Here is a 119,106-nt window from a genome sequence, read left to right as displayed (position 1 = left end):
AATAAGCTTTAATTTGATATATGTTTAAAGGACGCAGTATTTCCGGAACATTTTCAAAAATTAAGTTGAAAAAGTTAGTTTTTGTAAAAAAGTTGCTATTTTAAATCTCCCCCAATGAGCAGGTTAAGTGTTAGATTTTCAAAAAAATGATATCAAATGAAAGGTAAATATTTAAGGTTTTAGTATAAAAAAAAATTATGTTGATTTGTTGATTTTTCAAAAAGTTATGGAAGTTTTAAGAAAAAAAAGTGAAAAAATTACGAAAATTAGCGATTTTTAAATTTGTAATTTTTTTGGATATTTCCCCCATTTGCGGGGAACGAGGGAATTTTTTTCAATTTTTAAGGGTAATGTCTTCAACTAGATACAATTTGTGATCTTTTGACGTATTTTTGAAAGAAATCGGTCCTATGAGAGCTGAGAAAAAGTGGCAACAGACAAAAAAAAAAAAAAAAACACATCATAGTAAAATTAATTCTCCGCTTCGCATCGAAGCTAAAATATTTAACATGTAAAACTTTTTTTTTTTAGTTTGACTTTTAAGTTTGGCGAGATCTAATTGATCAGTGTCGATCTGAAACCTTAATATCCTGGAGGCAATTTTCCTTAATGACCACCAAGACGATTTTCTTAGTAGTCTGCAAGAAAAAAGTCAAATTTAATGCGAGTCTCCTAAGCCCGCATTAAATCATCACTGCGAGATGTTATTTTTCCATTGTTTTCATGTCAGCTTAATGTGTATTGCAGATACAATGTATTATTCTATAAATTCAAATAAATAAATTCTATAAATTAAATTTTTTTATTAAAGTGAGTACTTTTGTTGCAAACATATCCTCAAAAAAAAAATTTATTTTCATAATAAAATCACGTACATTTTTTCATTTAATTTATCGTATTAACAGCTCCTATTACCTATGAATTAAACAGGAATCATACACACTTTCCATGTATCAACAATATTTTATAATTCATTACGTATAATTAATATAGTAATTTTTATTATGTTAGGTCACTAGTGCACCCTACTTAAATTCTTAAATAGTTTTTCAAATAAATACAAGTACATTAGTAATTTATAAAATAAAAATTGATATTATCACGAATTAGTTCGTTAAAAAGTAATAGTTATAAAATATATTTATACAAAAGGATAAATGTTTTAATTTATTATAAATATAATAATAAAATGTACTTTGTTTTGTGAAAATGTATTGCCAGATTTATTTATACATATATATATTTATATATATATGTGTATGTGTGAGTGTGTGTATATCATATAAAAATTTTGTTCTGTTTCAATATTACATTATTATATTTGATTTCTATTTAATGAAAAAAAGTGAATACTTGTTTGTTTACCATTAATGATTATTAATTAAAATATGTAACTGACAAAACTTCAGGTATTCCTTATACAAATGAAAAAACATCTCAACTATTTTTTATTAAATTAACAGTCTATTTTTAACTTGAATTAGTTAAGTTTAAATCTAATTACTTTAACAAAAGAGTTATGTATGTTTATGTATAATCATAAACATCTGTTTAATTACAAATCCTGCTTTCAGTGATACGTCTTCCTATATTTTTTTTACAAATTAATAAATGAGAACTAATAAAATATTAAAGGTTATAATAATAGGCGCTAATAAGGAGAAGCAAAGAATACTTAAAGACCGAAAATTAGAATCACTCTTCTCTCCCCTCCAAAAAAATAACTATTTAAGAGCTCACATCAATTATATAACTCTAGTTATACAACTATAGTTGTTTAAGTCTAAAGCCCTCTTACCCTAAAATATTTATTGTTTCAAAAGTCGGATACACTTCGAGGGCCTTTATTATAATAATCATTTGTCAATAGATAGTAAACAATTTTACAGTAAACAAAATGCTACTTTATGCTAATTAATTATATTGCTATACATAAATATGAAATTTTATTAATTTTTTATGCGGACTATCGATATTCGGAGAAAATTTTAATTGGAGCAATCAATTAATTGTCCTATTCGGAGTAATTATCGTAATAGTAAAATCCAAATGTTTCTAACCAGATATTCGCAGTAATTGTTGTCGGAGTAAATGTATTAGGAGAATTTTTTTTAAATGTTAAAGGAGTATATGAAATTTGAAACATATCCAGATCATACAATCCCCGTAACCCAAATATAGATTATTATACAAATGTCAGTGCGATAAAAATTGAATAATACGATTTATCATAATACAGTATCTACTATTGAAAAGAGAAATTAATAAACATTTAAAATTTTTCTCCTTTTAATAAATAATTTTTATATTGCAATATTGCTGAATTTCTGGGGAGATAAATACTGAACTGGAACCTAATCCCTCTAACGCGCCAATCCTATGCCTATATATACTAGTCCATTAATATTTTAGTAGACGTATCTTAGGGATATGAAAGGCATGGATTTTTAAGCAAATGCATATTCTTCTACAACTTAGCTAGAATTATTTTGAATAAAAATGTCTGCGTTTTATAATGTATAGACACTAAATATAATTTTTTTATTTGTATATTGCAGTAAAAATGACTAAAAATTGCATATTTAGTTAAATTAAAGATATATTTTTTAAAATTTTGAGTTGTTATAAAATTTAAAAAAATTTTCAACAGTTCTTTACCTATGGGTTGATTAAATAGTTAAAAATCTTACATTCAAAAGATTTTATTATTAAAAACTTTTAAACGCCAGCACTTTAATTTGATTGAACTTTGTTGTCGTTTTTTAATTAAATTATAGGTTATAATTTTATAAATATGTAAATAAAAATGATGACGAGAAAAAAGTGATTGGTGAGCAGGAAAAAAAATAGATACTTCAAAAAAATTTTAAATATTAAGATAATAATTATTATTAAACGCAAAATAATTTTTACTCTTTTCTCATAGATTGACCTTTAATGCGTCTTTTATTTAACGGGAAGTGTTGCTGTTTATACATAAATAAATGAATTTACGTAAAAATTTAACTTATTTTTTCTTTCTCGCTGCCTTAATCCCAACTGCTTCGGGTCGTTTACGTATAATATACATTATACGTTAAAATTTGACTAATTTATATATTATTTAAAAATTGTGTCAAAATAGTCAAGCCTCGAATGGTCGAATCATCATTTTTGCGAAACATTCCACCCCCCTTTTTTGATTATGAAATTGAAAATTCGATAAATTGAAATTGTCTCTATAATTACAATATTTCATATAACAATAGTATGGTATAGGGTTGGTCAACGATATATTTTTGGGTATCGATATCGTACAGAATTTCAGTGATATTATATCGCAATATTGAAAAAAAAATGTGTTCAGATATCGTTTGAAAATATTAAATCGACATCGAAAGAAACTTATATTCAAAAATTAAATTTTAGTTTTAAATAGTTTTTACCGTTTTTTTTTATTTTTAAGAATACCGTTAAGATACTATTGTTGTAAAAATCAGATTATAGTATACCCACCAAATCAGAAAATGATATTAATATAAATAATATGTAGATAATATCTATATCTCATAACGATAATCAAATATTTTTAAATTACTTTTTATTATAAAGAAATGAGTTTTTTTCTTTGTTACAAGACTTTATTATTAGGTGTTCAGTAAGTAAGGAAACAGGTAAATTGTTACAAACACTTAGAACAATAGAATCCGTTTCCTTACTTACTAAATAAACACCCTTCTAATATTGATAATATTAATTATAATTGTTCTATATTTGTTCTTAATTATTGTTATGATAATTGTTCTTTATTGAATAATAGTATTATAGTTTCAGTATTTTGGTTTTAAATAATAATAATAATAAGATAATATGTACTGTTTATATTTTTTTATTGCTTCGTCATAACTGAAAACAAATTTTCTTCTTTTCAAAAATAAAAGTTCAACTTTTACAGAACAAAACATCATTACTATCATCTAATAAGGAAATTTTTTTTTTGGGCTAAATTATTTTATTTTATTTTTCAGATTAAGTTTTAACCAGTTGTTGCTGTATATTTTCTAATTTTCAATTTTTTTTTTATAATTCTTCTCTTTATTAGTTTGTTCGAGTTTTGTTAAAAATAGGTATAACAATAATGTCATAATAAAAAACCTCTCAATTAATAATCTCAATTCTATATTTTATAAATATTTTAATAAAAAAAATATTAACAAGATTATTACAAATTGTTTTTGGTCTAATATCTAATAATATATATATTTTATAACAAAGGAATCAAAATTCAAACAGATTTTTCGATTATTGCGACATTTTAAAAATAATCAATATTGTGAGAAGATGAAAAGAGTTTTCGATATCGAATCGAAATATTGATATCGTTGACAAACTCTAGTATGCTAAATACACATAAATAATAATATACATAAATAGGATCATAGACTTTTCAACCAAAAAAAAAAAAAATTTATTTTGTTGAATTTTATTTTTAAACCATGTAACTTTAAAGGTACTTAAAATAGAAGTTATGACTTCTAACTCTAAGAGTTATATCATTGTAACAATAAAATTTATGGAAAAAAAAAATTTTGTTTAACATACGTTTGCCATAGAGGTAACTGAATTACAGCTACTTTATAGCTTTTATCATTTCTCCGTAAAAATTACAATAATAAATTATTGAATATGAATTTTATGTTCAATTTAATTTTCCAATAATTATTTATTCCTGTAAATAGGAATTGATTTTCTTTTGGAAATATTGGACAATCTTTCTAAAAATAAAACACTAACCAAACATTTGTATCGAAATGTTTTTTATGATTATAATTTTAATCACTGTCAGATACTGTGACTATGCCGCGATCCAATAGTGTTGTATTTCTTGTCATAAACGTACAAATATTCTTTACGGCAAAAACCTCCTAAAAGTACATTGGAATTGTAGAATTTTGGAGGTAATGTTGATGATAAGAAAAAAATTATTATCATTGTGATAGTTATTCCTGAGAATTTTATTCATCTGGCTTAAAGTTGTAACATAAATAATCGATAAACTCAAATTATACCATTGGAAAGTCCGATGATAAAAATCAAATAAAAAATTGAATATAGGTACCCGACATATGTGTGTAAATATATAACACCTATAGAAGCAATTGAAATTGTTACAAAACAAACAAAAATAAGCCACGAGGTATCCCATGTATAGGTTTACAGAAATAGCATTGATGCCCATTAAATACTTTATTATGTTATTTTAGTACAAATACAACGCACACATATTTGTATACACATAAACATTAATAAGGAGTACCTGCCATTAAATAATACACGATGTGTGTATGTTGTGTAGCGTGTTGTCGTATGATAAAATCTAGGCGTACTTAAGTAGTCGTTAAAACAAGTCATTACATACTTGAATACTTATAATTAAATTATCAGTATAACAATTAATAAGCGATATCAACAACTATTGTGATTATTATTATAAATACATCGAAAACTTTTTAAACACAAACACAACAAATTTGATCATATTAAATTGTTTACATAAACTAATTCATATGCTACACTTGATTCTATCGTAAATGGTTCACTATAAAATTATAATTTCTAATTTTTATCACTCAAAATTTGCTGCCTAGTATTAAATCGAAAATGTGAACGTGAAAATGCACAAAAAGTATAAAAAATAACTAGGTTCGAACAATAATTATGTTAATGTATACAATAATAAAGAATTACTTTACGTTGAACATAAATTTCTCTAATACAAAAAAAATATTGAATAAACTCCTTAAAATTCAATGATATAAATATCCACAACAAGATTGTTCTTCGATAAAATATAGACGTGACATTTACCGCTAACGAGATTCAATTCAGAAACACAAACATAACAAAAACATAGTATTAATTTTTACTACTATGACAACAGCCAGCGTTACATTCATGAAATGTGCATTACCTATCATGAAAATAATTTATAGATTGGCATCATATTGTTGTGCTATTATATGTGTTTCGGCGATATAAACTATCGAATATGAAATGTTAGCTAATTACTGCAAATATAGTGTCTAAATCACACAATTAACCATAATTAGTAGTTACCTTTTTCTATTGTTAGATCCAGAACGTCTATATATTAAGACTAGGATCGATGATTAATTATACATAAGATGTTTTATGTGGAGTATTAGAATATATTAATTTAAATTTATGAAAATCTCTTAAGTACTTGATTAAATAAAAAAACAAAACATTGCAATCTGTATCTATTAGCTATTTCCATTAAAGTTTCTATAATTAATTATTAAGATGGACTGATCCATAATAACTTCTGAATACATTTTAAAATATTAATATTTTAATCTAACGAGAGAAGATGTCTTCGAAATAACTAATGATAAAATTAATCTGAATTTACAATTTTCCTGTATTTTAAGGTTATAATATCCAAAATACTGGTACAAAAAATCTAAGCTTCGTATCATAGATAAAATAATACAATTAATATGATTGACATAAACAATTAACTAGATAATCCACTGTTGACAATTGTTTTTACGATAAGTTCAATAATTTCGGATTTATGAAAAACACTGCTTACATATAATATGTATTAAAATTTGTATAATCTATTGTAATTCAAAGAGCTGTAACTTAAAATAGAATCTTTGATCCACTCTCATTTATGCTTATGGCGTGCTTTACCGTTCTATAACTTTGGAATTAGTAAACCGAATTTATTTTCTGCAATTTTAAAACATAGTTTAAGCATAATAAACTTTACATAGATTTTTAACAAAAAAAATACTCAAGGTCAAAAATGAAAAACATTTTATATGCTCGTGTATTTAAATTACTGATTTTATAGGTATCAAAGTATTTATTTTTTAGCTACAATGCAAAGCTAGAATGTATTAATTTTACCATGATGTGTTTTTTTTGTGTCTGTTGCCACTTTTTCTCAACTCTCACTAGACCGATTTCTTTCAACAATATGTCAAAAGATCACAAATTTTATCTAGTTGAAGACATTACCCTTAAAAATTAAAAAAAAATTCTTCTTTCCCAAATTTGGAGATTACCCGTAAATGGGGGAACTCTCCAAAAAAATTACAATTTTCAAAATCGGTAAATTTCGTTATTTTTTTCACTTTTTTTTTTTTAAACTTCCATAACTTTTTCAGAAATTAACAAACAACATATTTTTTTTTATATTGAAACCTTAGATATTTCCCTTTTATTTGAAATCATTTTTATGAAAATCTAACTCCTAACCTGCTCACAGGAGGGGATTTATAAATTTAGAAAAATTTTTACGAATAATAACTTACTTTATCACCTTAAGTTTAGAAAATGTTTCAGAAATACTGTGTCTTTTAAATATATGTCAAATTAAAGCTTATGTTACGTACTATAAATTTAAAAAAAAAATTTGTCCCGACACCATATCTTCTACGTGTAATCGTCTGCCGTAGTTAAAAAAAATGCTATTTTCGTGTTAAAATTTTCGTTTTTCGATATTAAATTGAACTTTAAATAACTTTTCGAAAAATATACGTATCAACACAAATTTTTTTTTCTAAATACATTTTATATACCTTTTTCATTTAACATAACTTTTTGTTTAAATTGGACAATTTTGTTTTTTACAGAGGGTGTTCAAAACTTGAAACATATGTAAAAAAACTTTTTCAACTTAACTTTTGAAAATATTCCGGAAATACTGCATCCTTTAAACATATGTCAAATTGAAGCTTACTATAAAAACTATAAGTTAAAAAAAAAATTTGTCCTAATACTTTTTCTTTTATGATAACATGGTCGTCGAATTTAAAGAAAAATGTAATTTTTATGTAAAATTCACTGTTAAGCATGAAATATATTAATACTTAACTGCCATAACTTTCTAAAAAATGAACTAATTAAAATATTTTTTTTTATGTTGAAATTTTAGATATTTTTCTTTCATTTGTTATAATTTTTTTTAAAATCTGCCCACAGGGAAAATTAAAAAAAGCAATTTTTGCACACAAATTAAACTTTTTCAATTATTTTTTGAAAACATTCCGGAAATATTGACACTTTTATTTAATCTTAAATTAAAACTTATATTATATACATTACTATGAAAATATTCATATATAGATAAAAATATGCTATTTTTGTGTTAAAATTCTGGGTTTTGTATTTTAGAATAACTTACAAGGGGAAAACTTTTATGTATAATTTATATATAATTTAATTGACATAGAATAAAGTTCATAAGACATAAGAAGTTAAATTTGTTGTATTTTTTGAAGTCGAAAAAGTAACTTTAAAATTTGAATGAGCTTAAATTGCTAATTTTATTTATGAGTAGAAGTGACGAACAATTGCCGATTTTATAACAATTGTGTCTTTCACAATTAGGGTACCAGGTTCGAATCCGCCAATGGCAATTAATATTTTGATTTTTTTTAAGTTAGAAAAAATTTTCAAATCATTTGATTTTTATTTTAGTTAGACTCATTAAGTTCAATAAATATCAAGAATCCTATCACTGTAGTCTCCCCTCATAAGAAGAAATTTCTTATTCATGTTAATATTATTTTACTATGCGTGCTTTTTTTGTGACTGCGATTTTTTATTCCAACCTTCACTTAACCTACTATTTTCAACGATATATCAAATTATTACAATGCATATTTAGTTGTAGATATTACCCTAACAAATTGAAAAGAAATCTCTTAATTAAATAAAGAGTAGCTTAACCAGCTTTATTTATACAAACAATTAAAATCGTTCATTTCTAATATTTTTAAAATATTTATTGTCGAATTAGATTTGATAAGACAAAAGTATTCAACTACAAAAGTAAATAAATTTATCTTGTAATTTGTTAATTTTTAACTCTATTTGTGTGTGCTACTACCAGACTATAACATTCCAAATTTGTTTGAAACATGTTGTTATATCAATAATAAATCCAAAAACTAATTATTTTTAGTTTCGCCTCAATTTAACAATTGATTTTTACAATTATAATCAAATTTTATAATACACTCAATTGAGTAGATCTTTTTAACAATTTTTTTTTATTGGTTTTTTTTAGTTAAATTAAATCATTAAAATTAATTCAGTTCTATATATTTCAATTGTAGAATCTTTTTAAACACTAAAAGTTAATTAGAAATGATTTCTATTTAAGTGATCTATTACGATAAAAATGCAAAAATAAATCGAGCTTTTCTAATAAATTTATTATAAATAGTAATTATAAGACTTTTTGACTGCATATTATTTTTTACAATACCATTTTTTTTCTATTTAATGATATCAATTTCAAACTTGCAAGTTGAGCTAAAAGTTAAGGCAATAAATTAAATTTTTTTTTATAATAAACTTTGAAAAAAAAAAAGTAGGTGAAAAATGATTACTTTTAACATATTAAAAATCAAAATCAATAATAATTTGAAAACTATTAATTATATAATATATAATTAAAAAATTATATATTATGTATTATATTTTTGAATCTAAGAATTACTTATCTGTATATAATTAAGGAAATAAAAGTTGATGTTGCTTTTGGATTAATATACCAATTTCTTAAAATTAAACACTATCTACAGATGTGCATCGAAGCGTTTCTTATGATAGTGATTTTAATCACTGTCAGATTAAATATATACTAGACCCAACTATGCCACGTTCTTACTGTGCCGCGACACCACCTTGCTGGTTTTTCATTATATTTAATACCAAAAATTAAAAGTATGTTGCGAGTTTAGACTGGAGTATTGAAGTGTTAAAAAAGTAATATAGATAAATGAATACTATTGTATATGTTCTTTTATTATGTGATTTATAAAATTAAAAATTTACTTTATTTAAATAAATACGAAACAGTGTTTAATTTAGTTGAATACACATATTTTCAGTGTAGTAGTATTTTAAGCTAAAATAGCTGTCAGATGAGTCGTACGTGATAGAATATTAATCCTCCTGAATATTAAGTGTATTTCGAAGCAATTCAAAATTCTTAACAAAATGATTAAATCTGTGGCAAAACAATGGATTTTATTACGTTATTAACATTAAAGTGTTAACTATGTAATTATGAGAAGACATCACTAGTTTGCAATAGGTTGATGTTAGTATAAAAAAATACTATACGAGAATAATATTATACATTTTTTGGAATTTTAACTGTTAAATATTCATTATAATGAAGCGTGGAAGAACGTTTAGCCAAAATTTGTTGTTATAAGTGTCGGAGTAACTATAAAAGATCCGATTAAAATTCTCTACTATCTATGCGTTTGCAAAGATAAGAAACTGATGCTATAAATAACAATTAAGTGCAGACACCAAAGAAATATCCAAGAAAAATACAGCAATCAAATTATACACTATTTTATATGTATTGTATGGGTGCACTTGCATTTCTAAATAAAATTGAGAAAAACTATATTGTTTAATGAATTATACTCATAAGCGTAGGGCGATGAGAGTTTGAAAGTCTTAGTTCTCTCAGAAATTAAATAAAATAATATCTTTTGTTACAAAATAAATATTTATTGGCGGCGAAAAATTAAATTTAACTCCCCTAAAAGAAATTTGATCACACTATGACTATGATCATACCTCTCTTTTATTTCATGTGATTACACACTTAAAATTTTGTATACTTAGTACGTATAAGACTTAAAATAAAGTTAAAAACTTATTATAGTAAAAAAAAACTCATTAATTATTATTTCCTGTTAAATCAGTCTGATACACAATAATAAATTGAGCGTACATATATAGTTTTATAGATTAAATTATTGTTTAAATATAAAAAAATAAGAATGTTAATATGACAATTAATATGTACAAAATTACTTATAAATAATAATAGATACAATTATTAAACGTATAATGTATTAATATACGTTTGACCTTATACAAAATAAATAAGATTAGTTACACATTAATATAAAAACTGCAGTAAGATATATACACCTAAAAAAACTATTATAAATAAATAAAAGGACGCAAGTTGTATTTTTTTGTGCGCATGATCTAACAAAACTCGTTGAACACTTGTTGAGACTATGTGCGCTTTTTCCCCTGTAAAAATAAAAAAAAGAAATATTTATTATTCTATAAGATATAGTAGAAAATTTACTGTAAAATGTGAACAATTCATGTTGGTCATGAACTTAATAAAAAGAAAACTGCTTGTCTCACCGATAATTTCTTACATTTTAGTATCTACGGAAAATTTAAACAACGATTAGTGTCAACATTTTAAAATAAAAATATATCTTATTGAACAGCTATGTCGCAACAATTAGTAAATCTCAGTGTGACATTATGAGCACGATAAATTGTTAGTGTGATCACTACAAGAATATAACCTTAGTAGGAAGTGGATAAATAAAAGATTCTTTCTACTAAAAAAATATTAGTATTCATTACACAAATTCGAAACGCATTGAGCCGCTGAATGAAACACAATATACGACACACTCATAAAAGGCATTGAAGCTCCCTTGTTTGACGTGTTTTTTTATGTTTCTTTAAATTAAAATTTCTGAAACCGGTAAAAATTAATGTACCGTTAGGGCGCCACGCGTGAAATATAGTGTTATTAGAAACATTTATTATACCAGATGCATTAATGTTGTGTTAGTGGGGACAAAAATTTAGCTTATCAATGATTCTCCAAGAAAATAATAAATACTTTGGATGATATTTTATCTATAATTACATTTATTGAATTTTTAATTGGACAATGAATTTTACTTTATTTAAAAATAACTTAAAATATTATAAAGTTCTTAAAACATTGATGTTACTTCTAATAAAAAATCTCGTTAATAGTTTTATTTAAGCTGACCTTGCAGTTTAATAGGTTTGAAGGGCTAAGCTCCAGTGGCGGTCAAATGGTATAATCATTTAATGGGATTAAAAACATTTATGATAAAAATCATAATGGAAACTATGTTCATTATCCCAAAATTTTTTTATTTGCATTAATCATTAGTTATTTATATCAAGATGTTATTAAGCACTCAATTGTTCAACATAGATAAATTATGGATTTAGACTATAAATGGCTTTCTTCTTATTAAGGATATTTCAAATATTTAATTTATTTTAGAATAGTACTTTGTTGAATTTATCTACTTGTTAATTACAATTTAACTTAAAATTTATTCACCTACATTTGTAGGATTAATAATTTTTTCATATTCATTATGTTAAATAACTTAAATTGAATCATAATATATTAAGTTTTCAAAATATAAAATATATGTAATGAAAATTGTACAAAAATATAAAATATAGTATGTAAATGGAAAGGGATTTATTTTCGTACATTGAAAAAACACCTTTGTAATATACAAATTTTTAACAATATACATCCAATAATATTTTTGTTAAATAAATAGTATTTTTATATCAGCTGAACCATTTTTTTCAATTGTTTAACTGTTTGTTAATTTGATCAATTTTTATTTTTTTAACAAAAATAATCGTTAAATGTACAACAAGCTATAATTCGTTTAATACAAAGTTTATTGACACTATATTGATTTTACTGGAGGATTTTTTCCAGGGAAAGGAGATTAAAATCTCCGTCCATTCGATCGCTATTGCTTAGACCCTAAAATCATGAAAATTATTTGCTTTGTAAATTAAACATATTTTTAGAGAAAGAGGCTAAATTTATTATAGCCTAAATAACTCAAACTCTGTATATAAAACAACCAAGATTACTTTGAATAAATTTATAAAAATACCCTACAAAATATAATTAATGAACTGATAAGTATTTATTTAACTTTTTAGAGCTGTGTTCATTTTAAAAACGATTTTGTTGTTCCATTCACATAAAAATATTTTTAATCAACAATATCCCTAATTTTATGTAATTATTACATTTTTTTTTAAACAATTTTATCTATTTATACATTAATGACTTTCTAAATTTATTAAATAGTTTTTGTTGTATAATATAATATGAAACAATTTTATGTTTCATTTATAAATATTTTATAATTCGGCTGTTTTAAAGAAAATTTATCTAATTGCGTCTTGTTTATAGATCATTTAACGTCTCCTATCAAAATTGTCAGCTTATAGATTCGTTTATTTTTGTTATCGTCAAATAATTACAGTAATTTTTCTCCGTTTCTAACATTATATTATAATTTTTTTTTACATGATAGTCGTCTGCCATTTTATATTAATCGATACAAAAAGTATTCTAACCACAAAAAAAACTTATTATAAAACATAAGCGATTATTACATTTAATTTGCTTTTGCTATCAAACAAGTAGCAACTTAATGATGAACTTAAAATCAACCCTCGCGGTGAGGAAATTAAGTTAAATCAATAATTTTTCTAATTTAATTTATTTTAAGAACATCAATTGTTCATAAAATTAGGTATCGTCAAAAATCTTGTAAGCGAAAATAATTTCAAAGAAAAATATCATAAGAAAAACTATTTAATTATCGAGTACACTAAATGATTAAGATTAATATCAAATAAAAATGTAGGATTGTTCGCGCAGTGTTTGTTTTACATTTATTTTGGGCTTTAAAAGAGTTAAGAGCAATCTTGGATTTTCATACAACGAAGTAGGTTCAAGCATTTATAAAAAATAGAATAATTATCTCTGTCGGTTTAATTCATGAATACTCAACTTATAAATTGTATTTTTTTGTTCACTTTAAACAATATAATAATATTCTATGAAATAAATGATTAATAATAATAATTTAATAAATGTAAAGTATTAAAAATATTTCAAATAATTCTTTTTAATATTGTTTAAATTTAAAGTAAGCTAAACAATTTAAAAACCTAATTCTTTTAAATTTATAACCGAAGTATTTGTGTATAAACATTTATATTTTAATTGACATTTTTTCTTCATCATCAGTATACTGGTGAACAATATAATATTAATTTACAGTGAGAGTGTTAATGGCTTTGGAAACTGTTAATTTTGAATCGTAACTAATACGGTTATCACAAATAAAATTGCCAAACTTATTTCTCAAGGAATAAGTATAAAATCATTACCACATATTTTTTTAACAAATCGCAAAGTCAAACAGACACGTACGACGAAAATTTATCGTAATACAATAAAAATAGTCGTACCAAGGACTTAAGCGCATCATTTCAGAAATGAAATTTACGTTTACTTAATATTTATTGTAATGTGAAAAAGTTCATACTACTCATTAAAATAAAAACTTTAAAATTAAGTAATTAAGTAATAGTTGAATTATATCAATCAGATGTGATTATAATTTTCTATTTTTAAAAAGAGTGAAGAACTGAATATTTTATATGTATTTTTCATAGGACCGTGTATATTTTTTATTCAAAGTGGTTTTAATGTGATTTGTTCTACACTTATGGTAACATAATATTTAGATAAGACATAGTATGAATTATGGTAGCGCATAAATATTTTATACTTTTATAATATAACAGTCAAATGAAATACATTTTAAAACGTATAATATAAGGCCACAGACGTTGGAAATAGTGTCTTATAAAATATCATGATTATAATAAAATTGTCTTGTCATAGGAAATGTTTAGTGAACAGTAATACCCAATGGAATAATTCAATACCTACGTTATATAAACGAGCTAGTAATCTGTATATTTCCATAAATACTGTAGTGTCGCTTTTATTTTTATTAGAGTTACATGGAATAAAGTTTTTTTATTAGTAAACGTTTTCAAGCCATATTGGGAATTTAGTTTTTATACCGAGATACGTTCGAGTGGGACGGATTTTTTTTTTATTTTCATTACTATTTCATGTCAAATCTATAATACGAATACGACAGTAATAACAAACGTGTTTCTAGTAAAAAAAAAAAAAAAAAAAACAAACGTGTTTCTAGTAAAAAAAAAAAAAAAAAAGAGAGAGACTAGCAGATGAAATAAATTGACATGATGATCTCCTGTTGTGGTTGTTCAGATCACAAGACGTGTCAACTCGCCTTCAAGGGGAAGGAACTTGGACAGTAAAGTGATTAGGCGATGGTAGGGGTACGAGTGTGGGTTAAAAATAAATTATTGCATATCACTTACACGTGAATCCTTTTGGACGGGACAGTGACTTAAGATGCAGCTGTATTAGGTTAATTTACTATACTAATTATCGTCGCTGTAATAGGTTTTAACAATTTTGTGGAATTGCGGTTGCACCGCGTTATTTTTGCTGACCACGTAGAAACTGTTTGGTTTGCCATTGTTGATAAATGATTTTTTGACAGGCTTGCCGGCGGGTTTGGGTTTATAATAAAGCGTTCGGCGTGGCAAAATTTTTGATGGGGATGGCTCGTAATCGATGGGAAAAACGTCGTTGCTCTTATATCGACCTTGTAAAGCTTTTTTAACAGTCGGCAAGTTCCAGTGGTACACTTTGGCGGGTTTACCATTCGACAAGAAACCCACTGGAATATTGTTGACGCTATTGGATGCGTGCTGTTGTTTGTGTGGGTGTTGGGTTTCATCGTAGAAATATGAATGCGGTGGCAATTTGACCATAAACAATTGCGAGTCCATACCTCCTTTTTCGCTAGCTGCGTATTTGCTTCTCGACTGACTAGCTAATCTTTTTCTGTGGTGGTTTATATTGGTCCACACTCGTTTCATGCCCAATCGACTAAGCAATTTGGCATTGTGCTGCTTGAAATTCGTCGATTTTCTCGTCTCTAACTTTTCTTCTTCCTCGACGTCTTCCACGCGATACCGACTTGCTGCTCGTCCATCTACAGTCGTTTTTGTTTCATCGTTATCTCCTTCCGACGTCAATTCCGTAGTATCGTTATCTTCCGTTTGTTTTTTAGGAGATGCTGAAGCAAAGTTCAACGTCGCCACCAACGCTAACGCGAACAGTAGGACTGCTATACTATTCATGCTTCCCTAGAAACAATTTCAAAGTCAATTAACAAAAATCTCTTTAAATGCTTTGATATGTTAATAGCAAATTATAAACAATTTTTAAAAAGAATAATTTATTAATAATTCCAACTTGAGGTATTACTAGTAAAATACCGTTAATTACACGCTATATGTTGATGATTTTACATTAGCATAATGTGATGTGAAGTTTTAAACTATACGCCGGCAATACTTAGGTTAAACGGCTAGTGTATCGTATTGTTATTGCAATTATTTTATTGTATGTTAACCGTTTCGTGTTTTACCCACAAACGTATTCAGCAGACACATGCACTTCTAACGGTTCAGCCATTGTAATATATTGAGCTATACGGCTAATTCAGGTGCAATTGACGATTCAGTTCTACATTTTTCTTTACCAAAGAAATATTCGATATAATAATGTAAAATGTCATTGCTAAGAATTTCTAGAATTTTCTCAGCGTTTTCTAGTCAAGGGAAATACGGTTAACATAATGTGCATGGTTTTTGCAGAATATACTTACTAAAATGTCCTGTCCCAGACTGAGATGAAACCGGCGTTCCAACGTACAACAACGGATGAGACCAAGAATAATATTACCATGTTGAATAAGTGTCAATACAGACTACAATGGTTTGGCGATGGCCTACTTCTAATTTATTCGCATCCCATCAAAGTCAAATACAAATGCTCGCCTACACCGACAACAACAGCTGCATTTCAATGTTTTAATGCAAAAGATACAACGACCAGACAGACAAGCTTCTGTAGAATTAATATCACGATTTAAATTTAAAGAGAATACCAAAGGTATAAAAGAGAAACACCCATGCGATGTCTAAAGTAAAAAAAAAATTTTAGACGAATCCATTGCAAATAACGTATTGTTTAAGTGGATGGGTAAATTACACAGTGTTTTTTTGCTATTATTATCGGTGTAAAAAACTTTTTTCTCGTATATTTCAGATACGCATTATGTCCTTTAGCTTAATTTTGTTCGACGATATTATTAATAGTAGCTATTAAAATTCACGAGAGTAATGAACGATTTTAGTATACAAAACTGTTTATTATAAGCGTTTACCGTTATGACGATGCTTTAGTCCGATCTTAGTATAATGCCTGCGGTGAATTTATGTCGAGGTCGATTTTAAATTATTTTAGGACCATAAATCTTGGTTTTTAGTACGAAAATAGTGAAACAATATAATATCTCGGGCTAGATCAGTGTGTACACACATTTTATACTTTATATTTGATTTTTTTATTATGGTGTTCGACAACTACTGTTAACGGGACAGTATTATTATCTGATGATGTTTCAACTGCAGCCGCCGCTTGATCATCCTGAGGGGCGTTCAAGTTATTAACCGCTATTAAGTTAGAGATTGATTATTTATTAGCACGTAATGTACAGTATCAACACGGTCAATATACCTAATTATAACTGACAAAGATTATTTTTTATCGCGTTTTTTTTTTATTGTTGCTTGCATTATTATTACTTAGGCCTAATACATTAAACGACCAGTTCATTAACATAATATAATATGTACAGTTCATTCGGAGGTCCGGATTATTTAAATTGGACATAAGTGTCTGCACAAAATGCAAAGGTAATTGAGAAAAACAATTTAAAATGCATTGTAAGACTTTTCACTTCTTTAATTGTTAAGCATTTTAATTCTTTAGTAGATGTTAGAAATAAAGCAGTTTTGGTAATTTTTTAAAATTGTGTAGTGGTCAGGTTTTGTGTGAGTGACATCAAACTATTTGAGGTGAAAAACAATTGAGAAATTATTTTAAGTAAATCGAGAGTGAAAATAACATTCTCAAACGAGAGAGAACTATAGGGAAAAACTGAGAGTAATTTTTTTTCAAAGCGACCGCTAAGCGTTAACATGGTAAAAGGAAAATTATATGTTTGTTATAATTATTGTCATTACACGAAAAGAAAATGAAAGAGTACACGATGAACGTTAACCGCCGCATCCTTGCGATGCATCAGGTGAAAGATGATTAGGCGAAAAATACATTCGATTTGGCAAGGATGTCTGGGTAAATGTTTCGCTTTTGTTTACAAAGAAAGTCACGGTCATTAGCACTGATAGGGGAAAGATAATACCGATGACTACGTTATTTCGTCGGTAATCGGTACACAGTAGTAAACGACTGTATACTTTCTACAAATGTATCAGTTCAGTCGATTTCGGGTCCTTTGTTCTACACGTACAATTGCTTTAGTTCTCTTTAGCAGAGTCTCGATTAACAAGATTCCGTGATACACGAAGCTGAATCAATGACGAAAAGGGTTAAATACAACAAGGAGTTGTACGTACACCCACAACAGATTGAGTTTATTATCGTCGTAAGAAGGTTGCAGTCTAAACGCAATGCCCAGAGCCTTAACCGTAGAACGATTTTTCACCCAACGCAGTACACATTTATGTATTTCGTCATTATGTATGTAAAGTGACTGATGGTGCACGAATACCTCAAGGAGTACAACGTGTATTTACACTGACACTATTCGAGCAGTAAACCAACTCGGTCGCGGCACTTGTACACAACGGCAATATGAGTCCTCTCGATCAAACGACGCCCGGGAAAAAACAAGTGCGTTCATTTAAAACGCTGGACAAAATAGCATTATTATCGCGTAAATTCGGATTCATTTGAAACGCATAAAACACATAAACACAATTCAATAGAATTTAATTAGGTTATCAACATTTTAGCTCTAAGTGAATATAACGGATTTTTTGTACAATCCGTCAAATCTACGCAAGCCTTATATTAGTTTTCAGCTAAATACCCAAAAAACTGGCCCAGGGATTAACCGTCCGGGACCCGATACAATATGGGTCATAGTTCTGTATTGTACACGTTTAATTCGCACGATTTTAGTTAATCTTGTGTAATGCTTATATTGAATCGTTTGTTATGCACAACAATTAAGCCAAGACAAAAGGAAAGATTATGATGCCGTTAAAAAATCTCAACAATATTTCATTGACAACCTATAACCCTACAAAATACTTAATTAACAATTTGGAAATTACATTGCATTATGATAATAAATACACAAATTATTACTACTGGATGTTAAATCACAAAGATGTTTATTCAAAGTTCACTATATTTGATAAATCAATTTTTTTGAAGAAATTGATAAAATTATCTAAGAAAAACATACTATAGTAGGATGCCGTATAACAAAAACGGTTTAAGGTACTAATAAAATATATCATATAAATTTGTAGGCTTGATTTTTAAAAACTAAAGTTATACTATACATATTTATAACTTTATTGTAAAACAATAATTTTGTTTACCTTTACAAATTTCATGGAGGTTTATACAAAAAATAATATTTAATGAAAAATACCGAATTTGTTTTGTTTTACATGTTTGCATTCGTTGGTCTGAGAAGGTTTAGTTCATGTTAATTATAAAAAATTCCTTAGTCCATTATTTTAGTACAAGTGCAAACATCTAATTTCCTTAATAGTTAAGTTTATAATTACTCAAAAAATATAAAACATTTTTTAGAGAAGGTGAAAAGGCTACAGACAAATATATACTGGACTGACACTAACATAAATGAATGTCAAAGTCAAGTGCATCGCAGCCGTTCAGTGCTGTCCCCTTCTTCAAAACAGCAAATGAATTAATTATTGGCGACGACGACAGCAACGACNGTCATTACCGGGTGGTGTACAAACTCACATGGCCAGTGCATCGCAGCCGTTCAGTGCTGTCCCCTTCTTCAAAACAGCAAATGAATTAATTATTGGCGACGACGACAGCAACGACTTTCCTTATACTAATATAGTGGCCAAACCGTTATTTTATGTCCTCGCGTACGCGAAACGTACTGATCCCGCGATGTCCTTGTACGGGGAAAACAAGGCTACGTAGGAGGGGTAAGTGCACTAGCGGCGGGTCGCCCGTTAGCCCGTCGTCAAAATACACAATAATCTGCACGCACGACATTACGAGTTATATCCGTCAATGTCCTCAGGCATTCCGAATCAGTAATCGGACGAACCATTGTCACGCGCCTCTCGTTCACTAGCACGAACGGGACTTGACGGCCTCATCGCTAATAGTAATTATTATGATGGTCGTTTGCCACGTTATTGTTCTTGCTGAATACATATGTGGAATGAAACGTGTGAAATCATAGCGTTGGTATGTTCGCGCACAATCGGTAAGCCGAAAAGGGGTAGTGATAGAAGCCATGGAATGTGCGTTTCATTCAGCCACAAATAACTGCGTTTGTACAACCCAAGACCGCTATGGAAATTTCGAAAATCGAACGATTGTCTTCCCGACGTTTTACGATTGTACAATTAGATTTAACGCAAACGCGCCATGACCGTCTGTCTTGCTGTCGTCTCATCGAAACATCGTCAGCTATAACAATAAAAAAACTTACAGCTTGAGAGGGTCAACGCTTGTAGCGTGCAGAATATCACAGGCGTATTGTACCGACAGAACGTTTCACGTTATTAAAACGCGGAACCGTCGCGAAAAAGACCACCGCAATTTAGCGCCATACTCGTAATAACATTACAATAGGCGGTACGAGGGGCAAAAACACTTACTCATTGCACAGCCGTCATCGTGTGATATCCGCATAGTAAAATATCATTTTTTTGTTGACTCGTGTCCGACGTGACAACAAGACCTTGAACGTACGTCTTCTTCAATAATCGGTAACTGCCGTATTAAATCTATGGAGCATCCCGAAATAATTCGGTTTTTTTTTTAACAAATGAAAAACATCATTTTTAGTACTATTACGCGCCAACGAGTAAGATGTATGCGATGGCACGTGTACCATTGACAGACATCATTTGACGGTAGTCGGAGATGAAATTATGGAAATAATCACCGTAAATAATTGCCCAAGGTGTCACACTAATTTACGGTTATTACCTTTTCAACTTAACCAGTTGATTATCTTTCTAATTAACTTTTAACTTAACTAGTTTAATTAACCGTTAAAATAACTTAGTTTTTGTAGTTGATTAGATAATAACAATCAAGTTAAAAATAAAATCTGCTAAAAATGTTTTATCTTTATACGTTGCGTACGTCGTTTAAATTTAAAAAATTCAATATTAATACAATTACTTATCAACGGCATATAATGAAATGTAAAGTCGTAATGACTTTACATTCATACCTAAGACAAGAAATTATATGAGCAAATAATTTTAATTGGATCTAATTTTAAAACCATCTTCAAAATTAAAAAAAAAAACTATATGTATTATTATTTTTAGTGTAGGGGAATTAGATATCATAAGACCTCAATAATTTTGTGCTATCATACAAAATAATTATATAAAATACATTTAACTTTTATTCACAAATAATAAAAAATTTATGAGTGAATAAAGTAATAATATCGACGGTGTTTTGTAGAAAGGGCGTAACCCACAATTTCAAAATTGTTCACGGGAGACTAAAAACAGTGCTGAAAATACAGTTTTAATTATAATTTTAATAATATTATAATTAAAGTTATATTTTCTACAAAACTCCGTCGAATTATCTTTTTGTTAATCATATTAGGGTACAATATACCTCATTTAAAAGTATGTATTTGATAAAATTATGGAAAAATTATAAAGTTTTTTTTGTGATATCTAATTTTATAAATTATGAGAAAGAGTGAGAATTTTCATTTTGCTAGATTTATTTAACATTGACATGTTGAATTGTTAACGGTATACTAGAATATAATTATGTACTATGTTAACTCGTGAGACGTTTTGATTTTATATCAATCCTCTTTAATTTTGGAACAAATAATTACAAGAGCTAAAGATCACAGGTCAACATGTCAATTGTCAGAAGTCATTTATTCTTTTTACCGTTTCTTCGTTTGAACATGTCTAATGTTTACTTAATAAAAGTATTCTTGTCAAGATTGTCGGAATTTCTTTTACATCGGAAGGGGAATGTAAAAAATTAATGACTAAGAATAGCTTATTGACAAAACTAATATGGTGGATAAAGCTATTTTTTTTGGTGATTTTTTATTATTTATTTTTAATACGGTAGTTGTTAAACTTTACCAGTGTAAATGTATAATATTTTTTATTACATTATTAATAATTATTGATAATACACAACAATATAGTTTATAACTTTAATTATAATTTGTTTTTATTTATAATAAATAAAAAAAGTATCTCATCATAAACTTTGAAAACTGTTTAACTCAATTTATGAGTCATTCAAAAACAAACTTTTTAACTAGAACAACTTTTAAAATTAAATATTTATTTAAAATATTAATTATAACTGAAAAATATTAATAATGTTAAAATAAATAAGTGTCAAAAAATACCAAAAAACTGTGTATACGTATTTCAGAAATAATATTACCATCATAGGCTTTAAACTCATACATAATACACCGATTTTATTGTATTTTTTTGTAGCTTTTTGATTTTAATACTTTTTATGTTTTTATTGTAATGTAACAACTGGTAATTTTTACTTAAGAAGAACTTTTGCTAATTTAAAATTTTAGAAGTATATAAATAAGCTAATAAAAAAATTAATTTAATCCTTGGCAAAAACATGATTGAAATTTTACTTTGGTCTGAAGTAATCTGAAATTCTTATTAAACTATTTTTTTTGAATCATAAATACATTATCAAACAAATAATATTTATTGAAAAAAATAATTAATTATAGACACATAGGTATGAAAGACAGAAAAATTGGATAAAGAAGAGATAATTGTCTCTATAAAAAATCAATTGCATTAAAAACACTTTTTAACTTGGTAAAACGGTTAGCCAATTATTTGTTTATTATTTTTCACGGTCTACGGTCGGAGTTCGTAGGTAGGCGGCTGTCTTAACTTAACTTAGGTAGTAATCACTGAAACGACCAGTGATTACCAAACAAAAAGATAATTTGAGATATAGCGTCTGGAAATAATTTTACTAAATTAAAAATTGTAGCAAACTAGTTTAAAAATGTATAGCAGTGTACACTGCGCAACCGGTTAATTTTAAACCTATCAGTTAAAAATTAAAAATTGTTTTATACATATTTATTATTAGACTTGTTAATATATTCCGCTAAAAATAAAACCATTTGAAAAATATTGTTCAATCTCTTTCTCACAATTGTTTATGGCTGAACTAATTTTGAACGTGCTATTATGATTTGCTATTCATATAATATCAACGGTTCAATATTTAAAACTCGAAAAAAGCTGTAATTTCAGTGATTTCTCCAATATTTCCATGGTGGTATTTAATGATAATTAAAAATGTATCCGGGTTGCCTTATGCGCCAAAAAACTGTACCAAATTTTTTATTAGTTACTAATTTAAAAAATGTACCAACTATACATGTTTATTTTACACGAACAATAATTATTGGTTTTTCTTTTTTATCGCTCGGAGATGTGTTATTTTTCAATCTTTCACTCCATGATAGCTAATATATATATACATTACACTAATATATAAAAAATTTCAATCAGACGGACGGTAGCCGACACGCGTTCATAAGTATAATAATACTGAAACTATCCTCTTGCCCCTCTTCGCCAAAGTGTAGATCATTCATGACACACTACACTACGAAAGATAAGTGGAGCAATTATTATTGGTAAATGTAATACACATGCTAAATGAATGCATATACATTTGTAATATATGCATATAGAATAATATTTTTAACGGGGCCACAGAAGTGAGTGTCGAAGTTTGTAAGTAAAAATATGCTTTTGTCTCCTCGGGCACAAATATTACCTATTTATAAAACTATTAAATGTATTATATTAGTAATAATAATAAACTGCGAGGCGTTGTTCGTCACCAGTATTTCTATTGAAATTAACAACCGTTCTAGAAACGTTTTTTTAAACCAGTTTTCCGCAATTTTTATAGGAATATTCACCATAAAATATAAACACAAATATATCTATACTCTGGTGGTTAGTATTGTTCTTTGATAATATATGACACTCGTAAGAATACAAGAACATTCGTAGACATCGGTTTGGACGTAGAACAATGACGTTATATTTTCAAACTACACGACTTAGATTTATTATTATGCAAACAGTGATACCCCCCAAAGATAATATTCGTCACGTTTTCTACTAAGCTCATTCACTTTCGATGTAAAGTATGTGTCGTCTATGGACTTAAGTACGCGAATTATGGTCAATATTATTTTAATGTGAACATTTTTTAATTCATTCTTAGAACTCGCTTCAAGTATAAAAATATTTATTACAGTTATCGAGTTCATCTAAATTATGTATTATTAAATTATCGTATACATTCTAATTTTAAATAAATAATTAAGAATCATTTTAATTATGAAATATTTAAAAATTTGATGAACTTAAATTATGCGTATTAAAAATCTACAGTATTTGGTTCGATTAATTGTCCAAACCGTTCCATTTAAACAATTTTAGCGAGTAGTATTTTAAATATTTCTCATAATTTCTTCTTTATTTCAATTATTACAGTGAATATTTGCATAACAAATTATTATTATTGATGAAAAACTATATTTAACCAAACTTATTCGTTAAAAAAATATTCAATCTTTTATGTCCATTTGATGAATGTTTTAAGTCTCAATATCTGATGATCTATTATTGTCCTACATTAGTATAGTAACAAAAACCAACTATTTAACAAGTGCGTTATTGATTTTAAGACTTACTACTTAGCAAAGAATGAATATTCAGAAGGGAGTTAAAAATAATATATGAAGTAAACATCTGGTAATCAGATGGTACAAATAAGTGAAGTATTGACGTTAATTGTTTTATAATAAAGAGAAAACTTCTTTTTTAACCTAGTGACATTACATAGATCATGATTTCGGATCGTGAGCATGTTCTATATGCATTTCCTAGTAAAATGAAACGAGTATATTTATACGCTTGTCAGTCGATTATGCCTCAGTATTATTACTTCATCGTTTCAAATAAATAAATGAAGTAATCGTTTAGACTCATCGTGTTTATTACTTTTGAGTCATTCAGTCTTCACTGTATAATTAACACACGCACGTGTGTATAAGTTGTAGTTGAATTATAAAAAGTCCGAATTACCTATTTTGATATTACTCCTTTTATTATTATTTTATGAAAGAATTTCGACAGTTGACGGTCATACCTAATAATTATTGAAAAATATAATTTTTAATTACACAGTATAACACTAAACCTTGAGTCAAAAGTAAATAGACTAAATTTAAAAATGGGTAAATACATTAAAAATTGGAAAATTCTTTCTTCGTTTGATGTTTGTGCAACTGTTGCGCACAGAAATTAGTTTTGTTTGCTATGAAAATAAAATGTACATTTAAACGTAAAGTTTGTTGGTTTAGTAAAAATAAACTTGTGAGTGCTGTATGAGACAGAATTCAATGATTTAGCGTTGCCGCATCGCTAACTAGTTTTATAAATAGGAAAATCCATTTAAAAGTAATGATTGTTTTTTGCAAACATAATAATAGGGATCGAACACAAGAACAAAGTACGTAAAAAGCAAACATCCCGCAATATATTGTTTAAGTGCTTCTTTCGCCATTATACTCCGAGATGGTGGAATGCCAGTAAACTCCATATGAAAAAATAAACGGACCCCCTGAGAATATGCGTTTGAACACTTTAATAGTTACATTATTGGCGATGACTAGCTTGAGGGAGAAGAAGGTTAAATGATATGCACGGTCACGTACGCATCAGAGAGACAAGAATGAAAACATTACTTATTCAGAAAAAAAACGTAGACTGAGAATTACAATAATAATAATAGTAATGATTGATGATGATGTAATGCGTTGAGTGAACTTCCGATTGAATATAGAGCCCCACACACAGCGTCTATTATTTTACATACAAATTGAAAAAAAACGCACGTTTAACCCAAACATGACGTTAAGGTCAGGGTTGTGATCAAATTATATGTAATTTTAATTCCGTTCTTTAATTCATATAGTATTTTCCATATTGCAGTAGTAATTTATTTTACCTATCAACGTTATAATTATGTTTAACATACTTATTTTGATAGCGGTAATCTATTCTCGGGAACCTTATGTCATTATGATTTGTGATGTTCAGAAATTTGAGTTTGTTCCAACATAATATTCACATTCGTGTGTTGGATTTATCTTCTTTTTTGGTCTTTCGACAAAAGAAACAGATTTATATTAATGTTACACTTTGTAATGGTGACGAGTTATAATTTCTAGATGTTTTTAATTTTTTTTTCCGGACAATAGAATAATAAATCACAACACTTTTAGATACATCTCATTCGATAAATATACTCGTATAAATATTTTCATGGCGAAGAATTATATCCAATCTGTACGTACTAACATGGTGTACTTCTTACTTTAATTCCATTTTAAAACGTAAAATTTTGAGGAAAATTGATGATTTGTAACAGTACCAGATAAAACAAAGAGGAATTTCCAGACTTACGAACGAAATTAAACGAAGGCAAACGTGAGTCACATATTTGATGAATCACTTTATGTGTATTTGTAGAAATGGATTAAGTTTTGTAATTAATGTTTACTTTCCTATACATTTACGTTTTTTGTCAACGTCGCGGGATCATTCGTCGCAAATGTCATCGCCAATATTTTAAGTTATTTAGCTATTGCTCGTTCACTTCTGTAATTCCTCCAATATTTAGTTTCCATAAATTATTTGCCAGAAATATTATAAGAGATCAAAAGAGTGTCAACGGTAAAATAATCAAAAATATTTAAGGTTTCCGTTCTGTTATGGTTACGGTTTGTAGACAATTTTGCCTGAGGTCAGATGAAGATTATTTGTTCTCTTTGAGAAAACGCGATAATTGTCCGTGATTATTATGCGTTCGGGCTGAAACGGAAAATTTTTTTCCCGAGTTCTATAAAAAAAAACCTTTGTTCGTGCTTTCTGTTTACCCTCTGGACGTCGCTATGCACGCAAGTAAGTTCACACACATTAAAAGCGCATGCGTTTGTCTACACGTGAAAACAAATACAAACAAGCAAATATTTGTGAATTCTTAGGAAAGTAACAAAAATGATTTCATGACAATATATCTCACGTGTTATAAGATAATTGTAATTTTTTTAAAATAATATAATAATAACGGATGTATTTACAATAATTTCATAAAAAACTTGTAATGATTTCCTGTTTACCCAATTATTTTAATTATAATATTAAAACCATTTTTAAACTTATTTAAACAATTAAAAACGTTTTAATTAACTTTGTGCGTAGAGTTAAATTAATCAAAGCACTTTTTATGAATAGTTATAATTTGTCAGTTTAATTATTTTTTTTTTTGTAATTGTATTTGTACATTATTGATGACATGTTATTCGAGAGAGTAACAGAAAAAAGCAAATTTTTTATACGTTTATTATAATTCTCAAAAATAATAAATTTATTTTCAATAGTTTTATTTATATTTAAAAATGATAAAAATCTTAAAACTTTTCTGTATAATAGAGAAAAAAATATATTTTTTCTAAAACGTTAGCTATTTGACGATTTTCTATAGGTTTAATTATAAAAATAATACACTATAGTAACACTGTAACTATAAAATCAATAAATATTAAATTTGAACTTAAGAGTTACTCAAAACTTAATCTATTTAATTATTTCAAAAGATATATCCTAAATACATTGCTGTGCATCCTTCGATTAATATTATTATTACCATATATTTCATATTTAATAAGTTATTTTTTACTTGTATGTTCTTCAAATTAATTTATTAGTAGGTACACGAAAATAAAGAATTTTACACTAACCTGTTATCCTGAAATAATATAAATGTTGTAACTACAAAGCTTATTTTTTTATGTCTGTAGTAATTTACAGGAGCTGTTTCGCAAACGAGCGTAAAGTGAAACTACTTCGCAGTGTAATTATTTTTTATTAACACTTGATAATGCTAAACTTCGCAAAGTGGACGCCGAAGATCTACTGACTGGTGCGGATACTAAGGTTAGGGAACGCGACGTGCACTAGCCACTCATCTCTCTGAGCCGGTACATCTTCGTTCGAGTAGGAAATACAAGAGGGCGGGCAATATCGTTGAAAAAAACACACACATTCAGTTATCCTACCGCGATCCACGTTTTGCTAGTAGTAATTACATTCGATAAAGAAATGTGAAAGCACTTGTATTGTTTTTCATCAGTTTAAGGTCTTTAAACTGTTTGCACACAAATAAAACACCTCATAACGTGTAAGAAAATATTAATTAAATGCCGTTTAAAAAAATAAATAGACCGATAAAAGAATAAATTTAAAACTAATTGTAAGATAACACCTCTTCTCCACATTTTTTTATTTTATTCTTCGTTTTTTCAGTTTCGGTTCGCTGTTCAAGTGTAATAATAAGTGGTAAATTAACTGTTATTAATTGCCAAAAATATATGTTGAGTTTATGAAATAACTCCTAAAAGACTAGAAGTTTTGTAGTGTATAGTTGATTTAGATTAGGTTTACTGAGTATCATTTCTTCGGCGTAGAATCAAAGAAACGTAACGAACAAAAAATAAAATGGATATTTTCAAAGAACTTTATTAAACTATTTTCTTTGGGATTTTACTTTTAAACCATGTAACATTAGAGGTACTATAACTAAAGTTATAAATTCTAACTCAAATAGTTCTATCGTTGTAACAATGAATTCTACGACATAACTAAATAATTCAGTTTAAAAAAATAAAAACATATTTTTGGTTAATATATTCCTCTGATCCTACTCCCATGACTTCTCTTTGGAGAATAAACCATTACACTGTACACGGTCATGCCTTCAAAAGACTAATACTTGAAATCAATAGCATTGGCTTGAAAATATAGCACAGTGTTTATTTTTCCTGTATGATAGAATAGGGAGTTGTTATGATAGTTGTTTCTGGCCTTAGGGAGAGTTGTAGAAATATGTCGTTGATTAGAAAGCCACCCCAATGCGCGAGGGGATCGACGTGTTCTTCTGAAAAGAGCATAATTGCACTTCTTTTTATCGTTAAAGGTCAGGCGTTTGTGTGTACACTCCCAAATTTCATGACTTAATTTTTACGAATTTCGAATAGCAATAAAAATTATATTGTTTAAAGGCTTTGTTGGCATTAAACATTAAATTGTTTATTAGTTTTCTACGTAATAGCTTGCCCAGTATGCTGAACGTAGTCAGGATTCTTTAGATTAACCATCGCCACCATAAAGGTCTCTGATTTTTTACTGCTTACAGAGTATTACTTTTACGATGGTTTATAAAATATAATTACCATACGTACCAACAAATCTTAACGGGATTTGAGATTGCAACTGAATTTTTTAAACGTATATGGGTAGCATACAAGAGTTAGGAAGTTAGATCGTACAAAAATAGTAGTTGTGTGAAAAACGCATTATATATCTGATATATTATATGTTTACAGTAATATGGTATTATATGTACTTGTGTGTGCGTTATCCGATACCATAGTCATGTTTGCCACAGAGTTTTGATTTTTACACCTTTATTTTAGATTTGTTTGTATTATTATATTATACTTTCATAAGACTTCATTTAACGATTCAAAGTAATTTATTGTCCTTACTATGATTACTATATTTCTTTTATGAAAAAGTGTCTAATAGTTTCTTATTATAGCAAATAAAAATTAATGAAGAATATATGGGAATTTAACTGTTACCATCAAGAAAATATTGGGTCCTACATTGAGTTTTATTATATTTTAAAAGAATTTATTTAGAATATTATAATTTGAATTATTTTTTTTTTAAGAAATAGCTGCGGTTATTCTTAAAATATTTTTTAAAAATGAAAATTTAAAAAAATAATTGGAATATTATGTAAAATAAATACGAAATAAGTATTTGTTTAAATGAACATAAATTATATTAAATTGTTCCAAAAAAACAAGCGAAAAATTTATAAAACGGCAATAAGTCTTATTTTATTGCACACTTACAAACATTTTTTATGACGATTGAATATCGAAAATGGCAAATATAATCATATTGTGGACTTTAACATTAATATTACCTGTACCATTATTGAGTCTTTATCCTCCAGTCCAGCCAAAACAATATGAAAAGGTACTGAACATTTTATTAAGCTCACCAGGGTGGAAGAATTTGAGTGACATTCGTGTAGTTACCCGTTACAGAAAGATTTTATTTGCTGACATGAAAATAAGTACTCCGTCATCAGATAGTTCATCAGATGAGGATGACTTTAACAATCAAGCAAAACATGCAGGTTATTTTTTTTTTTGTAAATATTCTCAAATAATGGTTGGTAGCTCAATGTTTATACGATATATGATTGACGATTGTGAACATATAAAGTTAAAGGAAAATGATTTAAAAAAGTGTTTAAATGAGGTTGACAAATTTATATACAAATGGAAAACAGATATTTTACCTTTAGTTCTCGATGGAATTTTTCAAATAAGACGGTTTAGTGAGTTATGTGATAAACATTTGATTAACGAATTCCATCAATTTAATATTAACAATGAAAATTTTGAAAAAATTATACCATTGGAATTAGAAAATGTATACGACTACATTGATTATGTCATGACACCTTTAACAGGAATGGCAAACAATGTATTGATATTGAACTGTCAATTGGATATAAATGGACTTCCGTTACTTGAGAAACTTGAAAAAGAACACCAAGAAGCCATTGATAATAAACAAGCAGTCTATTTTTACCAAACTCTTTCTAAAAAAGCCCAAGATTACTACGATTATTCTAATACTGTTTTAAAAGAGTTGAGTGAAGCATTCAGTCAGATTTCAACAAGTGAATAGATTCATTAAGAAGTAATAAATATTTATATAAAATTAAAATATGTTAAATTATTTTTTACAATTTTTATTAATTTTATTTTATAACTTATATATTGTTTAAATTTTTATATTTAGAATTATAGACGTGCGCAGACCAGGACCTGATTTATCAATTCTTGGTCTGTATAATTTAATGTAGTGTTCCTCTTAAAAATCAAACCATAAATAATAATAATAATTTAAAAAAAACAAATAGTAGTATGTATATGTATATTAATATACATTCAATTTTTTACCGAGCCGAAAATTTTTATTTTGAAAGGATCGTATAAATCATGCCGATTTAATGTTCGTCGTATAAATGTAATAATAAAAATAAAATAGTTTTTAGCTGTATCTAAATTATCAATAATATTCTTTTTAAAAGTTTTACACAAAATTCATTAAAAAAATAAACAGTCTTTCTTTTAGTTTAATAATGATTGTATAAAAATAAATTATGCTTTATGTGTATCGAATTGTTCACAAACATTTTTTAGGATTTGTGTTGTATAACTTGATATCGATCACAATTTTTGTGAGTAGATTGGATTTCGAAAAAAATTGTTTCGAAATAAAAGATTGCTAAGTTTTGACCTTCCGTACAATTTACATTGGATGTTTTTTTAACATTTACATTAAGTTCAAATTCCTAATGAGAAACTTGTATAGTTAATAACAAACTACGTATATTTATTTATACTAAAATTTTGAGTAGACATTTTGTTAGGAAAACTATTTTACAAGTAGACCTTGTAAAGTAGACGATAAGAAGACATTTCACAGATAGACTTGCTGCACATGCTACGCGATATATACTCACTTATATATACACATATATGTGATATAAATAATTACACATATATTATCATACATTTTCTTTAAAAAATATGGAAGCAATTAATATTTTTATGTATACATATCGACTATTTTGCTTTTAATATTGACAGGAAGTATCGATTTATATTTTTTATGAAAAATAAAAATAAAACGTATACATAAATCACAAAATCTTTCTTTTTTTTTTTACTTTTTAGCTTGTTAACATTACTAGCATTAAAGTGCTCTTCATACGGGAGTGGTTTTAAAATATACACTTTTCAACAATAATTAAAGGTTTGGGAATATTGATAATTTTTTTCCTAAATATTTAAAAAAAATATATTAAAACTCGTTTTACTTCACAAAATTATGCAACAAATCAAATAAGATTTTGTATGTCAAAGAGATTAAAAAAATTTTTTTTTAAGATTTTTCATAGCCGCCATCATAAAAACACACTTGTAAATTAAAAAAAAATACTTTGGGACTATTGCTAAATTCCAACATACTTAATGCCGACTTTAAATGTTATAAAACCATTCGCGGATGTCCAACAACAATATATTTTTTCAAACAATCAATGAACTTGGTTCAAATTATCTAGCAAAAGATTTAATATCGATTTATGGAAATAAAAAAAATGCTTTTAATTTTTAATAACATTAAAACTTTAATACATTGAGTGTAGTGAGGTCGTAGTGTACATATAAAAATACACCAGATGTGCACACCTCCACTACATACCCAATCAATGTATTAAAATAATTTTAACTCAATAATTACACATTCTAAAGTTTTTATCGAACCATTTAAACATTTTTTTAAGAAGAAGGCAAGATATATCAAATATAAAATGTTTTTTTCAATTATCGAAAAAATTAATTTCTATTTTTATTCTTATTAGAAAAAATTAATGAAAAATATACTTTTGACGTCTAAAAATGTAAAAATTGTATCATTACAAAATTACAGCATTGTACTTGTCANTTTTTTTTCAATTATCGAAAAAATTAATGAAAAATATACTTTTGACGTCTAAAAATGTAAAAATTGTATCATTACAAAATTACAGCATTGTACTTGTCATATCATCGTGACTTACCCTTAATACGATACCGTTCTAGACGAGCACTGACTGATTGCAGTCATTCTCATTCAGCCCTTTAACTATTAATACGACAACCGATTGTCTGAATAAGCATACCCACTACAATCAAATGAGTACCCAGTCCATCGACCAGCTGTCAGTCGCTGTACAGTTCTGTTACGTTCTCACAAACTACTTGTTTTCAACGTCCTTGTGTACTCTTGTTCCGTTCGACGTTTTAAAGTGTACCTGTGCGGTATAACTATTATTTTGAGAACATCTGTAACTAACTAATTACTTCTCAGCCTATCGGCTAAGATCAAAGAGTGGAATAGTTTTTTTTGACGTTTCGTTAATAAATGAGCTGCTGGTCTGCTTCTTTAATTTTAACCTATGTTGGCTACCGTTCTTCAAACCACCCTTACCAACACCTTATGTCTCTCTGTGTCACTCTGTATAGAATTTTTTAATTTTTGAGGGGCTATTTCTTCAAATGGCTCTAAACCCTGTAGCCTCTCACAAGTTGTGCAAATGTCATACATTTAATCCATAGTTTTTCACTTAGCAAAAGTAACTTTCTTCTAACTTGGGAGAATGTTTACAATTTAGAACCATTTTTATTAATCACTCGTAGAATCTTGTATTTTAACATTTTTTATCCATCAATTTTGCTGATCATTATACACACATTGACACGACCGAGCTGGCTGCATGCCTGGGATGGTATTTAAAATATTATAGGAGTTTTCAATCAAAATATGAGACAATTAGAAAGAAAAGTTTATTAAAAAAATAAAAGGCGGTGTCTATACATCTGTACTGTAAGGGGCAACAAAATACCTTAAACCACCTCTGAAGACAAATGATAATATAATGTTCTATTAAAATCTATTTATAATTGTAATGAATATTGGAATAACTATATTATATTTTAATTTACACAATATAAATATAATAATTAGAGTATATATTACTGGTAAATTTTAATTATTAAATAACACCAAGAAGAAATATTCATTCTGTTGTTATTTTTCGGTTCTAGAAATAAAAATGTTTTCATTTCATTATTTAAATATAAGTACTTTAAATACATTTCGTGTTTTTCTAAAGATAACAATGATAAGAAAACATTTGTTTTGTCATTAAGAAATGTTGGATAGATTGTAACGTTCTTTTCGAAGTTTATAAAATATAAACATATTTACAATGATAATAGTTCGCAAGAAAGTTTATATTTAATATTTTTAACACAATTATTTCTAAAAAAAATAAATTATAAAAATTTAATTAACAATAACAACCTTAAATAAATAAATATTTAAATAATATATAAATAAAGTACGCAGCGTGTCATAACAATATCGTCAAGTATATTTTTGATTTGAAATTTAAAGTCGACGATTTCTCGCGCAAATCGTGTGAAACGCATTAAGGATAAATATTCTGAAGTACTTCGGAGTAAAGATTGTCGTAGGCACTCTGTAATAGGAACACGTCAGAGGGTCTCCCGTTGAAATCGTATGGACCTTTGTTCAAGTTGTAAATATTGGAATCTGGTGCAGTAGTGGTGGTTGGTGGTCGTCGCTGTGGCTTAGGCTTGTTCTGCTTTTGTGGTTTCTGTGGGAGGGTGTACATGCCTACGGGTTTGGCGTTGGATACGTATTCTAGAGGCAAGTTGAGGAATGGTGATGTCGGCCTTTGTAAAAACGGAGGAGGCTCCAACCTTGTCGGCTGACTGACATAACCGTAACCAGGAACGAATACATAAGGTTGAGGCGGCAATCGTATAAAGTATACGGGTGAGTCTGGCTTTGCTGGTAGCCCTCTATTGGACAGAAGGTCTTCTTCTTCGTTTTGCAACCCGCCGCCGTTAAAGTGCAGCGAATTGTAATCAACATTATCCAAGTACGACGGTTGATGGAACAACGAACGACCTCGCTTGTTGCTTGACGGCGGTGGCGGCGACGAAGACGATGATTGTTCCGAGGGCGACGTTGTAGACGATTCTGATGGTGCCGGTAAAGATAAACTAGACGGTACTGTACACCATACTCCAATAATGACTACTATCAAGTATGTGAGATCCATGGCAACCGTTGACTAGCCTATAAATAAAATTAAAATGTTTTAGATATAATTTTCACTTTTTATCAACCGTAACTTAAAAGTTTTAGGAAATAGTTTTACCTTACATTTTGTCAACAAAATAAATGACAAGTAAGGTTTTAATTTAATTTGTTTGCTTTGAGAAAAAAAAAATTTAAGACAAATAAAAGAGGAATTCACTGGACATCAAAATATTAATGAAGTGAATTTGTCAACTGATAGCTATTAATTAACCATTAAATTCTGCATTTTCAATATAGACAAATTGAACAATAAATTTCACCGTCAAAGTCGAATTTTTTGACACACAGACATTGTTAACAATGACCGTTATTGTTGACTAGAAATATTAACATGATTTACACGGATAAGTTGAGTTAAAATAATTATTTTAAGTACTTTGTTTTATTGTTAATATGAACAAAATATACTTTCAAATTCTCCTTAACGCTTATCATTTTTTTATGTAATTTAACTAACCTAAATTTTTCCCAAAATTATAATTATAATTTTTAAGATAAAATAATGTAATTAACTTTCACTCCTTTAATCTTATTTACATGAATAATACTTTTTGTATAACAAATAATTAAAACGTATCAATAAAATATGTAGCACAATAATAAAAAAGCTATTTTTCTTTAATCACTTAAATTACAACAACAATAGCAGTAATCGGTGGCAGATTTATGGGGAGAGGCCAGGGGGTTTAAACCTCTAGAACACATTGATTTTTTTACATTATTTAATATTTAGGATAATACTTATATATATTCCAAGTAAATTTTACTCTTTAGGACCCCCAAAAATGTTTGAAAATCCGCAACTGGCAGTAATTGTTAAATGTTAGGATAAAAATATATATGATAATATATATAAAAAGTGATTAAGCCAAAAATTGAAATAATTTTGTGATTATTGAAAATTGTGTGAAATGAATTCGTAATAATTATTATCATAGGAAAAAATGTTCAGGCCGGGTATTACTCATTTTTGTGATTCATTAAATCAACTGCCAATAACCTGTTTGAGCAATTAATAAGATTATTTAGTATAGTAAAGCTCAATTATTACTTAAGATATTAAGGAATTTCGATCATTCAACTGTTTGATATATGGGGTTTTTAATCTGATAGCGTCAAGTGTAATAAATTATCTTTGAGTTTATAGAAATAAAGGCATAGTGTATTTATTTCCTAGGAAAACGCGATTTCATGGAACTAATAGAACACCAACGTAGCAGCTTTTCTATTATCGTTTGTTCAAAAAATACATGAGCTTATTCAATCCGGAATTTATAGTCACATTAGTTAAGTCCGCTAGGCAATATTTCACTTCTGTTATACTCGTACCCGAAAGTGTTACTAAAAACGATAATTATGCCAATGCTGACTTAATTCAAGAAATTTAGGACTTTGTGGTGAGTCTACTAAAATCAAAATATCGTTACGTGTAAAACAACATTGTCCAATCAGTGTTAGACTTGATATCGTTTCTTGTAATAGTCAAACGCCATTAAGCTCGTTGAGAACTGGTCGCATTTATTAATAGCTCTTAATTAATGAACACGTTATCGGTCAACAACTACCAATGGCTAGATAATAGGAGAACAGTGTAATTATAAATTTGAAGTATGTTGGAATCTGAAAAGAAGTTTACATCGTGTGTTTGCTCAGGAAACGAACAAGTGCGTTGGACTTGTCATGAGGGTTCGTTAGTACCGAACAAATAATCTGTGGTTTTATTGAGTAAGTGAGGTCGACCTTGGGAACGCGGGTAGATAACACGATTCGTATTAGTGTGGAGCTGTTGATCAGCTTCCCTAATAAGCTGACTGTGTGAAATTCAATTACATTTGCACACGCGGTCCGATGTGGCAAATAGGCCGTGCGGCATATACAGGCTGATTATTATATTATTACAGAAAAAATTATATTATGTAAGTCATATATAAAAACAATCACTATGTAGTAGCGTTATAATAATATTATTATTAATATTTTACGGACCGTCCGGGTCAAACGAGTACACTGGCCCGGCGCGGCCTTGCAAGGTCGAATTCTTCTTCTGGAAATCACGTCGAACCAATTACACAGCTTCAGGATCAACAATTTCTTGGAAAAAAAATATCAACCTCAGTAAAAAAACGACGTGTTCGTTTAGCTTTATTGAGTGATGGTATTACACCACTTGTTCGGCGGCTGCTTACTTTAGATCGTAAAGTGTCACCGCCGATCAGAAGATCAAGTGTTTGACATGAAGCGATGATGTCTTGAACAATTGTAAGTATCACGACAAATAGTCATTACAAAAAAATTATTCGCATTAATATTTCTTACTACCAAACTGTCACTTGTGTCATCATTGTATAAGTAGTAACGTTATTAACACTATGACTGTTATAAAGTGCACACACTTGCAAAACGAACCGGTTTTCCTTTTTTGTTTATTTATTACACGGACAAGATTATTATCGAACGTGACAACAAAATGAACCGCTAATTCTAAAAAAAAAAAGTGATCGAGACATCTATTCCATCAGCTGGTAATTTCAAAACTTGTTAAAATCGAGACCAAAAAATTAGTGGAGTATTGGCCGAGTCTATAGCTCTTTTTTATTTTCATTCTACCTTTTAACGTACTGATATATCAACGATATTTTATATAAAGGTCTTAATTACTCAGTAACACTTCGTATCGTCGGTAGTCGACCGTCGTGCATAGGTAAATGTGATTGTGTACGCACACGAGTACTTAAATTATGCACAATGGCTACTTCTAATAAGCTGCTTTTCTCCGAACGGACATGTTGTGTGTGTACAAACAACGGGAAAATATATACAAGAAAAAAAGTTCAACGGCTCCGATCGACCGAAGAATATAATACGAATATCCGTCACTTTGTGTTGTCGTTCTCATAATGTGTTTACAACATTAAAAGTCAATAAAAATGGTAATCTGTGCTTAAGCAGGAACGTATTAGAATTTGATGGATTGAATTCATCAATTACACGGAAAAACCAGCATTTTTATTGCAAACTGTATTATTATTTTTTTTTAAACCGCTTAAAATCAAACTGAAAATTATAAGTAAAAACTAGTGATGGGCATTTTCGAATATTTTAAACTATCGAATAACTATTCGAATTGTTTTTATACAACCGAATAGCTTATTTTTAGCATAAACTATCGAATAGTTTTAAAAATTATTCGAATAGTTCTACCTAAAATGTTTATTAAGTATATTTAATTATAATAAGAAGATAATTAACGAATACATAAAATAAATTATTATACAATTAATAACAGTAAAAATTAGTAATGGGCATTTTCAAATATTTTAAACTATCGAATTATGTTTATACAATCGAATAGTTTATTTTTACATACTTTGCCTATGACGGTGTACGTTTAATCAAGTTGTATTTGTCGACATAGGCGGAAATCCTGGAATAATAATAATGTTTTAGAATTCATTCGACGTGAATTTCTTTACAATTATAACTATCATTCGAAATGGGCGAAAAATTAGTGCAAGTCAAAAGTGTAACACAGGTGTTCATAAGTCGATCGTTACACTCCTACCTCATAGGTAGGAGAATGTGTGTATTCTAAATGAAACGCACACGTCGATCGTACGACTGGTCGCATGGCGGATGTCTAGCTGTGATCGTAGCAAGTCCAAATAAAAAAACGAATGAAAAAACACCTAAATCAACGTCCTTTACCTTGTAATTAACTGACCGTAGTCATCTTGGAAACGTCCGGATTGTAATGCCGACCTATGACATGCACTGCGATCGTAATAGTTGTATAAATGCGCAAAGATCGTGTGTTTTACCGCCTCCGGTCGAGATAATTTATGGTTCAAAATTCAATTATTTTTTAATTCTGCCGCGAACTGTTGCCCGAACAAGATCTGCTCTGTAACAGTGGCACAACAATCATTACTACATTATAGTCCAACCGAAGATGATTTACGAAAATATCTATCAAGTCTCGCGTGTATCGGACAAGTTTCTGGTCGGATTGATGTCAGGGCTAACTCAGAACTTTCAGTATTAATGATGTCTTTTATCATTAAGATTTTGCCCTGAGGGCTTAACAATAACACGAAAAAATAAAATAAATGTACCCTACAAAATCAGTACCTGCGATAAAATTGATGAGCACAGCCGTCACCTGTCCGCACACGAATCATTATTCTATTCGCACACATCAAATGTTGTCGCCACATTCGGATATTTCAAACGATTGTCATTAATATTGTTTTCTCTTTTTCGAAATGCCGTGTCGTACTACATAAATAATATGTCATGTGTATAGGGCAATACATAACCGCTACAAAATATTCCTCAAATTGTAGACCACTAGCAAGATTAGCTATTGATGTATGGTGTATGATATTAAATATCGTACACCTATATGAATATTACGGTCCTCTTGTGTACAATAAGAAAAAATAATGTACGGTTTTTTAAATTGTGATTTCCGGTCAAGCCATCGAATAGTATGCAATCGAACAGCGCCATCCGCAGCCAGTCGATTAATAATAATTATTATCTAGTAATTTGTAAAATTATTTTAGATTTATTTTATACGTTTGTTACAAATATAATTTGTAACTAATTAAATAGCGTTAAACTAAAAATTGTATAACGACCACGCGTGTAACTGTAAGAGTTTAAAATTCAACATTTGGAATATTAAATAAATTTTTAAATACAAAAAGATAAGTTAAAAACAATCTGACATCTAAGGAATGGAATGTGCTGATTTTTATATTCGATAACAATTAAATGATAGTTTAAAAAATGGAAATAAAGTTTATGACACGGTAAGAATTTTTTCATATTTGAAATAAAAAATTTATCATCATATTAGATTAAAAATTTGATAAATTGTAAAACTTCAGATTTAATTAAAATTAAATAATTATTTTCAAAAATTTCAGATTTTAGCCGTAGAAAAATATTTTAGTATGTTTCAAAATTAATGTCTTTGAACACATTTATTAAAATAATATAGAGCTTATATTGTTAAGAATGAAATAGGCAAATATTTTTCCGAAATCAACAACCATTGACGCATATTTTTTTGTTTGTAATACAAATGTTTAATTTTTTTCATAAATATTACACTTTATTTAAATTCAACTCATGTTCAATGTTCAATATTGTTTTTTATTTTTACATTTATACACTGTTGAACAGATTTATAGGAAATTAAAAGTTCACGTGTATAATAAAAGTAAATAGTGCACCCGAAATAATAATGCTTTTTTTTTTATGGATTACATACTTCAAGTACGTAACATGAAATCAAAGTATCACGAAATTAACACCGATGTTTTAAATATTGTAATTTTATTAAATTTGGATTCCGTTGGAAAATTATTTTTCTAAATCTAATCAATTAATACATTAATGTTAGTGATATTCGCAAACTGTTCGGTTCAAAAATCAAATTTTCAAAAATTCAAACCTAATTGTTTCCATGTAAATCACTTGAAAATCGATGCAGTTTTATCAAATAACGTACTATACTGTTGAAAAATAAAATCAAACATATTTTGTCTGGAAATAATTAAAATTAACGTTCAGTAGGATTGGTTAACTTGCACTGATATTCTCCTTAAAATATTCACGAATATAATTTACTTGATTTGTTATATAATTTTGTAAAATAATCGAATTGCACAATAAGTAATATTTATAAACTTGTGAAGTATTTTAGCTTTAGGAAATAAACCATAAATTATATTTGATGTAATTTTTAGCAAAATAAGATTATTTTTCGTAGTAGTACGAAAGACTTTCGCTCAAAAATAGTCGAACAATGACCTATTGACAAGCTGTCAATGACAGCCTTACAGTCACCTATTGAATTGTAATGGTTTTTATATGATTTTGAAATCATAATCAGGATACTTAAATTAAAAATATTGTGGTGGTATAACTTAACCTACCTTTTTCAAGTGACAATTTACAATTAAACAAAGGTTATTCTTATATTAATTGAAAACATTAATTTTCCCATTTGTGCACTTCAACTAATTTTGAGATGTGGTGCAGTGATACCCAGTGCTAATTTATAATAGTTATGGAAGTTTAAGCTAAAGAATAATTCTAAAATTATACATAGATTAAAAAATAGTTTTACCATGTACAATAAAACTCAATATAATGAAATATTTATTTGATGTATAAATTCAAAATTTAAATAATGTTTAAAGGCTAGCAACTCCTTCTAGCCTCATTTCACAAGATCTATCGAACCGTTTTTTTTTCATGTTAGTAAGCCAAACAAATTGTATTGAGAGAAAAAGGATGGGCATTTTTATAAATTTCATTAGCCAAAAGAATTTGGCAGTGCACTCCTAAATGTAGGATAAGGTACCAGTATAACATTATTATTATACGTCAAGTATGTTTGTTTTTTAATTTATTTAATCCCTCTTGTTGTAATTATTTAACACCATCTTACTTTGTATAAATCCCCCTTAATATTTTTTTTGATACATCTAAACAAGCAATGAGCGCATCGGCCGGTTTTTAAATAGATAACCGAACATTTTACAATTCACTATGTTAGAGTAGTTGCATATCTAAAATAACGTAGGCGTTTTTGTCTTGCGAAATCGATAAGATGAGTAATGTTTATTGTATAACTAGAATATTTTATTACCAACGCTTAAGTTTTAAGGGCTTTTTAAACTTAATGTTAAACCATAGTTTATTTTTTGAAAGAAACTTTAAATACCTTTTAAATATAATAAATTTAAACCTCGAATGCCCCCTGAAATATGTTAATAAACAAAATAAATTTAACAAACAAAACAATATTTCATATTCTTGATTGAAAATCCCGATAACCTTAATAATTGAATCTATTGTTGATAACTTACTGCTGACGTCGTACATTTAATCATTTTTATAGAAAGAAAACATGGCGTATAAACATGAAAAGCATTCATGCATGATGCATTTCATATAATTCATTATCATTTAATGATAATGAATTAAATTTTATACGACTAACTGTCAATGGTTGATTGCGTTCAACGTGACACAAATGACTTATGATTTATTTATGTTCAACTGTACACGTAAAGTGTTGTTTAACAATCCAATCATTAATACTTCTCGAGTAGGAAGTTACATCTTACAGTTACTAAAACACTATACGTTTGAGTGAATTATTTCTTCGTTTCGTTGTAACAGAACTTTCAATTAAATTTATTCATGGCGACACCGTAAAACTAGTGTTAGATGCAAGAAAACGTAAACTCTATACGACAGCAGGGGAATGAGTAAAAAGCGTAAAATTTAATCAAAACTATTTATAGTCATATAAATATTTTTCAGTTGAAAAATATCCCTGTTATTAAGCGTGGGAGGATTGGTAAAAATATTTTAAATAAAAGTATCACGTGTGTTTTAAGAGAGGCGTCAAAGAAGACTTTTTCGTCTTTAAATTATTATAATCATAAAAAATGTCTTTCTTCTGGAATATGACCGGAGGTAGTTTACTAATTGAATAGTTCCCGACTTTTAACTTAGATTCCCAGAGACTGTTTAAATGACATTGAAGCTGTTTTCTGTGTTGTGAAATGATTACGAGAAAGATTATAAACACAGTCGTTGTCATATGGTTACATTTCAATGTAAACAGGGTTACATACATAACATAATAGTATCTCGGTTAATGATCTGAGCTATTAAAACTGAAAACAGCGGCGCTCGACATATGCAAACGACTGTAAGTATGTCGCACATAATTATTTTATCACACGAGTACAAACTGCAGTGGCATTGTTTATCAACTGATCACTAGTCATAATGTTGTCCATTATCCTCTTTATGTGTTCTTACGGTTGTTTAGCGGCTACTGTACTCGCGCGCCTTGTATTCGTCTTGTTCGTGACATTTTAATTATAAGCCGACCGTGTAATAGACACTCGATGTCTGTGGACCGTCGTCGCGGTGCGTCCACGAAAACCGGTCTCTAATGGACTCGTTAATCGATTCCATGCAAATGATCTCGACGTATTCGTGTCATTCGCTATTGTTGTCCGTTGTCTATACCCAATCGGACTTCCATCCGATTGGACACTTAAGACCGCAGTACATTTCGTGTACTAAAAACTGACACCGTTAGCCGCTTTGTACGAGATTGTCTGGAAAATCAGCGACATGTGTTTCCGAGACCGATCAAAACGTTGTTTTTTATATTTTATGCATTGGCCAAACAGACGATTGACATTAGCCGACCGTATATGGGCCAACGATGACAAACGCACTTTTATACGCGCCGACGACACAATGCAAAGCACTAGGCCTCTAAAAAAACGGTCGCTAGAAACAATAGTTATTATTGTAGTCGTTAGAAATGAGTGTGCGCAGGCCATTTACGAGCGCCGTCTCTTCTGCGCTACCCATTCAATAGCAAATGGTTATTTAATATTGTAATGTTTCTTTGTCGACCCACTGATTTGGACGTGCGACAGCTTAGAAGTAATACACAACAAACTACTACAGTTACTCACTACACACTGGGCAAATGTTCAGTAGTTGCGGTAACCTTATTGTTATTAAAATTTCATAAAATATTCAATCGAAATAAACGGTTTATACAACACCGTTAAATGAAATAATACATATTATTGTCATTTCGAAGAAAACGATTAAAAAAAATATTTCTGATCCACAAGTGGATTTTGTAGGACCAAAATTCTTCAAGTTAAGTCCAGTTATAATCGAGGATAAAAAATAAGACATCAACGACTTTAATTTTAATTATCACGTTTTATTCTTATTATTATGATACATTTTAAATTCACCAAATCATTTTGTTTTTTTCATATATCGCGCAATGACTAATACTTCACCACATGTAGTTCATTTTTAAGTGTCAAAATGCTTTAGAGTAACATTAAGATTTCTCATGAACAGAATAATGTAATGAGCCACATATTTTAACACAAAATAGTCTAACGTATTATTTATTATTGTATATTATTTATATAATTAAAATTGTTCAAAATATTATTATCTTTGAGTAATTATTATACAAACATAAACATTTTGTTTAAAAATGAAAATGGCGAACAAAAAAAATTAGTTAAAATTGACATACGAGAAAACTAATTATTCAAAAATACGTCAACTAATTTAAGAACATCCGGAAGAATTCTAATGAAATTTTACAATAATTAACATATTAATGAAATTTTTAATTGAAACTTATTATGAAGTGGCGGAATCTAGAGGTTTAGGCCCTTAATTCTGTCGCATGCTCTCTAAAAATGATGAACATAACCTATAAATTTATTTGGAAATATTTTTAAAGAGGAACAAATCAAGTTGGATTTGCCAAAAATTTTTTTCAAATTACGCTTATGGTACTAAATATCATAAGTTTAATTTGTAGTTTGTTATATTATTGTGAAATCTAAACACTTGTTAAATCTTTTTACTTTGGAAGTTACAAATGATTGTGAATTATAATTTATGGTTTTGTTTTTATTATTTAATATTATTCTTATATTTTTAAAAATATCGATAATTCAAATATTAAGGTTTTATAATACCAACTTAAAGATATTACACCACTAAAAGTGTTAAACAGTATGTGCTATTATTTATTTTTTGCATATAATGGTATATAATGGTTTTAATAACTCATTTTTTAATTTAATTGCTTAACTTCTTAAATGAACGAGCTCATTATTTATTATGAATAACTAATTTTGTACAACGCAATCGCTTACATTTATTAAATAAAAATTCATTGGAATTTGTTTAACCGGATAGCGTGTGTAATCTCAATAAAATATTTATTCAATAAACATTCAGGATATTATAAACTAATAAATTCTGAATAATTTTTTTTTATTACCACCAGAAAATCATGAAAATCGTTTATAAAACTGTAGCAATTAATTGACTTACATTTTAAACACAAAATAAAATAAAGAACTTTATGAAAAATATTTATTTACACTTTTTATATCTGTACAATACAACAACTTAACAAGGAATTAGTGTAATGACTATCTTGTAATTTTACAATTTTTCTATGTTAAAAATTAATTATAAAAAAAATATAACGTAATGCTGTTCAGTACAATAGTAATACGGTTTTTTCAAAATTTTTGAGGATCCAAAAAACCTAGAGCTGATTTTAAAGAAGTTAATCGGAAATAATAATTTATTCGAATTCATTTTTGTGTAATTAATAAGCAAAATAATACTTATTTATTTATTAAAATATTTATTATTGAAACCTGATATTAACAGAAAAATGGAGTAGTTTAAGCATTGCTTTGATTCTCGATTTTTAATCACAATACAATGATTACGTTGTCTAAATAAAATATTCGTTATTAGAGATAACTTTCTGATTATCACATGGTTAGTTGTTTTAAGCAATGTTTTATTATTACTCATGAGTGACTATAATGTTTCAAAAATCCTTGCAAGGTCAAATCAAACATATTTTATTAGATTTACTCGATATTTTTTCTACATTAATAAAATAGTTTTACCTAATTAATATGTTATAAATTTGAAAAATAATTTTTGTTTTTAGTTATTTATTGGATGTCTCTATTGATATTACTCGTATTAATGTAAATAAATGTAATTGAATGGTCGTTATATTAAAATAATTGTGCCGCAACGTTAAACTGACGACAAGCTGTTAATAATAGCGAAACGATTAAGTAATTAGTGGGCGTGAATTAATTCGAGTAAACTGTAAATTATAAGTTTTTTCTTTGATATGTTATTAATTTTTAAACTTATGACTTGAACAGGCTATGAACGATGATTAAAACGTACAAAATACCCTTGGGAGTGTCATAATGTCAAAACTATATACCTTGAAGAGTTCGGATTTTGTATAGTCAATACATAAAAAGTTACGTTTTACATTTATCTCTTTGTAAAATAATATATGATGAGGACAAGCGATTAAAAATAAAAACGTTACTANGTGTGCTAACATAAAAAGTTACGTTTTACATTTATCTCTTTGTAAAATAATATATGATGAGGACAAGCGATTAAAAATAAAAACGTTACTAATCATCGATGCGGCGAGTATTTTGGAGAGTTTAACAGTCGGCCAGAACCATGTCGAGTATGTTAACTAGTTTTTATGAATGACTAATATAAAATGATTCAGTCGTGATTAACTGGAAATTTGAAATAGGGGTACCGGCTCTACATTGTGAATCGTGTGTCAAAGTATGTGCGAGGCACTGCAATTTATGCGAAAGTCCTACCGGTAGAAGGATATTGAGGCATAATACGCGTAATCGACAGACTATGCACTCGACGAGTCAGGTCCGCCATTAAGTGAAAAGAATCATTAAATTTGACACGGCCCGTAGAAAGAGAAATAAAATCATTACACAAGCACATTAAACTTGTTTGATTCGGACGGGAACAGACAGTAGATTATTATCGCAGTTAGCAACGTTGACACATACTTTGGGCGGCCTACTCGAATATTTCGGAATGAAGGGATCGTGGCGCCATAAAAAATCAAAAGCGTATGGACTGTGCCCAACAGGAAACGCGTTTCTAATTACTACGTCCGAATCGCTTTTACTCAAGTCTAAAAATATCGTATCTTTTGTTGTTGTTTGTGTGTACTTTGGTAGATTCAGATTACACTGGGACTTGTGCTTTCACTACGGTTTGTATTGCGGTTCTCAATTAACAAGGATATAGATATTTGTGCGAGTTGTGAGAAACGTTGGAAAACGATAGCGGATATACGGCATCGACTTCGAGTTGAAGTAATGATTATAAGACACGGTTTCGCGCCTACTCGGCGTAGACCACGTGCGATTATTCGCTTTTTTCATTGTTTTTACGGTAAGAGCAAAAAATAAGTAAATAAAAAACGCACTCCATTAAGTGGATCATAATTATATATGCGCACCTCGGCCGATCAGTAAAGTCTAGTCCGGCGGTAATTGGGTCGTGTGCGGTAAGGTGTTTGCGGCCTACGGAAGAATGCGTTCGCACACTAGTAGAAAGCAATGAAACGTCGCGAAGCTATTCCCAAGTATATGTGTGTGCGCTTTCAATTGTCGAAAAATATGCGATTCGTTCTAAGGTTCCATGTAGATGCGACATGGAACGGCAGTAAAAACGCTCAGAATAGGCATATTGAAAACGTCGCAAACTCGGGAAACGTGACTGGGAGTGTTTCGTATCGGTCGAGTGGACTCGATCCGATGTTTACTATATTAAACATTACCCGCGTAGTGTTTCGAAAGTATATTGTCCGTACGAACAGTCGACAGGGAGAAAATATGTGTATTACGTGGCATGTAAATGCGGTTGCCGGGACCGTTACCGACTTACCCCGTGGCGCAGGTCGTCTCCTTCGGACAGCATCTCGGCCAACATTTACACCGCGTGCGTTACTGGGTCGTTGCGTTGTTCGCGTGTGCAACCGCTGCAAGAAGAAAGATGCGTGCAACGGCCAACGACGTCATAATGATACGCCACGAGACTCGGACAGAACGCCACGGTTGCGTTTAACTGGAGAACTTCAATAGTTCTCCAGTTGAACGCAATCGCGGCGTAATTAAAGCGCATGTTATGATGTTTTATTGCAATCGCTTCTTTTTTTTAACTGGCCAGCGTACACGTGACCTCCACCTTTTCCAAACAACGTTGCGTTTGTGGTTTTGTTAGCGTCAACTCTTGCTCAGCGCGTAAAAAAATTTTCGACCGGAATATAGAAAGCTGTGGTGTACGCATAATTATAACTTAATAAACGTCCTGGACGCCAATCCGAAGGGTCAAAGATACTCTTACCTCCGCTCGTGGTGAAAGAGGCGTTTTGCAAATAATTTCTCCGGGACAGCATTCAACTTATTCCGGACGGAGTATAAAAGCCGGACACATGAGCGCGTGTGGTGTTAATCACGGGGGTTAAGCCCGACCATTGTTGAGGTAGGCGCTACGGCGCGTTGATATCTGTCAGTGCATAGACTCGTGTTAGAATACTCATTAAAACTCAATGTAAATAACCGGTTAACATGCGCGGGAGGTCGCCCGTGTCCGGTTATTTCCAAAATGTTAATCGAAATCGTCCGGGTCGTATGTACAAGGTAATGTACATACTGTGCACGAGTCAAGTTAACTGACGCCTGTTGTACGGCGAGCGAGTCGAAATCTAAGATAGGCTGTTGCTGGTTACGCGGTTGCGGTCGAGCGGATTGCAACCGCAGTTACTTGGCCAAAACCGACAGACTGGCTAATTCACAAGTTATATAAAAACGATAGTGCAGAATTTCTAATGAAAATATGTACATCACTCGTCAATTATTCGAGTTGGGTTATTGCGGTGTGTTCTCTACTTCCGTCTAGGAAATACGATTATAATAATGTTATTTTGTGGATATCAATTGTACTTTACCGGGTTTTCGTTACGGATAAAAACTCTAGACGAACGTGTAACACAATATACGTGATCATCGAAATCGTCAAGGTTTTATTTTTCCGTAAACATTGAAAATTTGTACCACTCGAAAGTTCATTTTATCGGTATTTTTTTATCTCGATTGACTATAACATCGGGTACACTCGCGTGTAAATTAGCTCCGATCGTATAGTTTCTTGTGCGCTGAAAATAAAAAAAAAACTAGAACAAAAGTATTTGTAACTCGGTTACAAATAAGTATAACAAGTGTCCCGGTCGCGTTGTATTGTTATTCTATTAGTTGTTATAACACTGCGGTGTGAAGGCCGACTTTTCCTACACTCGATCGGCTATGATCATTTCTCCTTTTGTCGTTACTGGCCACAAAGACAAACATTTATTTTAGACGGCCAAAAGAGTTTTCGTCGACAGCAACCGAACAGTTATTCATTATCATTAAATTCTATTAGTGGACATCGCCTGACGAATAAACTGTCCGCGTGGTACTCCGACCGTTGTGTTGTACTCGTCATTACAATAATGCATTGTGTTCGCGGTAAACTGAAGGCACGAGAGGTTGAACGCGACAACACACTTGCATACTATAAATGTAACTGTCAAATATGTAACAACAGAGCGACGTACATGCGGTCTAGACGAAAATTAAGCGTTTCCTTATAAGAGGCAACGCATGCGCTTTATTTTCCCTCGTCAAGGGTGTCCTAACCACATATTAGTCAAAGCGTTTACATTCGGGTCGGGTTTTCACGTTCGGGTGATAGGAATAAAGGCGCGGTGTAAATATTATTATGCGTTATTCAATTATGCCGACACATTATCCAATGCCTTTCGTCGGTCGTCCGCACGATTCTTTGGTCAACAACCCCGAGCGGCGCTGACAAATCGTCCAGCGACACGGGCAGCGCGTTACTACTGTTATGATGTCACTCGATAAGAAATCTGTACGCGAGTTCGATAATTACATATTCAGGTTACGTACAATGAAAATGCAAATTTCTGGCAATTTGTTGCCGAGAACAGCGTCTATTAGCACTAAAGCGTTTCGAGTGCACTGCGACTCGATGCACCCTGTTATTACAATCTAACACGATTTATGAGCGTTACAACACATCGCCCGTCGAATTATGAATGCGCGCGCATGACAACATAATTACACTTTGCCCATTAAAACAATCTGCGCGTTCCTAAATATTTTCAACAGTATTTTTTGTTTATCCGAAACTACATGCGTGCGACTTAAACGTTCTTAATGTATGGCGTGTAAATGGCGATTAACAGTGCAAATAGGTGCAACGAATGCACTTGTACCACCTGACACTGTTTATTAACGGTCAATTAGTGTGTGTAGAGGGTGTCGGCTCAAGACAAACATGAAATTATTGATAATATTAGTAAAAAAATCAGTTCCACTTGATCACGTAAACCCTCCGGATGTATACGGTAAACCGCTTTGATATCGACGTTTCCGTTCATCGAGGTTCTACTTATTGGCCACTCAAAGTAAAATGCTTCATTGGCCGCACTATACCTCCTCAATAATAAAACGTCCAAGTTGTTCAAACATATGTCCTGTGAACACAAACTAGTCTGTGTATATTGTTGTTGGCCTGCAGGCGAGGCATCTGCGCAGAACTTTGCACGTCATAAACGGACACCATTCAACTGTCATTAATATTAAGAGGACATGTGCATAATTACAATGCTTTTTAATTTAATCGACACGGCATCGACGAATGCCGCTTCGTGTAATTTATGCGTTTGCCCGTGTTCTTCGGTTATTTAGGTCAAATACTACACGGTTCTCACGGTTAAGTAATTCTGTAAAAAAATATATGTAAACCGAGAACATGGATATTATTAAATTGTTTCTGTAGTCGTATAAAGCGGATAGCAGATGTCACAGACGACGAAATAGACGCAATAGTCCAACAAGCTCCAAATAGCTACGACCGCACACGTTTGGCATCGCATCTCTTTTGCGGTTATACAAAGGTATAGAAAGCAAATGCATTTGTACCGGTAAAGGGCGACGAGTGACCGGTTTTTGTGAAAAGTGAAACGATCGCAAGGTAAACAATGATGTAGACACAAATTGTGCGGGTCCATAGATCGCGTTCAGGTGTATCAGATCCATATGGAAAATTCGTTCGGGTTATAATGCAATTAGAGAGTGTAAATGGAATATATTCATATGTGTTCGGACACAATCGCACACATCGTTAATGCAATAATGACAATACGCGTACTCAGGATAAACACAACGATAATATTACACTTTCACTCGGAAATCGAACGGATAAAACTTGATCTGAATTGCAACCACATTGTGTAAAGATGAATATCATAAATGTAACTAATTTGCTTCCGTTTGTCGCGCAAACGTTCCATTCTGTACGACGTTACCCGCCACTACTGGTGGTACCGTTGACGATTTACCCGGTAGGCAAAAAGCGCATCGATCTACCGGTTTTTGCTAATTAAATCAGTAATGTTATTAAACACACTACTTTGACGTATCGTAATACAAGTGTGGCACAACGCGAAAAAAAGCAATCGCGGACAAGGTAATTATTTTCCTCGAGTAGTCGGTGACGTTAATGGACAGTGTCTTCTCAACAAATAGTTCTCGAAGTTATATTTTAATAACAAATACGACACCGTCTAGTATCAGAACCATCGCAAAGTAAAATAATTATTACAAAAATCAGCTCGTTACTGGCCAACATAATAAATTCATTATGTGCAGTTTTAAAATTAATTGAATTACTGCAGTTGAGTGTTGTTTCGCTTAAAAAATTTAGTACACTTACAACACTATTGTAATATTAAGTGAATTTGTACCTGTAGAACTTAAAAAGCGAAAATTGCTTTATACTTTCACATTTAAGCTACTGATGCGAAAACTTAATCAGTGTATCTATTCGAGTTTTCTAAATGTCTTAATATTTCACGCTCTGCCAGAAAGTGATGCAGCGAACATTTTCAAAATTAGTTTAGTAACAGCACATAACGTGTTATGTCTCACGATACCGGCAAATATTAAATACCTTTTAATAACAAACTTACAAATTACATTTCGAAGTTATATCACGACAAACTCAATTAAACATAAGACGCTCATCAAATTTAAGTGAAAATCATTAAACGCAGGTATCCTTTTAGATCCAATGATGCCAATTAATTATCATACAAAAAATACTTTTAAATAATTAATATTAAAATTTGTTGTTTCTTTTTATAGAGTGCGAAGTAAACGTGTAATTATTATTTTCATTATTAAATGGTAAACATTTATGTTCGTTTAAAAAAGTATCGTTTCTAAATCAAATTATCGATCAAATAAAAACAATTATATTTCCAAATCTATGAGATTTGAATTAAATTTTTATTATCGCTGTGCAACGGTATCTACTATTTAAATTACTGTACAGTAGACGAATTTCTTTATGAAGTTTAGTGTTGAGCATAAATTGTATATGGATCGAAACGATCACGAATAAAATACTGAAACAGTAAGGATCTTTAAATGAAATTTCAGATGTGAGTGGAATGACACTGAAATATTAAAACATAAAAAACCAATATGAATAGACGTTTGGACATGGCGAGAAAAAATAATCAAGCGAGAAGAAAAAACATGTATCAAATAAAAAAAAAATGTAATATATGAATCATATGAGAGTTCTTACAGTTAAATAAATTTTCAGATGGGTAAAATATTTAGTACTATTGTGCGACATCGCAACGTGAGCTTTAAGATATGTTATACAATTTTATTAAAATCTGAGCTAAACAAATTTTTAATTCGACTTCTATCTACGATTCAAATTGTTTTCATTATTCAGCCAAAGACATGGTCTATAGTTTAAAAAAACAACTAGTCGACGCATTATTTTTAAACGCGTAATAATTAATTGGAGTCTCGATGCGAATCTAATAAGACACAGTTATATTGTATAACATTTTATTTTATGAGTATATTACACTCGGCTTAAGTGTTAAATTTATTAATTTTAAAAATTAGAATTTTAATATAAAATATTATTAAGTTTTCACTTGTAAAAATTGACGTTAGGTCTTATTTTCAACGTTTTAAAGATATAAATAAATATATTAATTAATGCGGTCTATTATCTTTAAATTAATTTTAAACGCAAGTTTAACGTAGTAGGCAGGTACATTTTTGTTATATGTCAAAATTCTTGTTTTTTAGAATGCAGAACAGTTAATCACTGTTATACAACCAGTTCAGTTTAGACTTTTTTTTCATAAAAAACGTCAGAGGAATTCACTGTGCAGGAATTACTTGTCCCTTTATTGATTGATTAACATTTTACAAAATAACATCTGTATTAATAATAATCGAAAACTCTTACAGTTATTTCCTTCTCTATTTTAAATAAAAAAACAATGAGAAAAAAAAGATAACTAGTTCTACTATTTTAAAATTATAATTTTTTTCTTGCAAAATAAAGAGAGTAAATGGGTTAGAGCTGTATCTGTGTACAAATATATTAGAGAAGTGGATAGAAAACCTAAACTTTAATAAGTATCAATTTTAAAATTATATTTTATAGTAAATAATCAGATATTTGTGCTATTCGTTCGTACGTTCTAGAAATATTGCCCAGTGTTACCTGTCATAGTATTATTCGAAGAAATTTAACCCTATTTACTTGACATAATACAATGATAATTAGATAATGACAGTGGTTTTATTTTAAAATCTCACAAGCATTGAGAAACAATGCAGCATTTATTTGTTCAAAGCTGAATTACTACCTCCAAAATTGGCGGTCTTCAAAATATGCTTATTATTGTTAACTAGGTTCGACAAATACTAATTGAGCGCGTATTTTCTCTGCAATTAAAAAAAAGAAAATCCAGCAAATGGTTTGCTTATGAGAGTGGCAGTAATAATTATTGTTTTCATAAACACGCACAGATGTCTGAAAGTATCAATCCACAGATTTTTAAGCTAAAATCATTAATAGTTATAAGATACCTTTGGTAAAAACTAATAGAGCAATTATTTGAAATAAATAACTTAACGTTAATTTCTATAATTATTGGTCAATCAGGACATTATTTACTAATGCTTTATGAGAGTTTTTTTTCAATCTAATAAGAATTTTATCTCTAAGGTAATAACGAGAAAAACATGATGATAAACGCTATAGATATAACGTACTGAGTGTACAATACTAGTTGAATACAAAATGTAATTTCATTTTTAGAAATAAATTATAAACACTTATATTAAAAATAGACTTGCCGTTATTTGAAATTTAATGATCCAGGAAACAACATGGACTTGCTATGAGGGAATAATTTTTTTTATTATTAAAACATGTTTTGTTACTGAATACTATACTAATGAAGACATTAAGCAATAGATGATCCAAGTCTAACGATTAAAAAAAATCATCAAATATTTTCAAATGGTCAATGTATAATAAATTGTTTATATTTAGTCTACATTCGAGTAAAATTTCTGAGTCGTATCTTTCCATTTTAGAAATGGAATGATACTTCCATTTCAATCAACCTTTGCATTTTAAACTTAATTAAGAATAAACACATCAAGAAGTGTATGTGTTTTAGGTCAGCTGTCACATAAGAAAATTATCTTGCCAGTGTGACACTGGAATAATACATTTTTACAATATCTACGAAATAAGATAATTGATGAACGGTGGAACGTTCAGGAGGGCCAGAAGCAAAAAAACAACAAAATTGAGTTATTAGTTTAATTGCTCGGGTTGTGTAAGATTGTTTTTGTTATTTTCAGATGCCATCGAGTATATTAGTATGTCTATGAGCTATCATGGAGTTCTAGGCCTCATTACAGTTTTGATGGACCATTAATTTTTTCTAATTTAACGGAAACGTACCTGAACTCGGTTGAACGATGAACACAGTAATGCGGCGATGGTGTCGGCAGCGCGTTCAGTAGCAAACAGTCGTGTTCGAACGTGGAGAATAATGTACTCTCATATACGTTATCATTGGGGAGCACTTCGAACGGTCAATTGTTCACGTCGGAATGATAGTCGACACGAAGAGCCATTCTAGTTTTTAGCCGCTGCACGTTGCAGCCTCCCCACCCGCTATACCGCCAAACTTGAACACGCTTTTTTCCTCCCAACGCACAAATTTAGTATAATGACTTCATCAAGTACTTTCCCCTTCGTATGCGTTTCGATTTCAACGGATATCCTCCGAATTACATAGTCACTATATAGTTATCAACGAAAATCACTTAAGTTTTTTTTTTGGCTTATAGCGACGTGTTCCTAACCCCTGAGGTCACGACGCCGTCCCTTTGAGAAATCGCCATAACCCCGAGGTGCAAGAAAATCCTATAATGCATTTCAAAAAGAAAACTTTTCCAAAATTACGTTTAACGACAATCATTAACCTGAATTTGATGTTTATAGTTAATATTTTTTTAACTTTTGTAAATAAAAAGAACAACAAAGTTTCGCTGATTTTATTAATTAATGGTTTTCTTGATAGCGTTTTTGAATTTAAAATAAAACGTTTAATGTTAGTATTAAAGTAAATAAGTCTGATACAAAGATTTTACGATAACAGACTCTTTCATTAAATAATTCATAATCGTGATCCAAACAAAATATTTAGAATTCTTGATTTACCATTTTCTTGATTTTTTGTTGGAGGTTCATAGTAAATTATGATGTGCCATCAATACTGGCGCCCCTTAAGAGAGAAACTTCTTTTAAATTACACATTGTCGCTTGAGTTATTAGTTGTAATACAGCATTTATCTTTAACGTTTATACATATTCATGAAATAAACACCAAGAAATTATTATCATAATATAAATGACAACTTAAACTACAAAGTCAATAAATTAATTAAAAATTTAGCATAAAGAAATCATGATCAGATGTCTTTAGATAAAATAAACAAACATTACATAATTCTTATTGGTACTTCATACATTAAAATTTCTTTTTATAGGATAAGTACTTTCTTTGAATTCCGGTAGTGTTGATTTGAGTTATTTTTAAAGAAATTTTTCTCGTTAAAGTCTCCGTAGCATTTCTCTGAGTAGTTTCAAAGTTTGTATTTCTATGATTAAAACAATTTGATTAAGTAATCAAATCATTGTTTGCTATTAATTGTAGTTATTTTTATTGATATTTTTAGTTATTTATCTACGTATTAAATTACTTAGGGAAACCAAATGGACTAAAAGTCAAGTAAGACTTCTAAACATTTGGATAAAATAAGAGTATCGATATTTTGAACTTTGCTTTCCAGTATATATTTTTTGTTTTACTCCGCTTTTGTCATTAAATACACACTATGTCATAATGTATCATTAAAATTCCTTTTTTATCACTTAACGCCGTGTTTACGTGATGACAAACATCACTTTCTAACGGACAGTTGAATTTGATGAAAATTAGATTCAAGACTAGTTTTAAGTATTTTTAGTAAAGTTAAATAAAACTATTTTTACAAAAAAAAAACTGGTATATCATAAAGACTATAAATATGCCTCTAGAAATGTATGTAACGTACCGTTTTAAAAAGAACTAGTTAGAGAAAATACACAAGATAATATGACTGATTATTATTAATTAATTAGCGAATCATTCATTATATAATTAAGGCATAATTTTTGTAGTATAGTGTAAAACATACGGGTTAATCAAAATAGAATTAAATTTTCATAGAAATTATAATTGAAAAAATAACATTAGTTTTATCATTTTGAAAACATTATGCTAAGAGAGTGAAATTGAAGTGACGATAATATAATATTTTAATTAAGTTTAATATAAAATACATTATCTTACAAACATTTAGTTTAATTTCACGTTAAACGATAAGAAGACTGTATAGAAACGAGTATTACGTATTCACTCTATTCCAGTTATTTCGCTAATTTGCCGACACATTTGTATATCAAAACAGAATCTTCAATCAGAAAGATACTCTGAAGTTGTTCATTTCACACTAGAAATTTTTAGAGAAAACTTGAGAAATAGGGAACGAGATATATTTATAAAAAAACATTGACACATAATAAATCTGATTAAAGAAACAACAAGTTTGATTTTTGTCAACATAAATTCTGAAACACCACTCGTCAAACCAGTAAAATGTTCTGAAATATATCTAATATTATAAGCGATACATATAAAATATTTTTTAGACGACTGTTTTTGCAAAACAGTGATTATAATTTAAACCGACATATTAAATGAACAGTAGTATTTAGTAATTTTAAAAGAACAGGAAATTATAAGAAATTCGCGAATTTCAAGTAATTTCAAATTAACATATTTGATCATTTCAAAAGTGATTTCTTTTAAAAAAGTAAATTAATTAATCACCCACGTGGAAAGACTGATTTAATATTTAATTAATACTAAAAGCTTATAAGCTTCAATAGGCGTCAAAGAAAATTATTATATTGGAAACTGTCCATTTTATTGCGACATTCAACAATTATTATTTGTTCTAAATGAAAATATTTATATAACTTTATATATACATACATACGATACACCGAGTAATTGCACAAGGTAATTGTAATAAAAATATTAAATAACAAAATTTTAAAATAATATTAAACTTAATAATAAAATAATCACAGTAAAGAATTAAATAAAAACATTCACTGCACTTAATAGTATTTTTCAATAGTATCTTCTAAATATGATAGTGTACATTAAAATGTCCAAAATTATTTTCTAATCATAGACACAAAATGTATATGAACAATTTCAATCCAATTTATTTAGAACTCTAAATGTTAATTAAAAAATGATATATATTTCTATTAAGATTGAATTGAATTATGTTTTAAAAAATTGTTTAAAAAATTACTTGTAGAAAATGCATTTTTTTTCGTAAAATAAATAATTTTCTTACAAAAGCTAATAGTATATTAAGCGAATTAGAATTTTTTTTATATTAAAAAAATAATAAAACGTTGGTGTGTCTCTTTCCTTAATTTGCAGTTGCATTCATTTATGTACAAATATTTTTTCAAAGAAATAAATTTACTTTTATTATCTAGGTAAACAATAGGAGGACTACTCTCATATAATTGTGAGAATTTTTCTCGCGATTAATGATGAATATGTTCTTAAAAACAATAATATGACATTTTAGTAGTGTCAAAAAGAAAAGTAATAGTGTAATATCATTTTATTAACCTAGATTATACTTAAGTGGTTGTAATACATAGTTGTGCAAATTAAAAGCGACTCCAGCTGAGAACGTCAGTGAATTTCCTAAATGGTGTAAAAATCCATAAAATAAACGATAAAGATCATAACAATTCTGGATGTACTTTTTTTCAGGATATAACATGTGAGAATCCAACATGTTATTTGTTTGTTAAAATACAAAGTCATGGTTTGCATTTAAAAATTATACCAAATCTCGAAGAAATCAAGAAAATAATCAGAAATTGTACGTCCTCCGGGCAAACGAAAAGAAACTATTGTACTTTCTTATGCTTGCCACTTAATTACAAGCGATTGTTAACTTGACTTTGTTTTAATTTGACTATTTGTAAACAAGAGCGGTAATGGATACGGCTTGATAGATGAAGATAATTAAAAGTTATTAATAACTAATAAGGTTTTTCATTGAGGTCGCACAAATATACAATGAACGGAAAAGACTCTAGATGATCTCAACAAGAAAAAAATGCTAAAAACTTGTTACAATACCTACGGTGTTTTGAATAATCGTCTAGCGAATCGAAGCGAGCCAGTTATTCGCTATAAATCATAAGCTACCATGTTAGAAGCTCATAGCCCGAGGCTCGAAGCACACGCTGTATCTACACGTTCTATCTTCTTTTTTATGGCCAATCCGCTCTAATAACGTTTATTAAGCGAAACGAATGCTTGTCATACGGACGAACTATATGAAAAATAATTATACAAATCGTATCTGATGTATTATTTTGAATCGAGGCACTTTCAACATTTGGAGTTTCTATGTTAATTAACCGTTAATATAGACTGCCGTTTTGCAAAAAAATATGTAGCATATTACTTTGATGAATTTGATTACAGATAAACGATCATAATATTGCACTAAACTGCATCCGTAAGAAAGTATAGCACAATTAATTAGAACAGAGTATTACAACTAATTAATCCGAAAAGAATTACTTGGTATATCAAAAAAATAACACAATTATTATTCGCGATCATCTCGGATGCACTGACTAGTGAATTTTAAGCTTGAAGGCATTCTGCGTAGTCTAACGCTTTTTATGTAAAATCATTGCGAAATTCGTGTTCAATACGGTGAACATATTTTTCACACTATAAGATGTTCCGGCTGTGTAAAATATCTAAGGGGAATGTCCCCAGTAAAGTAAGGGTTTTCAACCATATCAAACACCTGAAACTACATATCAATGACGGATGGAATTAGACAACAGCTTAAGTTTCAAAAACAGTAGTGTATTAACTGAACCCGCTGCCGTCAATAAGTATCGTAACCAATGCGTATTCATCTGAACAACACCAAAACAAAGAAAGGAAAATTTTTAAAATATCGAATCTATTATGTTAATTGTCGTGTGCGCTAATATCTATTTTTACCGCTCTAACTTGCTAATAATGATATAGGTGCACGTTAGTTCTCGTAATTTACCTTACGTTAATGCGATCACATAAAATAGAAATGATCAAAGTGAAGCGAAAGGAAGCGAAAGCCAATGGTACTTTTTTTTGTCATTTTGTCAAGTCGAGAGAATGTAAAAGCGCATTAATACACTTAAATCGAAGAACGAGAGATTTCAGAAGTCATTACTGGGCACACGCTTAATTGACTTATTTTTTATGAATTTTTATGTACTGAAAAATTAAGTGAGATAAAAATCATTTAAGCATTTTGTAGTACTTATTATTAATGTAATCTCTACTAATGCCGAGAATTCTCATTACATATTTGCGTATTGAAATAACAACGATTCAAGTGGTACAAAAATCAACATTACTGATTCCAAAATTAATTTTAAAAATTAAATAAACTGTATATTTGAGCTGTTAGGAAGGGGAATACAACAATTAAAACATAAAAAACTTTATTTCCCTTACTTATAACCACCCTAAATAAGGCTGGTTCAACGATTTTACCATTTTGGATAAAATCGTTGGGCCGGACTTCGGAACGTTTATCGCTTAACAAATTCTTTCCAACTATTTAAAATTATAAATTAGCTGCGAATATTACGATATGAAGCCATTCCGTGACAGTACTTTTATTTGATAAAATTAAAAAAAAAATTAAATCAAAATCTATTAAGGTGTTAAAACACATATTGAAAACATTCAATATATAAATATATTTTATATAAATTACTATAAGATTAAAGGAATTTGTATGATTGAAAATAATATGATAAATCATTTATAAATATAAGGAAAAGTAAGGAAGATAAATGACTACCCTGTAGAACATGTAACATTACTTTAATATTGTTAGAAAACCAGCCTTATATGTTCAATTTTTGAACTTTATCTTCTAGATAGGAAGAAAGCCTCAAAAGAATAGGATTTCTTAATCCGATAAAATAAAAATTTATCACTCGTGACTAATTATTTAAAATGTTAATTTAAAAGTAAAAAAATATTAAAAATATTTAACTGAAAAAGCCACAAAAAAATTACTAAAAATCACGGATATGAATTTCGGGAACAATGTTACCATTATCAACGCTAAATACATACGGACATAAGTTGTCGATTTATAACTTACTAGATCCAAGTTTGTGTAATTTGGCTATTCATAATTAGTGATCGACTTTATGCAACGCCTTTGGTAAATCTGTGAAAATGGTGCCAACTTGGTTATACCTTAAAAAATGAGTAAAATATTAATGTATTAGTCACTGGAGGTTTAGCTGGTTGAAAACCATGACTAGCATACTTACAAATATTTTTGATAATACATTTCATTTTGAAATAGACCTATGGTTCATTACAGAGATTTATCTTCAAATTTCCAAATATGCACAACAAAGCTATGTTTCAATGCTTTAGGTACGACGCCTGACTTTAAAGACAAAAATAAATATTTTTATGGGTTTTATGTATGTCTATTTTCAATGACTTAATGTTTCAAAATTGAATCAAAATTTCAAATTAAATTTTTCTCTAAAACACAGAATAAAAATAAATAAATTTCTATAGTTTAAAATATTAGATAAATTCTATCTATAAGGAATTTTGCTGCTTATTCTAATTCTAGTTTCAGATTTATTTCAACATATTTAGTTTTTGATATAATTACTAATTAAGTGATAATTATTATCACTTAAAAATTCATAAAAAATATTAAAAAAATTTTTTGTCTTGAAATTTAAAATTTGTTTTATTTTTGTTATAAAAAAGTAGAAAAGTAATTTGAGGCTACTATGACAATTTGACCCAGTATTTTTTTAAAAAATTAAGCTGAACTTTCACTATAATTTGGTTTAACTCCAAGTTTAAATTTATAATCATAAAATAAACAATGTTATAAAGATTTTAAAATTGTTATATTGTGTTTTAATGAATAATTAGAAAGTACCATAACTGCTGTCGATAGAAAAAAAAATGAGTAAGTCACAATATTTCGTAAGAACTAATGTTCTTCTGTTATAATTACTTCTCGATCATTGTAATACTTAAATAAAAATAATTTATGTTTCACAAATTAAGGTATATTTTTACGCTGAACACAGTGGTTTAATTAAATTTTATTTATCTTTGTTATTTTTTCAAATGTTTAACTAATAAAAAAGAAAGTGTTAGATAATAAAAGTTACAAAAATATTATAAAATAATAATCATGGATACAATTTTCTGAAAAAATTTGGATCACAAATATTAAAAAATATTCCTGATTTTTATTTAAGGATATAATTAACAAATTTTTAAGGAACAATGAAAATTAATTACTATTGGTAATTGTACATTAAAAAACTGTCATTTCTTGAGTTGTAATATGAGCATTGAACTCTTTTATATATCTTTCCATTTAGATAAATTCCCAAATAATTTGGATGAAGTAAATGATGAACAAGTGGAAAGATTTCATTAGGTTATAAAACAGATGGACTATCTTTACATTGGAAGTTGTGGTTTTGTATTAAAATAAAATACTAGAAATCATTATTAAATTAAGTAGTATAAAATAATATGAAAATACATTTTTTGTTAAATTTTCAATATAATAACTTGCACTCATGTAAAACATTAATATGTTCAAATTGATATAATGTTAGCAAAAGCTGTCAAATCATTTCCAGATTTCGTTAGATAAATGATTTATTGATACTTTTTCTGTATTGTTTTCTCTTTTTCGTTTTATTATGTAAATTAACTATTGAGTAATAAACTTTTTTCCATATTCTATAGACAATTTAAATGTACAAAACAGGTTCGAATAAATCGCCAAAATTATTTAAATACAATTAACTGAATTCTATAAGTAATAAAAGATAACTATTATTATCATTTTAATGATAGTAAAAAAATTTATAAAAATATAATATTTTAACATTATTAAAATTTTAAAACGACACTTAAGTATACCCTTATTTCATTGTAAATAGTCTAAATCTAAATTTATTGAACAATTCATATTTTTGATAATTGCCCATACAATTGTTACTTATTTATATTATTAGTTGTATTGTTTAAATATTGAAATTTTGAGTTAAAAAATGTCTGCCATAAGATATGTATCAAATATTTTATGTCAACCGTTAGTTAAGTGTTTTTAGGTTTGAACTTATGTTTTCCTTAATCACATCTACACTAATTTTACAATGTAATTTATTGATGTCCAATTCATTCTTATTTTCTAGTTTATCTTTACAATTGCTTAATAAATCTTATTAAATATAGCTATTAAAAGTTATTTAGTTAATATGAACTTTTTGAAAACTGCAACCAGTAAAATGCTAGTATTATATAATTTGAGTATTGTAAATTTTGTTACCACTTAAAGGAAAATTATTTTTTGTATGACTTGATAAAAAATGAAATGAGTTGTCTTATTATGATCTTATCTGATAAGATTTTGTAAATAATTAATTTCTGATAATTAAAGTTATTTTACAATAATAAAAATTATTTTCTTTATTTTTATAGAATGATTTATTTTAACTTCAAAAGTTATTATAGATCTAAAACAATTTATTATAACAAAAAGTTAAAAAGTGAAAAACAAATGTCATTTCTTAAAATGTGTTATAGTTTTAAAATATAAAACTTTAGAAACTCATATGTTTAAACCTTTAAATAATATTTGAGAATAATTTAATCGAATTAATCCGTGTATTACTTATCAAACATATCATAGTGTAACAGAGCTAATGTAAACTCCCTGAAATTCACATGATGCAACTTAATAAACATAAATGCGTGTAAAAATCATTACTTAAACTTTTTTTATGAATTATTATTGTTTAGCAAGAACATTAATAAGTATATGTCATGATGATAGATTATTGACAATTTTTTGTAAAGTGGGGTTATGTTTAAACTAGAAGGAAGTATAAGGTCTCTTAAAATGCACATATATAGGCCCTACTTATTAAAAAATATAATGTATTAATTATAATACATTTTATACATCATATAATATTTTATGATACAAAAATGAGGCATTTCTACGATTTAAATCTTATGAAGTTGTTCGATAATTTTATGCAAAAGACATGTTGTTAGGAATATATTTTCAATAGTATAATTAGATTATTTAAACTTTTATTTAATATATATTTTAAAAAGTTAGAATAAAATAATGAACTTTTTATGCAGATGTTTTCATTTTTAATTATTTTGTAGTAGAAAAATCAATGTTTTAAATAAATGTCACTAAATTTAATATATAACAAATTGTATTACAACAAGATTATACATTAAAGAATTTTTATTATGAAGAATACAAAAGTAGTTTTTAATAAATCGTTAAATTTTATTGATATTTATTTTAAAATAATTAAAGATTTATTGTAACATGTTGATAATTATACTTTCCAATCATTAAAGGAATATAAAAAACTATTGAAGTCTTATTAATGATATGACTAAATTTGGAGTTTCATTTGTATCTATTCATAATATTTGATTTTCAACTTTATATTGGCTAAAATTATTTTTACTATTCTATTTATGAATATAATAACAGTCATATGAAGTTTAAATTGACAAAAAAAAAAACGTTTTACTGGTTTTAAGTGGTAGTAGTTGTAATAAAAATGAAGTTTATTTAATAATTATGAATACTGACAATGTTATCTCTTTTTGGCATTAACTTCATTCTTATTACAACTAAATATCATTTGTATCATCTACACCAATAAAAAAAATTATTCTTTTCGAGATTCGCGTTGAATAAAACAATTGTTGTTCTTATTATTTTCGTTAGTAGACGATCCATCTTCCTCAACTTTATCATTACTTTTCCTTTTATAGTTGAATTTTCTTCAGAAATAGATTTATCTTTATGAATAACGATTACACTTATTTGTTATTACAGTCGAAAAATTATCGTTCATATTTATTAACCCAATGTATTTTAATTTCAAATAGTAACTGAAACAATATAACAAACGGTAATGAAGATTTTATTTAGTTAATTTATGAAACGAGATCATTTTATGATCCTTGATGCACATTATAGACGAGATAGTCACACACTCCAACAGTACTTAACGTTATATTGAGGGACATATCCTTAAAATCACCCATAGCTATGTTCATTAGAAAAAAATTCTATTAATAAAATATAAATTAGTTAAATATCATTATCTCTGGTAATTGAAAAATGTTCCCATCATTTTTTCTTCGCTCAATTTGAGCAATATAAGCTTAATTTTTATTTTATTTTTAACAAAGACAATCGTTTTTCATAAGTTTTGTCCAGTTAGAAAGTCAAATATAGTTTTAATACCTAAATTATTAAGTGGGGTAAAAATAAAAAGTAATCAAATTAAAAGAAAGTGTGCATTAATAACTTTGGTGAAACGTAGAACAATACAAGTGTATAAATGAGTATGAAAACCGTGTATTATGCATATATATCTTTATATATATGTAAGTGATATGTGTAACCGAACACTATTGTACGTGACGTATAAAGAAATATCGATGCAAATTCCGTACTTAATTAAGTGTGACTAGAGAAATAATAACAAAAAAGCATCTACGTGGGAATAGAAATAGTGGAGTATCTTAAAACAATAGTGGGGGTGGCGATGAGAGATTTCTATGATTACTGGTCCGTGACACCCTATGGTCTAGATGAACGATGGCTAAACACAAACTAAAATAGTTTTTAATCAGTTAAATAATAGCTGACCGTTAACAGTTAAATGTCCGAGTGAATTATATTAATTTTTAGTTGTATAACACAAACAAAAAATGGAATGGAGAGGACATAAAATTTTATTAACTTTTGTAAGTTTGTAAACAAATTAAAAAAAAAAACTTGTACTTAAAGAATTTTTAACGTGCGCAGAAAGTTTCTTTTCAACTTATTTACGTTTATTTATAAATATTAAAAATAATGTTTTTTATTTTATAGTTAATAACAGTAAATCTAATATACTCAACGGACTGCGAAGAAGAAAAAAAGTAAGTATTAAATAATATTACAATATAACTAATTATTTTAATTTTTAAATAATTTAATCACATAAAAAAGTCAGAAAATTTTCTTATTATTTTTTTTTTATTCAAATTTATAATATTCTGTAAAATTTCCTGAATATGTTTTTAGCTATCCATTAGTTATAAATCATATGCAGATTAAAAAAAATCTTTATATTTTGAATTATATAACTTTTTTATTTGTATTTTCAAGTATGTATAATGTAATACTAACGATAAAAATTGAAAAACTCGAGTATAAAATATCAATAGTTGTCTCCCTCCACTAAAAGTAGTGGCGTATTTAGGTGGACGATATAGGCAGTTCCTGTTCCCCTTGTCGTGAATATTAAATACGGCTCTGATGATACAAAAGAAAAAACTTAATTAATATTGTTGTTTCGATATGATTTTGTTGATGAATTGGATAGTTTTACAGGGGTGTCATAATTATTTTTGAAGTGTATTTCACAATTTTAAGAAGAATAAATAATAAATTAAAGGAAAAACTCAATAAAAATATTTTATTTTTCTTAGGGTTATCAAGACTCTTTGAAGTCCCATTTCAAAATAGCTAACAAGATTTATACGTTGCATAGTATCTTAATACTGTCTATGGGTGATCTCAGTCCTAAAAATAAAACATTAATGTCAACGATTTTTTTATTTTTTTTAGTGAACAAATCCTTGAACCTCTTTCGCTAATATCCGTAGCTTCCTTTGAATGAATTTATTACTACTACGTTTAATCATAGTTTAACTTAAGGACAGTTTTTGGACTTGGTTTTAGACAAAAAAAGTTAATTGAAATTAAATGAATTTTATATTATTAATATTTAATTGACAATTTATCTAAATGTTTTCACATTGATTCAATCTATACTGATATTAAAAAAGCATTTGATATAATAAATCATAAATTTAGTACACAAATTAAGTAAATGAACAGTATGTTGGAAAATTTTAAAATAAATATCATCGTATTCAACCAAAAAGGTTAAATACGGATCAATAGTATGTAAAGATCCTTATTGATGTCCATTCATTAAATCTTTGACCAAAGACTCTTATCTAATAATATAAGGGGCTAAAATGTTCTATTCAAAAATGGCCAATAGAATGACTGTAATAAAATGTCTAGTGTACAAATTAATGATAGGAATGTCAATAAGTAATTTTTTAACCCAAAAATTGTTAAGAAATTAAAAAATAAAATCAGTACAATGAATAATTATTTAATCTTGTGTGACGGATATAGATAAATAGTATCATACAAATACTGTCATTGTGGTAGATTTGTTATTATACATAGTCAATGATACGCAACGGAAATTATTTACTTTAATAATAAAGATTATATAAGATTTTTCTACATAATCAACATAATAATATGGTTTTGTATTAAGTGGACATATTTGGTTAAAATTGGAAACAGTAGCAGTTATGTATTTTAAATTTTAGTATCTAGAGCGAGTAATTGACTGGTTAAAACTAGGAACATTTTTATTATGTGAGAGTAGTTTTGGTGGTTTGATAATTATTAATAAACGTTTGAAAAACAGTCGAGTTGCCTAATTATAAAATAAATTTAATATAGAAATTAAAATTAAGAAAAATATTTAAAAACAATGCGTTTAATTTAAAAAGCATGATGATATGAATAAATACTAAATCGTTGAAAACGGCCAAAAGTGGCCTAATGAATATTTCATCAGTTTTTGTAACAATAATAACAATAAGATTAAAAAACAATTTAAATAGTAAAAATGATCAATTTCAAATGATTTAACTACTGAAACAATATAAAAATACTTATCGTTTTTATTTATTTAAGAATTTTTCATCTTTTTGAAGAGTTTCAAAAATAAAATCACTTGATTACCTTATATATAAGGGTGACTAACTTAGTCCTAATTACAATATGATTTATATTTTGAGTTTTAATGCGTAACTGAAAGTTATTGGTTGTATTCTGTTGATTTTTTTTGTATCACTATATACATCAACTCCGCTCTAATTGGACCGATTTTATGCCAGAAGATCACAAAACATATCTAGTTGAATCTAAAAGAGTCAAAGTTTTATATTTTTGAAGACATAGTTAATGAAACACGTGGTATAGTAAAAATAAATATTGAAATTAAATCGAAATATACTTTACGTTTAAACTTTTATAGAGAGCCATTATTTCTTTTATTAATCATCTAAATTATTTAAAAAATAATTTAAAATTAAAAAATTATAGTAGGTATAATTATTACTTTCGTTTAAATTTGACAATATGCTATCACACAATAAGTAAGTATCGAATTGAAAAACTAATGAATAATTTAAATATGTAGTTTCGATGATTTCCAGAGTAATAATTTATGTTCCGAGTCGCGTAAAGACTGTTCATCATCACCATCATCACGTGATATACACGGAAAAAGGTCCTCATAAAAACGCAAAAGTTCAAGCAAAGCCGTGTCCGGATAAGTTGATGATTCAAAAATATCTCAAATCTTCGCAGGAATATCAAAAACAAAGCATTCCAACCGCCACCAATCCCATTACATATGTCACCAACAACAAATTACTAAAATATAAAAGACACGACCCTACTAACGACGTAGCAATTTATCCGTCTAGACAATTACCATTTGTACCGGTTTCGTCATATGGACAAATGAATAATTATCCCAGTAGATCAAAAATTATTACTCGTATTTATTATGGTTGACAAATAAAATTAAGCATTACTTGGGAATTTTGTAAATTTGATTATTATATTTGAAATCATACCAAATAAATGTATATTTTTAATATAGAAACAAAATTGTATGTTACTTATTATATTGTTAATTTGATAACGTTCAAACCGTTAAATAATTTTCTTTTTCAATGTCCATTGCGTATTGATGTTGAAATAAAAATTAAATACAAAGTTAATCATAAGGCAAAATGAAATATTTTTTTAATAAAAATTCATTGAAAATTTACATTTGTACGCCTTGGTCATTCTTATACCTTCTAGGCATATCTAAAGAACCCAGCAATATACCTTACACAAAATAAAAGAAAAAAGGTCATGGTTTCGTCCAAAACATAGTTTCTGACAACGAAAATAAATACCCATAGAGGACTTACAAATTGAAGCGATGACACTGACTAGAGTCAAAAGCCCGAACCAAGCAAAACCAGTCTCTATTCATGATAAAATCATTAACATCGGTTCACTATATGTGTTTTCTACAAATATCTACCTTTTCCAAAGAGGCAATTTTTAACCTATGTAAATGAAATCAAATTTAATTTTAGTTTAGTCTTTTGCAGTACGTAGGATGCATATTTACATACTGAAGTTCTGTATCGTCAATTTTGACTTAGGTGTTGCCGTCCGCCGCTATTACTCCCTCTATTATAGTTTATACTGCTATTGTAGTAAATATAATAGCATATTAATAGTTTCAAATGTAAAAATGAAAATAAAAACCATAAATAAATAATTAATTTTACACTTGTAAGAAAATAGCTCTTCCACATGTCATAATTGAACCGTTTTGCAGACATGTGTCATACCACGTGCGATTTTCATAAGCGTTCTGTAAAGTATGTGTGTTCGTGTATTAGCCAACCTTGACATAGATATCGGAAAATCCAAATGAAAAACGGAGAAGCAAATTACCTTTACTTTCACCCGAGAGGCGTCAATCGTGTTCCGATAATTATGCAATTGTCTATCTTGATGGGGTATGGTCTGCTGAACGTAACTGCTGTTGAGATCATTGGCCGTTGTTACATATCCACACCGCGATACAATTTTAATGTTAAACCCTGTCCGATAGTGAACTATTTTAAGAAAAAAATGGTCAATTTGATGCTGTAACACCTTCAGTGTATTTATTATTATTGCGAAATGTTAAATACTGTCAAGGAATACGTCTTGTCAAACAATCTTCGCAAAATAATAAACAACACGTTTTCTGCAATCGTAGACCACAAGTGCCTAATTCAACAAGTAAAATAATTTTGTAAATTCAATTTTTTTCATCCGGCTTAGATTTTTAATTAAGTACATAATAAATTAATATAATCACTTTATAGGAAATCTAAATAAAAATTCAAAAATAAATAAAATGGAAAAGTAAATGAAATTAACTTGATCAAACTTTTCAATGTAATTATTTAACTAAAAGTAAATTATATAATTTAATGGCAATTAAATATATATATTTCTTTTTAAATCACGATTTTTTCTTAGCATTTAAATTTTAAGCAAATCTGCCAATTTCTTTCAACATTATTTATTTTGATTCTAGAGTGAAATGAATTTGTTTAAATTCTAAAAAATAATATTAATTATTCATTGAAATATAAGTTTGTCAGGAAAATAAATATTTTTGTGGTAGTTATTTTTTATACTAACTAAAAAATAAAATGTTATTAGATATATATTACTATCATCTGATAGCCGGTACCCAACTGCTCAATAATGCATAATTTTTTTAAGATTTATTGCATTACGGAAAATATAAAATCGGTAAACTGATAGTATGTTTTCCTAGACTATATTTCAGTTGCAATCTGTCTTTGAATGAAACTATAGCCAATGAGTACAACGATTATTTAATCTTATGACCCACAACAAATTGTGATAATTTTATACATATATAAAAGAAACATTGCACTTATAGTTAGATACTTAATTTAAGTACGATTTAAAAATCGGGGCTAAATTAGAGAAGAATAATTGATAAGCACAGTGGTTTATTTTTAATTTATTCATGGCATTAATAATATTAAAATGTTTCATGCAGAGAGTTAGTATTGTTAATTATATAATAATTCATTTGCATCTTAAGTTAGAGGTTAATGAAGTTCTAAGTTGTTGATTTCATTTAATCGATAAATTTATAAATGAATCATAAAACCTACTGCTGTTAGTAACTAGCTCGTAAACCCAAATGTTAATTTAACAAATAGGTGGACACATAATTCAATATTGCGGTTATGGTCTAATGCTATGGATTCACCGTTTTACATAAGATCAATATTACTTAGGAAATATATTTTAAAAATAATACATTTTCAACTATAAAAAACAGATTCAACTATTATTATAAAACTGTAGATAAAATGTTATACGACTTAGGTCATTAATCAGGATTGTTGTTTTTGAATGTGTTAAAACACAAAAATTTATATTGGTATTATGCAATATTATAAACTTTTTAAACATGTTTTTTTCTAACAACTCTACATAAATACATATAAGAAAAAACAACTAATTTTTATTAGATTAACAAAAATTCAATTTTGCAAAATTTTAAACTTTCTATAAACGGTTAGTGATAAATATAAGTAATGGTCATTAAACTTACCAACATAGTTTTAATAATAAACACAAAAATTGTTTTTACAAAAAATTAGTCATTAGAGTGCTTTTGACTTAAACAGTTTTTAATAAATGTCTTAAGCAATGGAAATTAAATAAAAATGCGTTACAAGAATACTCTTTACAACACTAATCTAGAACAGTATCACTTATTGATTAATATTGGGTATGTTATTATTGTACAAATATTAATTATAAAACCTTGAGAAATGTCTGTGTATAAACACCAATCCAGCATGAAATTGACAATGTTTATTATACGCATACTTTTTAATGCCGTGACCAAAAACGGCTGAGTAATATTGGCGCTTTGATTAAACGTATTGTTTTTCTAGATTTTGGAAAAATTATTGTCTTTGGAGGTCGCGTATGAAATATGACGAAATTAAACGGACATAAGCAGCGAGTGTGCAAGAAAAATATCCGATTTATTTGTACATAATTACATTTCATATAAATTTATTTACAAATTATTTAACGTAAAAAATAACTACAAGATAATTTACAAATTTTTTACGGAAACAGTTCTTAAGTAAAACTAAATAGAGAATAAAATCATGATAATCTGTGTCGGATGATACTAATTGTCTCGTTAGAAAATTAACAGTACCATACGCCAATTTGATGGGACCGATTGAGTCAATAACAATAATTGATAATTATTATTAATTTGAAAATATATTTCTAATTATTCACTATATCACTGATATGAATATATTGACTTTTAGGTTATCAATATTTATTAATCCAAAAAATGCTATAATATCTCTCATCTAGAGCGCAGAAAAACATTTCATTCCGAACTAGAATAAAAAAAGAGCAAGCTATTTAACCCTATATACTCTAAAATGGATAACTAAATACGTCGTCGGGAAGTGTTTACTTTTTCTACAAAATTTTTAACACTAAAATAATTCCAACATAGGAATATAATAATTTGTTAGAACAGATTTTAACATGATGTATCATTTATATAGTTTAAAACGCTGTAAAAAAATATACAGCTATATAATATGTATCATACATTACACATAAATTGACAATTCATAATAGAAACCTGTCATTTCGGCATAACGTAATTTTGAAGTTGATGAAATTCTTTTTGAGCTATAGAATTCATACATTACAAACAAATACTAATAAAATCCTCAATTATAAAATAACAATGATAGATAACACTAAATGTGTCTAAATCTTAACAGTTACCGCTACTACTTAAAATAGTATGATGTAAGTATAGGATTTTTTTCATCCCCCCTAGACCTTTTAACGAACCGTAACAAACCACTTATATATAACAGCACGCGCTACCGAATACCGTGTCTGTTATTGCACGTGTCGTTCGCTATTCGCGGTATTTATTCAATTCATTTATTTTTGTGCGTTTTTTTCATAACTCAATATTATATTAAAGTTTATCGTATCGTGATAGTATTATTTTCAGTTGTTTTTAGTTCTTTTAATGGTATTTATTTAACTGCAATAAAGACCGTTCACTCATAGGATATGGTAAGACCATAAAGTACAAAATTTCATGATTTATATCTCAACCAAAAGCTTATTAAGGATAAACGATTATCTTACACTATCATATTTTTTTATATTTATTAGTCCACTTCATATTTAAAGTTTTCTACGTTTAACAGTGGTAGAATAACTTTTTATAGAAATAACGCTATTGTGAACATTCGTACAGAGACATGAACGCTAGTCAATCGTATTTTTATACTTCCTTCCTACATTTCTGTCTTATAATTGCCAAATTATACTAAAAAAATCTTTTTTGCGGTTATGATCAGTTAATACACTTTTAATCCACAGTATAACAATGGTGGTACCAGTTAAAATTTCTTATTGAAAGTATTGCAAGATACAAAAATAAGATAACTGCAACTCTGCAAAGAGACAGTTGATTTAAACTTCGATTCAATAGTAAACGAATTCAGTGGCGCATTTATATTTCTACCATACCATTATTTTAGATAGACAGCATTTAAAATTAAAATGACGTCCACTAAAAAAAAGTCTCTAAACCTCCTTCAGCATACCTTAAAACAGTTACTAGATAAATTTGTTTTATTATTACATACGTACATTGGTCATAAATCAGGAGGTATATATTTTGATAATTTACTCCATTAATTATAATACAATTGGAAAAATAATATTTAGAACTACAGTAAATGAAATTGTTTGTTCTAGTAGTATTATGTATCTAAACATAATGTAATTTGATATACAGGGTGTTCAGTAAATAAGGAAACGAATTTCTATTGTACTCATTGTTTGTAACAATTTAACTGTTTCCTAACTTACTAAATACTCTGTATATATTTTTTTTATTAAGTAGTCATGGTATTTTGAAATACAATTTTTCAGCTTGCCCGGGCGTTTACCGTAGCAGTTGTAGCTTTACTGTGTTTCAGCAAATCCTTTGGAGAAGAAAGGTGAATCAATTATTCATTATGGTATAATGGGGTGTAACAAGTCACGGGGTGAATCGACTTGATGTTTTTGTTAAACGGTTATTACAGTCACAAAATTTATCAGAACTACATAGTACTTTGCTTAATGTTTTAATAAATGTTGTGCCAAACTGATTGACTCATTGACAAAAATTTTTCGAAAATCGATATGATTTGTCTCTGTGTCCAGTTACACACTATTCTACCGTATTATTCATAAATATTTAAGAATTTTTAGATTAAATTATACATTTAATACTCAAACTTATAATAAATCAATAAATAGTATGAAAGCTTAATTAGAATTTTACCACGACAAATTTAAAAACAGGACTTTTTAATTATGATGTGATAAAACAATAAAGTCATACAATACCTAATGAATTGATTTCATTAATTATAATATTTATTACTTTTGTGGTAAATGGGTCATATTATACGTTTTTCAACACTTAATAATACCTATTTCTTAATCTCCAAGTTTAACTCTGGTTTAAAAACTAATTTTTTGTTGCAAATATATGATTAAAATAATATTTTAAACTTTTCCAACATAGCTATGGAGACTTCCCAACAGGCGGAGGTGGTGATTTGGCATCTTATCACCATGCAGGAGGTCACAGCTCCCACGGTAGTTATGGAGGACATGGTGGTGGAGGTAGTGGAGGAGGAGGCCACGGAGGTGAGCATATTCACAAAGGAGAAGTGATCCATCGTCACGTGCACGAGGGAAAAGTGGAACATATTCACAAACATATTGGACACGCTGAACACGACCACAAACATGCTGGACAAGCACACCACGATCATAAACACACCGGTCATGCTGGTCATGATCATAAACACCATGGAACTGCAGAACACAAACATTCTCACTATGGAAAAGCCGAACATGGACACAAGCACGTGGGTTCTGCAGCACATTCTCATAAACACCATGGTGTTGGTGAACATTCACATAGTCATCACGGAAAAGCAGAACACTCTCATGGTCATCACGGCCAAGCTGAGCATAATCATAACCACGTTGGACATGCTGAACACGGCCATAAGCATACCGGACAAGCTCATCACGCGCACAAGCATCATGGATCCGCTGGACACACTCACAAACATCTTGCACACGCTAAGCATGCACATGCACATGGAGGCCATGCTGACCACACCCATAAACATCATGGACAAGCAGATCATTCACATGGTCATCATGGAAACTTTGGACATGGACATGAACACCATGGAAAATCACAGCATCAACATGCTCATCACGCTCAAGCTTCTCACGGTCACAAGCACTCTGGTCATCACGCACATTCTCATCATCATGGAGTAGAAGGTCATGGTGGTGGTCATGGTAGCCATGGCGGATATTTAGTAAAAAGAAACGACGGCGATCAGGCCGCAAATTTACAATCCGAAGGTCTCAGCAAGTTTTATAAATCTGCCTCCCAACCCGAACCATTAAAGATAAAAGATATTCCATTGGATGAATTCCAAGATACCAAAGTCGAAATTGCTGACTATGGTAGTGGTACCGGTCAAGTAGAATTGGAGAGATAAACCACTTCAAATACTAAGTTATGTATTCGTCTACGTTTGCCAAGATATTATAACCATATCATTTTATTTTTAGAATTCTAAAATTATGTTAATATTTTATTGTGCATAAATTGTATTATTTTGTTTTGCGTTTTTACGCACATATATATTAGTGCACATGTACTAATATATTTATTTTTTAACTCTAATTAATCTAATTTGTTACCATTTTATGAAATCAATATAATACTAGAAAATACATGAAGTATTTTTTATTTGACATAAATCACTTGTGAAGTTTTTACGTGTATTGTACTAAACATGGATAAACTTTAAAATAATACGCAGTACATCTTGATATATTTTTTAATTACTCATGAAATAAAAAAAAAGTAAGAAAGAGAGTATATCTAAAATATTATATTTATAAGTGAGTGTATAAGTGTACTCCAATATATAATATTATATGCATTACAATCAACTATAGATTTTGTAGCGTGAAAGATTTGTTTTTGTCGACAATTATTGCGCGATACCCTAGTTCGGTTTCATTAAACGAAATTAGTCAAGGGTGGTTTTAGGTTGTGTAATGTTATAATAGGTGGAAATTGGAGCCAATTAGGTGCATTACAATGCATGGGTCAGTTACGCAATATACTGTCATTGCTGTGAAAAAATAACGTTTCCGCCGAAAAACTGAAGGAAAATTATCAAATAATAATAACCTACATAAGAATATAATAACTTAAACAATTTTATTCAACGTGTAACACAATATTTGCAATTCAGTGTTGATATTTTTCACTAATTCTTGTATTTGGAGTTTCGAATCCAAAATCTGTACACTTTGGGTGTATGGACTGTAACGAACCCCAAATTTCTTGGGTATTGTCTTGGAAAATTGGCTGGTAAAAAACATTCTTATGAGTATTGACTTAAGTATAATTTACTCAAAACAAGCGTTTATTAAAACTTACATCATTTTGTATTTGACGCTTTCAAAACTTTCAGCCACAAAGTACAAAGGCTGATATTCAGTAATCGGATACTCTTGACAACCTGTAACCTCTGGATCGAAAGGCTTTAGTTGCGGTTTATCAGATAAACAGTATTGAAGCTCTCCGAATGAAGACAACAAACCAGCGCCGTAAGCTTTGAGCTGACCGTTTTGACGGCACAAACCAAACTCGACGGTGAACCAATAACACTTAAATAAAACAAAACTTTACATTACTTTTTACTTGTATGTCTCAATAAGAGTCATAATTGATTACTTTAGATATGAATTTTAATTATTGATAAGTTTCATCTATTTTTTTATAAACACAACGGATTTTAAATCCGTCACTGCTAAGATAGTTTGTTACTCCAATTATTAGACTAATCATTAGCAAACAGCGTTTTTTGTGACTGAGTATCTAACTAGTGACGCACCAGATATCTTAAAACTTATAAACTCACCCACACCGTCCCTCTAAATAGATATTAAATTGAATTATTACAATTATTGAACAGACATTAATCTCTAATAAAATGAACGTAGACTCAAATATTGATTAACAATTTCCTTATTTATATTGAATAATAATAGCTACACATATATACTTTTGAATAAATTAGTTTTCTACGATACTTGTTGGTGTTTTGAAATTATTTAGTCTTTATAACAAAATCTTTAATATGTTTATTACATACATAAAAATATAAGAATAAATTACAAAATAAATTTTTTCCTTATATAACAACTGATGAGAATTTAAATAAAATTTTAATAATAACACATTAAATTGTCAATAGTCTTACAATTAATTTTATTTATTTAAAACAAAATTAAAATCTCAAAAATTAAATTGTGTTATACAAGTAATAGTATACCATAAATGGTACAATGTAAATTACCATCTTTTAACTATTCATATGACATAACATACGAGTAATTTTCAGTTTTTTTTTAGATATTTAATGTAATTACAACTACATTTTAACAAGTGACTACTTGCAACTACTGACCTTCAATAGGGATGAGTGGTTAGTTGATGTTAAACCATGTAAATAAACTATTATAAGTAATTAAAACATTAATGGAGTGTACATAAATCTTTTTAATTTATTAAATCTGAAAAATATAGCAGCTGAAAAGTTATAACTTGAATAATAATTTGTATTCAATAGAATTTTGTCATGATAGTTATCATAAATTTATTAGGCAAATTATACGAATCCTACTAATTTATTACTAGCCCAACCTATAGCAATGCAGTATAAACATATCCATTTGATCAGTTGTTATTTGTTTAAAAATGTTATGTCTACATATGCAAACTATTTGTATATACTGAAATTAAGAAAAAAGGAATACTAATCTCTATAAAATTTATAAAAATTCAACCCAATATTTTCTTAAATTACCATAAAGTTAACCAGCTATAAATAATCTATTTTAATTGGAAATTTATCCTCTTATCAATTTTTTTCAATTATTGAAAGATAATTATAATAAATCAAGAGCCAAAAAAAAAGAGTAATGCATTTCTTTAGAGGTGGGTATACATTTTAAAATTTTCAATATTTTGCCCTACTATTTTTGACTTTGATGACCTTGATGACTATTTTAATTTAATACTTTCGTAATTAAATAATTGTTACAAAGTATTTACCGTTGCTAGTTTTTTTACGTATTCGTCGGGTGCTCCCAGAGACGCCAATCCAATTTCTTGAGAGAATTGAGCGAATTCCGGATCAGCAAATAAAGGAACGTGTCCTAATAGTTCATGACATACATCTGGTTCAGGAGTATACAAAGGTCGGCTATGATGCCTAATGTACTGCGTAGAATGGAATACCCTAAATGCCAATCCAGCTAAAAAGTCTCTAGATGAAAGCAACCCAGCCACAGGTCTTAAGGTAAAACCTGTACTATCTATAAAAAAAGATTAAACAATATTTACGCACCTTTACCTAACTTGATTAAAATAATTAACATATTTTATTTCATCCGGTTTTTGTAATCAAGTAAAAATTATTTAAAATTTTACCTTTTAAAAAATTAGAGATATCTTCAAGTTGTGGAATATTATCCTCTCTATATCCACAATTTTCAACCAATAAAGGAAATATGTGATTATATTCATTACAAGCATGAGTTGGATATAAACTGACAAGCTCTTTGAAAACAATACTCCAAGTTTCTGTCTCTTCTTTAGTGTAATCGATGCGTGGTAAGGGCTGCCCACTAAGAACAAGAACACTCATGATATACTTTAATCAATGTTAGATTTTGAAATAAAACGAATTTGATTTCAAAAAGATTTCTGCTTCAGTATTTTAACTTTTAATTTTTTTAATTTCATATTCTTATTTAACGTGTATTTTTATTCTATTTTATTCAAAGGAAAATTCGTCACTTACTGCTTGTAATTGAATGCAATATCTGCAAAGTACTTCCTCCGAGCCCTATACACCGGATCTGTAAAACCTGGATGGTCGGCATTCAGTTCTGATCCGTATGAAAGTATTTGATTGGCGTATTTATCAAGATCTCTAATTCTTTGAGGAAACCATGGGATATAATCTAAAATAAATATCACAAACATTCATTTCAGTATTATATTTTTTTTCGTTGATGAGGAAAAGGCTGAAGAAACATTATATCTTTTTGATATTTAAACTTTGTTTTAATTAATTCTTTTTTACTCAGAATCCATCTAAAAGTACAATTTTAAGTAATCGGTTTAGGGGGAGGTTGGATTTGGTTCTCATCGACATCATCCTGACTACGTTACTGCTACATTCAATTTAATGAGCGGAAAATTAATTTGTATACGTTACCATCGGACTTTCCGGTATCACCAGTACTGGAAACCACTGAACAATAAGCCATGGTTTTTTTTAACATCTCAACAACTCCGTCAACGTCGCCTCCGGGTGCACATTCTACAAAAAACTCATATCCATTAGGAATCCTCACTGACGACCGAGACTCAATATGCAATAGGTTTACATTGAACTCCTAAATATTTAACACGTGACAAATATATATAAATTGTATATTTCTGTAGTGACTCAAGTACTCGTAAGTAGTAAAATTGTCAAATGTTCTTTTATCGAATATTAAATCATAAAATAATTAATAACGTAAAAACTTACAAGAATATAATTTATTTTATTTTATATACACAAACAATTTTAATACGACGTACAGTTCACTTGATAAGTTAAGTGCACGTTTTTTATTTACCAAACATTTAACTTTTCTTTTGTTTTATTGTAATGTCAAATTAATCAAATGATCACCAGGTCTTACATAATAACATATTTAATTATAATAATATTTTAATTAACAATATATAATTACGAGTATTAAAGAAAAAGTTAAATACTGGAATTTACCTTGAATAGCCTTAAGGCTTCGGCTAATGTTCCAACACCTTCTATCTCTGGTGAAAAAATTAGTGTTAAAGATTTTTTTCCTTTATTTGTCGGGAAAGACCCGCTATGCAGAATTGGTCGCTAAAACACAATGATTAATCATTATTAAAAAATAATAATAATAGTATAAATAAAACCGTAGTCATTTTTCAAATACGCGTTTATTGATTATCGAATATTAAGATAAGAAAATAAATGCTAATAAAAATCCTAATGTAAATAAATATTTTTAGATAAAAAAAAACAAATTTTCTCAATAAAATAGAATTTTTATTATAAAGTTCATGAAAGAAAACATAATGTGTACATATCAAAAAACCCGATTTTAAAACGGCGGCTCTTAGAAAAAAGCCACAGAATTCAATGTAACTGCAATTTCAATGTCTTCAAGTAGTATTCATGTACTTAAAAATAAATAGAATCATATTATTATTTTAGAATTTTCATACTAAATATTATAATACTATTTCTCAGAACTGTTACATTACAGTGTAACACTTGAGTGACTGAAAACTTTTAAGTCCAATTTACTATTCATATTTATTTTAACGAATAAGTAAATAAGTTTAGTTAAACTGTACTTTCATAACGTTAACAATAATAGCAAAAAATGATGGCATAGTGGATTTTGCAAAAATGTTTCATGCGAATCTCACATTTATTTGTATCGGTATTGATTATTGGCAGTTAAATAAGACTAATTAATAAGTATGCTGTTATTGAACTTTGTATTTTTCGTTTTTTAATTGTAATGTTGCAAGATAGATTTGATTTCGTCTATTTTGCCTTATAAAACATTCAAATTTGGCTGATGTAAAATAACATTTTTCATTTCTCCTAATACAACTAATTAAAACATGTTTTCAACTTAAATAAAACACGTATATTTTTATAAACTTAGTTATGCGTTAATTTTTAAACATTTTTTTTAATGTATTTTGAACCCAAATTAAAAATTTTTTTAATTTAGAAATATTGGCTAATAAGTATAAATCGACTATTGTTGATCATTTGCAAATATTACTATAGAATTAACGTAAGCATTACTTATTGTACAAAAATCAAATCACTTAAGTTTGAATTTTAAAACTGACTTACCATTGAATTTCCATTTACTTGGGTAGTCCCGTTCATTTTTCTCCGGTATGCTTAAATAAAGACTAATGAATAAACACGTTGTATTGAAGTGAAACATTATTTAAGCTAAAATATCACTACCAAAACCTGTTTCAAGAATATTTGGACCCCACTTTTGAAACTGCGTACGTAGTATTTTCTGCATTGGATTTACCTACCTGATGTCAATTGATTTAAAAATTATATGAAATATTTTAGTTTGCAATAAGAAGAATGTTATTTATACTTCATCTTAAGTATAATTTTCTTGTAAATTATATTACGTTGTAATTGTTTATGTTTAATGTTCTGGGTAAACATATAAACTCAACAAATTATAATATTTCATCATATTTCTATTGCGAATCAAAATTTTAGCTTTGATGCGAAGCTGACAATTTTACCATTATACTGCATCCTTTAAACATGTGTTTAAAATAAAAGCTTGTGTTACAAACTATAAATTAAAAATAAATTTGTCCTAATGACTTGTCTTTTATATGTAAACGGGCACTGTATTTAAACAGAAAATGTTTTGTTTTTTTTAAAAATTACCATTCTTCCTGATGTTTTCTGTATCACTTTTTTTCAAATATTTATGCCTATATTATAAGTCAAACAGTATAGTAAGATCGGAGCAGGAATAACTATACCCATTTAACCCCCTCTAAGTATATTAAAAGGAATGGACGCCTTTTCCAAGGAAAGTGTTCAAGTTACCAATGGCTTATGATTAATTAAAATTTCAATTTTAAAACTCACAAAGGTCAAAATAATCGAGTAAAGACAGTTAACTTTCTTTTATTTTCTATTATAATTATTTGATAAATCCATACTTAAAATTTTAATACGCGTTTGTCATAGAGTTAACAAAAAAAATATGCAACTGTGTTACAATTTCTCCGTAAAAATTACAACTTTAAATTATTAATATGTAAATGTAAATGATAAGGCTTGCAATTAGGATTTAATTAAAGAAATAAAAGTTGATGGTACTTTTAGAATAATTATACATATGCAGTTAAAAATTAAACAATATATACAGATTTGCATCGAAAATTTTTTATAATAGTGTTTTTAATTACTGTCGGATATCATCTATACTCTTCCCAACTATACCGCGACCCAATGTGCTAGGTTTTTATAAAACAAATTTTTGAAAATGTTTGAAAAATAATTAAAAAGTATTTATCTATTAATATTTAATAATATTTTATTTAAAGTAAAAATTTGTTTTGATTATATGAAATACATACAATCCAGTTTACTATATAGTATATGATATTATTCGTGTACACGTGTTTAATTATTTGTTAATAGCCTGTGGTAATATTATTACAATTAACGCTTAACGTTTACCTCTCAATAAAATGTTGAATTTTCTTAAGTGAAGATCTACTTTCACAATTTTTATTCTATTCGAATATTTAATTTATGTAAAATGTTGACAATAACTATGTGAAAATGAATATATAGAACAGTGAAATATTAATAGGGTCAGTTAACCTTAGCAAATATACTTCGAAATCAAGTTTTTATTTTTTCTCATATTATTATAATATTAATTTTTTAATGATATTATTAATAAAACGATTGAAATATATTATACAATAATTCATTAATTTATAAAATGTTACCATATTCATAATTAACAACATAAATATCTCATGTATATCAGATCGTTATATTTATATGCACATAAATTATTTACGAGTATTTATTAGCTTCGATGTGAAGCTGAGAAGATATTAATTTTACAATGATTTTTTTTGTGTCCGTTACTACTTTTTTTCAGCTCACACCGATTACTTTCAACGATACTTAACATCAAAAATTGTATCTAGAGAAGATATTATCCTCAAAAATTGATAAAATTTCCCCGTTTCCGTACGGGGGGAAATCTCCAAAAAAAATTATAATTCTAACAATGAATTTTAACAATTATAATCAAATTTTATAATACGCTCAATTGAGTAGATTTTTTTTAACAACTTTTTTATTGGTTTTTTTAGTTAAGGTAAATCATTCAAATTAATTAAGTTCTGTATATTTCAATTGTAGAATCTTTTTAAACATCAAAAGTTAATTATAAATGATTACTATGATGTCTATTAAAGTGATCTATTACGATAAAAATGCAAAAAAAATATTGAGCATTTCTGGTAAATTTATTGTAAATAGTAATTATAAAATTCCAAATTCCATATTAATCTTAATAGTATCATTTTTTTGAATTCTCATAAAATTTTCTATTTAATGATGTCAATTTCAAACTTTCAAGTTGAGCTAAAAGTCATGATAACAACTTAAATTTTTATTATTTTAACTTTCAAAAAATCAACTTTAAAGGTCCAAAAAATATATTGTCAATACTTGGCCGCGATTCCACTGAGCTACTGTTTATTGTCACAGTGTATTTGTAATAAGTTTTGGTTAACTTTGAAGAGTCATCACATTATTAAAAATTATATCTGTTAGATTTAACGTAGTTTTTCTTTATTTGCATTATTATTGCGCTGCTTGCCTGCTATATTGTGAAAGCTATTTGAAAACAAAAACAATGATGAATTTTCGACAGTCAGTATCTTATTCAGTTATATTAGAAAACGGATAAGTGTATTATATAATGCGACCAGTTAAAAATTACAACCAATCCGATAACTTTAAATAGTGAGAAACGACATAAGCAGCCACCGAGGGGCCCATGGAAGGTATATGTCAACCAAATTCCGCTTTTTAGTGTCCAAACCTAACTGCAATAGTAATGAAAAAAGCACCATATGATTTAAAATGCACCATAGCGATAAGTTTTTACAATTTGAAGTGTTATCTCATTCTCATTCCGTATTATTAAGCTTTGCACGAGTTCATGTATTTAACCAATAAACTACCTTAGCGGAATATAAAAATTCCATTTTTTAAAGAAAACCCGCTTGTTTACAACTTAATATCAAATCTACACCATTATAAATCTTATTTTCGGGTGAACACTTTTTGGTAACACAAACATTTCAACGTATAAAAAAACATTGGTATTTGATTTATTTATTCGTATTATATACCCTACACATTTTAAATTTACTTGATTAGATTGTATTGTGTCTATCACTTATTGAAAGGCCATAATCTGGCTGAAAAGAGTACAATGATATTATCAAAGTTTTAATTAATCGACAAATTGTCAGTCTGATCTTCGCTAATTAGTGGAAAAGCTGAAAATAGTGCGGGTCATCTAAGTATAATACACTAGTATAATCAATTATTATTGTATAGAACTGAAATTGAATTGCCATCTATTATATGCGAGTATGGATAACTGAAAAAATGTAAGATATTTGAAAATAGTTTATTACACAGGGCAGTAATGTTATATGGAATTTATTATTGGTTTTACAAATTATTAATTTACAATTGTGTTAGTATAAAATACCAAAGTGAAGGTCAATGAGAATACCACATACATATATAAAATGGGTTTACATAAAATCTCAATAGAATATTAAATTCGATTTCAACCCTGGGTAGATTTAATGTAGAGCTGTACTGATGAAATAGTTACACGCAAATTGTAATAATAATAAAAATCGAGTAGTTTTAAGTGCGTACACTGAGGCAAATGCATACATATCCCTAATAGTGACATAAACTATATGATTCATCGCAACCGATATGTCTTATATGTCTTTTCAGGATAATTAGAGGTAAGTGAAAACATTTATTTATAGAAAGTATCTATAATAATACCTTCGCCAAAGGATTTGTAGTAATAAACTGACTGAGGTAGGTCGTCAGAAATGAACTGTCTAATATAATTGGATAAAAGACACAATATTGAAAAATCATATAAATTGACGAGTATATTTTTGTGCAGGAGCTAAATAGTAACTATTCGTTGCCCAATTAATCTGTGTTTACATATATTAGACGTGCTTCTGTGGGCATACATACCTCAAGATCCTTTCACATTTATTCCTTTATTGTCGGTGACCGTTTACCGACCACCCTCAAGACGACGTCAAACTAAATAATCTACCACTCTTACTTTTTGTTTATTACATAATGGATAGATTGTTGCTTCAATTTGTAAACGACCCTGAGAATCACAATAGTACGCCAATATTATGTTTCACATTATTGTAATTTTAAGATATTTCTTTAAATTTATAAGATTAAGGGATTTTGTTTCAAATTTTCGGCGTTGATAGCTTCAACTTAATTGAAATAGGTTCTTTGATAAATATACAAAAAAAATTGGTCCAGTCAGTACTGAGAATTTTCATAGACAGAAATAAAAAACCTCACATCATCACAATATACCTTTTCAGCTTCGCATCGACGCTAAAATTATATTGATAAAAAAATATTTAGAAAAATTGCGATAGAACATTTTTATTCTAAGATAACAATTTATTAGCTAATTAATTGTAAAAAAAATACATATTATTTATTAATTATTTGCAATAATTGTAAAAATAACTGTTAACATTTATAAAATAAAAAATTAATTATAATGACCATTATATTAGTTTTATTATACTAATAAAGAAAAAATTACACGATGAAAACAAAGTTCTACATATATAAAATTTTATTGTGAATTTAATGTCCGGAGCGACAGTTAATGGTCTGAAGTTGGAGTTATACTGACAGTTAGGCTTGTTTTCGTTGTCGTTTTTCTCTTTATCTTATCTTTATTGTTGTTATTGTTTTTATTTTGTTCGTTGTTGTTGTTGTTGTTGTTGTTGTTGTTCTCTTCATCTTATCTTTTTTTATTGTTGTTTTTATAATTTTCGTTATTGTTGTTGTTCTTAAACTTATATTTTATTTTATTTTTGTTACTTTCACCATTTTTGTTATTATTATTCATGAAAAACAGGTCAAAAATCGTTTATAATATCCAAGTTTTTATTTATCTGAATCTTGATCTAATTTATTTTTTAACTTCATTCTTACTCCATTATTATACCATTTTAGCTATTGCATTACAATAATGATTATCAGTATGTTAAATTTTTTAAATTTTTAAATATTTGATTTATTGTAATAAATAATTATTTCTTTCAATAAACTTGGTTTTAAACTTGATATTACCTAAGGTTTATAAAAATAATTAAAATTAAAATCTGTATATTTTAATTAAAATATTGTTTAAAAACAAAGGTGAAATATTCTTAATAAATCACTCTGTAGATAAAAAATGATACCATTTTTTATACAGTGTTCAGTAATTAAGATATCAGGTTTATTGTTACAAACAATGAGAACAATAGAAACCTGTTTCCTTACTAATTGAACACTCTTTATATTTTAAGTATTCACATCACTTAACACAGTTCATAAATTTATTATTTTATTTACTAGGTCTATGACGTGGAAATAATGCTCAACAGTATCAAACCAATAATTCTCATAGGCCAGCTTCAACACAATCCATCAACACAGGTAAATTAATCTAGAAGACTAATCCTTATATACATCACTAGTATAAATTTATTGTGAATTGTTTACACTAACAAAACTTCTAAAAATGTACTAATTATTACTTCATTATTATTTGTACTATTTTTTTAATTTATTAGTAGTAAACATAAAAGTAATTAACTATATTGTAAGAAAAAATTTTCTTTATATTGTCTACAATAAAATATAAGCTCTGTTCAAAAGTTACTTGTGTAGCTCGGCCACAGCTCCATGTTGCTTATCGTCACCCACTCCTTCTACGCATGACCTATGACACTTTTCAATTTTGTTCGGCACTATCCACCCCAATAATTGGGAAAAATAATTATTGTTCGTGCATGCGGTTTGAGTATTGTACCGTTGGGTTTGATGACCGTCGTGGTTTTCCGGTGTTTTTCTTTTTTTTTTTGCCGGTTGACTAGTTATGGCAGATAAATGATTGTGTTTTTCTTTTGTACGTAATAATAAGTGCATAATAAGTGGTATAGAACCATAGATGACACACTTGTTTTTTTATTAATTGGTGATGTTTTCTCGCTCATCGCAGTGAGCCGTGATATTGTGTACTTACATTAAACACTTCAAAAATATATGAGCAAAATGCATTAGTGTAATGATCCGTAAATATTAATATTCGTCTCAAAACTGAAATAAAGATAGCAGACCTACTGAATTCTAAGTCGCCATTGAGAAGCTTAGGTTCCGGTTATATTTCGTGATCGCTTGAATCTCAATACTTAAAGTTGGAAGCTTTATTCAGTGGTGACAGATTTTCGGTTATCTATTTATTATTTAAGTATTCTATTGTTTATTATTAGTCATACAGGTCACCCTTTTTAGTAGTATCCAGTTGACGAACAAACTTATTTGGCATAAAGGGAAACAAAGAAAAATGTTAAGAAAATTATTATTAAATGAATTAAACAGAAATTTATAAGCATTTTATTTAGATAAAAGACAAATTATTATTTTTTTTTTGTCTAGATAACTGTTTTCCAAACATCTTTGTCTCATCTAGATGAAATACATTTTAAATATTTACATCAAATCTAAATGACTTTTTGTTTATCTATTCCCAGCTATGGTAAGGACTATCATAGATAATGTCGAAATTAATCCTTCTTCGTAAGTTTAAAATACTTTAAATGTTTAACATTTTTAAGTGAAACATACGCCATATAAAAACTTTCTAAATGAACTAATATAGTAGTTTTATAACTTCCTATCAAAATTCCGATAAAAAATTTACAATAAAATAATGATGTGTTAAATATACAATGTATGTATTTAAACAAATTTATAACGCTATTACCTATAAAGTTATGGCATAAATATAGTACTATAATTTCCTAATTCTTGTTTATATTATTTTCGGTGCAATAAAATACTAGTGTAAAATTCTAACACAATCACGAAAAGTGTCCGAATAAAACAATAATGAAACAAAAACAAATAAATAAATGTAATACTAAAGATTATTAAATCCAAACGCGGATATATCTAATATCATGAACAGTTAGAGGGGACCTATTTGTTATATGAGATGTCCATATGGCACTCCTCTGTCCACTTCAGTACATCTTCACCCTCGGCAGTAAGATGTATTTTTAATCATATCCAACTCTACGATAAAATTAATAATCAATAAATAACTTAAGTAATTATAATGAATTTAATTAAAAAAACATATATATTTGGATTAATATTAATTATAACCTTAGGCACTTTTACAGGTAAGAATATGATATAGTAATTATTTTAAGACGTAATTAATTTTTTAACGATTTTTTATGTATACAAATATTTATAATGATCAAAATGTTTAAACATATTTAGCGTGTCTTATAATTAACTTAAACGTCAAGTTTTCTTGTCTTAATAATAAACATGAGCAAAAGGAAAATTTTATTTAAAAATTCCTTTTATAAATTTTTAAAATATTTTTATTTACAGTCTTATTCTTCTTTAGATTATATTTTAATTTTTATATTGTCACCAACTCTAATATTTTATTAACAATATTATAAGTTATATTATTTAATAAAGAGTTAAAGGGTTCAAATATTTTTACATATTTACATGATAAATAACTTTTTCGGTTATTCTATACAATTGTAATGACTATCACTAATATTCATAATTTATAATTAAAATTAAAAGTGTTGTTACAATAAAGTTACATGGATTTATTTACCATAATTATTTTTGATAAACATATCAACAATTATTTTATAAGCTAAAATAATGAGCAATGTTACTAATACGTAGGATTAAATTTCATTTGATTTTAACAATATTTATTTTTATGACAATTTCTTAAAGTATAAATGCAATAAATTGTCAACTAATTTTACACAATAATTGTTTAAGATTTTATTATTATTATATAAGAGTAATTCTTAGATGGACATGATATTGGATAGTCATCAATTGGCTCTAAATAGTAAAATTTTTATTTGATCTCTCCCTGATTTAATTCTTATACATCAAATTTACAAATAAAGAGTAGTCCACGACATTTTGACAAAGCTAATAATATTATTAGAGATAAATAATAAAAATTATGCTTTTAACGTAGTCCAAAACTATAAAAATTATTTTCAAAAATAAATAACACAAATTAATTATTGGATCGTAAGTTATTAAATTTTTCAAAACATCTTGAAAAACCCTGTATGATTACACATAAAAAATTTAGTTGTATTAATTTAATAAGTTAACAGAAAAACTAAAATGATAAAATAAAAATTAAAAAGAATTATGGTTATTTTTTATACTTTTTAGATCCAATTTATGGCTATCAAACGTGTAATTGAAAAAATTACAATATAAGTACTACCCTAATATTTATACATCTAAATGTATATATATTTATGTATCAATTTCGGAACATTTATACAATTTTTCTTATAAAATGTCTCACATGAAAATTTTATTCATAGTCAATATGTCAATATTTTAATTTCTCAGTTCTTATTATAACAAATATTTTGTTTAACAAAAAATAGTTACATAAACTATTTTAAATTTTAAGTTAGCAATGTCTTTTGAATTAAGTCGTCAGATGTATTACTTAAACAGATATGTTAAGTTCATTCATGCAACTAAAAAAATGACACATTTACATATTGTTCAGTTTACCCAATAAGCTTATAGAAAAGACATTACTTAAACTCTATCGGATGTGTCTTAGAAATGTAAACTAGATAATAAAATCGTAAGTTTATGATCGCGCAGGCGCTAAAACTGTACAAATTGACGACACAGATTACCATAATCTGACGGCCATGTCTAGCTTTTTATCTTATTTTCAATTTTTGTTTCCGATCTGTCGTACGTTTGGCGTAGGATTTTGGAATTTAATTTTTTTTGTAATCCTGAACTGTGAAGTCTCTATGTGTAGGACTTCTGTGATTTCTTTTTAGTCAATAATTTACACGCAAACATTTTTATTCGTCAATTAAATATTCACAGAAAAAATTTCCATTTTCTATATTGTTTCATTTGCTATATGAATGAGAGATTTATTTATATTTAACGATGAATACCAGGTGTTATTTTAACCGCCTTAAAACTCGATGGGCGTTGAGTCTTCAGTGGCTGTAGTGGCACTTGACAAGAGCATCGGTGACAAATAAGCATTTAATGACTAAGTAAATGGATGGTGCTTATTTTTTTGTTGCGTGCAAAACTAATGTTAGCGCCTTTTTTCAAACGGAATATGATAATAAAATCATAAATGTCTAATATGTGTGATTAGTCTTTGTATTGTACTGAAATAAAGCTAACACATGAATAAGGAATATAAAATAATAATTTTTGTAATGGATTTTACTTCCGTTTTACGTTATGTATTTTTTCAGCTTCAATTAGCATTAACGACACTACATATTTTCAAACAAGACAACTTAGCGGGCAACAATATGGACTCGAGTATAACTTACAAAATTATACACGTATGAGACATTCTGGTAGTCGTTCAAAACCATTATTTGAGTAAGCAATTTAAATTAGTATAATATCTTTTATGTTACTAAATAAATAAATATTAATTGTAAATGTAAAAATTGAAACGATTAAAAGTTATACTTCGATAATAATATACAATAGAGCTAATGGTTTAATATATTTAAAATATATTCCTCTTTATTGTAGTTGATAACTAATTCATTATAATAAGGACTGTGATAATATGCAATTGTAAATTTTATTTGAGCCACTTTGAAGGGTCCCAAATTTGTGTAACTTTATCGTAGAATCATATAGTAACACAGAAAAAATTGTCGTTTTAAGGGGGCGGTTAATACCATTTGATACCACTTAAAACTATATCATTGACCAATACAGATTATTAAATTTTCAGGCCAATTAATAAAAGTTTGTACGGGCTGATTATGTGTTAATATTAATTTAACAAGGTGTATAAATGCATATAATACAAAGCCCTGGTAATAAATTATTCTTGACCGATTAAGTTTCTTTTTGATTGCACCATTATTACTTATATCAATACTGAATTAATTATCTTGATGTGACTATTAATTTTTTATACATATAGCTGGACGATTCCTACTGTAGAAACTACTACTAGCCGTGAAGAAAAAAAAACCGCTCAAGTCATTATTTCAAAATTAGATGAGGATGAACGAGTAAAAAATAACGTGTGGTGGCCATGGAAAAATTATAATGATTGGCTAAATAGTAAAGGGTTAAAAGTAGAGCCGAAGAAGAAGGAACACAAAAAGAGAAAAAATAAGAAGCGAAAAAAAAACAAAAAGAATGGAAGTAAAAAAATAAATTACAATGCAGAAAAAAATCAAATGAAATCACTTGAAAATAAAAATATACCAATAATTAATAGAGAAGATAATGAAATCTTAAAAAAAGGTTCAATTCCTGATATACGATACAAATCATCTCTCATCGATGTGGTTTTTAAAAATGCTTCATTGGTCCCATCACTAGTAAAGTATAGTTCAAGAAATTTTACTTATGGTAAGATTTAAAATTATACTCAATATACGTTAATATACAACAAATAACGATAACTAATTTAATTAAAAAATTATTTTTATAGTACAAGATTTAACCCACAAAAAAACTTCAGCGCGTAAATTGTCACGAGTATTTAAAATAGTTAAAATATATTATTAAAAAAAAGAGAGAATGATATCACATTCACAAAATAATTTTTTATTGAAATTAAACCATTCTTTGTAAAATAAATCATAATGAAATTTTATGGAAAACCCGACATTTTTGTGTCTACAATGTTTAGTTGAAATCTACTAGTATTTGTAATTTGGATGGTGACTCCGAATTAGGCTTATGACACTTGGCCACTCAGTTGTTCAACTAACTGTAAAGAAAAAGTTACAAATAATTATTCATATTTGTTGTCCCACGTTATTATTACAATTATTACTTATTGTCAATAATTTATTTATATAACAGATGTAAATGAATGTTTGAAGAACAACGGAGGTTGTGAAGGTTTGTGTATAAATACTCCAGGTTCATATCGCTGTCATTGTCCATCGGGCTTTCTAGTTGCTGATACACAGTGTTTGGGTAATTAAATATTATTGTTATTTGTTTAATTTATCATGTATCTCAATGTTTAGAAAATAGTTAATCATAAATTTGTTGGAAAAAACTTATTAGAGGAAATATTTTTTTCAAAACCAATAGATGTTGACGAGTGCGTACTACGCAACGGCCACGGACCATGTCAAGGTACATGTATTAATACATGGGGGGGGTATAAATGTTCATGTGACGATATTCCGGGTACCAAATTAGCCGAAGACAAACATTCTTGTGACGACGTAGACGAATGTCGGGAAGGTACCTCTGGTTGTTCTCACGACTGCATTAACACGGTCGGTTCAGCCTTTTGTGTATGTCCAGATGGTCTGGAGCTGGATTTAGACTGGAAAACTTGCAAAGATATCAATGAATGTTCCGATCCAGAACTTGAACAAGAAAAGTGTAATGGAAAATGTGTCAATACTTTCGGTTCATACAAATGCTTGTGATATTAGAAATTACTTTTTTTTTTTTTTGTATAATCGTTAACAATTTTCCTTTAAATTAACCACTAGTCACATTTGACCTTTAATGTATAATTTAGTGATTAATTAACTTATAAGTGTTGAATAAATTTAATCATTAACTAATAATATATACAAGAAGAATTATTATTAGTTTGGAAATGTATAAAACATTTTTACTTTCGATAATTAAATAAAAAATTTTTAATTACATATAACTATAGTTATTCAAATTTAATATATTTTAATAATCACAGTTTTAGTTTAAAAAAATTAGATTTGACTTAACAGAATTATTTTTATTTAATATGTTATTCCAAAGAACTAAATAATTTTTAAAATGAATACAATATACTAAGAAATTAAAACAGTTAATAAAAAATAATTTTATATTTAAAAAAAGTATTTTATAAACATGAAAATACGTCAAAATATCGAGAATAAATACAATTTAATCGTTTTTAACATCTATTAAAACTTCACTTGCTGGTGCAATATTGAATACAGTTTGATCTAAAAAATATATGATATGAAATACGTTTCTAAAATATTAAGCTTTGATATTATTAAAATCATGAAAATTATTAATAACTCTTTTTTTTATAAAAAAAAATTATATTTTAATTTTACTTATAAATAATAAAATTTCACATAAATCGATTTTACATCAAAATTGTATCTAAACCACGTAGATTATAGTATCTCGGTGAATAATAGCCCTCTCCGAAAATCTATGATTTATAATAATCAAAACAGAAATGTGAAATCTTTAAATATTCATAACGTACAGCCAATCAAAATTTGTGTTTGGTTAATAATATTTATACTTTGTTTTGAAGCAATAATAAATTATTGTATTATTTTTTAAATATTTTATTCGTCTTATCATCATTAGTGAAGATATATTGTGTTTGCTCATCATAGCAAGTATATTGGTAAGTGATGAGTAGATATGCACAAAAAGTTGAAAAAACGTCCTAAAAAAATATTATAGTGGAAATTGAAATACGAATTTGATACCCAACCTACGTGATTATCTTTTCAAGTATAAATATGGAACATATAAAATGTTATTTAAACATATTCAACATTTTTCTTACAGCTAAATTACAATTATTATACAATAGTCGTCCATACTTTTAATATCTAGTATAAAATTACATGATGCTGTGTTACCAGAATCGTCTAAAGCTGTGTATGAAACATTATACGACCCGGGATGAAGTAACTCTCCCGATTCCTGTACAAATACATACAAACAAATAAGTTTTAAACAAAAAAATATCGAAATTGGATCAATTTTCAATCTTTGGCGTAACTATGGCTATTAGGTAAAGTAATAATTTGGGCCTATGATATTTTGGGCCCCTTTAGAGGTATTTTTGACTTTTTCAAAGTTTCATTTTTAGAAATAATATCATGATTTGTAAAATAATACATATGACATTATTATTTCAGTATAAAGTTAGTCATGTGGATGAAAAGGCATCTCTATATATTTAATTTTAGAGACCTAAAAATCTAGTTGTGCCAATAAATTCTAGTTAAATTAATTAAACATATTACTTTCAAGTTAACTAACCATAGATTTAGTTATTCGACTGACCCCTACATTATCAAGAAATGTAGGTTCTTGCCATACAATTGGTAAAACATCATTTTTTATGAAAAGTTCAGATATTTCTAAATACAAAGGGCAATCATACACTTGAGGAGGCTCTTTATCTATAGATAAAATAATGTTTAATTTATTTGCACAATTTGAATATTTGTTAAATTATTATTAAATTTTAAACGAACATTTTAATTAAAAAGTTTAAATAAAATACCTATAACACGAATAGATGTCCGACACGATACTATATCAATGTCTTCATTTTGAATTGAGTAGGTAATTACATATAATCCTGGCACTAATGATTTTGGACTTACTTTGCTCCAACCGAAACTTAAAGAACCAAAACTGTAAAAATATATATACTGTTTAAGAATAAAATTACTCATTATATAAGTGTCAACATGGTATAAAACCTCTGCCAGTTGTAGTTAGTTTCTGGAGGTTCTACTATGAAATCGATGGATTTTTTCCCCTCGGGTATAGTTAAGTTCTTCTCTGGAGGGCACTTAATATAAGCATCCACTTGATGATTCTACAAACAAAAAATCTTTAGTAATTCATCACCTTATGAAAATATATAATACGTTAAAATATACTGTCGTGATGTTTGTTTTGCACGCTGGTTTTAAACCAATCCAACGTCTTCTTCTACAAAAGAGTTTATTTTGAAAGTTATTTTCCAAAACGTAACCATCAATGCAACTATATATTGCTTCGATGTACTTGTTATACGGTTGCAGATTATTTCTTTTCCTATATTTAATACAATTTTTAATAGTAACTAATGATAAAATTATTGTTTGAAAAAAACTATATTTGTAATATAAGAACTCTCAGCAGCGCCCTCGTAATTTATTAAGTATTTTAACTGCAATGACTACCCAAGAAAAAAAGTGGGCAATAGGTTATTGAATTTTGGTGGAAAGGGGTAATTTATAAATTCATAACTATAATCATGTCTAGTAACAAGACATTAAAAAAAAATTATCTCAATTAATATTGTTGAGTTAGGTTTGAAAAATAACAACAATAAATTCACTAGCTTGGTGTCAATCAGAGGACGCCGCGAGAAATATTATACGTATTTAATTTATTTACATTATATAGTTTTTCACACGGGCATTGGAAAATGAAGGAGCTTTTATAAATTTCTTTCTGAATCGTTTTGGAAACAAGCAGCTCATATCATAGTCCTCCAAAGAATAATCTTCATTGGAATTTCTAATCATATCCTTTTGAAATGTCATTGTATGAGCTAAAATAACCAAAAAATAATATAATTCATTTTTATGTAATGGATTTAATGAAATTTTGAATTACGAATTTTTAATTTCCTCCGGGGTTCAACTTAAATAACTATCACAATTCAGGCGCAGATCCAGAGGGGATGATGAGATAATCGTCATACCCCATAATCCGCTCGTAAGGTGTTAATTATTTTGTTAATTGTATGAAAAATTTTTATATTTTTATTTTACATTGAACACGCCCTCCTCTTTAAATACATGCTGGATCCACGTCTGCCACAACTATTTTGTCATTTTGACAAACACAGACACAATCTTATTATGATATTAAGAAGTTTAAAAAATATTTATATAAAATTTAAATTTAACATTAGACAATTATACATGAATAGCAAAACCAATACAATATTTTTTCAATTCCATTAAATAAATAATAAAGTTCTGTAAAATATACTGATTTAATATTTTCATGTTCTATTGTAATAGTAAACCGTCGTCCCTTAATAAATGAAATGCATCAGCATACCTGTACTCTTAAAAGCCTTGACATCGACATATTTTTTTTTTAACGTATTTTTTATATTTTTCACGTTTATTTTTGAATGCTTCGTTTTATTAAAATTTAAAATGTGCCTAAAGAACCATAATGTTATTTTAAACTATTCAACGATTTTTTAAATTATTTTTTAACTTACAACTAAGGTATAACCTACCTGAAAGAAAACCAATTATGCGCCGAGCTAAAATTTTTATCTAGACCTACAGTGCACAAAATATGTGTATTATGATAATATGTAAACCAGTAGAAATGAAAAAATATTTAAGAATTTTTTAATAAATATTCGTTTTTAATTAATATTTTTAGTATGTTATTCGTTTAAAAGTCTACTTACTACCGTTACCGTTTGGAATACACAATGGCACAAGTCCAGACCACTTTCCATCCATACAAGTTTGTTTATTATAACCAATCAACACGTATCCATCATGACATCTATACACCTCTACAGCTTTATTCCAATTTTTGGATATTTTGAATACTGATTCTCCATTAATGGGTTGATGTCGAGACTCGCATTCCATCATTTTTGAATCAACACAAAATGCTACAAAGTATTTACAAAATAAATATCGTTTACTTGACAAAACAAATTGATTGTTAGTTTTAAACGAAATTAATTCGATGCGATTAGATTCAAATGTTTTTGGTAACATTAGAAAAATATCAGAGAAATTTTACCTATCTCCTTTTGACCAAAAACTCGAAAAATGTTAATATAATAATACAACTATAAAACAAAAATTAGTTAATTTTTAAAAATAAACGTAAAAACACATAAAATAATTCTTTGTTATCAGTTTAAAATGACACAAAATTTTTCAAATTTTTTAACTTCTTAAAAAAAAAATTGTATTTTTTTTAATACATCAAATTTAAACAACTACTTGGCCGACCCCAAGTACTTTGGATTAGGGCAAGGAATAAGAAGACGATCGAATTTAACAATGAAATGCATAATTTAAATTCTACACGTTATCGATTATTTCATAATATAAAACTAATAAATTAAGAATTATTAACTATAGATTAAAAATTATTTTTTGTACTTTAAAATATGTAATGATCATAACCGAACTTAGTATTTAGCAAATATTAAACCTAATCAATACAAAGTAGTCATAATGATACAATCATTAGCGTGTCAAAGAGAAGTTGAAACCAATACATTTTTTAGACATTCACGTTATTGATTGTATATTTCACCTTTTCCGTACCAACATATACACAACAGGTATGTAGTAAATATGTGTTGTCGTACGTCAACATACTACACATGCTACTGAGTGTAACACATATCTATAAAAAATTGCCCATATCATACTACAGCTAGTAATAATGAGAAAATAATTTTTTTGACGCTCTATGAAAATTTGTTAAAAAGTACACTGTCTGCAATTTATTATAACGAAATTAATTACGTGATTAAAATATATTATGGAGGGAGTTGTAAAAATTGTGTTATATAGATAATTTCCCTGAATAAAAAAAATACCTAGACACATCATTGAATTACACACAAAACCAGTTTAATAATTAGCCACAACTCGTCTCCCCGAACATCCAAATAGCTTTAATGTTGTCCCACAAAACACAAATCATTGCGACTCCGTTGAATCTATATGCGTTTATACCAAAGTACGTTTTGTATACTGAGACTAGGTGTCAGTACTATGATGTCATCTGCCGCCATGTAGTCGCTCGTCGTACCGGCTCTTACTGAACCGACTAGTAGTAATCACACACGCGACACAATATTTTACAAATAAAATGGGCGCAAAAATTCACTGGACACCTTATCGAGACACCTAAGTATATGACCACGTACTTTAGTTCTTATGAATTCCTGGTACTGAATTTTGATGTATCTTATCAAATACGATATAAACTAATTACCATTTGAAGAGGATCGTATACATTTTTATCATGTTTACTCCTCCCCCTCACACCCACATAAATCTCACCACTTTTTAAAATTTATTTTTAAATACCACAAATTTATTTGGCTGAATATTTCGACGGCTGTAAGCAGTGCTAATCTATTTATTGGAAGTTCCGGTTCTGGTCGTAAATGTGTATTATTGCATTCTATTATCATTAATTTACAGTTAATTCAAAAATTTAAATATCATTGCAAGCGTGTGCATGTATCAAAGGCTATTTTATAGATGTATAAACTTGTGCCCATACAATGTCAATGAAAAATATTTTTAAAAGGATTCTTATAAAAATTAGTAGTGTGAGAAAATATTAACTTGTAAGAAGTGGCATTACAAAATGTAATAATCAATTAATTCGGGTTTCTTTTAAGTATTAGTCTTTTAATCGATGATGTAGGCGTTAGCGGGGGCGGCCAATATGATCACGTCTTTATTTTTGCATTTATATGTACATGCATTACATAGGATATTATTTTTATCTGTGAGAACATTCTTTACTTGATCTATTACATTAGTATTCATTTATGTAATGTAATGTAAAATATTTTTTCGATAGATTTATAGATTTCATTTTATCTATAATGTTTTAGATAAAAATTTGATCGACAAACTCAACATATACTTTACGACTTTATTAAACAATTAATAAGTACGTTAAAATCTAGGATTCGTCAACGATATCGATTATTTTTGAAATATTGCGATAATCGAAAAAATATTTTTATAAAAAAATTGTTTGAATTTTGGTTATTTTGTTGTAAAATATTTATTATTTCATATGAACCTAAGAACAACTCATGATAATTTTGTTGAAATTTTTTGTGTTAAAATATATTAAGAAATATAGAATTAAGATTAGACAAAAAATGACATTTATTGATACAAAATTCTTTCGTAGATTAGGTTTTTTATTATTGTAACATTGTTATTACTCCTATTTTTAACAAAATACGAACAGAGTAAGGAATGAGGAAATTAAGAGATAGAATATATATGGAAGATATATAGCAATAACTGGTCGATATTTAATCTGAAAAATAAGATAAAATAATTGAGTTAAAAAAAAAATAAAATTCCTATTAGATGATCATGATGAAGAATATGATGTTTTGACGATTATTTTATTTTATAAAAGTTTAAATTTTATTTTTGAAAAGAAGAAAAATTGTTTTCAGTTACGACAAAGCAATAAAAAAATATAAACAGAATTTATAATCTTTTATTATTATTATTACTATTTAAAACTAAGATACTGTAACTATAATATTATTATTCAATAAAGAACAATTTCATCCATTTAATATAACCAATTTATAATGATAAAGTCTTGTAACAAACAAAAAACTTATTTCTTCATAGTAAAAATTGATTTCAAAATATTTGATTATCGTTATGAGATATAGTTATTAACTATATTATTTGGATATTAATATCATATCAGATAATAATATATGATTTGATTGGTATACCATAGTTTGATTTTTACAACAATGGTAACTTAACAATATTCTTGAAAATAAAATAATTGGTGAAAACAATTAAATATTAAATTTAATTTTTGAATATAATATTTTTTTTCGATATAATATCGGTGAAAATTAGTACCATATCAATTTCCAAAGTTGTATCGTCGATGTGCCTATTAAAATCTCTCTCGTGATAACTGTTTAAGAAACAATTATGATTAAGTAATTAAAATATAAAGTAAATTTACGTAATGTATAACATACATTTTTTGAACGAAAAAAATTGAAATTATTTGTTTTAATATTAATTTAAATAATTGAAATGTCTTTTTTTTTTCTAAAAAAATGAATATTATTTTGAATAAACTATTTTATTTTTCTAATTTCCTTTCTCTAATTACTAGTCAAGAAAAAATGTATTTTAAATATAAAATTAGTGTATAGATATTTTAAAAATTTAGTAATACTTTTCTATATTTTATTTAGCAATTTAAACTTCAATCGACAAGCAAAAATAAAATACTGTGTAAAGAAACCGGTTGTCAAACCCTTTCTCTAAAACACCCTATCTCCTTACAAATACTTATTTACAAAAGTAAAGCATATTAAAAATATTTTTTAATTTAAATTTCAGGAAAAACATATTAAAATTATATTCTTAACATTATTAATAAAGTTAAATAATAATAATTTGTTATTAATAAATAACTAATTAATAGAATAACTAATATTTGAATAATTTTTTAGGTATTTAAAATTTACATATGAAACAAAGAAAAACTTATCATTCTTTGATTTATTTTAGCTCGATTCAAAAGTTATTTTAAACCTTTAAAATAATATTACTCGTACATAAATAGATGTATGAGCATCATTATAATTTTTAAGTGTCCAGTATAATGTAAAAGTACTAAAGTAATTCTTTGAATTTAAGATATAACGAAAATAAAATGAAATTTACCTGACATTTGTAAAATGTAAAATATATTAAAAACTTTGAAAAAAATCATACTACTGTTTTAGTGAAATAAAAACCATACAAGTACAGCAGAGCATGTGAAAAATATTACATACATGTGTGCGTTGCCGCTAGTCAACCACAAAGAGCTTGTCTGTAGGATACTAAATGCTATATGCAATCGACCATCCCTCCTTAAATACAAAAATGATTCTCCAGACATACACAATATTTATTAAATTCGAGATTTAACAATTATCAGACAATTAGATGAGAAACAATCATTAACAACGTGACTTTGTAAACAAACTAAAATAATTATAATGAAAAAAAAATAATTACAAACTCAATAACAATTAATAGTAGTCAAACAAAACTTAAAAATATTATAAGTTATAACACAGAACATATAAAACTGTTTAAACAATAACTAAACTAAATTCATGGTAAAGGCCACGGCAAACCAGAAAAATCTACTGGACCACCGAGTCCAGCATCCGCTTCTAGAAGACTCATTATAACGGCCATCACAGCTTCATCGTTAGTATCATTGCTAGGTAACTGTTGCGGAGATGGAGACATTATATCTCCAAGCATGTCCTCAGAATCACCAGGAATCACAAGTCCAGGCTGTGAATACATCATAGGTGAAGTTTGGTTCAAATTGGTAACCACGGTATTAGATGAACTAGAAAGATTTAAACTTTCTCGGACCGCATTATAAGAACTACTGCTTGAGGGTCCAGGATTATTCAATACAGGTAAAGTTGATCTTAAATATGGCAAGCTGCTATTATTATTAGATACCTATGTAACAATAATAACATTTTAATTAAGGGTAAATCCATATCAAATCATCCAAAGTCGTTGCGCGACCACTATATTTATTTTTTAAATTAATTTTAAAACAAAATATTTTAATATGATTTTTTCACACAATATAGTACTATGTATGTAGTTTCTATGAAAAAAATTTCAAGTTTGATATTTGACCGCAACTTACGAAAAATTAACTTTCAAAATTACGTTTTTTTTTTTTTAAGTTTATGAAAAATCTTGGTTTTTTGAATACTGAAAACTTTCTGTATTTCCATTACTTAGTTTTTGTGCCTGTGTAGGTATATATATAAATTCCTCAATATACTGAGTACATGAAAAATGTATTAATGATCGATTAAAAAAATATATATAGCAATACCAAAAACGACTACTACTGTGTAATTTAAATGAACTATACGTAAAATTTAAGATAGTTAATCGAAATTTGAAAATCGGTAGATCAAAATTTTGTTCTTTAAAACCTAAGTAGTGTATATTAGCTGGGTCTTCGGGCACACATACCGTGTGCATTTGTGTTCATCATCAAAATGTGAAACTTATGACAGAAGGAGCTTCATTAAAATATGAATACAAAAATTACTTAAGTTATTTAAGTAATGTAATATTGATAACTATAATTGCATGATGGGAGAGTGTGATATTTGTTTAAATAGAAGTGACTGTTTAAAAAAAAATGTCTCATATGAGTTAGACGATGGTCCAGAAAACATCATTTTAAGACAATGGGTTAGCACTGATAGAGCTAATTTAGTTACTAATTTATTACCTGTAGATGAATTTGTAGAATTATTAAAATATATGTTATTTTCTTTAAAAATACACCACTATAAATCTAAAATGCAGTCAAGTTATTTCAAAAAGCTAAAAGAAAATCTACCAACTACAGAATGTTTAGACGTTGCAGACTTTTCAGAAAATAAATAAAAAAATAAATAAATTATAGATGTATTTACATTTATAATTAATAAAAATAAAAATACAATAATATATGAAAAGAATGAGAAAAAATATATTAAACAGTTGTGATTATCACTTAGAACTTTTAATGTTTTGAAATATGGTTGAATTTGATATTTTAAAATATCTAATCAAATTTTTTTGTAGTGGTACTATACGGTGTATTTGTCTTGTGCCAGGTATTGTTTTCGCTTGTACAAATCTAGTTTCTAATAGTTTTTTATTTTCTTGTACTTCACTTCAAGGAACAAAAAAAAAATTTATTCCTTTTATGTTTTCTTCAGAATAATCATACATAGATTTTGGAGTTAAAATATGATTTTTATTGGCACATTGAAAACTATATTTCGTGTCTAGCCTTTTTGTGGTACCACCTACACCATCACTAGCATTTTTTCCGTGGCACGAAGCAAAAAAATTCCATTCAGCTCCAATATCAAAATCTTCATTGTGATAAGAAATATTAATAAAAAATTTTTTATTTTTGTATTGGCTAGCCGCACCATCGTTAAAGTAAACAATTTTTTTTATAAAAGGGCATGTGCTGATTAAATCTTTAATGAAATATTTTTGAAACGAGTAAAATGCTTCTGTAATATGTTCTGAGTGATCACTTATATCGTCTGCAACGTCTAAACATTCTGTAGTTGGTAGATTTTCTTTTAGCTTTTTGAAATAACTTGACTGCATTTTAGATATATAGTGGTGTATTTTTAAAGAAAATAACATATATTTTAATAATTCTACAAATTCATCTACAGGTAATAAATTAGTAACTAAATTAGCTCTATCAGTGCTAACCCATTGTCTTAAAATGATGTTTTCTGGACCATCGTCTAACTCATATGAGACATTTTTTTTTAAACAGTCACTTCTATTTAAACAAATATCACACTCTCCCATCATGCAATTATAGTTATCAATATTACATTACTTAAATAACTTAAGTAATTTTTGTATTCATATTTTAATGAAGCTCCTTCTGTCATAAGTTTCACATTTTGATGATGAACACAAATGCACACGGTATGTGTGCCCGAAGACCCAGCTAATATACACTACTTAGGTTTTAAAGAACAAAATTTTGATCTACCGATTTTCAAATTTCGATTAACTATCTTAAATTTTACGTATAGTTCATTTAAATTACACAGTAGTAGTCGTTTTTGGTATTGCTATATATATTTTTTTAATCGATCATTAATACATTTTTCATGTACTCAGTATATTGAGGAATTTATATATATACCTACACAGGCACAAAAACTAAGTAATGGAAATACAGAAAGTTTTCAGTATTCAAAAAACCAAGATTTTTCATAAACTTAAAAAAAAAAAAACGTAATTTTGAAAGTTAATTTTTCGTAAGTTGCGGTCAAATATCAAACTTGAAATTTTTTTCATAGAAACTACATACATAGTACTATATTGTGTGAAAAAATCATATTAAAATATTTTGTTCCACCAGAGAAAAATTAAAATAAAAAAGCTTAAAAATTAATTTTTTAGAAATTCGAGCATTTTTAAATATATCCCAATAAAAAACGGTTAGAGTAAAATGTTTCAAAACACAATTAAATATTACTGTGAGTGTACACTAATATTTAGGAAAAAAAATTAATTAAAAAAAAATGTTTTTTCATAGTCAATTTGATCTTTGAAAATTACATTATTTTGTAAAAAAAGCTCAATTTAGAAAACAAAATTTTTCAACTGACAAGTTAAAAAACGTGTTGGTAATTATGGGATATGTTAGAGTATCGCATAAAAACGATGAAAGTTTCAAGTCTTAAATATAAATATTGTTATCATAAGGATATTTTTACGAATTACAAGTATTTCATAATTTAAAATTTTTGATAAGTCATAAATAAATTTTCGTAAAACTTTTTTAATTTTTGATTTTTTTTTTCTTATATGCTAGAAAACTTGTGTGTAAAATTTCAAAAAAAAATTAAGTGTTCGCGCAACGACTTTGGATGATTTGATATGGATTTACCCTTAAGTTATTGACCGAGTATATAAAATACTTAAATTATTAACCAACTAAACAATACCAAAACTGTTAAATTCAGACTTTTACGCAACTAAATATTTCATAGTTAAAAATAATGTTCAAATCATCAATTAATTTACATTTCAATTAAAATTACCTCTGTTATAAAACCACTTCGATTATGAGACGAAAAATCTTTTGTACTACTATTTTTCTTTTTATCATCTAAAACTGTGTCAGCTATGTGTCTACCAATTTTACTAGCTTCCAAATGAGACGTAATTAAGTTTTGCATCTCTCTATTACCAACTGAACTTTGATTTCGTGATGACTGTTGTTCTATAAAAGAATCATAACTATTCTGAGGTTGACCTTGTGAAGAACATTCAGATTTATTACTACTATCTTGTTTTGACTCTAACCTAAACAATAATATCCCATAACGTTCATTGTTAACATTCATCAATTAAGTTTTTACCTTGTCAATATATTATTTGCGACAATAAACTCGATGTCTTTCGTCCAAGGGTTTCTAAAACTTTTCCATTCACTCCGTAGATATACATATGTTTTATCTTTAGCCCGAAATTTATAGATCTAAAATATGTAATATCATTTAATTTTATTATAATAATAATATAACACAATACAACACTAAAAATGTATACCTCTGTATCTTTTGGTTTGCCATCTTGTAATGTAGCTTTATGTATGTCTACAAGTCTAGCGATATCATCTTGGTGAAAATATTCATACATACTAGTACCTAATAATTCCTGAGGTAAAAATCCTACTATATATGTCACTCTAAAATCAATAATATATAAGCATTTAACGATAAAATAAAGAACAAATCAAATATAAAAAATACCTTTGATCGACGGATAAAAATTTCCCATCTATTGTATGTTTAGAAGTAAAACAAGGAGGTCTAACGATATCTGATAGCAATGATGTAGATACGGAATTATTGATAATCCTCCCAACTGCGACTAAACATGAGATGTTATTCCCAGATTCCGAATCTCCGCCTATTCCACTACCTTCTGTATCATCTTGCTCCATACTTTTTCCTGACATATCATCATGCTCATCAATTTGCGTCCAAGGTTTTAAGTAACCCGTACATTGAATTACACTATACCTCCTATCTGTAAAAAAATTATTTAAAAATATTTAAATTGATTAACTCAAAATGTATATAACATTTAACATTTCCAAAACTATTGAAAAATTATTTATTGGGAGTCATCCTTGAAAATAGTTTTCTCCTTTAATCATCACTACCACACACATATCAATATGATTACCTTTTAACTTTGTACAAAAATAATTAAAAACAGCAAAACAAATTTTAAACATCATGCATAATAAAACATCATAATAGTAAAAAATATGTTACCTTTTTTTACATGTATTTTACCTCTGAATTTGTGCGAAGACCCATTCATATCTGAGCTTTTTACACTTGATTTACTTTCGACGGATGAAGAATCTGTCGAAAGAGAAATGAAAATATTTGTCTAAAAAAATTTATTTTATGAAAAATTATTCGAATATTCTTAACCAGAGAATATTAGAATAATATTAAATTGAAAATAATTTCTTCAATCGTGTGGTAAATATCTTAAAGATGGCTCCAAAAAATTGCTTAAAGAACTAAGTGAAATTATATTTTAATTGTGAAAACAAATTTTATACCCGATTGAGAATATTTAGATCCAGTCGTTGTTTCATCTTCTTCTTTTACATTATGTATTTTATACTTCATTCGACAAAAAAATGATCTTCTTGCACCACTACACATTTTTGAAAACGTATTCATCATTTCAGCTCGCACGGGTAGCATCGCTACGAAAAATAACATTATTTATCCAACTTAAAGTAAACCTTAATTAAAAAATTGAAAAAATATTCACTTTTTGCATCTATAAATCTTTCTCTCGGACAAAAATCCGAACATGACAACTGTTCTTTTACTTTTGCCACATCTTTTGGATGAATATAATCAAATACATTGTTCCCTACTAAATCTTCCTGTTTTGTAAAAATTAAAAATGTGTTATTTTCATTAAAGTATAAGTAGTAAATTACAAATATATTTTTGGTAATAAACATAATATATAACACTTACAGGTGAATAATTAAGAACTTGAGTGACTGATTTTGATATATAAAGAATTTTGCCATGATCACAACTTACAGCAAATACAAAACCTTCAGCTGCCTAAAAATATGTACATTAATTAAAATTTTTCAAAGTTTTATAAAAAATGATAGAAATTAACATACTGACTTGTGTGATTAAATTCTTCAAGTCTTGATCTGATAGAAATGGTGGTTTATAATGTCCTTCTGTGTATGAATTTACAGTTCCTCTTATAGTTTTCATATGTTGTACAGCCATTCTAAGTACAGTTAATTTGTCTAATTTTCGTGACATCGCATGGCACATAGGTATCATACTGGCTAATTCGGTTATATAGAAATTCATTTTATCTCTTCTACGTTTTTCTATTTCACTATGATTGTGCCTATAGTAACAATTATATATTTTTTAATGTTTCAATGAAAACAATATTTAATATTACTTTTTGTTATCATCTATTCGAGTAGATCTTGAATCTTCATTGTTGTCATCTTCAAAATCGCTACCACTAACAATTAATAGCGAGTAAAACTTAAATAATGTAAAAAATCTAATACAACTTATAAATTATTAACTTATTTTATCAAATGAAATTGTATATTAATGTGAAATAAAATATATTAAAGGCTAAAAGAAGTTATTTTGGAATTATCAAAAATAATATTGTACCCAATATTTAGTTAACAGCTATAAAAATATAATAAGTAATTAAATTTTTTGTTTATTTCATTTTAAGCTAATTAAAAGTAAACAGTAGTATACAAGTTTTTCGAAAATTTTTTTTATTATTTTCGAATTAATCTTACTAAAAGTAAAAGTAGTTGATTCTTATAATTTTGATTATATTTTTAATAAAAATATATGATTTTCATTTTAATAAATTTTTAAAACGCCTATTGTGAATAATTTAAGTAAATAGTCCCGGAGTCATATTATTAAATAGATATTAAAAAAACTAAAATATTTGTGTTTTTATCACATTTTCATGGCTTTAAGTTGAAAACAGTTGAATGTTGAATGAAAGAAACAAATAAAATAAAATTTTTGTTCATGAAAAAAATTAATTGAAATATAGTTTTTTACTCCTAACTTATAAATTATACTTACTGAGCAGATCCTTTCCTCTTATTCGTGATGTTCTCATCGCTAATAATTTCCATATTTTTTTCTGAAGTTTTTGACATACAAATTGTATTTGAAATGTTACACATTGACTGTGAGCTACAAGAACTCCTATTTTTTTAATCAATTAATTTTTTTATTTCAATGTAATTACTCACTCTTTAATAGTTTCAGATACGGGTTGTAAGTCATAATAAACAAGCGGTTCTAAAGGACTATCACGACTCGTGTGATTAAAGTGCATTAAATCACTAGTATCGTTCAGTAAAGTACTGCAATATGATGCAAAATCCGAATTTTTAGACATTTGAAATTATCGAAAATCAGCGAATAAGCAATACACAACTGATACTTGTTAAAATCAAACCCGATACGTACAGAAAACGTCTTTCACAAAAGCCCTGAGGGGTAGTTTTATGTGACGAAAACAAAACGCTACCATTGGTTAAGAACGTCCGCGTACGTCATTTGTTTGTAAGATTTTGATTTGTACCCAAGTCCGCAAAGAAAAGGAAACTATTTGAATAATAGCCGTAGATCATATTCAATATGAGCATTTAAAAATCTAAGTATCGCATAACATTTATGTAAATATCTTATAAATATGAAGTCTAATATGATGTGCGATATTATAAACACAAGGAGTTTAAAATCAAGTGATTTTATTTGATATACATAATTTCTTCTCTGCACTCTACATTGTAAATATTAATGCGTTTACATTTTATTAGAAGTTTATGTAACAGAACATGAATTGATCATGTTATGTTCTGTTGTTACTATACTATTTTCACATTAAGTAGTTGAAATTTACTCTTTCTTGCAAAAAATAATGAATGATTACATAAAAATAGGATCCAAAGACCTCTCCTCTTATATATACTATTTATTATAATAAAATAAATAATTATAATATAAATAATAAATTATTTTAATGGTTACAATCTGTATTTTACATAAGAACACAATTTGTTGGAAGGTGTTAAACCGGCCAAATGGCTATTAACCTACCGGCCTATTAAATCAAGACGGCAAAAAATTACTGATAAAAAATTTAGCTACAATGTGTATTACTTAAAAAAAAAGTAAGTAATAATTAATATAATATTAATAGTAATAATGAAAGTATAATTACAAAAACGGAATTTTATTCGAATAATATTTTAACTAAATTTATTTGTTTTTTGCAAAAAAACACTATAGAGAAAACCACGATTAAAAATTTGGTAATTATTTATCTATGACTCAAATTTTACACTCAGACTAAGAATAATTATATTATTTTTACAAGTTAAAAATTTAAAAAAATCAAATTTCATCGTCTATTGATCATTAATTGATTTTATACTTGGCAGGGGGGTTAAACTTGAGGCAGTTCAATGTCTATTATCATTTTAGTCATATATCTACAGCACTAGTAAAATGTTTATAAGTTTTTTTGAAGAAACATGAAGTATTTTTTCACAAAAATTAAGTGGTAAAATCTGTATAATATTTAACTGCCCCAAGTGGAACCATTTAACCATATTTTCTTTGGTTAAATATCTATATTTTCCATAATTGAAAACTAAAACATTGCCATGAGTGTACCAACGAGAAAATATGAGTGGTATATGCCCTGGCGATCAAAATAATTTATTTGGTGAAGATGGTTTTTTTCCATTATGAAAAGAGTAGTTAAAAAAAATCACATTTTATATCCTTTCCAAGACGAAATTATACATACCGTATATAAATGCAGACAAATAAATATGTACATACTTAAATAGTGTACGACTTGAACACTATGTTGGGGTAAAATAAGATTGAAATGTCTTTATTATTATATTAATACATATCATGAATTAAATTAAAATCAAGTATTGAATTTTATTTTATGTTTGTAAATAACTCTGGATGATATCAATAAATAGAAGTTTTCTACTCAAGGAAAACTTCTTTGTGTTTACAAAACTCTTATGGATATCTACCACTGTACTTTCAAAAATTCAATATTAAATAAAATAATTATTTGTACCGTGAATACTGTCTTTTCCTTGGTTTCATTTCGTATTGTTTTCTGAAACATGATACAAAATTACTATTATAATTATTTAGCTTTTTTTCCCGGAAAAGATAAAAAAGGTTGATTTATTGATAAAAATTATTGAGTTTTATGAATACTTCGGTTTAATATGAGATTTTTACCTAAAGGAAATTAATTGAAATCTGCCCTCGTGTGATGGAGTTGACGAGTTTTTTACGAGGGGAGAAAACAATACCTCATATATATCCATGTTATTGATGTGAATGTACGTCGATATCTACTTGAGCAAATAATTAAGATTATACCGCGGGAGGTAAATCTGTCAAATACAAATGTTATTCATTTATTTTTATGGAAAATATGACAGTAACAAAGAGCCATTTTAAAACATTATTATAAATAGATTTTTTAATATATTCGCAAATAATATCTAATTGTAACAATTATATAATATTTAATTATCTATAAAAATATATATTATTATATTTTTAATAGTTTAAGTTAATATTTTAAGTCAATTAAAAAATTTAAGCATATTAATAAAAAAATTCAATTTAAATAATTACAGTTTTTTTATTCCTAAAAATAAATTCAGTTTTCCATCATTAGGGCTGGGATAATTCCCAGTTATTACATTTCCTATGTATTTATAATTTTTTTTAATTATTCTGAACACACCATCATACAGTACAATTTTTTATTAATTGACAAGAATACTATAATTAAACCAATATTGGTAATAATGTATTATTACCAAGGTTATAATTTTGGGGCTATTAGAGACGTTTATCCATCCCTAAAACTAAAAATGCTTATACATTACTGTATAAACATATGACAAAATTGCCAAACATAAGGCTCTTCTAAGTAGTTCGAATCAAATTTATTAATACATATAATTCACTATTTTTACCATTTTGTATTATTTAATAAAAATTTAAAACATATGTACATTTTTTCTTTAGTTAATTTTTTGTCATCACATGATACCTTTTTTATCATCATTTTGTGAAATGAATTATCGATTTAGATTCTAATATACAGTGAGTATAGTAAATATTCGAGCATCGTCTAGAAAATGAATTTGTCTCCCAAATCATCATCTTGCAGATCTTTTTAATAGATCAACACCATTAGAAAAATGGTTGAACGAGTGATGAAACCATATTTAAAGGTCTGAAAAACGATAGCGAATCGAGAGTCAAATTAATTTTCTAGACTATGTCTGAATTTACTTGATTAACTGTATAAAAAATTTATTTTTAAATATCACGCTAACAGGAATATCAAATATTATGAGTTAAAACAACTAAATAAAACATTTAGTTTCAACTTTTTTTTTTATTAAAAAATTATTCATTATAATATTTTAAAAACTTTTGTCAACATTTCTATTTGTAGTATTTTTTTTTTACTCGAATAGTATATTGATATCACACATCTGAGATTTTGTGTACTTTTATTCTATAAAAACCACCAAAATAATTAAAAAATATAAGTTTTTTAGTAACACGAAAAATATTGTGAAACAATTTCACAATATTTATAAAAAAAATATTTGATAAACGTATCAAGTTATGCTATAGTCTGAATACACTTGATCTACCTAACTACCTCTAGTTATCTCTATAATTGTAGTTTTCTAAAAAAAATGCATATTTAAAAATGACTTATTCTATAAAGCACATCATAGTAGTTGTCAACTTTTAGTTTTATAAAAAGTTCTCAGTCACAAAAAGATCACGAAAAAAAGAGAAATGGGAAAAATCATTTTATCATATCATGGAAGCTGTTTTAGAGGAAAAACTAAGGCATTGTCAATTATAATTGATAATATTATTTTAATAATAGATTTTTATTTACTAAAAATCTAAAAACGCTTTAGTTAACGTATGCAGTCGACAAGAACAAAATAAGACTCTAACGAGTACCTATTTTGATCCAGCAATTGGTAACTTGTGACTGAGAAAGCACCGTGGCGGTTTGCTCGTTTTAAGTGGAAAATTACTCACCAATATAGAGCGATGTCCGTTATCATCGACGTGTCAAACAACGTGAGGTATTTTATAAGTAATAATCACGTTTTGGCCGGCATGGTATTTAAAAACGACTGATGTATTTCGTACTCTTACACTAGTAAGGAGTCTCTGAACACTTATCTAAATCGTTTTAAATGTTTGTACCATCTAAATAATGTGTTTTATCTGAATAATTATGTTATCTAATATTTCTAATTCATAAGTGTAATAATATTAACGCATATGTATTATTTTTGTTAATTTAAACAGTACACGAGTTCGTTATTTTTAATACATAAACTCTTAAAGTACATTTATATATATTTATATACACAAAGTGCTCGATTTATCATATTTCACTTGATTACTCGCAAGATAAATACAATAGTAAAAAATATGTTGATTTTTTTAATAACACATATTTATTAATTTTATTAATTACTCTTTAGAATAATTTCTTATCACTTATAGGTGTGTCAACTTTATTTTTCAAATAACAACAAATAAAATTACCTATCTTATTTAATAGATACTGATCTAATTAAAAAAATGACTGTTCGATAAAAACGTTTGCACCAATACTTCGAAAGTTATTAAAATGTTTTAGTGATGGCTGGAAATGAGACGCAAGTATCGTTATTTTTAACACTAGTTATTTCCTGGTCGCACTCTTTCTACCACTAAGGTAAGAAAATGTCAATAATTTCCGAATTACTGATCCAACAGATGTTCGACCAGTAATTTTCTTAATTAGATCATTATCTGTTAATATGCCAATTATATATGTATGTATGTATATATAATTTATATTGTTATTAAAAAAAATAAAGTTGACACCTCTAAGTCATTAAAAATGATTTTAAATAATAATTTATAACTGATAATCAATAAATGGATGTAAATAAAAAACAATTTTTTTCAATAATATATTTATTTTTCCAGTAATTGAGTGGGTGATTATAAATAAATTATTTTATATATATATATATATATATATATATATATATCCCAGTAAAAGTACTACAGAAATTATCTTATCATTTGAAACATTGATTCCGATTCGAAAATGAAACATGCTAATTAAATCTAGATTTCCACATTCTTTATTTAGTTATTCGCTTCTTCGTTTGCTAATTAGCTTGTATACATTTTCACATCTTAAGAAATACAAATTTAATCATGTGATTTAAAATTAATAATTAACATTTTTCATATCATAATAATACTATCCATAGCTAAATAATATTCATAGAATATAAATATCTAACAGACACTGACGACGGGACTCTGGACACCGCAGTTTATCTCAAAACACACGTAATTCAAAATAATTCTCGATTTTTCTTGAAAATTCTATAGTTACTGTATAATAAAAGGCTATAAATATGTATTTTCAAATTTTATTTATCTTATAAAAAATATCAACAAATTAATTTATGTAAGAATAATAAACCATCCAGATGGTGGATAATACAAATTTTGTATTATCTATTGAAAAAAAAAAATTAATCTCAATTTTGGAAGTAAATAAAACGATACTACAATAAAATGTAACTTCCAAACGCGTCAACAAATTAAACAGTAACTCATTTTTTTTCTCTAATTTTTCAGAGAATAATTTTAAGTTTATTCTAATTTGACCTATACATTCATCAAATTTCTAAGTAAAATTTATACAACTTAAATAATTTTAATACATATGTTTTAAAACGAATTTAGAATAGATGAATTATCTTAATTATAAAAATTATTTAAAAAAAAAAAAATTGTGCATGTTTCAAAACCACATTAGATATTTATTAGATAGTTATTAGATTTTTTTAAATATTTATGTAATAATCATGGTTGTTGAGTTTATTTTATAAAATGTAATTTTTGAAAAATTAAAATTCTTTTTTTATTTAACCATTTACTACATAAATTTTCTAATAATTTTTCCTAGATATATTTAAAATAAAATCTTTAGATAATAAAATTGGCCGTTATTTAAACCTTTCCTCAATTCAAACTTGTAAAAGAGATCGTAATTCATCGACAACATTCTCATTATATCTATATGATAAAATAATTGGAAAAAGCACAATTTGTTGATGGGAGGTTGTTATTTTTTTTTCAGGGTGCAATAATTATCACTGTAGTCTACTGTATATTTGTTCAACGACAATCACGCGCGGACACGTTAATAAGGTTGTCATCAGGTGGAAAAATAACGAGGGGCTAATTTCCACAAACAGTAAACAGTAAATGTGTTATTTTCTTCTATTCTATGCAGGGAATGATGAGAAATACAAAATTTTTGCAACGACCATTGTGTTGTAGAGTTAGACAATCTTGGCTTTATGTTATACAATAATAAAATTCACCTCGTGTGTGACAATGGGTGGATTTAATTTTTAAAAATACTCAATTAGAAAATTTTCATAACAGGTTTTATTAGAATCATGAAATAATTTTTGTTTCATAAAACGTACAATTTTATTATTTAAAATCTGCAAAACAAAAAATAACAATATACGTTTACTATACTTCTGCAGTATGATAATAAAATGTTAGTTAATTATAAAACCCATTAAAATAGCAGAGGTGTTATTTAATGAACATTTTTGGCTTCCTCAAAGAGAATGTTACGAAACCAAACGTCATAATGCATTTATTGTTTTCATTATGTTACATCAGAATAAAATTGGGGTACAAGCAAAAGGGTTAAGTTATGAAATCAACAAAATCAATAACTAGCAAAAATTAAATGTAATGCAAATGTCTAAAGACTAGTAAATATTTTGGATACGTACAACATATTTCCATAACTTTCAAATTACACTAGAATAAAACAATAACATAGAAATTTCAATACAGCTACTTTTATTACAAAGTTATTAATTTCGGTTAATTTTTCAATTAACACTAAAAAAAAATATTTTTTGAGTGAGAGTATATATGGACACAAGAAACACAATTAAAAATGTTTTCAGTAGGCTCTTTTAATAACTTAAAAGTATTTTATGCTCATAATTTAAACATTGAGACGCGAAGGATAACACTATTTTTTCCTGTACATTAATTATAAATTATAATATAATGAATTAAATTACATTATATTTATTCAGTCGCATAATTTGTTGAGTTGTACATAAATATTTAAAAAATGTTGACTTCTCCATAAAAATTGTACAAAAATTTCAAAAGACTATATTTGCGGATATCCACACCTCTAACCACCACCCATTCGAACTCCACTAATTTTATTGCTAAGAAAGTGCCAACATAAGAAATAATTATTAAAATAATTTAGACTTTTTATAATAAAAATTTCACAATATTCTTCAAAATACAAAAATAATTTAACAGATTATATAAAATGTTTTTTGAATAGGTATTTTTCTTTCTTTAAATTTTTAAAAAAAAATTATGTACTTTTAAAATTTCTTAATAAACTTGGATATTTCAATAGAGAACTAAAATTATTTTAGTAATCACTTGCAGCCATTTTAACATATACTAAACAACAATTTTAATAGTTTCAATCAAATATTAATAAAATTTAATTTCAAAAATTGTTAATCTAAATAATTTGTATTATTTACATCAATAATAATAATAACTAATAGAAAAATGGTTAACACAATATATATTTAAAAACCAATACAGTGAAACTTTTTTTTTATAATTACTGAAATAAATTTAATTAAAACAAACATTATTCAATAAAAATTCTTTTATATTTAATTAAAATTATTTACAATTGTCAGTTAAAAATACACATTTAAGCTTGCAAAACTGGCCTGGCATATTTTCCTTGTAGATTATCATTGGTTATTGCATATCCAGTACCACCCTAATCAAGAACAAAGCAAAAATAATTTATTAAATATATTTAATCAACTAATAAAATCTAAAATATTTTTCTTGAAGTAAATGTTATCTCATATGTGTTTTATATCATTCTCTTCAATATCTTTTGGTAGAATGGAGGTTAGAATATGATGAAATAGATTTAAGTGCATGTGCATTAAAATAGTCAAAATTATTAAATTAATTAGTGAATATTAATTTAATTTTACTAAGATGGTATTTTGGTAAGTGTATTACTCGAAGAATAAATGTGTGTAGAGATATCACTTCTGGTGGACTGATCTCTTGTGTGTACTTAATTACAGACATTTTTTTTTTTTATAGCCTTTATTAAAATAATAATTAGCTCAACAATTATAAGCAAAAGTAAAAAGTATAACAGTCATAATACTATGTTATAACAGTACAACAAATGCGACAATAATTGTTAGTATACTCAAAATTAGAAAAAATTAAACATTATTTAAAATTATTGTTAACAGAGTTTTTAATGTCAAACTGAAAAATTATTAAATAAAAATTTTTAATTGAAAGAAAGGAAGAAGAGAGAAAAAAAAATAAATAAATAACTATAAAATAATTAGAGATAAATGATAAGCTGTAACTCTTCAGGAATGATATGATGGAAATAATTATAATGGAAGAATGGGAATTAAGAGTATTGGCTAATTACAGCATTGATTAAATAAAAATAGGTGTCCACACAATAAGCAATTTCAGCAATTATCTTTTTGGACCCCAACAATTATTTTATTAGATAGCATTAATATCATACTGTTCTATTAGTTGAAGAAAATTGTAAACCAATAAAAATTGATGACACAAATACTATCTATTTCTTAGTCTTATTTGAGGTTTAAAAAAACATTACCAAAACAATTTTTATAGTATAGTTAATCTATTTTAATTTTTGTATTTCATTGATTACAACTTGATGCCTTAAAAAAATATTTTAAAATGTAAGCACTTAATGAGGGCCTAGAATTAAAAAAGCACATAAACCATGATTTTGATTTTTCAATTATACATAAAATACTTTTTAATTTGAAAATAGTGTAGCATTACTATTAGAAGTTATAATTTTTTAAGAAGAAATATAATTTTTTCATTAGCTTAAATGGAAGATTTAATTTTGCTTTCCTGAAAAGTAAGAAATTGGTTAATACATTTCTTTAATTCTGAACCCTTGTTGAGCTTAAAAACATAAAACTAAATGATTTAAAAAAATTAAATAAATAAAAATGTTGAATAGACTGATAATCTATCAAATTATTGGACAAGTTATTTTATAATTATTATATTAGTTATGTTTTCATTAATTAAACAAATTACTTAATTTCTATCATTGGGTTATTAAAATATTTAATAAAATATAAATAAATTATAAAATAAGTTAATATTAAAAATAAGAAAATACTTTGATACAGAAAGTTATTAAATGTGTACAGGAAGTCATGTTAAAAAAAGAGGCACAATACAAAATTAGAGCCAGTAACCTAAGGTGTTATAGAGACAAACTTAACAACTAGGCCATCATGCACTTAAGATTCAGATCCCGATACACTTCTACATAGATATATAATGTGATGAGCAACTGAAGAAAACATGGTACTATGTGAACTTACTCTTTGTAAAGGAATTATATCTTTTTCTGTCAATTTTTCTCCTGTCAAAGGATGCATCCAATCTTTTTTTATCAATTTTTCAACACATTCCATTGTTACTACATGACCACTGTGATTAAAAAATTTAATTTAAAATAACTACTAAGAAATAAAAAAAAATACAAATAAATGAAAAAAATGATATTTCATAGTTTATAGGAATCATACAGAATATCCCAGAAGATATTCTAAATACACATGTTTTGACTTGGCCTTATGATAATTGATACCCAATTATTCACATCACATGTGTCAGTTTTTACCCTAGTCATGCAATTGACTATTGGATTAACCATCTTTGTATTAGAGTGGGTATTAAGATATTAGGTTCACTGGGTGACTGTAATGGCTACTTTACTTTCATATTCATTGGAAAGTGACTCTTAATATTAGATTGTGACAATAAAACTGTGAAAAATATTTATACCTTGTACGTATTATTGCAGCAGGCACTGCATTGCTTAATACATCATGTGTCACAGCACACATATAACGATTTTCTTTTACTGCTAATGATTTTTTATCGCTAGGATCATTAACTAATGTCCATTTAACATCTACAAAATTTTTCAACTTCAAAGGTTTCCCACTCATTGGACAGTATACCGTTTTGTCCTAGAATGAATAATATATATATGAAAAAAAATATTAGCATTTAAACAGTTATAGTTCTTATTACTGGCTTTTGAATAGGTGCTTTTTTTGCATCTGGAGTTTCAGATGGTACCCAAAAACTTGGCAATTGTTTATCAAGTCCATTAGCCATATTAGAAATAGAAGATGAATTTTTTTCAGGATTTTTCTGTGCTTTCATTTTAAAAATATCATTTGATTTTTTTACCATACTTTCAACCTTAAGAAAATCATTAACTTTTGATTGACGTTCAGCTCTTCCTAATTCCACCAACTCTTCTTCTTCTTTATGTTTTTGTTTTTCATATTCTTTCAACTTACGGCTAATCTCATTTTTTTTTGTTATCATATACTGCAATAATGCTTCTTTGTCAAATAAATGACCTTCGGGTCTAAAACCAAATATAAATTAAAAGTAGAAATTACAAAAATACCAAAAGTAATACTAACGAAACAATAGGATTTCTACATGGCTGCAATGTTAAAGAACAGCAATCATAATTTTTAATAGAATCTTTTCCTACACGTTCATTTTGAGTACCATATCCTGATTGTGAAGCATCTTTCTGTTTTTCATGGTAAGTATAAACAGCTCCAGCTGTACAATTTCTGGCATGTCTGGTCATTTTGAATGACTAATTTAATACTAAGATTGTATTTTGAAATTATAAAGTAGTACTCAGTAATATGTAAATTATAGAAGAAAAATAATTAATAGTATACCAAAAAAAAATTTATTCAATATTTTAGATATTACAATTAAAAAAAATATTATTGTTAAAAATTCAAGTTTATAATATCTAAGAAAATTTTTAATACGATCCAAGAAATATTGTTAAAGTTTTAATTATCTTAGCAATATAGATCTACTTTTTCATGATATTTTGTTAATCTATAACGCGAGTCCATTAATTATAATCAACCTATGATAATGTCTACCATTATCATAGGTTGATAAGTGATATAAATATTATTATATAATAGAACAAGAAAAAAACGCTTTTCTGTTGAATTTAACATTTTGTATTTTATGTAGTAATTTTTTTTTTATTTATACAATAATATTGAGAAGTAAGTATAATTATGCGTTTAAGTCAAACAAATACATCACATTACAATATGAATGAAATATATTTAAATTAAGCAATAAAATTCATATATTAAGTAAAAATCGTAATATGATCGAGTTATTTCAGCTATACCAATAAAACAATCGGTTCAATGAAATTTGTACTTATTACTTTTATTTCGTAAAATTTAATTTTAAACAATTTTTGTATGAAACATTAGGTCGTATCACATATGGTTCATCATATATGATGAAATATTCGTAAATATGCTAATTTCGGCAATTTTACGAAATATTATGTATTTTGACATTTTTCTTGAAAACTAATGGATTTAAAAGAAAAACTGTAAGGACTTAATTTATATAAAACAATTATTTCTACAATTTAGTTCACATTTTTTTTTTTGTGAGAGCGTTAATTTACGAGTTAATTTATAAAAACTAAAAAAGTACCCCTTTTGGCCGATTTTCAACCCCAAGTCGGCACGGGTTAAACTTATCTGATCACCCTGAAATTTTTTGTAGTCACTTTTTATATGTATACACACAAATTTGGGAGATGAGCCCGAAGAATTTTCAAAATAAGGGACACCCTATTATACATATTTCGTAATTTTTAAAGAATGCATCTTTCTGTTTTAGAGTTACAAGTCCCTAAGCCTACTAATTATAATATCAACTTTAATAATTTAATAGAATAATTTTCAAAACTCTGATTATGGAAAAAGTAAAAAAGATGTAAAGTTAAACAAAAATACATATCACACAATTTTATCGCTTGTTATTGGATTATTAAATCAAAAACTTACCAAATTGAATATTCTTATTTTGTACACATTGCAATCATCTATGTATCCATAAATAGTACATATATCTTAAAAATTATTATTTCTTAGGATATTAATTGAAATACTATTTACAAATTGTATTTCAAGCACAAAAGTAAGTCGTAAAAATATTAATACTTACCTTATTACCATGAAATTATTTTGTAATTTATAGTATTCATGAAGCTACTGGGTAGTCTTATAAAGTTCGTCTCAAAATACACAAATACAACAATTATACGAATACATTACTTTAATAGGTTGTGTTCTTAAAACAAAAATTATCTTAATTAACCATTCTTAAACTTTAATTTATTGTTAAAAAAATAATAAAATATGTTGGTATATTCGCATTTATACGTATCATTTAAATTGTTTTAAAATTTTATTTTAAAAGTGACCTTTTTTAAAATAACTACTTTAATATATTGACTAATATAGTTTTAATTGTGTTAAATATTAACACAATTAAATATTTTTATATTAAAATATTAAAATTGTTAACCAAGAAGATACAATATGTTTGAATACTTTATACCTTGTTCATTAAAAATGTCCAAATTACGCAAAAACTGGGTTTGCTAATTTATGATATTTGATGCTAAGCATAAACATTAATAATTAATAATTATATTACATTGTTATCATCTATACATATAAGTAAGAGTATACTATATTACAATAGAATTATTTTTAGCTTCGATGCGAAGCGGAGAAGGTATTAATTTTACTATGATGTGTTTTTTTTTTTTTTTTTTTTTTTTTTG

At 27.3% G+C, this 119,106-nt stretch overlaps 9 protein-coding genes across 19 annotated transcripts; 3 read left to right on the top strand and 6 right to left on the bottom strand.

Annotated features, from left to right (window-relative positions):
• Positions 1-10,539: 10,539 nt before the first annotated feature.
• LOC126906408 (uncharacterized) lies at positions 10,540-27,978 on the bottom strand. Of its 2 annotated transcripts, XR_007704243.1 has the most exons (3): positions 27,771-27,976; positions 15,094-15,930; positions 10,540-11,088 (listed from the first exon to the last, which is right to left on the bottom strand). XR_007704243.1 is itself a non-coding variant. In XM_050687012.1 (2 exons), exon 2 carries the CDS (start codon positions 15,922-15,924, stop codon positions 15,157-15,159), a length of 768 nt encoding a protein of 255 aa, XP_050542969.1. In that variant the 5' UTR covers positions 15,925-15,930; positions 27,771-27,978; the 3' UTR covers positions 15,093-15,156. The 2 variants fall into 2 exon arrangements, 1 of the variants encoding a protein (XP_050542969.1); XM_050687012.1 differs by lacking the exon at positions 10,540-11,088 and having other exon boundaries at positions 15,093-15,930; positions 27,771-27,978.
• A 5,517-nt stretch (positions 27,979-33,495) lies between these two features.
• LOC126906411 (uncharacterized) lies at positions 33,496-54,346 on the bottom strand. The gene is made up of 2 exons (XM_050687018.1): positions 54,199-54,346; positions 33,496-34,833 (listed from the first exon to the last, which is right to left on the bottom strand). The coding sequence occupies exon 2, from the start codon at positions 34,814-34,816 to the stop codon at positions 34,157-34,159; it is 660 nt and encodes a 219-aa protein (XP_050542975.1). The 5' UTR covers positions 34,817-34,833; positions 54,199-54,346; the 3' UTR covers positions 33,496-34,156.
• Positions 54,347-64,629: 10,283 nt separating this feature from the next.
• On the top strand, positions 64,630-67,799 carry LOC126906412 (uncharacterized). The gene is made up of 3 exons (XM_050687019.1): positions 64,630-64,768; positions 64,896-64,945; positions 67,319-67,799. Exons 1-3 carry the CDS (start codon positions 64,733-64,735, stop codon positions 67,680-67,682), a joined length of 450 nt encoding a protein of 149 aa, XP_050542976.1. The 5' UTR covers positions 64,630-64,732; the 3' UTR covers positions 67,683-67,799.
• A 3,847-nt stretch (positions 67,800-71,646) lies between these two features.
• Positions 71,647-74,613, top strand: LOC126906404 (histidine-rich glycoprotein-like). The gene is made up of 3 exons (XM_050687008.1): positions 71,647-71,846; positions 72,717-72,784; positions 73,360-74,613. Exons 1-3 carry the CDS (start codon positions 71,844-71,846, stop codon positions 74,360-74,362), a joined length of 1,074 nt encoding a protein of 357 aa, XP_050542965.1. The 5' UTR covers positions 71,647-71,843; the 3' UTR covers positions 74,363-74,613.
• A 466-nt stretch (positions 74,614-75,079) lies between these two features.
• Positions 75,080-80,004, bottom strand: LOC126906397 (protein henna). Its single transcript, XM_050686999.1, has 8 exons — positions 79,868-80,004; positions 78,731-78,850; positions 78,170-78,350; positions 77,750-77,912; positions 77,377-77,573; positions 76,999-77,261; positions 75,319-75,548; positions 75,080-75,246 (listed from the first exon to the last, which is right to left on the bottom strand). The coding sequence occupies exons 1-8, from the start codon at positions 79,901-79,903 to the stop codon at positions 75,087-75,089; spliced, it is 1,350 nt and encodes a 449-aa protein (XP_050542956.1). The 5' UTR covers positions 79,904-80,004; the 3' UTR covers positions 75,080-75,086.
• Positions 80,005-85,240: 5,236 nt separating this feature from the next.
• Positions 85,241-91,595, top strand: LOC126906402 (signal peptide, CUB and EGF-like domain-containing protein 2). 2 transcript variants are annotated; one of them, XM_050687006.1, is made up of 5 exons: positions 85,241-85,327; positions 89,209-89,341; positions 89,904-90,340; positions 90,800-90,916; positions 91,037-91,595. In XM_050687006.1, the coding sequence occupies exons 2-5, from the start codon at positions 89,304-89,306 to the stop codon at positions 91,381-91,383; spliced, it is 939 nt and encodes a 312-aa protein (XP_050542963.1). In that variant the 5' UTR covers positions 85,241-85,327; positions 89,209-89,303; the 3' UTR covers positions 91,384-91,595. The 2 variants fall into 2 exon arrangements, with proteins under 2 accessions (XP_050542963.1, XP_050542962.1); XM_050687005.1 differs by lacking the exon at positions 85,241-85,327 and adding an exon at positions 86,921-87,078.
• A 207-nt stretch (positions 91,596-91,802) lies between these two features.
• LOC126906398 (sushi, von Willebrand factor type A, EGF and pentraxin domain-containing protein 1-like) lies at positions 91,803-99,340 on the bottom strand. Of its 2 annotated transcripts, XM_050687000.1 has the most exons (12): positions 95,872-95,907; positions 95,504-95,552; positions 95,157-95,369; positions 94,977-95,022; positions 94,790-94,896; positions 94,115-94,271; positions 93,613-93,769; positions 93,430-93,548; positions 93,228-93,361; positions 92,981-93,123; positions 92,536-92,638; positions 91,803-91,911 (listed from the first exon to the last, which is right to left on the bottom strand). In XM_050687000.1, the coding sequence occupies exons 1-12, from the start codon at positions 95,890-95,892 to the stop codon at positions 91,850-91,852; spliced, it is 1,311 nt and encodes a 436-aa protein (XP_050542957.1). In that variant the 5' UTR covers positions 95,893-95,907; the 3' UTR covers positions 91,803-91,849. The 2 variants fall into 2 exon arrangements, with proteins under 2 accessions (XP_050542957.1, XP_050542958.1); XM_050687001.1 differs by lacking the exons at positions 95,504-95,552; positions 95,872-95,907 and adding an exon at positions 99,190-99,340 and having other exon boundaries at positions 93,601-93,769.
• A 57-nt stretch (positions 99,341-99,397) lies between these two features.
• Positions 99,398-110,444, bottom strand: LOC126906390 (protein cycle). Of its 8 annotated transcripts, none has more exons than XM_050686981.1 (15): positions 110,289-110,444; positions 108,438-108,595; positions 108,268-108,309; positions 106,236-106,361; positions 105,571-105,636; positions 105,276-105,513; positions 105,114-105,206; positions 104,899-105,016; positions 104,681-104,830; positions 104,382-104,474; positions 103,851-104,130; positions 103,648-103,786; positions 103,458-103,576; positions 103,137-103,401; positions 99,398-99,993 (listed from the first exon to the last, which is right to left on the bottom strand). In XM_050686981.1, exons 2-15 carry the CDS (start codon positions 108,524-108,526, stop codon positions 99,628-99,630), a joined length of 2,184 nt encoding a protein of 727 aa, XP_050542938.1. In that variant the 5' UTR covers positions 108,527-108,595; positions 110,289-110,444; the 3' UTR covers positions 99,398-99,627. The 8 variants fall into 8 exon arrangements, with proteins under 8 accessions (XP_050542938.1, XP_050542941.1, XP_050542939.1 ...); XM_050686984.1 differs by having other exon boundaries at positions 106,236-106,349; XM_050686982.1 differs by having other exon boundaries at positions 108,438-108,553; positions 110,289-110,442.
• Positions 110,445-113,905: 3,461 nt separating this feature from the next.
• On the bottom strand, positions 113,906-117,316 carry LOC126906406 (nitric oxide synthase-interacting protein homolog). Its single transcript, XM_050687010.1, has 5 exons — positions 116,894-117,316; positions 116,490-116,835; positions 116,238-116,425; positions 115,772-115,880; positions 113,906-114,129 (listed from the first exon to the last, which is right to left on the bottom strand). The coding sequence occupies exons 1-5, from the start codon at positions 117,067-117,069 to the stop codon at positions 114,058-114,060; spliced, it is 891 nt and encodes a 296-aa protein (XP_050542967.1). The 5' UTR covers positions 117,070-117,316; the 3' UTR covers positions 113,906-114,057.
• Positions 117,317-119,106: the final 1,790 nt, after the last annotated feature.

Source organism: Daktulosphaira vitifoliae, unplaced genomic scaffold (genome assembly GCF_025091365.1).
Source record: "Daktulosphaira vitifoliae isolate Bord-2020 unplaced genomic scaffold, ASM2509136v1 Scaffold_4, whole genome shotgun sequence".
Classification (NCBI taxonomy): Eukaryota; Metazoa; Arthropoda; class Insecta; order Hemiptera; family Phylloxeridae; genus Daktulosphaira; species Daktulosphaira vitifoliae.
Note: the sequence above shows the minus strand (reverse complement) of the source record. Positions and strands in the feature narration are given on the sequence as shown.

What these genes read in the sequence shown, in the direction of transcription:
- LOC126906408 (XM_050687012.1), bottom strand. Translation starts at nt 15,924, where the DNA reads ATGAATAGTATAGCAGTCCTACTGTTCGCGTTAGCGTTGGTGGCGACG.
- LOC126906411 (XM_050687018.1), bottom strand. Translation starts at nt 34,816, where the DNA reads ATGGATCTCACATACTTGATAGTAGTCATTATTGGAGTATGGTGTACA.
- LOC126906412 (XM_050687019.1), top strand. Translation starts at nt 64,733, where the DNA reads ATGGAATGGAGAGGACATAAAATTTTATTAACTTTT. An exon ending in ATAAAATTTTATTAACTTTT is followed by an intron (nt 64,769 to 64,895) that starts GTAAGTTTGTAA and finishes TTTATTTTATAG; the next exon opens with TTAATAACAGTAAATCTAAT. An exon ending in GACTGCGAAGAAGAAAAAAA is followed by an intron (nt 64,946 to 67,318) that starts GTAAGTATTAAA and finishes GATGATTTCCAG; the next exon opens with AGTAATAATTTATGTTCCGA.
- LOC126906404 (XM_050687008.1), top strand. An exon ending in AAATCCTTTGGAGAAGAAAG is followed by an intron (nt 72,785 to 73,359) that starts GTGAATCAATTA and finishes TTTCCAACATAG; the next exon opens with CTATGGAGACTTCCCAACAG.
- LOC126906397 (XM_050686999.1), bottom strand. Translation starts at nt 79,903, where the DNA reads ATGAACGGGACTACCCAAGTAAATGGAAATTCAATG. An exon ending in AAGTAAATGGAAATTCAATG is followed by an intron (nt 78,851 to 79,867) that starts GTAAGTCAGTTT and finishes ATTGTGTTTTAG; the next exon opens with CGACCAATTCTGCATAGCGG. An exon ending in ATTGCATTCAATTACAAGCA is followed by an intron (nt 77,574 to 77,749) that starts GTAAGTGACGAA and finishes TCTTGTTCTTAG; the next exon opens with TGGGCAGCCCTTACCACGCA.
- LOC126906402 (XM_050687005.1), top strand. Translation starts at nt 87,012, where the DNA reads ATGAATTTAATTAAAAAAACATATATATTTGGATTAATATTAATTATA. An exon ending in AACCTTAGGCACTTTTACAG is followed by an intron (nt 87,079 to 89,208) that starts GTAAGAATATGA and finishes GTATTTTTTCAG; the next exon opens with CTTCAATTAGCATTAACGAC. An exon ending in TTCAAGAAATTTTACTTATG is followed by an intron (nt 90,341 to 90,799) that starts GTAAGATTTAAA and finishes TTTATATAACAG; the next exon opens with ATGTAAATGAATGTTTGAAG.
- LOC126906398 (XM_050687000.1), bottom strand. Translation starts at nt 95,892, where the DNA reads ATGATCATTACATATTTTAAA. An exon ending in GACATCTATTCGTGTTATAG is followed by an intron (nt 93,124 to 93,227) that starts GTATTTTATTTA and finishes TTTTATCTATAG; the next exon opens with ATAAAGAGCCTCCTCAAGTG. An exon ending in GTCGAATAACTAAATCTATG is followed by an intron (nt 92,639 to 92,980) that starts GTTAGTTAACTT and finishes GTATTTGTACAG; the next exon opens with GAATCGGGAGAGTTACTTCA.
- LOC126906390 (XM_050686978.1), bottom strand. Translation starts at nt 106,557, where the DNA reads ATGTCTAAAAATTCGGATTTTGCATCATATTGCAGTACTTTACTGAAC. An exon ending in AAGAGGAAAGGATCTGCTCA is followed by an intron (nt 105,637 to 106,235) that starts GTAAGTATAATT and finishes ATTAATTGTTAG; the next exon opens with TGGTAGCGATTTTGAAGATG. An exon ending in CGAATAGATGATAACAAAAA is followed by an intron (nt 105,514 to 105,570) that starts GTAATATTAAAT and finishes TTGTTACTATAG; the next exon opens with GCACAATCATAGTGAAATAG.
- LOC126906406 (XM_050687010.1), bottom strand. Translation starts at nt 117,069, where the DNA reads ATGACCAGACATGCCAGAAATTGTACAGCTGGAGCTGTTTATACTTAC. An exon ending in TGTAGAAATCCTATTGTTTC is followed by an intron (nt 116,836 to 116,893) that starts GTTAGTATTACT and finishes ATTTGGTTTTAG; the next exon opens with ACCCGAAGGTCATTTATTTG. An exon ending in AAGCACCTATTCAAAAGCCA is followed by an intron (nt 116,426 to 116,489) that starts GTAATAAGAACT and finishes TATTCATTCTAG; the next exon opens with GACAAAACGGTATACTGTCC.